At 46.4% G+C, this 123,128-nt stretch overlaps 7 protein-coding genes, 1 long non-coding RNA gene and 1 pseudogene across 12 annotated transcripts; 5 read left to right on the plus strand and 4 right to left on the minus strand.

Moving 5' to 3' along the window:
- Positions 1-8,151: 8,151 nt before the first annotated feature.
- Positions 8,152-55,900, minus strand: LOC134296973 (zinc finger protein 493-like). 2 transcript variants are annotated; one of them, XM_062973193.1, is made up of 3 exons: positions 55,572-55,900; positions 52,212-53,564; positions 8,152-9,002 (listed from the first exon to the last, which is right to left on the minus strand). In XM_062973193.1, the coding sequence occupies exons 1-3, from the start codon at positions 55,699-55,701 to the stop codon at positions 8,158-8,160; spliced, it is 2,328 nt and encodes a 775-aa protein (XP_062829263.1). In that variant the 5' UTR covers positions 55,702-55,900; the 3' UTR covers positions 8,152-8,157. The 2 variants fall into 2 exon arrangements, 1 of the variants encoding a protein (XP_062829263.1); XR_010003736.1 differs by lacking the exons at positions 8,152-9,002; positions 52,212-53,564 and adding an exon at positions 54,140-55,482 and having other exon boundaries at positions 55,572-55,685.
- Positions 11,972-20,539, minus strand: LOC134296974 (uncharacterized). The gene is made up of 2 exons (XR_010003737.1): positions 19,691-20,539; positions 11,972-17,843 (listed from the first exon to the last, which is right to left on the minus strand). It is a non-coding gene; the product is annotated as an uncharacterized LOC134296974 (long non-coding RNA).
- LOC134296923 (zinc finger protein 709-like) lies at positions 20,902-44,886 on the plus strand. 2 transcript variants are annotated; one of them, XM_062973090.1, is made up of 3 exons: positions 20,902-21,123; positions 22,310-22,446; positions 44,765-44,886. In XM_062973090.1, the coding sequence occupies exons 1-3, from the start codon at positions 20,917-20,919 to the stop codon at positions 44,766-44,768; spliced, it is 348 nt and encodes a 115-aa protein (XP_062829160.1). In that variant the 5' UTR covers positions 20,902-20,916; the 3' UTR covers positions 44,769-44,886. The 2 variants fall into 2 exon arrangements, with proteins under 2 accessions (XP_062829160.1, XP_062829159.1); XM_062973089.1 differs by lacking the exons at positions 20,902-21,123; positions 44,765-44,886 and adding an exon at positions 33,837-35,841 and having other exon boundaries at positions 22,362-22,446.
- LOC134296943 (zinc finger protein ZFP2-like) lies at positions 45,042-48,789 on the plus strand. The gene has a single exon (XM_062973133.1). It carries the CDS (start codon positions 45,047-45,049, stop codon positions 46,019-46,021), a length of 975 nt encoding a protein of 324 aa, XP_062829203.1. The 5' UTR covers positions 45,042-45,046; the 3' UTR covers positions 46,022-48,789.
- A 137-nt stretch (positions 55,901-56,037) lies between the features above and the next one.
- On the minus strand, positions 56,038-60,026 carry LOC134296971 (zinc finger and SCAN domain-containing protein 18-like). Of its 3 annotated transcripts, none has more exons than XM_062973189.1 (2): positions 59,220-60,010; positions 56,038-57,087 (listed from the first exon to the last, which is right to left on the minus strand). In XM_062973189.1, the coding sequence occupies exon 2, from the start codon at positions 56,957-56,959 to the stop codon at positions 56,483-56,485; it is 477 nt and encodes a 158-aa protein (XP_062829259.1). In that variant the 5' UTR covers positions 56,960-57,087; positions 59,220-60,010; the 3' UTR covers positions 56,038-56,482. The 3 variants fall into 3 exon arrangements, 1 of the variants encoding a protein (XP_062829259.1); XR_010003735.1 differs by lacking the exon at positions 56,038-57,087 and adding an exon at positions 57,096-58,906 and having other exon boundaries at positions 59,220-60,026; XR_010003734.1 differs by lacking the exon at positions 56,038-57,087 and adding an exon at positions 57,096-59,056 and having other exon boundaries at positions 59,220-60,026.
- Positions 60,027-62,296: 2,270 nt separating this feature from the next.
- On the plus strand, positions 62,297-97,985 carry LOC134296926 (zinc finger protein 709-like; annotated as a pseudogene).
- On the plus strand, positions 68,574-72,489 carry LOC134296916 (zinc finger protein 658B-like). The gene has a single exon (XM_062973064.1). It carries the CDS (start codon positions 68,574-68,576, stop codon positions 70,386-70,388), a length of 1,815 nt encoding a protein of 604 aa, XP_062829134.1. The 3' UTR covers positions 70,389-72,489.
- Positions 76,978-84,374, minus strand: LOC134296924 (zinc finger protein 501-like). The gene is made up of 2 exons (XM_062973093.1): positions 80,829-84,374; positions 76,978-79,989 (listed from the first exon to the last, which is right to left on the minus strand). Exons 1-2 carry the CDS (start codon positions 80,872-80,874, stop codon positions 78,632-78,634), a joined length of 1,404 nt encoding a protein of 467 aa, XP_062829163.1. The 5' UTR covers positions 80,875-84,374; the 3' UTR covers positions 76,978-78,631.
- Positions 97,986-107,821: 9,836 nt separating the features above from the next.
- Positions 107,822-112,021, plus strand: LOC134296953 (gastrula zinc finger protein XlCGF49.1-like). Its single transcript, XM_062973154.1, has one exon. The coding sequence runs from the start codon at positions 109,250-109,252 to the stop codon at positions 109,898-109,900; it is 651 nt and encodes a 216-aa protein (XP_062829224.1). The 5' UTR covers positions 107,822-109,249; the 3' UTR covers positions 109,901-112,021.
- The last annotated feature ends 11,107 nt before the right edge of the window (positions 112,022-123,128 follow it).

The following is a 123,128-nucleotide window of genomic DNA, read 5'->3' on the forward strand; positions in this document are numbered from 1 at the left end:
TTGGGAGAGAGGCATCGATTGATTTGGCCTCATCATGAATAGTAAGCCGACTAGACAAGAGTGGAGACTTGTTGTGGGACTGGGGGGTAGAACAAGCATGACTTCGCAATGGGGAATCTTGAACATCCATACTCGGCCCGATGTCCAAGGGGCGAATTAGTGGGTCTACTAGCACCCTCCTAAGAGTGATGCCCCACTGTTGCAGTTTAGGCCCACACAAATACAATTTATCCCTTAATATTTTATCTTCCAAGCCGATGATAAGACACAGGGAGCGGTTCCAGGATTGGTACTCCCTACAAAGCCAGTCGATAGTCTTAATCTTCACTTCCGACCGGCTTATGGATAAAATTTGAGAGAGAGATATCTGGACCGCTCGCTTAGAAGTCCACCTGCCTCTATTCAATAATGAGTCTGAAACTTCCACTGCAACCTTATTTGTTCGTAAAAGATGTTGAGAATTGCAGGAAGTATCCAAAGGTTGTTCAACCAATTTAGAGGACAGCTCATTATTCGGCTTCTGCAGGGCATTGTTGGTATCCTTCCTATCCATCCTCCCCATGCTCATTCCCCCAGATAAGGCCCCACCCCCCTTTCTAGTTACTCCAAGGCCTGATCCGACGACTACCTTCTCCTCCTTAGGCTTAATTCCCCCACGGCCTTCCAGAGAACTTAATTCCTTATTCATGTTAATGGGCCTGGTTGATATAGTTGTTATAATGTCCGTAGGAGAAGGATTTTTTACAATCAGGGAAATTCCTTTGAAGAGATGGTCAAGTTTCAAGTTCAGTATTTCCAGCTGTTGCAAGACGGTATTGAATGATTTTCCCAGCAGATCACATAGGTTTGCGAGTTCATTCTTCCCTGAAGTTTCCTTCCAACTCATTTCCTGTTACCTTCTCAGAGAACCTTCCTATAGTATACCACTCTACCACTCAATAGCCAATGCTGGGGAAAGCGAGGAGGGCAGTAGGCCAGCGCTGGGAAAAAGGGAGGGGGGCAGTAGGCAAGGAGTCCAGAGGCAGCAACAGGCAGACTGGCTGGAGATGTTTCTGGCCTCTTCTGCAGCACAACAGCAGGCCTCTCAGCCCTGCCAGGACCTTGTGGACTCAGGCTTTATAGATGGTCCTTCCTAGGAAGTGCTGAGTCACACCCAGATGGAAAGGGCCTGGGGCTGCAGTCTACTCACAAGGAGTCCCAGAGGCAGCAACAGGCAGACTGGCTGGAGATGTTTCTGGCCTCTTCTGCAGCACAACAGCAGGCCTCTCAGCCCTGCCAGGACCTTGTGGACTCAGGCTTTATAGATGGTCCTTCCTAGGAAGTGCTGAGTCACACCCAGATGGAAAGGGCCTGGGGCTGCAGTCTACTCACAAGGAGTCCCAGAGGCAGCAACAGGCAGACTGGCTGGAGATGTTTCTGGCCTCTTCTGCAGCACAACAGCAGGCCTCTCAGCCCTGCCAGGACCTTGTGGACTCAGGCTTTATAGATGGTCCTTCCTAGGAAGTGCTGAGTCACACCCAGATGGAAAGGGCCTGGGGCTGCAGTCTACTCACAAGGAGTCCCAGAGGCAGCAACAGGCAGACTGGCTGGAGATGTTTCTGGCCTCTTCTGCAGCACAACAGCAGGCCTCTCAGCCCTGCCAGGACCTTGTGGACTCAGGCTTTATAGATGGTCCTTCCTAGGAAGTGCTGAGTCACACCCAGATGGAAAGGGCCTGGGGCTGCAGTCTACTCACAAGGAGTCCCAGAGGCAGCAACAGGCAGACTGGCTGGAGATGTTTCTGGCCTCTTCTGCAGCACAACAGCAGGCCTCTCAGCCCTGCCAGGACCTTGTGGACTCAGGCTTTATAGATGGTCCTTCCTAGGAAGTGCTGAGTCACACCCAGATGGAAAGGGCCTGGGGCTGCAGTCTACTCACAAGGAGTCCCAGAGGCAGCAACAGGCAGACTGGCTGGAGATGTTTCTGGCCTCTTCTGCAGCACAACAGCAGGCCTCTCAGGTAGGTGACTCCCTCCTTAGAGGAACGGAAGCCATCATTTCCAGACCGGATGGGATGGCTCGAGAAACATGCTGCCTCCCGGGGGCAAAAATACACCATATCACTCAGAGGCTCAGCAGGCTCCTAAAGCCCCATCACCCTCCCCACCTTATGTTGATTCATGTAGGTACCAATGACACCGCTAGGCATACTTTTCAAAAGATCACAAATGATTTTCGAGCTCTGGGAACAAAGCTAAAACTGTATAATGTACATGTGATCTTTTCATCCCTCCTCCCCGTTGTAGGACACGGCTCTACAAGGGCCGGAAAAATAGTACAGGTCAATAACTGGCTCAGAAAATGGTGCCAAGAGGAGCATTTTGGCTTCCTTGACCATGGTCTACTCTTCCAGGAGGATGGCCTATTGGCAAGTGATGGGGTGCATCTCACACAAGCAGGAAAACATCTTTTTGCACACAGACTCACAAACTATATCAGGCGAACTTTAAACTAGATCTACTGGGGGAGGGGAACAACAGCCTGGCGAACACTATATTACCCACGACCACAGGGAACCGCCAAAAGGCTAAACGGAGGGCTGCACAAACACAGCAAGGACCAAGTACGAAGAGCACAATAATCCCAAATAAAAAGCTCAAGGGGAGGTCACAGGGGCTTACATGTCTTTACACCAACGCTCAGAGCATGGGAAATAAGCAAGAGGAACTCCAACTCTTAGCACAGCACCACACATACGATGTCATAGGCATCACTGAAACCTGGTGGGATGACTCCCATCACTGGAATGTAGCCATTGAGGGCTATAACCTCTTTCACAGAAATAGAACAAATGGGAGAGGAGGGGGAGTAGCTTTATATGTCAAAAACAGTTACGTTGCAGAAGAAATGCAAGACTGTAATCCGGGAAACCAGCTAGAAAGCATCTGGATAAGAATCAAGGGAACCGGGACTCAAAAAGATCTTGTCGTGGGTGTCTACTACAGACCTCCAAGTCAGGATGAAGGACTTGATGAAGCCTTCTGTCAACAGCTGACCAAACAGGCACAAAGAAGAGATATAGTAGTCATGGGCGATTTCAATTATCCCGATATCTGCTGGAAAACAAACTCAGCCAAGAGTACAAAGTCCAACAAATTCCTCACTTGCCTTGCAGACAATTTTATGGTCCAGAAGGTAGAAGAGGCAACAAGAGGATCAGCAACTCTTGATCTAATCTTAACAAATGTGGAAGACCTGATCAATACAGTTGAAGTGGTTGGATCCTTAGGGGCAAGTGACCATGTGCTCCTGGAGTTTGCAATACAAAGGAATGCTGAAACTAAGACAAGTCAAACACGCATTCTTGACTTTAAGAGAGCTGACTTCCAAAAAATGAAGGAATTACTGAGCGGCATTCCATGGACACCAATATTAAAAAACAAGGGAGTTAAGGATGGATGGGAGTTTTTCAAAAGTGAAATACTCGAGGCGCAAATGCAAACAGTGCCAACAAAGAAGAAAAATAAGACAAGTGCAAAGAAGCCAGAATGGATGTCCAAAGAACTTCTAACTGAGCTAAAGCTCAAAAGTGACATGCACAAGAAGTGGAAAAGAGGAGAAATCACCTAAGAAGAATTCAAACGTATAGCCAACACCTGTAGGGAAAAGGTTCGCAAGGCTAAAGCACAAAATGAGCTCAGGCTTGCAAGGGACATAAAAAACAACAAAAAAGGCTTTTTTGCTTACGTTGGTAGAAAAAGGAAGAAAAAGGAGGCGATAGGGCCTCTGCAAGGAGAAAATGGGGTGATGGCGACAGGGGACAGGGAAAAGGCAGAACTGCTCAATGCCTTCTTTGCCTCGGTCTTCTCACAAAAAGAAAGCCATCTTCTACCTCAGCAACATGGAATGGACGAAGGATTGGGGGAAATCCAACCCCAAATAGGGAAACAAGTTGTCCAGGAACACCTGGCCTCTCTAAACGAATTCAAGTCCCCAGGGCCAGATCAGCTACATCCAAGAGTATTGAAGGAATTAGCGGAAGTTATTTCAGAACCACTAGCAATTATCTTCGAGAGTTCTTGGAGAACGGGAGAAGTCCCAGCAGATTGGAGGAGGGCGAATGTGGTCCCTATCTTCAAGAAGGGAAAAAAGAACGACCCAAACAATTACCGCCCGGTCAGCCTCACATCGATACCAGGCAAGATTCTGGAAAAGATCATCAAGGAAGTGGTCTGCGAACACTTAGAAACAAATGCGGTCATTGCTAATAGTCAACACGGATTTACCAAAAACAAGTCATGCCAGACTAATCTGATCTCTTTTTTCGATAGAGTTACGAGTTGGGTCGATACAGGGAATGCTGTGGATGTAGCCTACCTGGATTTCAGTAAGGCCTTCGACAAAGTCCCCCACGACCTTCTGGCAAACAAACTAGTAAAATGTGGGCTAGACAAAACTACGGTTAGGTGGATCTGCAATTGGCTAAGCGAACGAACCCAAAGGGTGCTCACTAATGCGTCATCTTCATCATGGAAAGAAGTGACAAGTGGAGTGCCGCAGGGCTCCGTCCTGGGCCCGGTTCTGTTCAACATCTTTATTAACGACTTAGACGAAGGGTTAGAAGGCACGATCATCAAGTTTGCAGATGACACAAAACTGGGAGGGATAGCTAACACTCCAGAAGACAGGAGCAGAATTCAAAACGATCTTGACAGACTAGAGAGATGGGCCGAAACTAACAAAATGAAGTTCAACAGGGACAAATGCAAGATACTTCATTTCGGCAGAAAAAATGGAAATCAAAGATACAGAATGGGGGACGCCTGGCTTGACAGCAGTGTGTGCGAAAAAGACCTTGGAGTCCTCGTGGACAACAAGTTAAACATGAGCCAACAATCTGATGCAGCAGCTTAAAAAGCCAACGGGATTCTGGCCTGCATCAATAGGGGAATATCGTCTAGATCCAGGGAAGTCCTGCTCCCCCTTATTCTATTCTGCCTTGGTCAGACCACACCTGGAATACTGTGTCCAGTTCTGGGCACCACAGTTGAAGGGAGATGTTGACAAGCTGGAAAGCGTCCAGAGGAGGGCGACTAAAATGATTAAGGGTCTGGAGAACAAGCCCTATGAGGAGCGGCTTAAAGAGCTGGGCATGTTTAGCCTGCAGAAGAGAAGGCTGAGAGGAGACATGATAGCTATGTACAAATACGTGAAGGGAAGTCATAGGGAGGAGGGAGCAAGCTTGTTTTCTGCTGCCCTGCAGACTAGGACGCGGAACAATGGCTTCAAACTACAGGAAAGGAGATTCCACCTGAACATCAGGAAGAACTTCCTCACTGTGAGGGCTGTTCGACAGTGGAACTCTCTCCCCCGGGCTGTGGTGGAGGCTCCTTCCTTGGAGGCTTTTAAGCAGAGGCTGGATGGCCATCTGTCGGGGGTGCTTTGAATGTGATTTCCTGCTTCTTGGCAGGGGGTTGGACTGGATGGCCCATGAGGTCTCTTCCAACTCTACTATTCTATGATTCTATGATTCTATGAAGGAAGGGGAAGAGAAAAGAAGGCAAAGGAAGGGAAGGGAAGGAAGGAAGGGGAAGAGAAAAGAAGGCAAAGAGAAATATGGGAAGAGAAGAGAAAAAGGAAGGAAGGGCAAGAGAAAAGAAGGCAAAGGAAGAGAAGGGAAGGAAGGAAGGGGAAGAGAAAATAAGGCAAAGGAAAAGATGGGAAGAGAAGAGAAAAAGGAAGGAAGGGCAAGAGAAAAGAAGACAAAGGAAGGGAAGGGAAGGAAGGAAGGGGAAGAGAAAAGAAGACAAAGGAAGGGAAGGAAGGAAGGGGAAGAGAAAATAAGGCAAAGGAAAAGATGGGAAGAGAAGAGAAAAAGGAAGGAAGGACAAGAGAAAAGAAGACAAAGGAAGGGAAGGAAGGAAGGGGAAGAGAAAATAAGGCAAAGGAAAAGATGGGAAGAGAAGAGAAAAAGGAAGGAAGGACAAGACAAAAGAAGACAAAGGAAGAGAAGGGAAGGAAGGAAGGGGAAGAGAAAATGAGGCAAATGAAAATATGGGAAGAGAAGAGAAAAAGGAAGGAAGGACAAGACAAAAGAAGACAAAGGAAGAGAAGGGAAGGAAGGAAGGGGAAGAGAAAATGAGGCAAATGAAAATATGGGAAGAGAAGAGAAAAAGGAAGGAAGGACAAGACAAAAGAAGACAAAGGAAGAGAAGGGAAAGAAGGAAGGGGAAGAGAAAAGACAAAAGGAAGGGAAGGGAAGGAAGGAAGGGCAAGAGAAAATAAGGCAAAGGAAAATATGGGAAGAGAAGAGAAAAAGGAAGGGAGGACAAGAGAAAAGAAGGCAGAGGAAGGGAAGGGAAGGAAGGAAGGGGAAGAGAAAATAAGGCAAAGGAAAATATGGGAAGAGAAGAGAAAAAGGAAGGAAGGGCAAGAGAAAAGAAGGGAAGGGAAGGGAAGGGAAGGAAGGAAGGAAGGGCAAGGGAAAGAGGGCAAAGGGATGGAAGGGAAGAGAAAAGGGGAAGTAAAGAATGGCAAGAGAAAATAATAATGATGATGACGATGATGATGAATCTTTATTTATATCCTGCTTTTCTCCCTCACTGGACCCAAAGCGGCTTACAACATATTAAACTCACATAAACAACAATCAGAGTACATCAATAATATAACCATAATAGGATAAACAGATTAATAAAAACAATTACAGTATGCATTCAAGTTCTTGAGGCATCAAATGAGACATATATTGTACTCTACTCCAGTCCATAACATATGATGGGCAAAGGAAAGGAAGGGAAGAGAAAGAAAAAGCAAGGAAAGAAGGCAAGAGAAAAGAAGGCAAAGGAAGGGAAGGGAAGAGAAAGAAAAAGGAAGGAAGACAAGAGAAAAGGCAAAGGGAAGGAAGGGAAGAGAAAAGGAAGGAAGGGCAAGAGAAAAGTAGACAAAGGAAGGGAAGGAAGGGAAGAGAAAAGGAAGGGCAAGAGAAAAGAAGGAAAAGGAAATGAAGTGAAGGGAAGAAAAAAGGAAAGAAGGGCAAGAGAAAAGGCAAAGGGAAGGAAGGGAAGAGAAAAGGAAGGAAGGGCAAGAGAAAAGTAGACAAAGGAAGGGAAGGAAGGGAAGAGAAAAGGAAGGGCAAGAGAAAAGAAGGAAAAGGAAATGAAGTGAAGGGAAGAAAAAAGGAAAGAAGGGCAAGGGAAAAGGCAAAGGGGAGAAAAGGGAGGGAAGAGAAAAAGGATGGAAGAGGAAGAGAAAAGGCAGCAAAGGGCAGGATGGGAAGGGAAGAGAAAAAGGAAGGAATGAAGGGCAAGAGAAAAGAAGGCAAAGGAAGGGACAAGAAGACAAGGATAGAAGGAAAGAAGGAAGAAAAGGGAAGGAAGGGCAAGAGAAAAGAAAGCAAAGGAAGGGAAGCTTAGAAGGCAGACCGTATTTTAGTTCTTGCGAACCACTGGTAGTCCGTGGACCACTGGTTGAGAGCCACTGTCTTAAAGGGAAGGGGCTAACTCTGGATCCCTCCCATAACGGCCATTTACAATATTCAAGCTGACCAGTCCTGACTAAAGAGGAAAACAGAGGATGTTTCTGTAGGGAAACAACGTTCAAAACTGGACATTTAAACCAAGGTGGAAATGGAGCTGGAAACTAAGACCAGAAGAACAAGTGATGGAATCACTTATGGTTTATTTCTTTTCAGACGAGGTGACAAGACTTAACTTAATATTTAACTCTCTGAATGTCAGGATGCAAAAAGATCAGCATTCTCCAAGCTGTTCTTTTCACACCTGACTACAACAAATCGGATAAATTTGGCTGGGAAGGCTGGTTTATGACAGGGTCTGGTCTTCAAACGTGGGAAAGGACAAAAGGAAAGGGAGGTGTGAATGGAGAAGAAGAGACGTGAAGGGTCCCCGGGTGTTTTGGCCTACAACTCCCAGAAATCCCAGCCAGTTTACCAGCTGTTAGGCTTTATGGAAGTTGAAGGCCAAAACATCTAGGGACCCACAGGTTGAGAACCACTGCTCTGAAGGATTGTCACACAGAGCTTTCTTTCTGCTGCTCCAGAGAACAGACCTCCAACTTACAGGTTCAAATGACAAGAACGGGGACTTCACCAAATCTGATGCAGAACTTCTCAAAGGGTCCTGTTTGAAATCAGACATTTACCCACAATGGCTGTTTTTTAGCCAGTATGTATTCTCTGGTGCCGGTCAAGGGATGAACTCTGAGTAAAACATTTTCCACATTCATGGCATTTATATGGCTTCTCTCCTGTGTGGCTTCTTTTGTGTTTCACCAAGTCTGAACTGGCAGTAAAACATTTCCCACACTCCTGGCATTGGTATGGCTTCTCTCCTGTGTGGAGTCTTTTGTGTTTCACCAAGTCTGAACTGGCAGTAAAACATTTCCCACACTCCTGGCATTTGTATGGCTTCTCTCCTGTGTGGAGTCTTTTGTGGCTCGCCAAGTTTGAGCTGAAAGCAAAACATTTCCCACACTCTTGGCACTGGTATGGCTTCTCTCCTGTGTGGAGTCTTTTGTGCCTCACCAAGGCTGAACTGAAAGCAAAACATTTCCCACACTCCTGGCATTTGTATGGCTTCTCCCTGGTGTGGACTCTTTTGTGCCTCACCAAGGCTGAACTGAAAGCAAAACATTTCCCACACTCCTGGCATTTGTATGGCTTCTCTCCTGTGTGGAGTCTTTTGTGGCTCGCCAAGTTTGAGCTGAAAGCAAAACATTTCCCACACTCTTGGCACTGGTATGGCTTCTCTCCTGTGTGGAGTCTTTTGTGCCTCACCAAGGCTGAACTGAAAGCAAAACATTTCCCACACTCCTGGCATTTGTATGGCTTCTCCCTGGTGTGGACTCTTTTGTGCCTCACCAAGGCTGAACTGAAAGCAAAACATTTCCCACACTCCTGGCATTTGTATGGCTTCTCCCTGGTGTGGACTCTTTTGTGGCTCAACAAGGCTGAACTTTCAGCAAAACATTTCCCACACTCCTGACATTGGTGTGGCTTCTCTCCTGTGTGGAGTCTTTTGAGCCTCACCAAGGCTGAACTGGAAGCAAAACACTTCCCACACTCTTGGCATCTGTATTGTTCCTGACCTGTGTGAAATTTCTTGTGTTTCACCACACATTTTGCAGATACTTTCCCTTTAAGATGGCTTTTCCCAACATCGAGTGTCTTGTGAAGCACAAGTGCCATATTTTGGGTAAAACACTGCCCACATACATTGCATTTGTCGGGCCTTTCTCTGGCAGAACTTCCATCTTCTCTGTGGGCTTGCTGGTCTCGACGAAAGGCCCAGTTGTGTCCCAAATGCTTCCTGTACTTGGTGCATACATGGCTCTTCTCCCCGTTATCTACTGTGAAGAAGAACATAAACAATCGTTCCTCAGTGTGAGTGATAAGGAAGTGGGATAAGAAGTGGATTGAAATGATCCTCAAAACAACACAGACATGGAGGAAAAGAAGATATACACGTTGTCCTTTCCCCTCCCCTTGTTCAGTGAAGATGGACCCTGGTTGTCTGCCTGGAGCCTCTAAGAGAGAGATGAGTAGCATACGCTCCTGAGGCTCCCTGTTGCTCAGCCCAGCCCGGTTTTTTATTCCGCCTCCTTCTCTCTGGGGAATGGATGCCTTTTCCCTTCACATCCAAATGCTTGCCTTTTTCTCTAGCTTTAGACTTTACCAACTACCACCCATTTCACCATCCTTCCCTCCTTTTTCTTTCTCTCCCCCAATCCCAGTTCTCTCTTCCCATGCTCCCTTAAGGTTGGATTTTTCCGCTCCAACGTAGAAGATCCCATACCTAATTTCAGAGTAGAGCAGAGTATCGATGATCCAACATAAACTGGCTGGCAGAACATTGGATAAGTGAAAATGTTGGATAACAAGGAGGGATTAAGGAAAAGCCTATCAAAGGTCAAATTGCATTATGATTTTACAAATTAAGCACCAAAGATCATGTTCTACAACAAATTGACAGGAAAAGCAGTTCAATACATGGTAACATTATGGAGAAATCACTGTATTTACAAATTTAGCACCAAAACATAGCAATGTATTGAAAGCAGTGACTACAAAAATATTTACTACTAAAAAATTGACTATAAATATAGAATTGCATAAAACAACACTGTTGGAAGTTAAATCCATAAAAGGTTCAGTCTTGTCAAGATTTTTTAAAATCTGTGACCCTTGCCTGCTTTTCCAGCGATTGCCATTTCTCCGCTGCCAAGTCTCGCCATCTTTGCGAGATCAACTTATTCCATTTCTTCTATCCTTGCCGAGAATAGCTTCCTGCAATAGTTCCTTTTGAGCTCTTCCAAAACGCCCTGATCCATCGGTTGGCATATGACGGTTACATTCGGTGGCAGAAACATCGCCTTCATGTCCCCCTCTTGAAGCTCCTCTGCATCAGGGTGCGTCGGGGCATTGTCTAGCAACAAAACCGCTTTCCTGGGCAGGTAAATTTCCTTCAAAAATTCCTCCGTGGAAGGAACAAATTCCTTAGGGCTGGGCTGTAGCACAACTGGTAAATCAACAGCAGTAATAAGATCCACCAACCGAAAGGTGGCCAGTTTGAAGCCCGGTCGGGGGTGAGCGCTCGACCTCCAACCCAGCTCACTGTTTACCTAAGCAGTTCGAAAACAGTTTACAAGCTGTAAATAGAGAAATGAGGTAACGCAAATTGTGGGGGAGGTATTTTAAAACACCATAAAGAACAAGACCAGAAATGCGGTGACCAAGAGGAAGGTGGAAGGAGGAAGTTCTGATGGCTCTTTGTCACAGAGAATGAAGCAACAGCACCCGTGTCCGAATCTGAGCAGAACATCAGCCTCCAAGGCACCAAAAACCTGGACTTCAAGACTACGCACCTCCTTCTGTTTGTCTTATTCTGTTCTGTCCTGTCTCCAAACAGCATTGAATGGTTGCCGTGTATGTGTATTGTGATCCGCCCTGAGTCCCCTTGGGGAGATAGGATGGAATATAGTTATAATAATAATAATAGTCTTTTGAACATTTCACTGGTCATCAACAAACCTTTTTGATTGTAGTATTTAACAGGAAGAGCATTTTTTGAAACTGTTTTAAAGGCTCTTGGATTTTTGGGCTTCCCAATCATTGCGAGGTCCATTTTGTGGTTTGCTGTAGCACTGCTGCATGCTAACATTGTCAGCCTTTCTTTGCTGTGCTTTTAGCCAGGGGCTGCTGCTTCAGTTCTGGCTGCAAGACTCCTGCTCGGTAAAATTTTGCAATTGAGGCTGGTCTCGTCACAATCAAACATCTGATCACCCGTTAGGCTTTCAGTTTCAACAAAGTCTTGAATTTTTTTCCCCTTGAATTTCTTTCTTGAATGCCTCTATTTCTTGAAAATTTGATGACAGCTTCTCACCACAAACACTTAACTGATGGATTCCATAACGTTTCTTCCACCTGTCGAGCCAATGCTTGCTGTAAAATCTGATTCCCCTTCATTAAATTCTTTTTGAAAACGCAATACCTTTTGCTGTAAAATAGGCCCTGAAATACACACACCTTTGTCTCTCAGCTGCGTAAACCAAACATACAAAGCTTCAATAACTTTTTCATAGTCACATTTTTCATTGTTTTCCTCTCTTTCAGCACACCATCGGTAACTTTGGAGAACACCATTTTTCTATCTGCAATCGATTCCATTTCCATTCTCCTACTGCTACCCGTTCGACACCATAGTTGTTGGCTACCTTCTGCCTTGTCTCTCCTTTGTCCAGGTTTCTGCTCCATGGATCCAACGACCTTCTTTCTCTTTGTCGCCATACTCACGCAGAAGAAAGCACATGCACAGATCAGTGGCCCTCCTGGCAGGTGTCTGGTGCACAGAGAGACCCACTGTATGTTGCTGCCGAGAGAAACAGCCGTGGATCCCGGTGGGAGACAGACTGCGCCGGATGATACATGTCACGCTTACTTCAAACGACCAGCATGAACACAGACCAAAGGTAGCTGTTATCAAAACCAATCTTTATTGAAGAACACACGACTTTGGAAAAGTCGAGAATGACATAATGTTTACACACAATCATTTTTATCACCTTTGCTACAACGTCACACCACACGTAAATATCATCACCAAACCCCACCCCACATATCACATTACTACCACTACAACACCAACTATTCATTAAAGCTGTTTTGATTCTCACTCCAAAAGTTCCCATGCTCCGGTGCCAGGTGTCTGCATGAGCTATCGAGGAGTGCTTGTTGTTATGGCTCCAATTCCAGAGCTTGCAGACTCAGCTCTGGGAATTGGCCCCATGACAATACAGATACACTTCTCCCATCAACTGCCAAATGGGACTCTTACACTTTATGGAAGTTGGCTGTAAATATGAGTTCCAAAGGGATAGATTTGCCTGACAAAGCTGTGAACGTGCAAAACCGTGACAGTAAAGAAAAGGTGGAGAACAATGATGAAGGCAGAAAAGGGAACAAAAAAGGGATGTCTGTAGGACTTGGCCAGATAGAGTGGCATCCACGTAACATCCCACGTGAGAGAGAAGAGACGGCCTCCACACCATCCCAGTTTGGGAGGAAGGACAAGACTGGACCAGAGGAAAGAGCTGCTGATCCATCTGTTGTGATTCAACCCCACGCTGCTCAAGTCTGCAGTCCCCAATGAGAAACAGGGAGCTAGTTTCAGAACAGGCTGGGGGAATCCCTCCCCCTTGTCTCCTGATTGACAGTTGGGATGTATCTATTTGTTCTTTCTCTGTTTCTTTCTCTCTTTCTCTCATTCTGATTAGTTTTGTAGAATAGTGCAAGATTTCTGACTTTTATATCTCCGTGTGTGCTGTGTGCATTGAGACCTCTCTCTGCTTGTGTCTCAGGAGAGATGTAGGGCTTGGAATTTTTCCCTCCCTTTTAAATCCGAGAAGAGATGGAAACAGAGAGTAGCTCAGACCCAGTCATTGACTATTAAGAAATGTAGTTAGTGTTTTTTGTAAACACTGGGCTGTATGGCCATGTTTTCTGGGCTGTATGGCTATGTTTCAGAAGTATTCTCTCCTGATGTTTGCCTGCATCTATGGCAGGCATCCTCAGAGGTTGTCAGGTATATGGGAAAAACAGATCTATAAACCTCACTAGCCTAGTTTCCAATATACCTCCCACCTCTCAGGATACCTGCCATAAATACGGGCGAAACGTTAGGAGAGAGGGGGAACCAGGAAGACAGTTCCATCTTGTCTACTGTGCCATCAGTTGGAGGCCCAACTGATGCTCTGGGGCCCTCCCCCTAGTAACATGCTATGCTAATAATATAATATTTATTACATATATATAGTGTATATAATGTACAATATAAAATACAGTAATATATAATATATTTGAGAGAGGGAGAATATGCTTTGACTCCAGTTATGGTAATCTTCCCACTTGAGTCTGAATTGGCACTAATGTTATATTATTATTGTTGTTGTTGTTGTTGCTCTTATGTCACATATTTCTGACATAAGCCCTGCCTTGCAGACCCTCAGTGACTGTGATGATTTAGGATAATACTGCCTTTTGAAACAGAAATCCCCATCAGTGAGGGAGCCTTACCAAGAGAGTCCACAATCCCATTCATCTCCTCCATGACCTGCTTGTGCAAGGCTTTCTGGTCCGGATTCAGGAGAACCCACTCCTCCAGGGAGAAATCCACAGCCACGTCCTCAAAGGCGATTGGGCCCTGGCGGAAGAAGAAAAGATTCCCTTCTCACATGGGAGGGATCAAGAAAAAGAATAACAAGAAATTCTTTAAAGTAGATTTACATTCCTGTTGGTTGTTTGAAAGGGAAAGGGCCAAGGCCTACATGCCACAGTTGTAAGCTTTCTAGAGATGACGGGTTGGTCAGTCAGAACCATTTCTCAATTGATACGTAGAATCAGAAATGGAATCTGAGCATGTTCCAGCCTTTATTGTGGTGCCCAGAACTGGACACAGTGTTGTTCCAGGTGAGGTCTCCCCAAAGCAGAAAGAAGGACACAATATTCCTTAGGATGGAGCCCAAAATCCCATAGTCCTTTCAGCTGCTGCATCACATTGTTGGCTCATGTTCCACTTGTAGTCCTCTAACACTCCAAGATCCCATCATATGAATGCCTGTCAAGCCAGGTGTCGCCCACCCTGTACCTGTGCATGGCATTTCTCTCCTGCCTAAGTGTACTACTCTACATATATTCTTGTTGACATTAAGTGGGTTAGTTTTGGCCCAGCTCTCCACCATGTTAAGGCCAGAATTTTGAATTCTGATCCTATCTTCTAGACTGTCAGCTATCCCTGCTAATTTGGTGTCATCTGAAAACCTGATACGCATGTTGAGCAGTACTGGGCCCAGGACAGAACCCTGCGACACTCCACCCTTTGTCGCTCAAACCATTACAAATCCTCCGAACAGGAGTATTATCCAGCCCACTTTTTACTAGTTGTTTGTGAAACCATGGGAGGCCTTTCCAGAGGTCTCACTGAAAGCAAGATGTGCTACATCCACTGCATTTCCTTCCTCTACCAAGCTTGTAGCTCTACTGAAAAGTACATTAGTCTGGCATGACTTGTTTTGGAGAAACTCATCTTGTCCTTCAGTGATTACAGCACTTTTCCCAAGTGATTCCAGATGGCCTTCTTCATGATCTGCTCCAACATTTTTCCTGTTATTTAGGTCAAGATAACGGGTGACTTCAATGCAAGGGTAGGATCTAGTTGAATAAATGTGTTGAGAGAAGAGGGCCTGGAGGAAGATCCCTTCAACTCTCTCCTGACACCAGAAGCTCGACACTCTAAGGACCAAGCGTGAAATGAAGCCGGAAAGTGCCTGACCAAAATGGCCACGCAGCTCAACCTGTCTCGGCTAAATGGACTTACTCAGTTTCCTGACTCTGGAGAATATACATTGGTCTCACCAAGGGGCTCTAGTGTCATAGACTATCTTCTGACTTCATCCTCCATAGCTAGTGACATTGATTCATTTGCTATAGACAATTCCTTGCTTAGTGATCATCTATCTCCCACTTCTCCTGGTTTTGGAGAGAAGCAGCACTTCCCCACCTGGACAAGCCTACCCACAATACACCAGGCTGAAGCGGAACGTTAAGACAAAAGGGGTGTGCCTGGATATCTTGAACTCTTAGGAAGTGTTGTCCATAGAAACTATGATCATTGAAATCCCAGATTTCGAGGAGGCATCACCGGGTTTGAATCCCTTATAAAACCTATCTTTTAAAAACTATACGATTGGCAAAGAATGCCAAGGCAACCCAGGGTCAGATCCAAAAATTGGTTCGATAAAGAGTGCATAATAGCAAACAAACAGATCCGCTCCCTCTATAACTATTATCGATCCACATCAAACGATCTCCTCCTTATAAACATTCGGGAGTCTAAACAGCTGCTCCAACTGCTTATGGGACAAGTCAAGATAACTGGATGGTCATTGTTAGGGGACCTCTTTTTGGTCCATTCTTGGAGACAGAGACAACTTTTGCCTCCTCCAGCCTGCTGGGACTTCTCCTGTTCCCAAAAATGAACAAAGAGGATTGACAGTGGTTCTGGGATTACTGCTGTTAGTTCAATACCCTTGGCTGTAGTTCACCTGGCCCTGGAGACTGGGATTCCTGGACCACTTCTTTACCCATTTTGGGTTGCATTTCCCCAGTTGCTCCATCTTGCTCAGGTAGAATACCCATTTCCTTTTGGGAGATCATGTTCTAACTCTTGCCTATCCCCGGTTAGCATTCCACCACCTTCTCCAGGCACAGACCCTACTCTTGGCACATTTTTTCATCTGACCTCATTTTCTGAGTTAGACTTTTTCCCTACTTATGCTGATTACTTGTTTACATTCCTTGGTGATCCCCCCCCCCTTTCCATTTCCATGCCCTTTTCAATCATAGCTCCGTTGAAATTTCTTTGAACATCGATTCTGGTTTCTTTAGTTCTCTCTTCATTTTTTCCCTCCTTGTTGGCACGGTTTGCAATTGTACCTTCTGTATTTCACTTCTAAGGAAACGCATTCCATCTTGTCTGTTTCAACAGATATTTGGCCATTAATCCTGGAACCAAAGGCACCCCAGCAGGCCCAGTCCTCCTCTCCCAGGAATCCTTCTGCTTACCTGACTCAGTCCCACTCCATCGCAAAGGGGGAGAAACGGCTGAGGATTTGGCAACAGCATCATTCCAGACCCTGGAGAGAAAGCAAGGGGTGGAAAGCTGGTCACAGAAACAGGCCTCAGAGGTGACAATTGCAGTCCTATAAAGAAACCGATGAGTTAGGGTTTAGGACTTTATCTCGCAAGCAGTGCTGTGAGGATGTTCGAATGAAACTAGTATTGGGCTTGGTGGTTCAACTGACTAAAGTGATTCTTTGTCGTCTGTTTGTCTTCCAGCTCAGTTTCAGGGCTCGGCTCAGCTTAGGGTCCCACCTGGGAAGACACTGAAGGCTGCGTTTTCAGTCCTATTGCAAGAAAGAAAACTGCAAATCAAACTGAAGTTACACCTCTAGCAACTGAATGTGTACATATAACAATAACAATAATAATGATAATAATAATAATAATTTTATTTCTTACTCGCCTCTCCTTGCAGTTCGAGGGAGGTTACAACATAATTTTAAAAACACAAACATTGTCAAAATTCAACAAAGATATATATATAACTATAAAAGATCTACATTAAAACTGCCTTTCTATAAAATACATATTAAGTCCATAAAACATCACACAAAGGACATGAGTTTAAGATATATACCCATCTCAAGGCCAAATGATACTTCACCTTCTGAAGCTCAAACCGTGGGTGTACAATCATCCCCCCAAAGCGGGATTTCCACTGGCACAAACCCCCAAAACTCCCAGAAGAGTTCCTTCTCACCCTGCAAGGCGGCAGCCCCGTCTCCTTCCCGCTTCAGCTCCTTCTGCCTGAGACTCTGGGTGGTGTCTGGTGGAGATTCCTCTGGTGCAGGGACTTCCATGGAGTTATTATTATGGGCCTGGAAGAGCACAGAGCATTCCAGAAGGAGTTTGGGAAAAGTTCAGAAATATCACAGACCTCTAGACCTTTTTGGAAAGAATAACTCTGAGATGGCAACCTAGTTTGGAACCAATGCCCCCCTCCCCCTCCCATCATTGTCTATGTTCTATCTTGAGCAGAGCATCAACCAAGCTGAGGGTAGAGATGGAGGGGCAGAGCAGGTGGGGAGAGAGGTCGAGGGAGCAGGGCCTTGCTTATCCCCCACATCGGTCCCATCTTGGAAGAAAGGCAGGGTGTACGTTTAACCTGTCCATCAGTCCCCAGGTTAGTGAAACCCAGAGGGAATGCTCACACCTGTCCTTCCTGCTCCTTGTCCTCGGCCCGACTCAGGAGGAAGCCTTCCGCCAGGGCCACCGCCTGGGAACAGGTCTCTGCCCCACACTCTCGGACCCAGCTCCCCATCTCTGGGGGCAGGATGCTCAGGAACTGCTCCAGGGTCACCAGGTCCAGCACCTCGGCCTTGTTGTGCTGCTCTGGCTTCAGCCACTGGCGGCACAGATCGTGGAGACGACTGCAAACCCCTCTGGGTCCTTCACCCTCTTGGTAGGAGGACTGCCTGAAGCGCTGGCGCTGTGTGTCCGATCTGTCAAGGTCCACACTCAGGGACTCATGTCTGGTTCTTTCCCAGGATTCCCCACTGCCCCCAGGTCCTGCTTCAGGCCCACGTGAGTTGGGTCTCTCCATGTTGGAACCACTCTGGTGAAGAACCCAACCGTATCCAAGATGCTTTTCCTCCTATTCTTTCTTTCAAGGGAAAGAAATCCCTCCACAGGCTCTACTCCGAAATTCTCAGCCAAAAATCACATTTCCTCTGTGAAAGAAAGGCAGAAAGGTTGTGGGACCAGGCTTTTGAGCAATAGTAGCAGCAGAAATGACAACTATATGATCCAAGGTATAATGACAGACCGCGTTTGGACTTGAAATGTATATTTATAAAGGTTTGAATGTAATTTAATTTAAATGGAATTTTGAAATGTGATTGTAGTTGTTTGATATATGTGTTTCATATTGTAAGCAGAACCAACTGCTACAGACAAAAAACAAGCCAGCTGGGAAGCTGCATCAATTTCCTCTGAAAGATTTTACAATTGATGAAGAAATTAAAAAACCTATGATTCAGTGGGTGAAAAGTCTAGGCTGAGCAATAAGTCCACGAGAATGGGAAGAGCTCTGGTAAAAATGACTAAAATTTACAAGGAGTCACACAATTAAATAAAATTTCAACAAAATGATACATAGATGGTACATAACTCCAGAAAAACTCTCAAATACACACACACACATGATATGTTGGGACTTGCCCAAATTCTAACGAATTCTGAATAAAAATCCACAGAGACATGGAAACTATTCTAGAGTACAAAATCCCATTAAAACCATAACTTTTTCTACTGGGAAACATCAAGAAAGACTCTTTCTTTATATGACAACAGAAGCAAGAACTGAATACGCAAAACTATGGAAACAACAAGACATGCCAACACCAGAAAACTGGATGACAAAAGGTTTTGAAATGGCCAAATAGGACAAACTAACTTTAGCTGTACAACAAACAAATACACAGAAACTTCCAAGAAGAATGGAAGCCATTCATTGAATTCACAAAGCAAAGGAAGATGGCCACAGCAGGATCTGTTGACTAAAATATTATTAATAGTATACAGTTACATTTTGTACTATTTCTGAACTCTTTATTCAAGAGACTTTGAATAATTGACCTATCAGCACTCTTTGATTAGAACACAAAAGGTTGCGAGCCTTGTTAATTAGGTATTTTAGAGCGACAACATATATATTAATACATATTTGTGTAGTGTTTAAATAAAAGAAGATAACAATGCAACATAGTGAATTCTTACCCACACAATCCTAATTTACTAACTAATGGAATTGATATTTTAGATCTATATGGCAGTCGTTATGATATGAAATACATGCAAAGAACTGGAAAAGAAGGCGCGAAGGAGAGTGGATAGCGTGGGAAGGCAAAGTCCTGAGGACAAGAGTGCATTCGTTTCTGTCACAGAGGACATTTGGATCTTCCAAAACTTTAGACACTGTCTATAATACTAGGGCTTGGGTTAAAGAGATCGATGTAAAAGCTATAACAAAGACAAGGCTTCTCTTCCCCCCTCCACCCCCTTCCTTTTCCTCATGATACAGAAGACATTGATATAGTTCTTTTAAAAAATATAGACACCCCTTGTTATACAGCAGACGCATAATATTCAATATTCAAAACAATTCTACAATACATTTTTGCATCCACTGTTATTTTCACCCATATATATATATATATATTATGCCATACCACCGTGTGTCCCCTGTCCCCCCCAAGCAATTTCTTTGATACCTCATCTGTCCCAAATTTCGTTTCCTCTTGTGGAGGTCATTCTCCATCCCTCCATCTCAGGCCAGGAAGGAAGGAGTGAGAGATGGAGGCGGGACACACAAATAAAGTTGTTGCTGAGGTGTTCCTGCGAGTATCTTTGTAGATCTTAGGAAACTATTTCTTGATTTAAGGCATTGACATGCTGGCTGATATCCAAACAGGGGATGGGCCAGAGATGTCACTGCCTTGGTCCTTTCATTACAGGCTGCTACTTCCCCACAGATGTCAGATGGTGCCATAATAATCATAATAATCATAATAAATACCATTTCATTTCTAGACTGCCCTCTCTCCCCAGAGGGACTCAACAGTATCATTTCTCCAGTGGTGTGGGGCGCAGACATCCTGTGACGGTGCGGCATGTCTCATGAAGAGCCACGTCCACTGTTTGAACGTGGTGAGATGTCTTCCCCACTGGGCCTGTGAATTCAGCAGCAGAGGAGCCAAGCGCCTGTCTTTCCAGGGCCTGGTTGGGATCCCCAGGTTGTGCCAGTCAGCTTTTGTACCATGTGATTTCTACCACCCACTTTTGGCTTGAGAGTCAAGCAGGGCTTCTTGTTGATTGCTGTCTTGTATATTGTTCCTGTTTTGTATGGGATCTTTCTGTGAGCCACGCCGAGTCCCCTCTGGGGGAGATGGTGGCAGGATACAAATCTTGTTGTTGTTGTTGTTGTTGTTGTTGTCCCTTTGTCTGCATGTCCCTCTGTTGTGAATGTCCATGCCAGCTGATCCCTGGGGGCCCCTCCCTTTCCGAGCGCCCTTCCTTCCTTCCTTCCTTCCTTCTCTTGGTCTGTTGACCTCCCTTCCCCAGTCCCTTGCTCTCTCTCTCTCTCTCTCTCTCTCTCTCTCCGCAGTCTTGAGGTGGAGGTGAAGGTGAGGCCTGCGGGGCCTGAGGGGAGGCCTTCTGGGAGTTGGAGTCCAAAACCCCGCCCCGGAGGGAGGCCCGGAGCTTGCCCAGGCCTGGCTGAGAGAGAGAGAGAGAGAGAGAGAGAGAGAGAGAGAGAGAGAGAGCGGTGGTGGCCTGTGTTCCCAGGGAGAGAACGAGAGAGGAAGGCCCGCCTGGGAGTGGGCCAGGCCCGGGCCCTCCTCGGCCTCCCCTCCCTCCCTCCCTCCCTCCCTCCCTCCCTCCCTTGGGCCTTGGCTCCTCTTGGGCCCTCGGGAGGAGGCCTGGCAACGAGACTCACCAGGACTGACGAGGCGGAGGACGAGGCCGCAGGCTCGGGCTCGGAGAGAAGGAAGGAAGGAAGGAAGGAAGGAAGAAGGCAGGCCCCGCCCCTCCCCGCCCCTCCCCCCTCGCTCCCGGCTCAGGCCTCGGCCTTCCCAACGGTCACTCACCCCGTCACATGACCCGCGGGCGGGAAGGCCAGGGCGAGGCTGCCCGGAGACTGGTGACGCGGAGAGACCAGGCCGATCCCCATTGGCCCATTTCTGGAAGGACCCTTCACGGCCCAAGGGCGAGGGGAGGGGAGGGGGCGTTCCTGCCCGGAGACCGATGACGCGCGAGAGGAAGGCGGGTTCCCATTGGCGGACCGGGGGGGGGGGGGAGAAGCGCCTAGTTCCCTCAGGCGAAGCCCCGCCTTCCACCCTTTCCTGTGAGCGCCCTTCGAGGAAGAGGGAGGAGGAGGAGGAGGAGGAGGAGGAGGAGGAGGAGGAGGAGGAGGAGGCCTTTCGGGAGAGAGAGAGAGAGAGAGAGGAGCAGGTCAGGGGCAGCTGGGTGAGGGTTCGGGGTCCCTGCTGACGGGCCTCCCTTCCCCGTCCGGCCTTGGCCTGTCTGTCTGTCCCGGGGAGGCTGCGGCCTGCTCGGCCCTCCAGGCCCTCTGCGCATGCGCCTTCCAAAACGGGGCAGCCAGGTTGCTGACACCCCCCCCCCCCCTCCACTGACTGACAGCCTGTCACTGGGCACAAGTCAAAGGGCTGGTGATGGCCTTTCAAGCCCTGGATGGTTCAGGTCCAGACTGTTTGGCTGATCCCATCTCATGGGCTACGCTTTTGGGATGTTGTGTTTTAGAGGCACTGATGTATTAATTCCTTGGGATTGGAATGCATTTGATTGTATATTGTTGGGATTGGTCCCCATAGAAACCACCCCAAGTTCCCTCGCAGAGATGGCGCGGGATACAAAAATAAAGTTGTTGTTGTTATTATTATTATTTGAAACATAACAAGATGAGTCCACAGCAGACACTCTGCTGGCTGTCTTGGATCACACCTCGGACACTTCCCCAATGTCTAGGACTGTGTGATGTATCGGCGAGTAATGCGTGCCTCTCCCAATAAGGTGGCCTTCTGCAGCTGGCAGAGGGTAATTTTGTCAGCGCCGATTGTGTTTAAGTGCAGGCCAAGGTTTTTAGCCACTGCACCCACTGGGACCACCTTGACTGGCTTGTGCCAGAGTCCTTGTAATTCGATCTTTAAATCCTCATATCATGTCAGCTTTTCTAGTTGTTTCTCCTCAATCCTGCTGTCACCTGGGATGACAACATTGACAGTCCATACTTTTTTTTAACACGATCGTGAGGTCAGGGGTCTTGTGCTCCAAAACCCTGTCTGTCTGAATTCGGAAGTCCCAGAGTAGCTTGACATGTTCATTCTCTGTAACGTTTTCGGGCTTGTGATTCCACCAGTTCTTTGTTGCAGGCAGACGGTATTTGTGGCACAAGTTCCAATTAATCATCTGAGCAACGGTGTTCTGCCTCTGCTTGTAGTCTGTCTGTGCAATCTTTCTGCAGCAGCTGAGGGTGTGATCTATTGTTTCATCTGTTTATTATTATTATTATTATTATTATTATTATTATTATTATTATTATGGAGCTCCTGATCTGCTGAACTGCTGTTGTTGCTGCTTTGCCCTTTTTGACGGCTTTGTCCTTTTTTGAAATGGCAAGAGACCCATAACCCGGACCCTTCCCTCGGCAGAGAGGGCCGTCCTGCGGAAAGAAGGGCGTCTGCAGGGAGGGATTGGCGGAGGCCGTGCAGAAGAAGCTCCAGGCCGAAGTGGAGAAGGAACAGCAGGTGCCAAAAGGTGAGGCGGACGTGGGAGTAGTTTGGGTATCTTTAGCTGAGAGGGAAAGAAAGGCCGAGGGGACAGGAGAGCCAATATGGGGAAGGATGTCCCACTGAGGAGAAAAGGGCAAGTTTTTCCTGCTACTCTGGAGACTAAAATGGAAAGCAGTTGATTCACATTGTGGGAAAGAAGCTTCCAACTAAACATTGGGAAGCATTTCTGGATGGCAAGAGCAGTTCAGCCATGGAAGCCTGGTCCCTTCTCAGGAGCCTCCCTTCCCAAGCCCTGGCCTTCCACTTCCGGGGACTCCATGTCCCAGAATCCCTGATCTTGGGCCAAGGCAGCTGAGGCTTCTGGGTGCTAAAGTCCAAGAAATCCCAGAGGAATAGAGTTTGGGAATCCCTGCTCAAGAGAGTGGAGGGAATAATGATAATAATAGTAATAGTAATAACTTTATTTCTAACCCTCCCTCTCTCCCCAAAGGGAATGGCTCTCTTGGACTACAACGCCCAGAAACCCTCCTGGCATGAGGGTTGGAGGAACCTGGGAGTTCTATCCCAAGACAAATATCTCCCAAGTCCTTGAGGAGGAGGCGGAGGAGGGGGAGGCGGCAGCCTTGGCCTAGGACTGAGACACGAGGAATCCCCGAAGCCAGAGGGTTGGGAGAGACCCCAAGGGCCACCCAGCCCCACCACCTTCTGCCAGGCAGGGAAACACAATCCAAATCCTCCCGACAGATCTCCATCCAGCCTCTGACTAAATCCTGACTAAATCCTCCAAAGAAGGAGCTCCCACCAGACTCTGAGGCAGAGAGTTCCCCTGCTGAACAGCTCTTCTTCTTGCCCTCAGGAAGTCCTTCCTCGTGTTTGGGAGGAATCCCTTTTCTTGCCATTTGACCTCCTGGCTCCGTTGTCCCTTAGTCTCCAGAGCAGCATAAAGGAAGCCTTTCCCCCTCCTCTTCCTCACCAATGGGACATCTTTTTGGATTTTGAAACATGCCTGCAGTCAAATCTGGATGACTGACAGAACTTGGAGGACTCTCCTCAAAAATAAAACTTGACAAGCCTAGCAAACATAGTCACATAGTGTAAATGTACACAGAATAAACACTTCAAACAGCTCAGACCTTATTAAATGGTCAGATGGTGTCCAATTGAGATCAATTCCAGTATCTAGACAGGATTTAATATATCTAGACAATGATACATATCGAGTCGTATTAGTCTTCCTCCTCTCAGTAGGCCAGAGTGCATAGATGTGTTTTTAGTTTGAAGGCAAGGAGGGAGGGGGCAGTTTTTCGTTCTTTTGGGAGGGATTTCCAGAGGAGGGGAGGAGCACGGAGAAGGCCCCCTTTCTCGTTCCCACCAGCCGTGCTTGAGATGGGGGTGGGACCGAGAGCAGGGCCTCCTCCGCAGATTGCAGTGCTCGAGCCGGTTTGTAAACAGGGACGCGATTCTGCAAATAGTCTGCATCTCCGTTTACAAACCGGTTCGAGCACTGCGATCCTAAACTCAACAAGCTCTATGAGGTATGACGAGCCAGATGAGAGCCCGAGTCTCTTCTGGTGTGGGAGAATCAGCCATCTACAAAGATGTTGCCAAGGGGAAGCCGAGCACTTGATGAACCAACATAGTATATTATTTGAGAACACAGAAATGTTGGATTACTCTGACAACTACCATGTCAGACTACACAGAAAAGCCATTGAAATCCACAAGCATGTGGACAATTTCAACAGAAAGGAGAAAACCATGAAATTGAACACAATCTGGCTACCAGTATCAAAAAAGACTCTAAAATCAGTAAATAAAAATCAACACTCAAAAAATGAGAATTGCAGGCATGAAACAATGGGTCAGCTAACACCTCCCAACAAAGGATTCCCCCAGGCAGAAAGCAGGCAGGCTTTAAAAATGAAATTCAGTGTCAATCAAGGTGGCCAGCTGCAACATTCACACTTGCCTCGGGCAGACAAGAGTTCTTTCTCCCACCCTTGTCATTACACTGTGCCGTCCGCCAGACAATAAAAAAAAAAAAACTATAAAGCTGAAACGTGCCGTCCTTTATCCGGGCGAACTGCAAATCCCTATAAGCTGTCCTAAAATATTGAACGACTGAGTCTGGAGAACTTCAAAAAAGGATGTTTATTCATACAAGGTTGTAAACCTGGCACAGATCTTAAAGTTGCAGAAAATGAAACAAATTTCCATAGGTTTTAGTTGCAGAATTATCCCTGGTTCCAGAAGGCAAAGGTGATTATAAAACCACTATACCCTAATCACGCTGTCTATGTTAGAAGGAGAAACTCTTTCCTTCCCTATCTTTACAGCAAAGATTAGTTCTAGAAGCGATGGAATAACCCTGCTCCTCTAACTAGATTTCCTATTCCAGATCAGTATAATTCAATACTTATCTAATTTGGATAGGCTTAGATTGGCCTGGTTTTGAGGATGATTTGTCCCAGTTAGCCTTGCACAGCTCCAGCACGTTGGAAGACTATAGCCAGAATGAAACTCTAAAATGGAGACTAGACCCTGGTAAAAAGGGCGGTCCTAAGATGTTGTACTCTTTGACCAATCATTGCAAAGAAAACTGCAGCCAGCTCTTGCAGACTTCAAGCCACCTTTCCTGGGCTTTTGCAGCCAGAGGCTGAAACAAAATGCAAAGGAGGGAAAACAAACAAACGACCAATAAGTAAGGCAAACCATCGTCCTGGGGGACGGAACACTCCCCGCTTAAATTCCCAGGATGTGGGAATTTACCACTCAAAAACATACAAACACCTTTGCACATATGACAATACAAACACTAGAACTTTAAACATCTCCAATAAGCAACACGAGGTCACTAATTGGTCTGTCCAAAATGGACACTTTGTCTCTGTTGCAAGTCTTTAATTGAACTTTCCTGACCTTACCATCCGGGCAAGGAAAGGTCTTTAATACAATGCCCATGGGCCATGCATGGCGGGGCAAGTCTTTGTCCTTTAACAACACAACGTTGTTAACCTCAATGTTGTCCTGTGGGCTTTGCCAGATTCTTCTAGCTTGAAGCTGGCTTAAGTACTCAGCTTTCCACCTTTTCCAAAAGTGGTTGGCCAAGGACTGCACCTGTTTCCACAGGGCACGGTGAGTTCCGTCCGGAACTGGCAACATGATGTCCTTCCATCCTGGCACCTTTTGTGTCAAAATAAGTGCAGGAGTCAGTGGTTGTAAGTTCTCAGGGTCACTGGTAAGGGGAACCAGCGGCCGGTTGTTGATGATTGCGGTAACTTCCGCCATAAGTGTCACCAAAACATCATGCGTCAATGACCTATGACTCAAAAGCATGGCATTAAGGATTTTGCGACTAATACCAATCATCCTCTCCCAAACACCACCCATGTGGGAGGCGTGAGGAACATTGAAAGTCCACATAATTTGTTCAGTATTCGTAAAGTTCTGAACCTTTGGGTCTCTCCCAAACCTAGACACACAATTGAGTTCTTTGGTCGCACCTACAAAATTGGTGCCACAGTCCGACCGAATTGACTTAATTGGCCCTCTGAGGGCTATGAACCTTTTTAATGCGTTTAAAAATGATGAAGTGTCCATCCCTTCTATGACTTCTATATGGACAGCTCGTATTACTAAACAAGTAAACAAAACTGCCCACCTCTTGTTATTTACAACACCACCCCTGGTTTTCCTAGTGACAACCTCCCAAGGACCAAACACATCGATTCCCACATGGGAAAAGGGTGGGTCTGTCAAAGTCCTATCCTGAGGTAGTTCTGCCATCAACTGACTTTGACAGTTTCGCCTAAGGTGCCTGCATTTAACACATTTGAAAATACAACTGTTGACCAACCTTTTGGCATTAACTACCCACAGACCTTCATTTCTAAGGGCTGCCTCAGTTAGAGTTCTACCCTGATGATGGATCCTTTCATGGTGATGCCGAACGAGCAGCAATGCAGTGTGACTATTAGGGGGTATGATGATGGGGTTTTTTATGCACGCCTTGAGTTTAGCTTTGGCTAACCTTCCTCCAACTCTCAAAATACCCTCCTTGTCTAGAAATGGGTTTAACTCATTTAGAAGACTTTGATTAGGGATGTTGAGCCCTTGCTCTAGCCTAGCTATTTCCTGCTTGAAAGCAGATCTCTGTACTGACTTGAATATGACGCTCTTAGCCTTTATCATATCCTGGACCTGTAAAGGCTCACTATCTTTGCAAGCTAAACGATGTATAAGCCTAGCAACTGCTCTAAGAAGACTGTGCCACTCCGAAAAACATTCAAAACGGTGTGGTTCCAGGCAAGATCTTTGGCCCATCTTGATTTCTGTGGTCATCTTGCAAACTTTCACCTCTGGAACGGACTCGGGCAATTCTGTATTATCGGTGGGAGAAAAGGCTGATGGAAAATTGACTTCGGTCAAGCATCTGGGGCCTGTCAGCCAACTTGAACTTAACACTCGTTGAGTTGAAGCTCCTCTGGAAGCGATGTCAGCTGGGTTGTTGCTGGTGGCGACGTGGTGCCACTGGCTAGGCGTAGAACTGGATAGAATGTTGTTGATTCTATTAGCCACATACACCTTGGGGTCTTTCTGCATCTTCTTCTTCAGTGACCAGAGTCTATTTTCTGCCACATGCCTGTTGTTTGGCAAAGTGGGTTTTTCTGCTTTAAAAGGCAGAGGGGCTATCCAATTTCCCTCGGGACTCCGGGAAACTTGAGAGTTCATGATCTCTAAAAACCTCTGTTCATCTTTGGAAAGCGCTGTAGTTTCATCCCTTTCGGAGACTTCAAAGATGGAAGAATACTCTGGTGTTATCCCCTGACAATAGACCGAGATATGACTCAAACAGCTATGCATTAGTGTGGGGCGACTGCCTTGAAGCACGTGCGCTTGACGAGTGCCCACCGACGATGGAGGGTGCATCCTATTTATGCACACTGGGCCTGTAACTGTCCAGCCTAGTGGTAGCAGCTGAGCAATGGGCGCCCCTGGAGGTCCCTTAACTTGGTCGTTCACATAGAACAAGTTCGGACAGTCCGCACCAAGCAGAAGGGCAATGTCCACATCTGGACGGAAAGCAGGTAAGGCGTTCTTCAGCTTTCGCAAGTGAGGATGGGCTTCCACGACTTCTCTGGTGACAATCTGCCTTTTGTTCCGGGGAATAGAGGAACACTCAATGAGGTCTGGTAACTCGAACAGTCTCTTCTGGTCACAAGAGGAGACAACAAAGCCGGATGCTATGCGACCCTGCAACTTCTTCTTCCCTACACAGGTGGACATGGTGTAGTCGACCGTCTGGGTTTTTATGTCAAACAGTTGGAAAAACTCTGGAGTCGCCAGGGAGGCATCGCTTTGTGAATCCAAAGCCACGTAAAGTCTCTTTTTAAGCCAAGGTCTTCTGGCTGGATATACATCTGCTAGGCAGATGGGATGGCAGACTCTGAACTGGTGCACGTCAGAGCATAGTTCAGTACAGGCGACCGATGGAGCATCCTCCTGCATCCGTGACGCGGTCTGCATGTTGGTGGCTTCAGTAGATGACCCTTCTTTGGAAGACGTGTCCCCTTTGGCGCGGGAGACAGCGTCAGAGTTGTGCATCGCGGTGCAATGCTTAAGGCTGTTACACCTTGCGCATTTGACGTCCTCTTTGCAGTTGGATGCAAAGTGAGGAGTTGCTCCACAGCACCTAAAACATATGCCCAGCTTCTGTACAATCTGTTGTCTTTCTTTATAAGGCTTCTTGCCAAATTCCCGGCAGTTGGCCAAACTGTGAGGCTTTTGGTGAATGGGGCAGAGCACCTCCTTCACCTCTGACTTGGATTCGTTGGCCCTGTGCTGAGTTTCAACAGCCTTAACACTAACCGGTCTTTTGGCCTCTCTGGATGGTTTTTTCTCCACTTTAGGTGCCTTCTCTGGCTGGGTCCCTTGGTATAAGGTGGGGAGGCCCGTCTGCGGATCATTCCTTTCTCTGGCCGCCCTGGTGATGAACTGGACCAAATGAGAAAATGGAGGGTATGCCTGGGAGTGGGCCTCCTTGTAGTTGAAGACCTCCTGTCCACAGCGTTCTTGCAAAGTGAAGGGCAGCTTGGTCAAGATCTGCCTCTGGGACAGGTGCTGATCGAGGCACTTCAAACCGGGCAGTTCTGGATTCTCCTTGGCCGACTCTAATTCCGTAAGGAGATCGCTGAGGTCCCACAAGAGTTTGAAGTCTTTGAGTTTCAAAGCTGGGAACCTTTGGAGCTTGTCCATAAGAGATGCTTCAATCTCTGTGCTGGCCCCATACCTCTGCTGCAACCTGGCCCAGGCCTTTTCCAGGGCTTTGTCGGGATCGGCTACGTGGGCTGCGTAGATCTTCTTAACTTGTGAGGATGAGGCTGGGCCCAACCATGCAGCCAGAAGAGTCAGTTCTTCCTCAGGCAATAACTTTAAGTCTCTGATTGCTCTCTGGAAGGTGGCCTTCCAGAGAAGAAATTCCTCAGGCTTGTCCGAAAACTTTTCGACACCCTTGTCCTTAAGATCTCTTCTGGGGCTTCTGATGATGGAGACAAGCTGGGACTCTGGCGTCGAAGGGAACAATTGAGGAGTTTGCTGTTGTGGAGTGGACTCCCACCGTGCACCTTGCGTCAACCTTTGGCCTCTTGGAGGGATGACATCGACCACTGACGAATCGGTGGCTCCCTGTGCAGCTGTCTGTAAGGGCCAACTAGCACTTGGCCTTGAGGCCCTGATTGACTGACCTAGGGATTTAGCAGGAGGCACAGGTAGCTCGGGCAAGGGTGAGCTCCCCGCTATGACGCTCTGCTCTGCAGGAAACTCAAAAGTGACTTTGGGGCCCTGCTCTGGGTAAGGAGAGAAGTCTTCCTGTTCCTCATCCGAAAACTGGCTGTTTAAGCTATTAAGATGCACAAGCACCTTGGAAGAAGGGTCCTGCTTCGGCAACTGACTTACATTTTCTTCTGTGAGTGGCTCAATTAGGGCCTTGGCCAAAGTCTCAGCCCTTACCTTTTTGGCAGTAGCATCCATCCTTATTCTAAGCATTTCTATTTCACCTTGCCTTTGGGCCTGTTCCATTTGCATTTCGCTTTGTCTACGGGCCTGTTCTATTTGCATTTCGCTTTGTCTACGGGCCTGTTCTATTTGCAGTCGTTGCTCTTCTTCTTTAAAGGGAAGGGTGAGATCAGCTGCCTTAGCATCAGCCTCCGCCCCCGCTACCTTGCTCTTTAGCTCTAGACGTGCAGCCTCCTTAATGTGCAAGGCAGCTAGGGAAGAGATGGCACTCCCAGCAGCAGAAGACTTGCTAGAGTGGCTATGTTTAGATGATGCACACTCCCTTAGCTTAGATACCTGGCTAGAGCGGTTGGACTTAAGACTAAGTGCCACAGCAGGTGATTTTAAAAGATTGGTCTCATGGCTGCATAAGGAAGACTGATTTCCTTTTGGCTCAGACCTTAGATTAACAGATGGAGAACTAAATTCCAAGGCATCTAGAATTGCCCTCACCTTATTTTCTTTCTCATTAGTGTCAGCTAAGACACTCACTATTTCTAACTCTGAATCCTTGGCGTTAATGCGCTCGAGGACCTGGACTATCTTAGACACCAAACCCCTCCAAATACCGAAGGTCTCTTCAAGGTCTGTCTGTAATATGGATGGCACCCTTGTAATACCCAAGCTCTCAATTCTGTCCATTAATGTTACAATTCGCTCCCATGCCGAACCTAACCTCACATGGAGGAGCTCCTTTTCATCTATTAGATGGGCTAGCATCTTGGCTGAAGGGTGCTTTATCCTTTGGGGCCTTTCATTCCTACTTTCAGCCTCAGAAGGAGGTATACCATCTGCATCATCTTGAAATTGCATAGACATTATGTATTCTTAATAGCAAGTAAATTTACAACAAAGGCAAATGCAATATACCTGCAAGTAAATTTACAATAAAAGCAAATTCAATATATAATACAATTCACAGCACTTAACCATAGCAATATATATCACTAAGTAACTATACTTTACAAAGATTGTGACCTTTGGCGCCAAACTTTGGTAGGCAAGCTGCAAAATGCCAACTGACAGCAACTTGCCACTTGATACCTCCCTTGCCCGAGTGACGTAAACTGCCAAAATGGCGACTTCGCCAAATTTTCAAGCACCTTGTGCTCCGCGGCTCGAGGCCTGCCGCCGAAGGAGCACCGAGGCTGGCTTTGGAAAGGAGGAGAGAAGAGACGCCTCCTCCCCGCTGTGAAGGGAGGTCACCACCGCAGGACGATGAGACAGGTCACCACCGCAGGTCAATGAGGCAGGTCACCACCGCAGGATGATGAGACAGGTCACCGCCGCAGGTCAATGAGGCAGGTCACCACCGCAGGATGATGAGGCAGGTCACCACCGCCGGACCATGAGGCAGGTCACCACCGCCGGGCGACTGTCCCGGCCGAGATCCTAGCCACTGTGAAGACTCAGCCAGAACTTTCTTTTGGAGTTGCCAGGCTTATCTGGGTCCCGGCCTGGTGCTTCTGGACTCACCACCTCTGTGTGAGCCCAAAGACTGCTGCTGGAGCTCCGCGGCTCGATACCTGCCACCGAAGGAGCTCGGGGTAGATTGCTGGGTTTTGCACAGCCGTGCAATTGCAGAAACAGCCGCAGCTGAAGAGCAGGATACTGCAGAGGCTGAAGGAATGGCAGCAAGCTTCACTGCAACAGACCAACAAAATCAAAGTCTCTATGGCCGTGCAGGCTAGCTCAAGCGGAAAACCGCTGATCGTCCTCAAAACTGTGCCGTCCGCCAGACAATAAAAAAAAAAAAAAACTATAAAGCTGAAACGTGCCGTCCTTTATCCGGGCGAACTGCAAATCCCTATAAGCTGTCCTAAAATATTGAACGACTGAGTCTGGAGAACTTCAAAAAAGGATGTTTATTCATATAAGGTTGTAAACCTGGCACAGATCTTAAAGTTGCAGAAAATGAAACAAATTTCCATAGGTTTTAGTTGCAGAATTATCCCTGGTTCCAGAAGGCAAAGGTGATTATAAAACCACTATACCCTAATCACGCTGTCTATGTTAGAAGGAGAAACTCTTTCCTTCCCTATCTTTACAGCAAAGATTAGTTCTAGAAGCGATGGAATAACCCTGCTCCTCTAACTAGATTTCCTATTCCAGATCAGTATAATTCAATACTTATCTAATTTGGATAGGCTTAGATTGGCCTGGTTTTGAGGATGATTTGTCCCAGTTAGCCTTGCACAGCTCCAGCACGTTGGAAGACTATAGCCAGAATGAAACTCTAAAATGGAGACTAGACCCTGGTAAAAAGGGCGGTCCTAAGATGTTGTACTCTTTGACCAATCATTGCAAAGAAAACTGCAGCCAGCTCTTGCAGACTTCAAGCCACCTTTCCTGGGCTTTTGCAGCCAGAGGCTGAAACAAAATGCAAAGGAGGGAAAACAAACAAACGACCAATAAGTAAGGCAAACCATCGTCCTGGGGGACGGAACAACACAGATATATAAACCCCACGTGCCTAGTTTCCAACAGACCTCCATTATGAAAACGGGTGCCTTTTGGGAGATTGGAATGGAGTGATTTCACCAAAGAAAGACAAACTCTCGGGGAGGGGGATGCAAAGAATATACTGTATATACGCAAGTATAAGCCTCTCCTCCTTTCCCGTGCAGCGCACGCCTTCCTCTCCTCGGCACTCGTCTTTCCCACTTTTCTTTATTCGTATACACACTGCATTTCCCCCAAAATGTATAGTTAAAATAAACTATGGTGATTATTGGAAGAATATATAAGCACATTTACATTGAAGAAGCTTAGAATAATAATTTAATCACAGTTGGAAAGTCTTAAATTGCAGTTGTATGTAAATATTCAAAAACATTTAACCTTCTGATGCCTCCATTAATCTAATTTTATTGCTATCTATTTTTATTTTGAAATGTACCAGTACCTGCTGCATTTCCCACCCCGTCTTATACTTAAGTCAATAGTTTTTCCCAGTTTTTTGTGTTAAATTAGGTGCCTCGGCTTTTACTCGAGTATATACAGTACACAATTTTCAGAAAGACAAAATACTTTCTCTAGAATGGAAAAGATATGGATATCTGCCAAACTCAAAACCTGTTCAAAAGACAGAACTCCTACCCAAAACTATCTCAGATCATAATCCAGTGACTCTAGTAATTAAAAAGAAAGTAAAAAATGGCCCTTCCCCATTTCGGCCCATTTCGGCACATGTTGCACTTTGCCTGGGTTCTATGAATTAGTCTCCAGTGTTAATATTGTATGTTTTATGTTGATTTAACGATTGTTTTTACTGTAATTGATGTTTTTATTGGATAACTGTTTTATTGCTGTGTTTTGATATTTGATTGTTTTATCGGGCAAGGCCCCATGTAAGCCGCCCCGAGTCCCTTCGGGGAGATGGGGCGGGGTATAAAAATAAAGTTATTATTATTATTATTAAAAACACTTAGATGGCAGCTGAATGAATCACTACTGCAAAAGGAGGACGTAATTGAGAATTTGAAAGAAAAACTGAAAGAATATTTGGAACTTAATTTAAATCAAGTTACAGATATTCAAACAGTATGGGATGCCAGTACAGCTTATATTAGAGGATACTTTATAAAATGCAACACTGAAATGAGAAAGAATAGACAGAAATATTTTCAGATAATTTCAGATGATATTAAAAAAAGAAGAGGAGTTAAAGAAAAATCCTTTGAATTCAAACATTCTAACTCAGATAAAACTCCTACAAAAGCAATTATTGTGTTACTAGTTAATGAATTGGAAACTAAAATAAAGAATGCAAAAAAAAATATTTTGAACCAGCTAACAAACCAAGGAAATAGTTAGCATATACGTTGAGGAAAGAAAGCCCAAAAATGTAATTGTCAATTCTTTATTTATGTATTTATTTATTTATGACATTTCTACCCCGCCTTTCTCTACCCTGAAGGGGACTTACTGTTAAGATACAACATGAGGATAAAATATTAATAGATGATATCAATATTCAACAGGCTTTAAAACATTATTACATTAATTTATATAAGGCTGACCACATATCTCTACAAGACATTGAGAATAATTTAATTCAGCGAAAGACGCCAAAAATAAAGGTTCACAGTTCACAGCCTGTTATGCCTTCAGCTTTGCTGCATTGTTGGATTTTAATCGGTAGGGTTGGATTTTATTTTGTGGAGAGTATCTTTGGGCACCGTCCCCTTTGGACCTGAGGAGGGATAGTTTGTTGTTAGGCAAGTGTTAAAGCATTTCTCACCAGGCAATGGGCTCACCCTCTTCCCCTGGGTTTGTTACAGCACGAGACTTGTTTTTCATGTTCCATGAGATCTTTCTCTGTTCAACTCCTGAAGAGATTTTCCCCTCATTTGTCTGCAGGTAACTTCTGAAAAAGCTCTGCAAAGAATATGTTGTGAGAGCTTTGCCCAAGGAGTGCTCTAAGTCTAAAGGGACTTCAAAATACACAGCAATGACAACAAGAAAAAATAAGTAGTAAAAATATATTTCAAGCTACAAACCTATGCAGTTAAGAGGAGGAAATAAGATTGTGCTGAAAAAAGAGAGGCTTGGGAAAGCGAGCAGAAGGCTACAGCAATACAAAGACTGTGCTGCTCAGGAGGTTATATCTGTGAACCCCTGGCATAATATTTGAATTATAAATATAAAAGAATGGCAAGTCCTCTACCTCCCTATCCTAGATCACACACAGGGGAGAAGTTACATCAGTGTCTGGAATGTGGGAAACAATTTGATTGGAAAAATTCTCTTACTGTACATGAACGGACCCACACAGGGGAGAAGCCATATGAATGTGTGGAATGTGGAAAGAGCTTCAGTCGGAGTGACAAATTACGTTCCCATCAAAGGACCCACACAGGGGAGAAACCCTATAAATGCATAGAATGTGGAGAAAGCTTCAGTCGGAGTGACAGTCTACGTTCCCATCAAAGGACCCACACAGGGGAGAAGCCATATAAATGCATGGAATGTGGAGAAAACTTCAGTCACAGTGGCAGTCTACGTTCCCATCAAAGGACCCACACAGGGGAGAAGCCCTCTAAATGCATGGAATGTGGAGAAAACTTCAGTCACAGTGGCAGTCTACGTTCCCATCAAAGGAAGCACACAGGGGAGAAGCCCTATAAATGCATAGAATGTGGAGAAAGCTTCAGTCAAAGTGGCAGTCTACGTTCCCATCAAAGGACCCACACAGGGGAGAAGCCCTCTAAATGCATGGAATGTGGAGAAAACTTCAGTCACAGTGGCAGTCTACGTTCCCATCAAAGGACCCACACAGGGGAGAAGCCCTCTAAATGCATGGAATGTGGAGAAAACTTCAGTCACAGTGGCAGTCTACGTTCCCATCAAAGGAAGCACACAGGGGAGAAGCCCTATAAATGCATAGAATGTGGAGAAAGCTTCAGTCAAAGTGGCAGTCTACGTTCCCATCAAAGGAAGCACACAGGGGAGAAGCCCTATAAATGCATGGAATGTGGAGAAAACTTCAGTCACAGTGGCAGTCTACGTTCCCATCAAAGGAAGCACACAGGGGAGAAGCCCTATAAATGCATGGAATGTGGAGAAAACTTCAGTCACAGTGGCAGTCTACGTTCCCATCAAAGGAAGCACAAAGGGGAGAAGCCCTATAAATGCATGGAATGTGGAGAAAACTTCAGTCACAGTGGCAGTCTACGTTCCCATCAAAGGACCCACACAGGGGAGAAGCCATATAAATGCATAGAATGTGGAAAGAGCTTCAGTCAGAGTGACAAGCTACGTTCCCATCAAAGGACCCACACAGGGGAGAAACCCTATAAATGCATAGAATGTGGAGAAAGCTTCAGTCGGAGTGACAGTCTACGTTCCCATCAAAGGACCCACACAAGGGAGAAGCCATATAAATGCATAGAATGTGGAAAGAGCTTCAGTCAGAGTGACAGTCTACGTTCCCATCAAAGGAAGCACACAGGGGAGAAGCCACATAAATGCGTAGAATGCGGAAAGAGCTTCAGTCACAGTGGCAATCTACGTTCCCATCAAAGGACCCACACAGGGGAGAAGCCATATAAATGCATAGAATGTGGAAAGAGTTTCAGTCAGAGTGGACATCTACGTTACCATCAAAGGACCCACACAGGGGAGAAGCCACATAAATGCATAGAATGTGGAAAGAGCTTCAGTCAGAGTGGACATCTACGTTCTCATCAAAGGACCCACACGGGAGAAGCCACATAAATGCATGAAATGTGGAGAAAGCTTCAGTCAGAGTGACAGTCTACGTTCCCATCAAAGGACCCACACAGGGGAGAAGCCATATAAATGCATAGAATGTGGAAAGAGCTTCAGTCAGAGTGACAAGCTACGTTCCCATCAAAGGACCCACACAGGGGAGAAACCCTATAAATGCATAGAATGTGGAGAAAGCTTCAGTCGGAGTGACAGTCTACGTTACCATCAAAGGACCCACACAGGTGAGAAGCCATATAAATGCATAGAATGTGGAAAGAGTTTCAGTCAGAGTGGACATCTACGTTCCCATCAAAGGACCCACACGGGAGAAGCCACATAAATGCATAGAATGTGGAAAGAGCTTCAGTCAGAGTGGACATCTACGTTCTCATCAAAGGACCCACACAGGTGAGAAGCCACATAAATGCATAGAATGTGGAAAGAGCTTCAGTCAGAGTGGACATCTACGTTCTCATCAAAGGACCCACACGGGAGAAGCCACATAAATGCATGAAATGTGGAGAAAGCTTCAGTCAGAGTGGCAGTCTACGTTCCCATCAAAAGACCCACACAGGGGAGAAGCCATATAAATGCATAGAATGTGGAGAAAGCCTCAGTCAGAGTGGCAGTCTATGTTCCCATCAAAGGACCCACACAGAGGAGAAGTCACCTTAATGCACGGAATAGGAACAGAGCTTTAGAAAAAGTTCAGCATACAGTAGACATCACAGAACTCATGTACCTCTAGAGGAGACGGGCCTTTGAGTTTCCGAATCTATAAAAACACATTGGAAGCAAAGAGGAAGGCCAGCACCTTGCTCTCTCTCCACCATGAATCGGAGTTTGTGTGGCCTTGGTTGACGGCTACTGGGAGCAGGTGTCACTCAGAATGGCAGCAAGCTTGGAAGGGGTTCACCTAACCTCCTCCGCAAAGAGACCCATCGCAGGCTTCTAGGATGATGTGTGAAGGTTTGCTGAAATGAGCAGCAGCAGAGATCTCTGGATTAAAGGGTTCTGAAAAAGAATAGCTCTTTGGTTGCAGATAACGTCGTATCTTCATACTCCTGCCTTATTTCTTGGCTCTTCTGCATTCAATGGCATCAATTGTTTCCCATGCATGTGTACTGTATGTACTGTGATCTGTCCTGAGTCCCTTGGTTGAAATTTTGGGTGCTAGCCCTGTACTTTTAACCCTTTTCTGGACTTTGTTGTATCCTGAATCATTGACTCTAAATTCTGGACTGACGTCTAGGTTTCGTATATGGACTTGGACTTTGTTTGTATCCCTGACTTTCTGGCTTGACTTTGGGACTCTAAATTCGGTTTGTACTCTTGATTTCTTGGTTGTTGTTTTATCAACTCAGCTGAATGAACTCCTGGCATGTGACTGTTGGGACTGTGACCTTGGTTCTTGTTAATTTTCACTCCTGACCTGTATCTGCAGTACTCAACTTGTCCGCAATAATTGGACTCTTGACCTGCACTTGTATTCATTGTTCCTTCAACTGTGTTGCTCCAATTATTTTAGCTCAGTGGCTCCCAACCTTTTTTTAAACTAGGGATCATTTGACAAGGGACCACTCTCCAAAATTAGTACCAGAAGGGTTATAAATCAGTTTTTGGTCAACTTTAGATTTGGTTTGGTTATTTGGAGTGATGATTCAGAAAATTGCATTGGATAGACCACGTCAGCTCTCATTCCTGATATGCCATCCAGTTAGTCGTCATCTGCTCGCCCACAGAAAACCATATTTAATAATCCTCAGGACTATAAGAGGGTTTCGCGAGACCAGTCACTCTCATTGTAATGGTGTAGTAACTGTGAGGCTGTGAACCCTATTTTAGTTCTTGCGGACCACTGGTGGTCCATGGACCCCAGGTTGGGAACCACTGTTTTAGCTGGACTGAAGACTTTAGTTTTCCTATAAAATAATATGGTCTTGGCTTGTCTTGTGTTTGTTTAATAAACCTCAGACTTTATACCGAGAGAGCCCTGGAACATGAGACCATCAGCCTTGCTTTGTGTGTACTTATCCCTGTGTAGAGTGAAACCCTTTCTGGATATGAGACTGTTCAATCCCCACCTTTGGCAAAGGGTCCATTAGGACACACAGTATCCCTCCCCAACTGCAGAGAATGGAAGACAAAAAATGACTACAACGACTGATGAAGATTCATGAATCCGTTGAGATGGACATATTAACTACATTGATGAAGTATAGAACCGCATTGAAAGGAAATAAGAGTAAATAGAGATACAAATCATATAGTGAGTGAGTTTTGTAAATTAGCATTTGATGTCAGTTAGTTTTGTTCTTATTGTGCAAGGTGTGTGTCCTTGTTCCCTTTATATTTGTTAAATAGTCCTTTTAAAAAAAAATGTACCAAAATTATTATTTGTATAAAATATTGTTTTTAAATACCAAAATTGTAATTTGTGTAAACCTAGTGGTGCCCAGGTGAGTTGAAAAAAGCATTTGTTGGCTGGGTTATTTGTCGACTGGGTTCAAGGCTCTCTGGCTAAGGGTGAACTACAACTCCCATATGCAAATGGCAGTCACCCCAAACCCTGCCAGTATTCAGTCGGCCATGTTGGGTTTGTGGGCCATGTTTGGTCGAGAACTGTAGTCGGGTGGGTTTGGTGCTCTCTGGATGGGCATGAACCACGACTCCCATATTGCAAAGTCAATCGCCCCAAACCCTGCCAGTATTCAGTCCTATTGCAAGAAAGAAAACTACAAATCAATCTGAAGTTACACCTCTAGCAACTCAATGCGTACATATAACAATAACAATAATAATAATAATTTTATTTCTTACTTGCCTCTCCTTGCAATTTGAGGGAGGTTACAACACAATTTTAAAAACACAAACATTGTCAAAATTCAACAAAGATATATATATATAAAACTAACTATAAAAGATCTACATTAAAATTGCCTTTCTATAAAATACATATTAAAGTCCATAAAACATCATACAAAGGACACAAGTTTAAAATATATACCCCTCTCAAGGCCTTAAATGCTGAACCTCGGATGCTGAACCAGTGCCTGGCCGCTGTGGCAGACTGGATGAGGAGGAACAAGCTGAGGATCAATCCTGACAAGACAGAGGCCCTCCTGGTCAGTCGCTCGTCTGATCGGGGTATTGGGTGGCAGCCTGTGCTGGACCGGGTTGCACTCCCCCTGAAATCACAGGTCCGCAGTTTGGGGGTCCTCCTGGACTCAGTGTTGACGCTTGAGGCTCAGGTGTCGGCGGTGGCCGGGAGGGCCTTTGCACAACTCAAACTTGTGCGCCAACTGCGACCATACCTCGTGAAGTCTGACTTGACCACGGTGGTGCATGCCTTAGTTACCTCTAGACTGGACTACTGTAATGCGCTCTACGTGGGGCTTCCCTTGAAGACGGCCCGGAAATTACAACTGGTCCAACGCTCGGGTGCCAGATTAATAACGGGGGCAAGTTACAGGGAGAGATCCACTCCCTTGTTTAAGGAGCTCCACTGGCTGCCGTTCATCTTCCGGTCCCAATTCAAGGTGCAGACCATCATCTATAAAGCCCTAAACGGTTTGGGACCCACCTACCTCCGTGACCGTATCTCCCTCCATAAACCTGCCCGATCTTTACGATCATCCGGGGAGGCCCTTTTATCACCACTGTCTATATCCCAGGCCCGCCTTGTGAGTACAAGGGAGAGGGCCTTTTCTGCTGTGGCCCCCCGACTATGGAACTCACTGCCTACTGAAAGTCAGATCAGACTTCTCGAGGTACGGTCGCAGCTGGCGCACAAGTTTTAGTTGTGCAAAGGCCCTCCCGGCCACGGCCGACACCTGGGCCTCAAGCGTCAGCCCCGAATCCAGGAGGACCCCCAAGCTGCAATGGACCTGCGCCTTCAGGGGGAGTGCGACCCCGTCCAGCACAGGTTGCCACCCAATACCCCGATCAGACTTACAACTGACCTGGAGGACCTCTGTCTTGTCGGGATTAAGTCTCAGTTTGTTCACCCTCATCCAGGCCAACACAGCGGCCAGGCACTGATCCAATATCCGAGGGGCTTCCTTGGAGTTTGGTGGAAAGGAGTAGTAGAGTTGAGTGTCATCCGCGTAGAGATGGCACCAGACTCCAATACTCCGGATGACCTCTCCCAGCGGTTTCATGTAGATGTTAAAAAGCATGGGGGACAGAATGGAACCTTGCGGGACCCCACAGGTCAAAGGCCAGGGGTCCGAGCAGGTGTCCCCCAGCTTCACCATCTGGGAACGGCCCTCCAGGAAGGACTGAAGCCACTGCAGAGCGGAACCCCCAAGGCCCATCCCGGAGAGACGTCCCAGAAGGAGACCATGGTCGATGGTCTCGAAAGCCGCTGAGATGTCCAAGAGAACCAGCAGGGTCACACTCCCCTGTCCAGCTCCCTGCGGAGGTCACCCACCAAGGCGACCAGAGCCGTCTCCAGGCCTGAAGCCAGACTGTGATTGGATAAGCGAGTGTTGGATAAGTGAGACTCTACTGTATATGGCAGTCATAATGAGGGAAGAGGAAACTGCCAGTCCCGTCAGACCTACACTTCAGGTTCCCAAGCGACACATTATGAAGCGGGGAAACCTCACCGAGCGGAGGCGGAGAGAGGAGGCTGCTTCCCCGACATGACCCGTCCACGCAGAGGTGCCTCCCGCTCCTTGGCCTGGCCCCCCCTTCTCCGCTTCAGCAGCCTGCCTGCAATGAGGAGCGGGCCAGGAGAGTCCGACCCAGAGGCGGGAAGGCGCCGGCGAGTCTCCCTGGAGACGGGTGACGCGGAGAGACGAGGCCGATTCCGATTGGCCGATCCCTTAGTGACCGTTAACGGCAGAAGGGCGGAGCGGGGGGCGGGGCGGGGGCGTTCCTGCCAGGAGACCGATGACGCCAGAGAGGAAGGCGGATTCTCATTGGCGGACGCTGGGCGTTGAGAGGAAGGAAAGAAGGGGCGTGTCTGTCCGCTTCTGTCTCTCCGCTTCTCTCGGGCCCCGCCCCTCTGTGGGAATCCTGCCCGCGGCCGCCATGTTTCTTGAGGGCGGAAGTCCTGCGAGAGGCGGGGAGACTCGGGGTGGGCGGGGCCGGGCGGCGCTCTTTCCTACCAGCGCCTTCGAGGGAAGGAAAGAAGGAAGGAGGCCTTTCGGAGAGAGAGAGAGAGAGAGAGGAGGGGGTGAGTGGGACTCTGCACCGAGATGACGCCGCTCTGAGAGGAAGGCGGATTCTCATTGGGCGTTGGGAGGAAAGGAAAGAAGGGGCGTGTCTGTCCGCCTGCCTCTCCGTCTCGGGCCCCGCCCCTCTGTGGGTCTCCTGCCCGCGGCCGACATGTTTCTTGAGGGCGGAAGTGCAGCGAGAGGCGGGAACACTGGGGGGGGAGGGGCCGGGCGGCGCTCTTTCCTGTCAGAAGGAAGGAAGGAAAGAAGGAAGGAGGCCTTTCGGGGGGGGGGGGGGAGAGAGAGAGAGAGAGAGAGAGAGAGAGGAGGTGAGTGGGGGGAGGGATGGGGGGCCTCTGCCCTCAGGCCTCCCTCCCTCCCTCCCTCCCTCCCTCCCTTCCTCCCTCCCTTCCTCCCTCCCTTCCTTCCTCCCTCCCTCCCTCCCTCCCTCCCTTCCTCCCTCCCTCCCTTCCTTCCTTCTTCCCTCCCTTCCTTCCTCCCTCCCTCCCTCCCTTCCTCCCTCCCTCCCTCTCTTCCTCCCTCCCTTCCTTCCTTCCTCCCTCCCTTCCTTCCTTCCTTTTTCTATTGGCTCTATTGGGCCTATTCATTCAAATGCGCTCTGGAACAACCATGTTTTCAATTCCTCTCGCTCCCGCCTTTGTCTCAAATGCGGCTGGTGGGGACGAGGGAGGGAGAGGGCCTTCTCGGCAGTGGCCCCCCGGCTCTGGAACTCTCTCCCTAAGGAGATCAGGTTAGCTCCTTCCCTGCCCATTTTCCGCCGGGAATTAAAAACATGGATGTTCCAGAGCGCATTTGAATAAATAGGCCCAATAGAGCTGTCATCAGAATACTTCTTTATGTTTTAAAAGCATATGGCACTTTATTGCTGTTACTTATTTCCATTAAACAGCACTTTATGAAACCTGTCCCCACTGGTTTGCTTTTAATTACTCTGATTTTATCTGCTTGGATTTTAATGTATTTATTATTTATTTTGTGAGTCTGGAATGTTTTTGGTCAAATGTCTTGTGTTGTTGGTTTCGGGCTTGTCCCTGTTGTAAGCCACCCCGGGTCCCTTTGGGGAGATGGGGCGGGATATAAAAATAAAGTTTATTATTATTATTTATATTATAACAGATTTCATATGCAATAGAGTAACAGTGTAAATCAATGTTTCTCAACCAGGGGGTCGGGACCCCTGGGTAGGTCACGAGGGGGATGTCAGAGGTGTTGTCAAAGACCATCAGAAACACATATTTCTGATGGTCTTAGGAACCCCTTTGGCAGTCCTTGTGAATGTGATCAACAAATTCTCTGGTTAATTGGGGACCATTTTATTTATTTATTTATTTATTTTATTAGACTTGTATACCGCTACTCCCAGTTTGGCTCGGAGCGGTTTACAGAAATAGATTAAAACAATACACTTAGCTTTAAATTAACAATAACAACAATAAAAACAACAATAAAAACAGACATAGCCCCGAGTTTTTCACCCATTGAATGCTTGTCGGAAGAGCAAGGCTACAATCGAGAAGGCTCTCTGCCTAGTAGAAGACAAATGATAAGTCCGTATGTTAGGGACTTCAAGCAAATTTTGGTCTTTGGACCGAAGTAATCTCTGGGGTTGGTAGGGGGATAAGCGGGCCCTCAGGTACGCCGGCCCCAAACCATGTAAGGCCTTAAAGATTAGTACCAGTATCTTGAAAGTAGTCCGGTACTCAATCGGTAGCCAGTGCAGCTGTTGTAGAATTGGGGTGATACGCCACCTCGCCGGCACCCCGGTGAGAAGACGAGCTGCCGCATTTTGCACCAGCTTCAGTTTCCGGATCACTGACAGAGGAAGGCCAATGTAGAGGGCGTTACAGTAGCCGAGCCTCAAGGTGACCGTCGCCTGGATCACCGTAGCCAGGTCGTTCCTAGAAAGGTAGGGAGCCAGTCGCCTAGCCTGACGTAGATGGAAAAACGCAGATCTGCTCACAGCAGAGACCTGGGCCTCCATTGTGAGCAGAGGGTCCAATAAGACACCAAGACTTTTTACAGAAGATGACGGACGCAGTGTCTCGCCATCCAGGGTAGGCAGCTGCATCTCCCCCCCACCCGGACGGCCCAGCCAAAGGATCTCTGTCTTCGCTGGATTCACCCTCAACCTGCTGGCACGCAACCATCCAGTAACGGCCTCAGGGCACTGATGGAAACTATCGGGTACGGAGTCCGACCGGCCCTCCATCCTCAGAATGAGCTGTGTGTCATCAGCGTACTGGTGGCACTCAAGCCCAAAGCTCCGCAGCAGTCGGGCAAGCGGTCGCAAATAGATGTTAAATAATAGAGGAGAGAGAATAGCTCCCTGTGGGACCCCACAAGTTAGTGGAGACCACGCGGAAACCATCCCTCCCCTCACCACCCGCTGTCCCTGATTCTGGAGGAAGGAGGACACCCATTTAAGGGGTATCCCCCTAACCCCCATCATGGCTAGGCGGTGGGTCAATAGATTGTGATTGACCGTATCAAATGCTGCTGTGAGATCCAATAACACGAGCAGCGCTGATCCGCCTTGATCCCTTTGGCAGCGAAGCTGATCTGTGATGGCAACTAGCACAGTCTCCGTCCCGTGCCCCCTACGGAAGCCGGACTGGAAGCGATCAAGTCCGGCTGTGTCATTGAGGAACTGCTGCAACTGTTCCGCTGCTGCCCTCTCAACCACCTTGCCCAGAAACGGAAGATTCGAGACTGGGCGGTAGCTGGGGGGAACCGAACGATCCAAGTCTGGTTTCTTCAGCAGCGGAGAGACCATCGCCTCTTTTAAACCCTCTGGAAAAACTCCTTGCTCAAGGGAGCTATTTATTATATTCAACAGAGGTTCACGTAATCCCTCCAGGCAAGATTTTACTAGCCAGGAGGGACACGGATCGAGGGAGCAGGTGGTCGGCCTAGTTGCAGTCATCTGGTGGCACAAGCTATACCTGGTACTACCCAGATGACGGTCAGAAGCATCATCTTTAGCACATAATTTTAGTTCGAGCCACAACATTGTCTCCTGTGCAAAAGCAAACTTTTGCCTTTATTTTTCCTTCATTTACAATGTAATGTCTTCCTGTCCTTGTTGCCTTTCTATGAATCCGCTGCAGTTTGCCAATGTCCTTTCTAAAATGGACTGAACTGAGCAGAACTGGGCAGGAATCATGATGTCTCCCACCCAAGGGTGCTGTTGGAGTGCAGAAGGATCTGGAGGGCAGCAGGATTCCCACTCACCCTGGGGGTCTATCCATCTGTCTCCTCTATACCGCCTTCTCTCATGTACTGCTGCTAGGCTGAGTGCCTTGGCTCTGGCTGAAGTTACATACCTTTGTGGTATAGGTTTTGTAAGAATGCAGTATGTCAAGGAACTTTGTGGCCTAATGTGCTCTCAGTGTCTCCAGGCGCCTTGCTTTAGAAACGTGGGGCAGGGATCACGCTGCAGGGAAAGAGAGGATCAGGGAAATATCTTTTTCCCGAGTTGGGAGAAATCTACACAAGAAAATGAAGTATTTTTCTCCCAAGACTGATCACTTGGGATAGTCTGTCCATACAGATGGCCACTCAGATTTTGAGTGGAGATGTGAAGAAGCGGGATCTAGGTAGGAAATGCTTTGCATCGTTAGCCCCTTTCCGTGTTGACCATATTATTAGAGGCCTTCCTTTACCAAGGTTGGATTAGACACAGGATCTTAGGCCGCTATCCCCTTTGCAGGGATTGTTCTTTGTTGGGCAAGTGTTAAAGTGCTTCTCAGGAGGCAACGGGCTCTTACCAGTTGGGCCAGTCTTTCTCCCCTCTTCCCCTGTGATTGCTACAGCACTAGGCTATTGTTCTTCATGTTCAATGAGATCTTTCTGTACTCTGCTCCTAATAAGATTTTCCTCTTATTCATCTCGCAGGTAACCTCTAAACGAACCTTATGAAGAAAACATTGCCGTTTACCTTACGTCTGAAAGGAAAATACGCAGGATTAACAAGAAGAAGAAATAAATTGGAGAAATTATATTTCAAGCTACATACCTTTAAATGTAAGGAAAGGGAGGATTGTGCTGTAAAAAGAGGGGTTGGTAAAGAGAAAATAAGGCTACAGCAATACAGAGACTGGGAAGAGGAAATGTCCTATTCAGGAGTCCATATCTCTGAACTTTAGGCATAATATTAGAATAATAAATGTTAAAAAAATGGAAACTTCATTGTCAAAATCACACACAGGGGAGAAGCGACATAATTGTAAGGACTGTGGGAAATGTTTCATTGAGAGAAGTTCTCTTGCTAAACATCAACGAACTCACTCAGGAGAGAAGCCATATAAATGTGTGGAATGTGGAAAGAGCTTCAGTCAGAGTGGAAATCTATGCACCCATCAAAGGACTCACACAGGGGAGAAGCCACATAAATGCATGGAATGTGGAAAGAGCTTCAGTCAGAGTGGAAATCTATGCACCCATCAAAGGACTCACACAGGGGAGAAGCCACATACATGCATGGAATGTGGAAAGAGCTTCAGTCAGAGTGGAAATCTATGCACCCATCAAAGGACTCACACAGGGGAGAAGCCACATACATGCATGGAATGTGGAAAGAGCTTCAGTCAGAGTGGAAATCTACGCACCCATCAAAGGACTCACACAGGAGAGAAGCCACATACATGCAGGGAATGTGGAAAGAGCTTCAGTCAGAGTGGACATCTGCGTATCCATCAAAGGATGCACACAGGAGAGAGGCCACATACATGCATGGAATGTGGAAAGAGCTTCAGTGAGAGTGGAAATCTACGCACCCATCAAAGGACTCACACAGGAGAGAAGCCACATAAATGCATGGAATGTGGAAAGAGCTTCAGTCGGAGTGGAGATCTCCGTAACCATCAAAGGATGCACACAGGAGAGAGACCGTATAAATGCATGGAATGTGGAAAGAGCTTCAGTCGGAATCGAGATCTCCGTAACCATCAAAGGATGCACACAGGAGAGAGGCCACATACATGCATGGAATGTGGAAAGAGCTTCAGTCAGAGTGGAAGTCTACGCACCCATCAAAGGACTCACACAGGGGAGAAGCCACATAAATGCATGGAATGTGGAAAGAACTTCAGTAACAGTTCGAATCTTCGTACCCATCAAAAGATTCACACAGGAGAGAAGCCACATAAATAGGACAAGTGCCAAGAAGCCAGAATGTTTGTCCAAAGAACTTCTAACGACTATGACTCAAAAGAGACATGAACAGGAAGTGGAAGGGGAAGAAATCACAAAATCATATAACCAGAGAGTTGGAAGAGACCTCATGGGACATCTAGTCCAACCCCCTGCCAAGAAGCAGGAAATTCCATTCAAAGCACCCCGGACAGATGGCCATCCAGCCTCTGCTTAAAAGCCTCCAAAGAAGGTTCCACAGCTGAACTGCTCTCACAGTGAGGAAGTTCTTCCTTATGTTCAGGTGGAATCCCCTTTCCTGTAGTTTGAAGCCATTATTCTGCATCCTAGTTTGCAGAGCAGCAGAAAACAAGCTTGCTCCCTCCTCCTTATGGGATTTTGGCCTGCATAAATAGGGGCAGAGTGTCTAGATCCAGGGAAGTCATGCTCCCCCTCTATTCTGCCTTGGTCAGACCACTTTACCTGGAATCACACTGTGTCTAGTTCTGGGCACTGCAATTGAAAGGACACGTTGAAAAGCTGGAAGGTGTCCAGAGTATGGCGACTAAAATGATCAAGGGTCTGGAGAACAAGCCCCATGGGGAGCGGCTTAAAGACCTGGGCATGTTTAGCCTGCAGAAGAGAAGGCTGAGAGAAGAATGAATAAATGCATGTACAAGTATATATGAAAATATCAATCTGGGTTTGTAAAAGGAAGACAAATGTCACGTTTGATAGGAAGAGTATTAAACAAAATATGTGTGTCTCAAGAGAGGAAGTTAAAAGTGGGGATACTAGCATTAGATATATTTAATGCCTTGATTGTGTAGCATGGCAGATAATAAGTGAGATTATGAATTAATTTGGAATGGGAAGTAGAATAAAAGGATGATTAGAACCATTTTATTTGCTATGGTGATAGAATTATGTGCAAACGCCATCCAAAAAGGTAAGAATGTAGAAGGTGTAGGAATAAAGGAAAAGCAGAAGGTGAGCTTATTTGCTGATGACACATTGTTATTGATTAAATATCTGGGTAGGTCAAATGGATAGGAGAAAGGATCATTGAAAGATATTTGGGAAAACAACGGGTTTATATTATACAAAGAAAGAAGACTTTATAGAACACAGCCATACGGGAATTAGAATCAAGAACAAATTAATATACCTGGGAGTAAGTATAACAAAGGACTTAAAAGAAATAGAAGAGGCAAATGTAGTAGCATTGAGGAAAATAGTTCGAAAAAATTAATACACATCTATCTTGGTTTGGAAAGACAGCAATACTAAAAATGAAAATGCTTCTGAGGATAAACTTTATACTTACATATACCTTATATTTATAATGCCATTTCAGATTACAGAAGAAGAGTTGAATACATTATTTCTTTGCAACATTTCTACCCCACCTTTCTCCACCCCAAAGGAGACTCATTTGGACAAATGATAAATACTGTAATGGCAGTCAAAGAAATTGACTAAACAAATTACAGAACAGATCTCAAAAAGAAGAAGGATTGGCGCTTCCTCATATCAAAAAATATTATAAAGCAAACAGACTGAGATTGGTTATACAAGGAATGATGAAAAGGAGGATGTAGAATAGTTAATAATGGATTCAGGAAAAGCAGAAGAAGAAATTCGGAATAGGTTTTAAAATAGTTTATGAGAAAAAAAATAAGGTAAACTGGGAACCCAATGTTGAGTAATGCATTAGAAATATGGAACAAATACAGGAGAAAGTTAATAACAGATGGCTCAATAATAACCCCAATTATAATGGAAAAGACATTTCCAAAAAATAAAATATATATATGATGGATAAAAAAATTAAGGGGAAAAACTTAGATAAAATAGGGGATTGGCTAAAGGTTGGAATGAAGAAAGAAAAGATCAGGAACATAAAAATTTGAAAGGAATATCCAGTAAAATTTCTAAAATATTAATTGAAAAAAACAAAGGAAAAGTAAAGAATAACACCTTCAAGAAGATTTGGAAAGAAGATATAGGAATGAAAATCAATGAAACAGAGGGGTTTCATTGGGGACAAAGACACTTGAAAAATATATCCATATGTGTTAAAGAAAATTATTATTTAGTTGATATGGAAATGGTACCTCACACCCATAAGAATAGGAAATATAAATAAAAACTACTCAAACAATTGCTGGAGAGGATGCCAAGAATCGGGAACATACATACATATGTGGTGGCAGTGTCAATATGTAAATAATTTCTGGGGAAAGGTATTAAGAGAGATAGACACAATGAACATTCAAATAGAAAGAAGTCTTAGCATGGCTTTATTCTCATTCTATAATAATAAACAGTTGGAAAAAGAGGACAAAGATGCGATAACAAACGCATTAACAATTGCAAGACTGCTTATAGCAAGGAATTGGAAAAGGGAAATAAATATAGAGATAGAAGAATGGTATAAGGAAGTATGGAAACTGGGAAGAAATGATAGGTTGACGTGGAGAGGGATTTAGAAACAAAGTGGTTGTGATGATGTCTGGAGAAAATGTATTGGAAGAGGATTCGAAAAGAAAGACAGAATTGCCTCCTCAAGAGGGAATGAAAAGAAATTTTGGACAGATGATAAATAAAAAAGTGACTTGGGGGAGGGAACACGGTGGTGAGGGTAAGAAATCTGTATAAGCGTGAAAATAACAGTAGATGCCAAATGTTAATGTATTGTAGATTGTACTGAATATTATGTGGCTGCTGTAAAAGGATGTACGATTTTTAAAAAAAATAATAATAAATGTATTTGTAATTTGTATAAATATGCATTTGTTTTTCTTTCTTGTCTTTGAACAGAAATTATTTTTAAAAACAGATTATGATGTAGCAGCTATAAAAGCCAATGTGATTCCAGGCTGTCCCGATAGGAGGATTCTGTCTATATCCAAGGAAGTCACGGCCTCCTTTCTTCTGCTTTGGTCAGACTCACCTGGAATGACCCTGTCTCCAGGTCTCGGTCCCACAATTCAAGACGGATATTGACAGGTCAGAATATCTCCAGAGACGGGATGTAGAGAAGGGCGGAGAGAGACAGCTGGGTATGTTTCACTTGGAGGAAAGAAGGAAGGGCTTCTCCCTCGGCAGGAAGGAAATGTTGGATCCCAAAAGGGTTGGCCGTGGTCAGGATGAGAGGTGGACGGAGAGGAAAGGCGTGTCCATGAGACCCCGTGTTGCCTCCTCCTGGAATGGACTCCTAGGACCCTAGAGCCGGAAGAGACCCCCAAGGGCCACCCCGTCCTGCCCCCTGCCATGCAGGAAGGCACAATCAAAGCACTCCTGATAGAGAGCCTCTGCAGAGAAGCCTCCAGAGCAGGACACTCCACCACACTCTGAGGCAGCCTAGGCCACTCTCCAACAGCCCTTACTCGTTCTTATTGTGTATCTTTGTATATTAACAGAAGACCTGTAAATAGTTATAAGTAGTGAATAAATCAAGAATAAAACCTCCAAGGACTTTGGATGAAAGTCAGAACTCAAGAGTGTTTATTCAGAGACGAACTACTTTACAAGGCCAGAGGCTGTGAAACTGTGACCAGGACTCTGCAGTGTTTTGGGGGTTGGAATCCACTCCTTGCCTATGAGACAGTCTGTCCCATTGTATAGCTGGAGGAGGCCGTGAGAGGACTGAATTCACCTGCCTGTCTAGCAGGGGTCTTGTGTGTGTGTTTTCCTCTGCTTCTCCTTTCCTTCCATCACTCATTAACACTGACTAGTTGTGCAGGCCTCACCTACACAACAGAAAGCATTTCCTGAAGGTCAGAGCTGTTCAGTAGTGGAGTCTGCTCCTATCGGGAGTCCATAAGAGTCTCCTTTGGAGGTTTTTAAGCTGAGATGGTATGACCATCTGTTGGGGGTGCTTTGGTGGTTTATTCCTGCGTGGTCTGAAGATGATTAGCCCCTCAGCACACAACCCAAACTGACTGGGAGGAGGAGGAAGAGATGTGTGTTCTTTCGCCATGAAACCACTGATCCCGTGGGTCGTGGAGTCCAGCCCCATTCTCTCCAAGCAGCGTCACCAGCCAGACCATCCTCCGCAGGTCGCTCTCCAGCCCCTTTTTGGGGTCACCCAGAGAGAGGAACCCCCCCATCTCTCTAGGCCCTTGCCTTCTTACCCAAATCAGAGATTCACAGAATAGTATATTTGGAAGAGACCACGAGGGCCATCTAGTCCAACCCCCTTCTGCCAGGCAGGAAAAGCAGAATCCCTTGCCAGAATCCCCGCAGGGTTCAATACTGTCTCCCACGCTGTGTAACATCTACATGAAGCCGTTGGGAGAGATCATCTGAAGTTTTGGAGTTCAATGTCATCTGTACGCAGAGGTCTTCCTTGTCAGTCGCAAGGCCAAACAGGGCACAGGGTCACAGCCTGTGTTGGATGGGTTACCTGTCCAAACGTCTCTCCCCTTATGAACCATCTCGGAGTCTAAGACCGTCTGCAGAGGCCCTGCTCTCAATCCCGCCCTCTTCGCTGGCATGATTGGCAGGGATGAGAGACAGGGCCTTCCTTCTCGGTAGTGGAAAGGATGGGAAGAGAAGAGAAAAAGGAAGGAAGGGCAAGAGAAAAGAAGACAAAGGAAGGGAAGGGAAGGAAGGAAGGGGAAGAGAAAATAAGGCAAAGGAAAATATGGGAAGAGAAGAGAAAAAGGAAGGAAGGACAAGAGAAAAGAAGGGAAGGGAAGGAAGGGGAAGAGAAAAGAAGACAAAGGAATATATGGGAAGAGAAGAGAAAAAGGGAAGGAAGGGCAAGAGAAAAGAAGACGAAGGGAAGGAAGGAAGGGGAAGAGAAAATAAGGCAAAGGAAAATATGGGAAGAGAAGAGAAAAAGGAAGGAAGGACAAGAGAAAAGAAGGGAAGGGAAGGAAGGGGAAGAGAAAAGAAGACAAAGGAATATATGGGAAGAGAAGAGAAAAAGGAAGGAAGGACAAGAGAAAAGAAGGGAAGGGAAGGTAAAGCAAGGAAAGAAGGAAGGAAGGGCAAGGGAAAAGAGGGCAAAGGGATGGAAGGGAAGAGAAAAAGGGAAGTAAAGAATGGCAAGAGAAAATAATAATGATGATGATGATGATGATGAATCTTTATTTATATCCTGCTTTTCTCCCTCACTGGACCCAAAGAGGCTTACAACATATTAAACTCACATAAACAACAATCAGAGTACATCAATAATATAATATAATAGGATAAACAGATTAATAAAAACAATTATAGTTTGCATTCAAGTTCATAAGGCATCAAATGAGACAAATATTGTACTCTACTCCAGTCCATAACATATGATAGGCAAAGGAAGGGAAGGCAAGCGAAGAGCAAGAAAAAGCAAGGAAAGAAGGCAAAGGAAGGGAAGAGGAGAGAAGAGAAAAAGGAAGGAAGGGCAAGAGAAAAGAAGGAAAAGGAAGGGAAGTGAAGGGAAGAAAAAAGGAAGGAAGGGCAAGAGAAAAGGCAAAGGGGAGAAAAGGGAGGGAAGAAAAAAAGGATGGAAGAGGAAGAGAAAAGGCAGCAAAGGGCAGGATGGGAAGGGAAGAGAAAAAGGAAGGAAGGAAGGGCAAGAAAAAAGAAAGCAAAGGAAGGGAAGCTTAGAAGGCAGACCGTATTTTAGTTCTTGCGAACCACTGGTAGTCCGTGGACCACTGGTTGAGAGCCACTGTCTTAAAGGGAAGGGGCTAACTCTGGATCCCTCCCATAACGGCTATTTACAATATTCAAGCTGACCAGTCCTGACTAAAGAGGAAAACAGAGGATGTTTCTGTAGGGGCACAACGTTCACAAACTGGACATTTAAACCAAGGTGGAAATGGAGCTGGAAACTAATCCCAGAGGAACAACTGATGGAATCACATATGGTTTATTTCTTTTCAGGCGAGGGGACAAGACAATCATATTTAACTCTCTGAAGCAGTGGTCCTCAACCTGTGGGTCCCCGGGTGTTTTGGCCTACAACTCCCAGAAATCAGAGCCAGTTTACCAGCTGTTAGGATTTATGGGAGTTGAAGGCCAAAACATCTGGGGACCCACAGGTTGAGAACCACTGCTCTGAGGGATTGTCACACAGAGCTTGCTTTCTGCTGCTCCAGAGAACAGACCTCCAACTTACAGGTTCAAATGACAAGAACGGGGACTCCACCAAATCTGACGCAGAACTTCTCAAAGTTTGAAATCAGACATTTACACACAATGGCTGTTTTTTAGCCGGTATGTGTTCTCTGGTGCTGGTTAAGGGCTGAACTCTGAGTAAAACATTTTCCACATTCATGGCATTTATATGGCTTCTCTCCTGTGTGGCTTCTTTTGTGCCTCGCCAAGTGTGAACTGACAGCAAAACATTTCCCACACTCCTGGCATAGGTATGGCTTCTCTCCTGTGTGGAGTCTTTTGTGGCTCACCAAGTGTGAACTGAAAGCAAAACATTTCCCACACTCCTGGCATTGGTATGGCTTCTCTCCTGTGTGGAGTCTTTTGTGGCTCAACAAGTTTGAACTGTAAGCAAAACATTTCCCACACTCCTGGCATTGGTATGGCTTCTCTCCTGTGTGGAGTCTTTTGTGCCTCACCAAGGTTGAACTGCAAGTAAAACATGTCCCACACTCCTGGCATTGGTATGGCTTCTCTCCTGTGTGGACTCTTTTGTGCCTCACCAAGGCTGAACTTTCAGCAAAACATTTCCCACACTCCTGGCATTTGTATGGCTTCTCTCCTGTATGGAGTCTTTTGTGCTTCAACAAGTCTGAATGGGAAACAGAACATTTCCCACACTCCTCACATTTGTATGGCTTCTCCCTGGTGTGGACTCTTTTGTGGCTCAACAAGGCTGAACTTTCAGCAAAACATTTCCCACACTCCTGACATTGGTGTGGCTTCTCTCCTGTGTGGAGTCTTTTGTGGCTCACCAAGGTTGAACTGCAAGTAAAACATTTCCCACACTCCTGGCATTGGTATGGCTTCTCTCCTGTGTGGAGTCTTTTGTGGCTCACCAAGGTTGAACTGCAAATAAAACATTTCCCACACTCCTGGCATTGGTATGGCTTCTCTCCTGTGTGGAGTCTTTTGTGCTTCAACAAGTCTGAATGGGAAGCAGAACATTTCCCACACTCCTCACATTTGTATGGCTTCTCCCTGGTGTGGACTCTTTTGTGGCTCAACAAGGCTGAACTTTCAGCAAAACATTTCCCACACTCCTGACATTGGTGTGGCTTCTCTCCTGTGTGGAGTCTTTTGAGCCTCACCAAGGCTGAACTGGAAGCAAAACACTTCCCACACTCTTGGCATCTGTATTGTTCCTGACCTGTGTGAAATTTCTTGTGTTTCACCACACATTTTGCAGATACTTTCCCTTTAAGATGGCTTTTCCCAACATCAAGTGTCTTGTGAAGGACAAGTGCCACATTTTGGGTAAAACATTGCCCACATACAATGCATTTGTTGGGCCTTTCTCTGGCAGAACCTCCATCTTCTCTGTGGGCTTGCTGGTCTCGACGAAGGCCCCCATTGTGTCCAAAATGCTTCCTGTATTTGGTGCATACATGGCTCTTCTCCCCGTTATCTACTGTGAAGAGGAAGAACATAAACAATCATTCCTCAGTGTGCGTCATAAAGACTCAAAGGAAGTGGGATAAGGAGTGGATTGAAATGATCCTTAAGACAACATAAACATGGAGGAAAAGAAGATATACATGTTGTCCTTTCCCCTCCCCTTGTTCAGTGAAGATGGACCCTGGTTGTCTGCCTGGAGCCTCTAAGAGAGAGATGAGTAACATACGCTCCAGAGGCTCCCTGTTGCTCAGCCCAGCCCGGCTTTTTATTCCGTCTCCTTCTCTCTGGGGAATGGATGCCTTTTCCCTTCACATCCAAATGCTTGCCTTTTTCTCTAGCTTTAGACTTTACCAACTACCACCCATTTCACCATCGTTCCCTCCCTTTTATTTCTCTCCCCCAATCCCAGTTCTCTTTTCCCATGCTCCCTTAAGGTTGGATTTTTCCGCTCCAACGTAGAAGATCCCATACCTAATTTCAGAGTACAACAGTAGAGTCTCACTTATCCAACATAAACTGGCCGGCAGAACGTTGGCTAAGCAAAAATGTTGGATAATAAGGCGGAATTAAGGGAAAGCCTATTAAATATCAAATTACATTATGATTTTACAAATTAAGCACCATAACATCATGTTTTACAACAAGTTGACAGATAAAGCAGTTCAATACACGGTAACATGATGGAGAAATCACTGTATTTACGAATTTAGCACCAAACATCGCAATGTATTGAAAGCATTGACTACAAAAAATATTTATTACTAAAAACTTGACTATAAATATAGAATTGCATAAAACACTGTTGGAAGTTAAATCCATAAAAAGTTCAGTCTTGTGAAGATTTTTTAAAATCTGTGACCTTTGCCTGCTTTTCCAACGATTGCCATTTCTCCGCTGCCAAGTCTCGCCATCTTTGCGGCATCCTTATGTCCATCCCCGGAGCTTCTTCTTGTTGCTTGATGTGTGTCATTGCGGTTTCTAGTGCCCAAACCCTATCCTTGTGTTAGATCCTGAGAGGCCTAACAACTTATTCCATTTCTTCTATCCTTGCCGAGAATAGCTTCCTGCAATAGTTCCTTTTGAGCTCTTCCAAAACGCCCTGATCCATCGGTTGGCATATGACGGTTACATTCGGTGGCAGAAACATCGCCTTCATGTCCCCCTCTTGAAGCTCCTCTGCATCAGGGTGTGTTGAGGCATTGTCTAGCAACAAAACCGCTTTCCTGGGCAGGTAAATTTCCTTCAAAAATTCCTCCGTGGAAGGAACAAATTCCTTAGGGCTGGGCTGTAGCACAGCTGGTAAATCACCAGCAGTACTAAGATCTACCAACTGAAAGGTGGCCAGTTCGAAGCCCAGTCGGGGGTGAGCGCTCGACCTCCAGCCCAGCTCACTGTTTACCTAAACAGTTCGAAAACAGTTCACAAGCTGTAAATAGAGAAATGAGGTAACGCAAATTGTGGGGGAGGTATTTTAAAACACCATAAAGAACAAGACCAGAAATGCGGTGGCCAAGAGGAAGGTGGAAGGAGGAAGTTCTGATGGCTCTTCGTCATAGAGAATGAAGCAACAGCACCCCTGTGACTGAATCTGAGCAGAACATCAGCCTCCAAGGCACCAAAAAACTGGACTTCAAGACGACATACCTCCTTCTGTTTGTCTTATTCTGTTCTGTCCAAACGGTATTGAATTTCTGATTTAGATTGTTAGACCTCTTCCCAACTTAAGCTGGTTAGTTGTTCAAATTCTTTTGTGACCCCCCCCCCTTTCCATTTCTTGTACATGTCACCTTTTCAATCTTAGCTCCTTTGAAAGTTCTTTGAACATCCATTCTAGTTTCTTTACTTTTCTCTTCATTTTTTCCCTCCTTGTTGGTGCTGTTTGCAATTGTACCTTCAGTATTTCTCTTCTAAGGAAACACATTCAATCTTGTCTGTTTCAACAGATATTTGGGCATTAAGCCTGGAACCAAAGGCACCCCGGCAGGCCCAGTCCTCCTCTCCCAGGAACCCTTCTGCTTACCTGACTCAGTCCCACTCCATCGCAAAGGGGGAGAAACAGCTGAGGATTCGGCAACAGCATCATTCCAGACCCTGGAGAGAGAGCAAGGGGTGGAAAGCTGGTCACAGAAACAGGCCTCAGAGGTGACCATTGCAGTCCTATAAAGAGACCGATGAGGAAACGGCCCTAAGAACACAGGCGCATTCAACAGCCCAAGAAGATGTACAATGTGAGGGTTTAGGACTTTATCTCGCAAGCACTGCTGTGAGGATGTTTGAGTAGCACTGGGCTTGGTGTTTCAATTGACTAAAGTGATTCTTTGCTGTCTGTTTGTCTTCCAGCTCAGTTTCAGGGCTCAGCTCAGCTCAGGGTCCCACCTGGGAAGACACTGAAGGGCTGCATTTTCAGTCCTATTGCAAGAAAGAAAACTGCAAATCAAACTGAAATCACACTGTTAGCAACCCAATGCCTACATATAACAACAACAACAAGTCCAACAATAATTTTATTTATTTATCATCCCCCTGAAGCAGAAACCCACAAAACTCCCAGAAGAGTTCCTTCTCACCCTGCAAGGCGGCAGCCCCGTCTCCTTCCCGCTTCAGCTCCTTCTGCCTGAGACTCTGGGTGGTGTCTGGTGGAGATTCCTCTGGTGCAGGGACTTCCATGGAGTTATTATTATGGGCCTGGAAGAGCACAGAGCATTCCAGAAGGAGTTTGGGAAATGTTCAGAAACATCACAGACCTATAGACCTTTTTTGGAAAGAATAACTCTGAGATGGCAACCTAGTTTGGAACCAATGCCCCCTCCCCTCCCATCATTGTCTATGTTCTATCTTGAGCAGAGCATCAACCAAGCTGACGGTAGAGATGGAGGGGCAGAGCAGGTGGGGAGAGAGGCCGAGGGAGCAGGGCCTTGCTTATCTACCACATCAGTCCCATCTTGGAAGAAAGGCAGGGTGTCGTTTAACCTGTCCATCAGTCCCCAGGTTAGTGAAACCCAGAGGGAATGCTCTCACCTGTCCTTCCTGCTCCTTGTCCTTGGCCCGACTCAGGAGGAAGCCTTCCGCCAGGGCCACCGCCTGGGAACAGGTCTCTGCCCCACACTCTCGGACCCAGCTCCCCATCTCTGGGGGCAGGATGCTCAGGAACTGCTCCAGGGTCACCAGGTCCAGCACCTCGGCCTTGGTGTGCTGCTCTGGCTTCAGCCACTGGCGGCACAGGTCGTGGAGACGACTGCAAACCCCTCTGGGTCCTTCACCCTCTTGGTAGGAGGACTGCCTGAAGCGCTGGCGCTGTGTGTCCGAGCTGTCAAGGTCCACACTCAGGGACTCATGTCTGGTTCTTTCCCAGGATTCCCCACTGCTCCCAGGTCCTGCTTCAGGCCCACGTGAGTTGGGTCTCTCCATGTTGGAACCGCTCTGGTGAAGAACCCAACCGTACCCAAGATGCTTTTCCTCCCTCTTCTTTCTTTCAAGGGAAAGAAATCCCTCCACAGGCTCTACACCGAGATTCTCGGCCCAAAATCCCGTTTCCTCTGTGAAAGAAAGGCAGAAAGGTTGTGGGACCAGGCTTTTGAGCAATAGTAGCAGCAGAAATGGCAACTATATGATCCAAGGTATAATGACAGACCCGGTTTGTACTTGAAATGCACCTTGAATGTTTATTTAAATGTATATTTATGAAGGTCTGAATGTAACTTAATTTAAATGGAATTTTGAAATGTGACTGTAATTATTTGATATATGTGTTTTATACTGTAAGCCACCCTGAGTCCCCTTGATGGGTGAGAAGGGCGGGGTAGAAATGTTGTAATATTGTAATTTTGTTTCTTTGTAATAAATAAACATAAAGAAGACTCAACAATGACATGGTTTCATTATAACTGACTCCAACAGAGACTCCGTCTAGACAACAAAATGGGTAGACAAGAATCGGAGAATCAGCGGAACCAACTGCTACAGACAAAAAAACAAGCCAACTGGGAAGCTGCATCAATTTCTTCTGAAAGATTTTACAATTGATGGAGAAATAAAAGAACCTATGAGTCAGTGGGTGAAAAGTCTAGGCTGGGCAATAAGTCCATGAGAATGGGAAGAGCTCTGGTAAAAATGACTAAAATTTACAAGGAGTCACACAATTAAATAAAATTTCTACAAAATAATACATAGATGGTACATAACTCCAGAAAAACTCTCAAATACACACACAGTGAGAGAGATATATGATATGTTGGGACTTGTCCAAAAGCTAACGAATTCTGAATAAAAATCCACAGAGACATGGAAACTATTCTAGAGTACAAAATCCCATTAAGACCAGAACTTTTTCTACTGGGAAACATCAAGAAAGACTCTTTCTTTATATGACAACAGAAGCAAGAACTGAATACGCAAAACTATGGAAACAACAAGACATGCCAACACCAGAAAACTGGATGACAAAAGGTTTTGAAATGGCCAAATAGGACAAACTAACTTTAGCTGTACAACAAACAAATACACAGAGACTTCCAAGAAGAATGGACGCCCTTCATTGAATTCACAAAGAAGCAAAGGGGCCGGGCTGTGGCGCAGCTGGCTAGTAACCAGCTGCTATAAATCACTACTGACCGAGAGGCCATGAGTCCGAAGCCCGGGTCGGGTTAAGCCTCCGACCATAAAAAAAAAAAAAATAGCCCCGGCTTGCTGTTGACCTAGCAGCCCCGAAAGACAGTTGCATCTGTCAAGTAGGGAAAATTTAGGGACGCTTTATGCGGGAGGCTAATTTAACTAATCTACAACACCATAAAACTGCTCACGAGGAAAAGAAGAGGAAGAACAGCCACCAATGGACGGTGAAGCAACAGCTCCCCCTGTGGCCGGAAATCGTGAAGCTGGAAAGATGTTAAAAAATGCCTCTGTGTCTGTCTAAAACTGAATGTTGTTTGTCTGTTGGCATTGAATGTTTGCCATATATGTGTTCATTGTAATCCGCCCTGAGTCCCCTTCGGGGTGAGAAAGAAGGGCGGAATATAAATACTGTAAATAAAGGAAGATGACCACGGCAGGATCAGTTGAGTAAAATATTATTAATAGTATACAGTTACATTTTGTACTATCTCTAAACTCTTTATTCAAGAGACTTTGAATAACTGACCTATCAACACTCTTTGATTAGAATATAGAAGGTGGCAAGCCTCGTTAATTAGATATTTTAGAGCGACACATATATAGAAACACATATTTGTGTAGTGTTGAAAGAAGAAAAGATGAAAATGTAACATAGTGAATTATCATCCAGACAATCCTAATTGACTAACCAATGGAGCGGATATTTGGGATCCATCTGGCAGTCGTGATGATGAGATGAAATGCCTGCAAAGAACGGGAAGAGGAGGCGGGAAGGAGGCCGGATCTCCTGGGAAGGCCAGAAGGTCCTGAGGAGAAGAGGGCGTTCGCTTCTGTCTCCGAGGCCCTGTGGATCTCCCCAACCCCGAGGCCATGTCTCTCATCCCGGGGCCTGGGCTGAAGAGAGGGACGTGAAGGCAAAACCAAGGCCAGGCCTCTCTCCCGCCCTCCCTCTTTCTTGGGATCACAGAAGACACGGAGACACTTCTTTCCTATTCTCAAAGAGACCTCCTTCGTTCTACAGCAGACCCATCACATTCACTCTTCCAAACAATCCTACCTTTCCTTTTGGCATCCAATGTTCTTTCCACCCTTCAAGCTGAGGTAAAGATTGGCCCTCAGGTCCCGGGAATGGCCGTTCATGGCGGAACGGCGAAGGAAAGGGCCGGGGAAGATTCTGCCCGGAGACGGATGACGTCAGGGAGGGAGGCGGATTCCCATTGGCGGACCCTGGGCGTTGGGAAGAAAAGAAAGGAGGAGCGTCTCTCTCTGTCTAGAGCTCCGTTCGACTGCCGAGAAGCCCCGCCCCTCTCTGGGCATCGTGCCCGCGGCTGCCATGTTGAGCCCGGGCGGAAGTCCACCGAGGAGGGAGGCGTCTTCCTAGAGAGACTCAGGACGAGAGGCGCCTTTTCCTGTCAGAGCGAGCGCGGGAGGGAGAGGAAGGAGGAAGCGGAGGAGGAGGAGGAGGAGGAGGAGGAGGAGGAGGGGTGAGTGTGCGTGTGCGTGTTGGGGGGGGGGCTGAGTGGGTCCCCGAGTCTCCCCCCGCGCCCCCCTCCGGCCTTGGCCTGCCTGGCCCTTCGCCTCAAGGCCTCCCTTCCGGCCTCCCTTCCTCCCCGCCCATCTCCATCTCCATCTCCACGCAGAGGCGCCTCCCGCTCCTTGGCCTGGCCCCCCCTTCCCCGCTTCACCCGGCGCTTCCTCGGGCAGCCTGCCTGCCATGAGGAGCCGGCCAGGAGAGTCCGGCCCAGGGCGAGTCTGCCCGGAGACGGGTGACGCGGAGAGACGAGGACGATTCCCATTGGCCGATTCCTGGAGTGACCGTTAACGGCAGAAGGGCGGGGCGGGGGGCGGGGCGGGGGCGTTCCTGCCCGGAGACCGATGACGCCAGAGAGGAAGGCGGATTCTCATTGGCGGACGCTGGGCGTTGAGAGGAAAGGAAAGAAGGGGCGTGTCTGTCCGCTTCTGCCTCTCCGCTTGTCTCGGGCCCCGCCCCTCTGTGGGAATCCTGCCCGCGGCCGCCATGTTTCTTGAGGGCGGAAGTGCAGCGAGAGGCGGGAAGACTCGGGGTGGGCGGGGGCGGGCGGCGCTCTTTCCTGTCAGAAGGAAGGAAGGAAAGAGGAGGAGGAGGCCTTTCAGAGAGAGAGAGAGAGAGAGAGAGAGAGAGGAGGTGAGTGGGGCGCCCCCTCTGCCCTCAGGCCTCCCTCCCTTCCTCCCTTCCTTCCTTCTTCTCGGCCTTTGGGAGGGAGCGGCCTGTCTGTCTGTCTGTCTGTCCAGGGACTCTGCGGCCTGTCTGCAGTTCAAGCCCAACCTTCACCCTCAGTCTTAACTTAAATGTGGCTTTGTTTTTATAGGCATTCAAGGCGTCAGATGGTGCCCTTGTTGTCAGCCGCCCTCAATGATGTAAATACGTCTCTCCCTCAAACGGATATACAGCAGAGTCTCACTTATCCAACAGAAACGGGCCGGCAGAATGTTGGATAAGCGAATATGTTGGATAATAAGGAGGCACTAAGGAAAAGTCTATTAAACATCAAATGAGGTTATGATTTTACAAATGAAGCACCAAAACATCATGTTAGACAACAAATTTGACAGAAAAAGTAGTTCAATACGCAGTAATGCTACGTAGTAATTACTGTATTTACGAATTTAGCACCAAAATATCACGATGTATTGAAAACATTGACGACAAAAATGCGTTGGATAATCCAGAATGTTGGATAATGATGTAAATTTAGAGCAACGGGAAGAGCCAGGGAGGCAGTTCCATCTTGTCTCCTGTGCCATAGCAACATGCTGTGCTAATTTTATATACATATATATATAATATACAATAATTTATAAATAGACAATATATTGTACGTACTTGTAATATTGATAATAATATTATAATGCAATACAATATTATACTAATTAATAATATAATATAATATTAATTATATATTATATATTAAATGTAATATTACTAATAATATTACCATGAAATTATATAGTACAATATAGTAATTTAATGGCTTATATTGTGCTATGCTAATAATATATTGTATGTACATTTGAATTGTAAGCCGCTCTGAGTCCCCTTCGGGGTGAGAAGAGCGGCATATAAATGTAGTAAATAAATAAATAAATAAGTCTCTCCCTCAAACGGATATAGTCATTTTTTCCAACCTCTTTCGGGTGGATGAGTTAGAAACCCAGAGCTCAGGGGTAGATTTTGGAGCCTCCGGTGGCCTAGGGGATAAAAGCCTCGTGGCTTGAAGGTTGGGCTGCTGACCTGAAGGCTGCCAGGTTCAGATCCCACCCGGGGAGAGCGCGGGTGAGCTCCCTCTCTCAGCTCCAGCTCCATGTGGGGACATGAGAGAAGCTTCCCTCCCACAAGGATGGTAGAACATCAAAACATCCGGGCAATGTCCCCTGGGCAACGTCCTTGCAGACGGCCAATTCTCTCACTCCGGAAGCAACTCGGGTTGCTCCTGACACGAAAAAAAAGCGATAGATTCTCCTGAATTGACCGACTGGCCCCCTGTTTCAGTAGGGAAGGAGCAGACCTGATCGTTGGTCTAAAAAATGGAAAAGTACTTGGATCGGAGTTAATTATCCCGGAGATTCTGACATCGGATCCTGAGTGGTGGACCCTCTTCTTGGTGGCAGTCTTCACCATCATTAACAACACGGGCATCCTACCAAACCACTGGCAATTTGCCATTATAGTTCCAATCTACAGAAAAGGTGACCCTCCCGATCCTTCCAATTACTGGCCAATTAGCCTTCTATCGGTAATTGGAAAGCTTTGTGCAAAATTCCTATTGATAAAGTTGTAGACCAGGCTGGACCAGAACAAAACCATCAGCCCTGAGCAAACTGGATTCCGTAAGGATAAATCCGCCTTGGATCACTGCTTCGTACTTTCTCAAATACTCCACGTGTTACTGCATTACTCCCAGTTTTTAATCTCTCTTATCTTGACATCCATTGCTTAAACTACTAAAAAGAATCCCCCCAAAAGTTGATCAGTCTTCTATATTATTGTCCATTATTTTTAAACCTCATCATCCTGCCTTTCTTCTTCGGTCATCTTCTTGTATTTGATCTTGGTTCAATTGCTTGTCTTTTCTTTTCAGTATTTATACCCCGCCCTTCTCGCCCCGAAGGGGACTCAGAGCGGCTTACAGAACACGCATACGGCAAACATTCAGTGCCTGATTCTACAATTAACAAGGACAGACAACGCAGACACAGGTAAAAACAACTTTTCCCATCTTATTTTCGGCATCTTGGAGGCTGTGCTCAACACTGGACATGGGGGAGGGGGTTCTGTCACTTCATCTTCCATGTTGAGGAGCTTCTTCCCGATCAATGTCCTTAAGGACATCTTTATTACCTCCCCACTGAAAGCAGTACCTATTTATCTACTCACACTTCTCCTTTCGTCCTGCTTGGTGGGCAGGTGAGCTGTGGCTATTTAAAATTGAAATAGACTGAACACATACCAATTCCAATTAACAAGTTAAAAGATGACACGATGTAACAAGTGACACAAGGTAAATGACAATATAACAAAATTTGAAAAATGTTCTGCTCCTGGTTTGAAAGTATTGTTTCCTGTTTTATTGTGCATTCCTTACTTGTAAAGGAGTTGCTCTACTCCGAAAACTTGGTTTTGTGGCTGCCACAAAGGAGTGAGAATTGAATTGGTTGAGACCTGGTGATGAGGAATTTATTGAAAAACCAGAGCAAAATGTGCTACAGCAGGATGTCCCTCCCGCAGAAACCAAGTTTTTGGGTTTGAGAAACTTTTCCCATGTTTTTGTGATGGAATCCATTAGGAAATGGCATTTCTTAAGTTCTTCTTGATTGTTCCTGGCAACTTGCTCCTTTTTAAAGAAAACTGTGGTTTCGTTGTATTTATTACCAAATGAATTTTAGAAGATTATTAGTCAAATCTGTTTGTTAGTAAGTTAGTGTTATACGTACACGAATTAATAGATACCATTATCCTTCACCCCCCTTTCCCGCTACACAGCCTTTCTATGAACTAATGTCTCTTACATGAGGGGTTTGTCCATACTATTTAAAACAGATATAAAACAATCATCTGTTAAAGCACCACATTTGAAAATCTCATTCTTCTTGATCTCTTGTTCAGCCCATTTTTTCTTTTTTTATCTTCCGATCAGCGTTTTTAGTTCCAACTACTCATCGTTTTTTGGACTTCTCCTTTCTTTAATATCTGCTTTCACTACGTCCTGCTTTCACCATTCAAGAATATAATCTCGCTCATTCTTGTTTAAAGGCATTGTGGTCTCTTTCTTGGCCTTTGTTTCCTGTGTGGCATTCAGCATTTGCTTCAGAGGTCTGAACAACCTGTGTCTCCTTGTATACTCCAGCTCTTTTTGAAGAGATTTGGTTTGGCCTCTTCTTCTGGCCCCAGATCTCTTCTGTGGTATCTTCCAACTAAATTGGAGGCTTCTCTTGTTCCAGCTATAATAATAATAATAAACAACTTTATTTTTATATCCCGCCCCATCTCCCCGAAGGGACTCGGGGTGGCTCACAACAGGAACAAGCCCGAAACAACAACACAACATATTTGACAGAAACTTAAAACATTCCAACGATACACAAAATAAAATATGGACAATACATTAAAATCCAAGCAGATAAAATCAGAGTAATTAAAAGCAAACCAGTGGGGACAGGTTTCATAAAGTGCTGTATCATGGAAATAAGTAACCGCGATAAAGTGCCATACGCTTTTAAAACATAAAGAAGTATTCTAATAACCGCTCTATTGGGCCTATTTATTCAAATGCGCTCCGGAACAACCATGTTTTCAATTCCCGGCGGAAAATGGGCAGGGAAGGAGCTAACCTGATCTCCTTAGGGAGAGAGTTCCAGAGCCGGGATGGGGGCCACTGCCGAGAAGGCCCTCTCTCTCCCTCGTCCCCACCAGCCGCATTTGAGACAAAGGCGGGGGCGAGAGGAGCGCCTCCCCGGATGATCTTAGGGGGTCCCCGGACTGTGGTAGAGGTTCCTTCTTTGGAGGCTTTTAAGCAGAGGCTGGATGGCCATCTGTCGGGGTGCTTTGAATGAGATTTCCTGCTTCTTAGCGGGAGGTTGGACTGGATGGCCCATGAGGTCTCTTCCAACTCTATTATTCTATGATTCTATGATTCGCGTTGGTTCGTAGGAGAGGAAGCGATCACGTAGATAGGCAGGTCCTGAACCGTTTAAGGCTTTATAGGTAACTAGCTGTGCCCGGCCATGCGTTGCTGTGGCAAAGTGGTGGTGGTGTTGGTTAAGATTTGTTGTGTAATTTTTATTTGACGTTATTTGTATTTTTTAATTAATTTTATTGTAAGTTATCTTTTTATTTTTTATATTTTATTATTTTCTTGTATAATTTTTAGTTATTTTTTGTTATTATGGTATTTTATTATATTAATTTTTTAGTGTTTTTAATTATTTTTTTAATGTTTTTTATTATTTTTTATTGGGTTGCTAGGAGACCAAGTTGGAGGAGCTTAGCCTTCTAACGGGCAGCAATTGGATAAAAGCAATTATTCCTCTCTCTCTAATTAGGACTTTATTTTTCTTTTCTTTTTGTTGTATCAACCTAGAGGCGTGGATGATGGGTTGTGTCGTCAAATTTCGAGGTTGGGGGGCCTGTAGTTTTGTTGTTTTGTGGGTCGCCGTGATGCCATTACTCTTTTATATATATAGATAACCTGCACCTTTAATTTGGCCCAGAAACTTTTGGAAACTTTTTCAGTTTCAATTGTCCTTCTTTGGGGGCCACTAGAGAATTCTTCATGATAGTATTCACTTGATCTAGCTTGTTGTTGGCACTATCGATTAATCCATTCAAAATTTCCACTGGTTTCATAACTTCTGTATGTTTAGCCAATATCTTATTATGTTGTTTTCCTTTCTCCATTTTAGGAGTTTTCAACTGAACATTGGATTTGTTATGTAACCACTTTCATCCAATAGATGTCATATTGTGATAAGTTTTCAAATAAATGTCTTTTCTAAACAAGCTCCTCTATTTGGCAATGCTTCAGGAAGATGTTTTGACTTCTGTTCAATTCAAGGTCTCACTGAAAAATCTTCCTTATTTCCTTTCTCTTTTCTCTCTAATCCAGAACATTACAAATCACGATTGCATTGGGACTGTACCTATTTCGTCACAAGAAGAACTTCACTTTATCTTCGATTTCAAAATTTGAGCTTCCCCATTCATTCTTGTTTCTCCTCTTTCTTCCTTTTCTGTTTTCAGAGTTACCTCTTTGTCTTTGTCTATAACAGATTTCATATGCAATAGGGTAACAGTGTAAATCAATGTTTCTCAACCAGGGAGTCGGGACCCCTGGGTAGCTCACGAGGGGGATGTCAGAGGTGTTGTCAAAGACCATCAGAAAACACATATTTCTGATGGTCTTAGGAACCCCTTTGGCAGTCCTTGTGAATGTGATCAACAAATTCTCTGGTTAATTGGGGGACTATTTATTTATTTATTTATTTATTTATTTTATCAGACTTGTATACCGCTACTCCCAGTTTGGCTCAGAGCGGTTTAAATTAAATTAAATAAATTAAAACAATACACTTAGCTTTAAAATAACAATAAAAACAGACATAGCCCCATGTTTTTCACCCATCGAAAGCTTGTCGGAAGAGCAAGGTTTTGCAGGCTTTCCAAAAGGCAAGTAGGCCTCGGATAGTTCGAGTTTCAACTGGCAAGGCATTCTATAAATGAGGGGCTACAATCGAGAAGGCTCTCTGCCTAGTAGAAGACAAATGATAAGTCCGTATGTTAGGGACTTCAAGCAAATTTTGGTCTTTGGACCGAAGTAATCTCTGGGGTTGGTAGGGGGATAAGCGGGCCCTCAGGTACGCCGGCCCCAAACCATGTAAGGCCTTAAAGGTTAGTACCAGTATCTTGAAAGTAATCCGGTACTCAATTGGTAGCCAGTGCAGCTGTTGTAGGATTGGGGTGATACGCCACCTCGCCGGCACCCCGGTGAGAAGACGGAGCCGCCGCGTTTTGCACCAGCTTTAGTTTCCGGATCACTGACAGAGGAAGGCCAATGTAGAGGGCGTTACAGTAGCCGAGCCTCAAGATGACCGTCGCCTGGACAACCGTAGCCAGGTCGTTCCTAGAAAGGTAGGGAGCCAGTCGCCTAGCCTGACGTAGATGGAAAAACGCAGATCTGCTCACAGCAGAGACCTGGGCCTCCATTGTGAGCAGAGGGTCCAATAAGACACCAAGACTTTTTACAGAAGATGACGGACGCAGTGTCTCGCCATCCAGGGTAGGCAGCTGCATCTCCCCCCCACCCGGACGGCCCAGCCAAAGGATCTCCGTCTTCGCTGGATTCACCCTCAACCTACTGGCACGCAATCATCCAGTAACGGCCTCAAGGCACTGATGGAAACTATCGGGTACGGAGTCCGGCTGGCCCTCCATCCTCAGAATGAGCTGAGTGTCATCAGCGTACTGGTGGCACTCCAGCCCAAACCTCCGCACCAGTCAGGCAAGCGGTCGCATATAGATGTTAAATAATAGAGGAGAGAGAATAGCTCCCTGTGGGACCCCACAAGATAGTGGAGACCACGCGGAAACCATCCCTCCCCTCACCACCCGCTGTCCCTGATTCTGGAGGAAGGAGGACACCCATTTAAGGGGTATCCCCCTAACCCCCGTCATGGCTAGGCAGTGGGTCAATAGATTGTGATCGACCGTATCAAATGCTGCTGTGAGATCCAATAACACGAGCAGCGCTGATCCGCCTTGATCCCTTTGGCAGCGAAGCTGATCTGTGATGGCAACTAGCACAGTCTCCGTCCCGTGCCCCCTACGGAAGCCGGACTGGAAGGGATCAAGTCCGGCTGTGTCATTGAGGAACTGCTGCAACTGTTCCGCTGCTGCCCTCTCAACCACCTTGCCCAGAAACGGAAGATTCGAGACTGGGCGGTAGCTAGCGGGAACCGAACGATCCCAGTCTGGTTTCTTCAGCAGCGGAGATACCATCGCCTCTTTTAAACCCTCTGGAAAAACTCCTTGCTCAAGGGAGCTATTTATTATATTCAACAGAGGTTCACGTAATCCCTCCAGGCAAGATCTTACTAGCCAGGAGGGACACGGATCGAGGGAGCAGGTGGTCGGCCTAGTTGCAGTCATCTGGTGGCACAAGCTATACCTGGTACTACCCAGATGACGGTCAGAAGCATCATCTTTAGCACATAATTTTAGTTCGAGCCACAATATTGTCTCCTGTGCAAAAGCAAACTTTTACCTTTATTTTTCCTTCATTTACAATGTAATGTCTTCCTGTCCTTGTTGCCTTTCTATGAATCCGCTGCAGTTTGCCAATGTCCTTTCTAAAATGGACTGAACTGAGCAGAACTGGGCAGGAATCATGTCTCCCACCCAAGGGTGCTGTTGGAGTGCAGAAGGATCTGGAGGGCAGCAGGATTCCCACTCACCCTGGGGGTCTATCCATCTGTCTCCTCTATACCGCCTTCTCTCATGTACTGCTGCTAGGCTGAGTGCCTTGGCTCTGGCTGAAGTTACATACCTTTGTGGTATAGGTTTTGTAAGAATGCAGTATGTCAAGGAACTTTGTGGCCTAATGTGCTCTCAGTGTCTCCAGGCGCCTTGCTTTAGAAACGTGGGGCAGGGATCACGCTGCAGGGAAAGAGAGGATCAGGAAAATATCTCTCCCCCAAGTTGGAGGAAGTATTTTTCTCCCAAGACTGATCACTTGGGATAGTCTGTCCATACAGATGGCCACTCAGGTTTTGAGTGGAGATGTGAAGAAGCGGGATCTAGGTAGGAAATGCTTTGCATCGTTAGCCCCTTTCCGTGTTGACCATATTATTAGAGGCCTTCCTTTACCAAGGTTGGATTAGACACAGGATCTTAGGCCGCTATCCCCTTTGCAGGGATTGTTCTTTGTTGGGCAAGTGTTAAAGTGCTTCTCAGCAGGCAACGGGCTCTTACCAGTTGGGCCAGTCTTTCTCCCCTCTTCCCCTGTGATTGCTACAGCACTAGGCTATTGTTCTTCATGTTCAATGAGATCTTTCTGTACTCTGCTCCTAATAAGATTTTACTCTTATTCATCTCGCAGGTAACCTCTAAACGAACCTTATGAAGAAAACATTGCCGTTTGCCTTACGTCTGAAAGGAAAGTACGCAGGATTAACAAGAACAAGAAATGAATTGGAGAAATTATATTTCAAGCTACATACCTTTAAATGTAAGGAAAGGGAGGATTGTGCTGTAAAAAGAGGGGTTGGTAAAGAGAAAATAAGGCTACAGCGATACAGAGACTGGGAAGAGGAAATGTCCTATTCAGGAGTCCATATCTGTGAACTTCAGGCATAATATTAGAATAATAAATGTTAAAAAATGGAAAATTCATTGTCAAAATCACACACAGGGGAGAAGCGACATAATTGCAAGGACTGTGGGAAATGTTTCATTGAGAGAAGTTCTCTTGCTAAACATCAACGAACTCACACAGGAGAGAAGCCATATAAATGTGTGGAATGTGGAAAGAGCTTCAGTCAGAGTGGAAATCTACACACCCATCAGAGGACCCACACAAGGGAGAAGCCACATACATGCATGGAATGTGGAAAGAGATTCAGTGAGAGTGGAAATCTATGCACCCATCAAAGGACTCACACAAGGGAGAAGCCACATACATGCATGGAATGTGGAAAGAGCTTCAGTCAGAGTGGAGATCTACGCACCCATCAAAGGACTCACACAGGAGAGAAGCCACATATATGCATGGAATGTGGAAAGAGCTTCAGTCAGAGTGGACATCTGCGTATCCATCAAAGGACTCACACAGGGGAGAAGCCATATAAATGCATGGAATGTGGAAAGAGCTTCAGTCGGAGTGACAGTCTACGTTCCCATCAAAGGATCCACACAGGGGAGAAGCCACATACATGCATGGAATGTGGAAAGAGCTTCAGTGAGAGTGGACATCTGCGTATCCATCAAAGGACTCACACAGGGGAGAAGCCATATAAATGCATGGAATGTGGAAAGAGCTTCAGTCGGAGTGACAGTCTACGTTCCCATCAAAGGATCCACACAGAGGAGAAGCCACATACATGCATGGAATGTGGAAAGAGCTTCAGTCAGAGTGGAGATCTACGCACCCATCAAAGGACACACACAGGGGAGAAGCCACATACATGCATGGAATGTGGAAAGAGCTTCAGTGAGAGTGGACATCTGCGTATCCATCAAAGGACTCACACAGGGGAGAAGCCATATAAATGCTTGGAATGTGGAAAGAGCTTCAGTCGGAGTGACTATCTACGTTCCCATCAAAGGATCCACACAGGGGAGAAGCCACATACATGCATGGAATGTGGAAAGAGCTTCAGTCAAAGTGGAGATCTACGTACCCATCAATGGACTCACACAGGGGAGAAGCCACATACATGCATGGAATGTGGAAAGAGCTTCAGTGAGAGTGGACATCTGCGTATCCATCAAAGGACTCACACAGGGGAGAAGCCATATAAATGCATGGAATGTGGAAAGAGCTTCAGTCAGAGTGGACATCTGCGTATCCATCAAAAGATGCACACAGGAGAGAAGCCACATACATGCATGGAATGTGCAAAGAGCTTCAGTCGGAGTGACAGTCTACGCACCCATCAAAGGATCCACACAGGGGAGAAGCCACATACATGCATGGAATGTGGAAAGAGATTCAGTCAGAGTGGACATCTGCGTATCCATCAAAGGACTCACACAGGAGAGAAGCCACATACATGCAGGGAATGTGGAAAGAGCTTCAGTGATAGTGGACATCTGCGTATCCATCAAAGGACTCACACAGGGGAGAAGCCACATACATGCAGGGAATGTGGAAAGAGCTTCAGTGATAGTGGACATCTGCGTATCCATCAAAGGATGCACACAGGAGAGAAGCCACATACATGCATGGAATGTGGAAAGAGCTTCAGTCAGAGTGGAAATCTACGCACCCATCAAAGGACTCACACAGGGGAGAAGCCACATACATGCATGGAATGTGGAAAGAGCTTCAGTAACAGTTCGAATCTTCGTACCCATCAAAGGATGCACACAGGAGAGAGACCACATAAATGCGTGGAATGTGGAAAGAGTTTCAGTGAGAGTGGACATCTGCGTATCCATCAAAGGATGCACACAGGAGAGAAGCCACATAAATAGGACAAGTGCAAAGAAGCCAGAATGTTTGTCCAAAGAACTTCTAAGGACTATGACTTAAAATAGACATGAACAGGAAGTGGAAGGGGAAGAAATCACAAAATCATATAACCATAGAGTTGGAAGAGACCTCATGGGTCATCTAGTCCAACCCCCTGCCAAGAAGCAGGAAATTCCATTCAAAGCACCCCGGACAGATGGCCATCCAGCCTCTGCTTAAAAGCCTCCAAAGAAGGTTCCACAGCTGAACTGCTCTCACAGTGAGGAACTTCTTCCTTATGTTCAGGTGGAATCCCCTTTCCTGTAGTTTGAAACTATTATTCTGCATCCTAGTTTGCAGAGCAGCAGAAAACAAGCTTGCTCCCTCCTCCTTATGGGATTTTGGCCTGCATAAATAGGGGCAGAGTGTCTAGATCCAGGGAAGTCATGCTCCCCCTCTATTCTGCCTTGGTCAGACCACTTTACCTGGAATCACACTGTGTCTAATTCTGGGCACTGCAATTGAAAGGAGACGTTGAAAAGCTGGAAGAAATAGAAGAGGCAAATGTAGTAGCATTGAGGAAAATAGTTTGAAAAAATTAATACACATCTATCTTGGTTTGGAAAGACAGCAATACTAAAAATGAAAATGCTTCTGAGGATAAACTTTATACTTACATATACCTTATATTTATAATGCCATTTCAGATTATAGAAGAAGAGTTGAATACATGATTTCTTTGCAACATTTCTACCCCACCTTTCTCCACCCCAAAGGAGACTCATTTGGACAAATGATAAATACTGTAATGGCAGTCAAAGAAATTGACGAAACAAGTTACAGAACAGATCTCAAAAAGAAGAAGGATTAGCGCTTCCTCATATCAAAAAATATTATAAGGCAAACAGACTGAGATTGGTTATACAAGGAATGATGAAAAGGAGGATGTAGAATAGTTAATAATGGATTCAGGAAAAGTGGAAGAAGAAATTCGGAATAGGTTTTAAAATAGTTTATGAGGAAAAAAATAAGGTAAACTGGGAACCCAATGTTGAGTAATGCATTAGAAATATGGAACAAATACAGGAGAAAGTTAATAGCAGATGGCTCAATAATAACCCCAATTATAATGGAAAAGACATTTACAAAAAATAATATATATATGTGATGGATAAAAAATTAAGGGGAAAAACTTAGATAAAATAGGGGATTGGCTAAAGGTTGGAATGAAGAAAGAAAAGATCAGGAACATAAAAATTTGAAAGGAATATCCAGTAAAATTTCTAAAATATTAATTGAAAAAAAGAAAGGAAAAGTAAAGAATAACACCTTCAAGAAGATTTGGAAAGAAAATATAGGAATGAAAATCAATGAAACAGAGGGGTTACAATTATGGGCACAAAGACACTTGAAAAATATATCCATATGTGTTAAAGAAAATTATTATTTAGTTGATATGGAAATGGTACCTCACACCCATAAGAATAGGAAATATAAATAAAAACTACTCAAACAATTGCTGGAGAGGATGCCAAGAATCGGGAACATACATACATATGTGGTGGCAGTGTCAATATATAAATAATTTCTGGGGAAAAGTATTAAGAGAGATAGACACAATGAACATTCAAATAGAAAGAAGTCTTAGCATGGCTTTATTCTCATTATATAATAATAAACAGTTGGAAAAAGAGGACAAAGATGCGATAAAAAACGCATTAACAATTGCAAGACAGCTTATAGCAAGGAATTGGAAAAGGGAAATAAATATAGAGATAGAAGAATGGTATAAGGAAGTATGGAAACTGGGAAGAAATGATAGGTTGACGTGGAGAGGGATTTAGAAACAAAGTGATTGTGATGATGTCTGGAGAAAATGTATTGGAAGAGGATTCAAAAAGAAAGACAGAATTACCTCCACAAGAGGGAATGAAAAGGAATTTTGGACAGATGATAAATAAAAAAAGTGACTTGGGGGAGGGTAAGAAATCTGTATAAGCGTGAAAATAACAGTAGATGCCAAATGTTAATGTATTGTAGATTGTACTGAATATAATGTGGCTGCTGTAAAAGGATGTACGATTTTTTAAAAATAATAATAAATGTATTTGTAATTTGTATAAATATGCATTTGTTTTTGTTTCTTGTATTTGAATATAAATTATTTTTAAAAACAGATTATGATGTAGCAGCTATAAAAGCCAATGTGATTCCAGGCTGTCCCGATAGGAGGATTCTGTCTATATCCAAGGAAGTCACGGCCTCCTTTCTTCCGCTTTGGTCAGACTCACCTGGAATGACCCTGTCTCCAGGTCTCGGTCCCACAATTCAAGACGGATATTGACAGGTCAGAATATCTCCAGAGACGGGATGTAGAGAAGGGCGGAGAGAGACAGCTGGGTATGTTTCACTTGGAGGAAAGAAGGAAGGGCTTCTCCTTGGCAGGAAGGAAATGTTGGATCCCAAAAGGGTTGGCCGTGGTCAGGATGAGAGGTGGACGGAGAGGAAAGGCGTGTCCATGAGACCCCGTGTTGCCTCCTCCTGGAATGGACTCCTAGGACCCTAGAGCCGGAAGAGACCCCCAAGGGCCACCCCGTCCTGCCCCTGCCATGCAGGAAGGCACAATCAAAGCACTCCCGATAGATAGCCTCTGCAGAGAAGCCTCCAGAGAAGGACACTCCACCACACTCTGAGGCAGCCTAGGCCACTCTCCAACAGCCCTTACTCATTCTTAATGTGTATCTTTGTATATTAAGAGAAGACCTGTAAATAGTTATAAGTAGTGAATAAATCAAGAATAAAACCTCCAAGGACTTTGGATGAAAGTCAGAACTCAAGAGTGTTTATTCAAAGAGACGAACTAGTTTACAAGGCCAGAGGCTGTGAAACTGTGACCAGGACTCTGCCGTGTTTTGGGGGTTGGAATCCACTCCTTGCCTATGAGACAGTCTGTCCCATTGTATAGCTGGAGGAGGCCGTGAGAGGACTGAATTCACCTGCCTGTCTAGCAGGGGTCTTGTGTGTGTGTTTTACTCTGCTTCTCCTTTCCTTCCATCACTCATTAACACTGACTAGTTGTGCAGGCCTCACCTACACAACAGAAAGCATTTCCTGAAGGTCAGAGCTGTTCAGTAGTGGAGTCTGCTCCTATCGGGAGTCCATAAGAGTCTCCTTTGGAGGTTTTTAAGCTGAGATGGTATGACCATCTGTTGGGGGTGCTTTGGTGGTTTATTCCTGCATGGTCTGAAGATGATTAGCCCCTCAGCACACAACCCAAACTGACTGGGAGGAGGAGGAGGAGATGTGTGTTCTTTCGCCATGAAACCACTGATCCCGTGGGTCGTGGAGTCCAGCCCCATTCTCTCCAAGCAGCGTCACCAGCCAGACCATCCTCCGCAGGTCGCTCTCCAGCCCCTTTTTGGGGTCATCCAGAGAGAGGACTCCCTCCCCCCCACTTCTCTAGGGCCTTGCCTTCTTACCCAAATCAGAGATTCACAGAATAGTATATTTGGAAGAGACCACGAGGGCCATCTAGTCCAACCCCCTTCTGCCAGGCAGGAAAAGCAGAATCCCTTGCCAGAATCCCCGCAGGGTTCAATACTGTCTCCCACGCTGTGTAACATCAACATGAAGCCGTTGGGAGAGATCATCTGAAGTTTTGGAGTTCAATGTCATCTGTACGCAGAGGTCTTCCTTGTCAGTCGCAAGGCCAAACAGGGCACAGGGTCACAGCCTGTGTTGGATGGGTTACCTGTCCAAACGTATCTCCCCTTATGAACCATCTCGGAGTCTAAGACCGTCTGGAGAGGCCCTGCTCTCAATCCCGCCCTCTTTGCTGGCATGATTGGCAGGGATGAGAGACAGGGCCTTCCTTCTCGGTAGTGGAAAGGATGGGAAGAGAAGAGAAAAAGGAAGGAAGGGCAAGAGAAAAGAAGACAAGGGAAGGGAAGGAAGGAAGGGGAAGAGAAAATAAGGCAAAGGGAAATATGGGAAGAGAAGAGAAAAAGGAAGGAAGGACAAGAGAAAAGAAGGCAAAGGAAGGGAAGGGAAGGAAGGGGAAGAGAAAATAAGGCAAAGGAAAATATGGGAAGAGAAGAGAAAAAGGAAGGAAGGACAAGACAAAAGAAGACAAAGGAAGAGAAGGGAAGGAAGGAAGGGGAAGAGAAAATGAGGCAAATGAAAATATGGGAAGAGAAGAGAAAAAGGAAGGAAGGACAAGACAAAAGAAGACAAAGGAAGAGAAGGGAAAGAAGGAAGAGGAAGAGAAAATAAGGCAAAGGAAAATATGGGAAGAGAAGAGAAAAAGGAAGGGAGGACAAGAGAAAAGAAGACAAAGGAAGGGAAGGGAAGGAAGGAAGGGGAAGAGAAAATAAGGCAAAGGAAAATATGGGAAGAGAAGAGAAAAAGCAAGGAAGGGCAAGAGAAAAGAAGGCAAAGGAATATATGGGAAGAGAAGAGAAAAAGGAAGGAAGGGCAAGAGAAAAGAAGACAAAGGAAGAGAAGGAAGGAAGGGGAAGAGAAAATAAGGCAAAGGGAAATATGGGAAGAGAAGAGAAAAAGGAAGGAAGGGCAAGAGAAAAGAAGACAAAGGAAGGGAAGGGAAGGAAGGAAGGGGAAGAGAAAAGAAGGCAAAGAGAAATATGGGAAGAGAAGAGAAAAAGGAAGGGAGGACAAGAGAAAAGAAGGCAAAGGAAGGGAAGGGAAGGAAGGAAGGGGAAGAGAAAAGAAGGCAAAGGAAGGGAAGGGAAGGAAGGAAGGGGAAGAGAAAAGAAGGCAAAGAGAAATATGGGAAGAGAAGAGAAAAAGGAAGGAAGGGCAAGAGAAAAGAAGGCAAAGGAAGAGAAGGGAAGGAAGGAAGGGGAAGAGAAAATAAGGCAAAGGAAAAGATGGGAAGAGAAGAGAAAAAGGAAGGAAGGGCAAGAGAAAAGAAGACAAAGGAAGGGAAGGGAAGGAAGGAAGGGGAAGAGAAAATAAGGCAAAGGAAAAGATGGGAAGAGAAGAGAAAAAGGAAGGAAGGGCAAGAGAAAAGAAGACAAAGGAAGGGAAGGGAAGGAAGGAGGGAAGAGAAAAGAAGACAAAGGAAGGGAAGGAAGGAAGGGGAAGAGAAAATAAGGCAAAGGAAAAGATGGGAAGAGAAGAGAAAAAGGAAGGAAGGACAAGAGAAAAGAAGACAAAGGAAGGGAAGGGAAGGAAGGAAGGGGAAGAGAAAATAAGGCAAAGGAAAATATGGGAAGAGAAGAGAAAAAGGAAGGAAGGACAAGAGAAAAGAAGACAAAGGAAGGGAAGGGAAGGAAGGGGAAGAGAAAAGAAGACAAAGGAAGGGAAAGAAGGAAGGGGAAGAGAGAATAAGGCAAAGGAAAAGATGGGAAGAGAAGAGAAAAAGGAAGGAAGGACAAGAGAAAAGAAGACAAAGGAAGGGAAGGAAGGAAGGGGAAGAGAAAATAAGGCAAAGGAAAAGATGGGAAGAGAAGAGAAAAAGGAAGGAAGGACAAGAGAAAAGAAGACAAGGGAAGGGAAGGAAGGAAGGGGAAGAGAAAATAAGGCAAAGGAAAAGATGGGAAGAGAAGAGAAAAAGGAAGGAAGGACAAGAGAAAAGAAGACAAAGGAAGGGAAGGGAAGGAAGGAAGGGGAAGAGAAAAGAAGACAAAGGAAGGGAAGGAAGGAAGGGGAAGAGAAAATAAGGCAAAGGAAAAGATGGGAAGAGAAGAGAAAAAGGAAGGAAGGACAAGAGAAAAGAAGACAAAGGAAGGGAAGGAAGGAAGGGGAAGAGAAAATAAGGCAAAGGAAAAGATGGGAAGAGAAGAGAAAAAGGAAGGAAGGACAAGAGAAAAGAAGACAAGGGAAGGGAAGGAAGGAAGGGGAAGAGAAAATAAGGCAAAGGGAAATATGGGAAGAGAAGAGAAAAAGGAAGGAAGGACAAGAGAAAAGAAGAGAAAGGAAGGAAGGGGAAGAGAAAATAAGGCAAAGGAAAATATGGGAAGAGAAGAGAAAAAGGAAGGAAGGACAAGACAAAAGAAGACAAAGGAAGAGAAGGGAAAGAAGGAAGGGGAAGAGAAAAGACAAAAGGAAGGGAAGGGAAGGAAGGAAGGGCAAGAGAAAATAAGGCAAAGGAAAATATGGGAAGAGAAGAGAAAAAGGAAGGAAGGACAAGAGAAAAGAAGAGAAAGGAAGGGAAGGAAGGAAGGAAGGGGAAGAGAAAATGAGGCAAATGAAAATATGGGAAGAGAAGAGAAAAAGGAAGGAAGGACAAGACAAAAGAAGACAAAGGAAGAGAAGGGAAGGAAGGAAGGGGAAGAGAAAATGAGGCAAATGAAAATATGGGAAGAGAAGAGAAAAAGGAAGGAAGGACAAGACAAAAGAAGACAAAGGAAGAGAAGGGAAAGAAGGAAGGGGAAGAGAAAAGACAAAAGGAAGGGAAGGGAAGGAAGGAAGGGCAAGAGAAAATAAGGCAAAGGAAAATATGGGAAGAGAAGAGAAAAAGGAAGGAAGGGCAAGAGAAAAGAAGGGAAGAGAAGGGAAGGAAGGAAGGAAGGGCAAGGGAAAGAGGGCAAAGGGATGGAAGGGAAGAGAAAAGGGGAAGTAAAGAATGGCAAGAGAAAATAATAATGATGATGACGATGATGATGAATCTTTATTTATATCCTGCTTTTCTCCCTCACTGGACCCAAAGCGGCTTACAACATATTAAACTCACATAAACAACAATCAGAGTACATCAATAATATAACCATAATAGGATAAACAGATTAAGGAAAAACAATTACAGTATGCATTCAAGTTCTTGAGGCATCAAATGAGACATATATTGTACTCTACTCAAGTCCATAACATATGATGGGCAAAGGAAGGGAAGGGAAGAGAAAGAAAAAGCAAGGAAAGAAGGCAAGAGAAAAGAAGGCAAAGGAAGGGAAGGGAAGAGAAAGAAAAAGGAAGGAAGACAAGAGAAAAGGCAAAGGGAAGGAAGGGAAGAGAAAAGGAAGGAAGGGCAAGAGAAAAGTAGACAAAGGAAGGGAAGGAAGGGAAGAGAAAAGGAAGGGCAAGAGAAAAGAAGGAAAAGGAAATGAAGTGAAGGGAAGAAAAAAGGAAAGAAGGGCAAGAGAAAAGGCAAAGGGGAGAAAAGGGAGGGAAGAGAAAAAGGATGGAAGAGGAAGAGAAAAGGCAGCAAAGGGCAGGATGGGAAGGGAAGAGAAAAAGGAAGGAATGAAGGGCAAGAGAAAAGAACGCAAAGGAAGGGACAAGAAGACAAGGATAGAAGGAAAGAAGGAAGAAAAGGGAAGGAAGGGCAAGAGAAAAGAAAGCAAAGGAAGGGAAGCTTAGAAGGCAGACCGTATTTTAGTTCTTGCGAACCACTGGTAGTCCGTGGACCACTGGTTGAGAGCCACTGTCTGAAAGGGAAGGGGCTAACTCTGGATCCCTCCCATAACGGCCATTTACAATATTCAAGCTGACCAGTCCTGACTAAAGAGGAAAACAGAGGATGTGTCTGTAGGGGCACAACGTTCACAAACTGGACATTTAAACCAAGGTGGAAATGGAGCTGGAAACTAAGACCAGAGGAACAAGTGATGGAATCACTTATGGTTTATTTCTTTTCAGACGAGGTGACAAGACTTAACTTAATATTTAACTCTCTGAATGTCAGGATGCAAAAAGATCAGCATTCTCCAAGCTGTTCTTTTCACACCTGACTACAACAAATCGGATAAATTTGGCTGGGAAGGCTGGTTTATGACAGGGTCTGGTCTTCAAACGTGGGAAAGGACAAAAGGAAAGGGAGGTGTGAATGGAGAAGAAGAGACGTGAAGGGAGGAGGGAAGCAACCACCCAATATACTGAGGGGAAAGAGCGGAAGACGGGCAGTAGAAGCTTTGCGGCCATTTTGGCAAGGCGGATTCAATAAAGTTTTCCATAGCTACAAGCTGTGTGAGCCTATCTTTGTCTCCTACACCTTCCAGGAACTGACACTGAAGCAGTGGTCCTCAACCTGTGGGTCCCCGGGTGTTTTGGCCTACAACTCCCAGAAATCCCAGCCAGTTTACCAGCTGTTAGGCTTTATGGAAGTTGAAGGCCAAAACATCTGTGGACCCACAGGTTGAGAACCACTGCTCTGAAGGATTGTCACACAGAGCTTTCTTTCTGCTGCTCCAGAGAACAGACCTCCAACTTACAGGTTCAAATGACAAGAACGGGGACTTCACCAAATCTGACGCAGAACTTCTCAAAGGGTCCTGTTTGAAATCAGACATTTACCCACAATGGCTGTTTTTTAGCCAGTATGTATTCTCTGGTGCCGGTCAAGGGATGAATTCTGAGTAAAACATTTTCCACATTCATGGCATTTATATGGCTTCTCTCCTGTGTGGACTCTTTTGTGTTTCACCAAGTCTGAACTGGCAGTAAAACATTTCCCACACTCCTGGCATTGGTATGGCTTCTCTCCTGTGTGGAGTCTTTTGTGTTTCACCAAGTCTGAACTGTCAGCAAAACATTTTCCACACTCCTGGCATTGGTATGGCTTCTCTCCTGTGTGGAGTCTTTTGTGTTTCACCAAGTCTGAACTGTCAGCAAAACATTTCCCACACTCCTGGCATTGGTATGGCTTCTCTCCTGTGTGGAGTCTTTTGTGTTTCACCAAGTCTGAACTGTCAGCAAAACATTTTCCACACTCCTGGCATTGGTATGGCTTCTCTCCTGTGTGGAGTCTTTTGTGTTTCACCAAGTCTGAACTGTCAGCAAAACATTTTCCACACTCCTGGCATTTGTATGGCTTCTCTCCTGTGTGGAGTCTTTTGTGTTTCACCAAGTTTGAACTGTCAGCAAAACATTTTCCACACTCCTGGCATTTGTATGGCTTCTCTCCTGTGTGGAGTCTTTTGTGGTTCATCAAGTTTGAACTGTCAGCAAAACATTTCCCACACTCCTGGCATTGGTATGGCTTCTCTCCTGTGTGGAGTCTTTTGTGTTTCACCAAGTCTGAACTGGCAGTAAAACATTTCCCACACTCCTGGCATTTGTATGGCTTCTCTCCTGTGTGGAGTCTTTTGTGGCTCGCCAAGTTTGAGCTGAAAGCAAAACATTTCCCACACTCTTGGCACTGGTATGGCTTCTCTCCTGTGTGGAGTCTTTTGTGCCTCACCAAGGCTGAACTGAAAGCAAAACATTTCCCACACTCCTGGCATTTGTATGGCTTCTCCCTGGTGTGGACTCTTTTGTGCCTCACCAAGGCTGAACTGAAAGCAAAACATTTCCCACACTCCTGGCATTTGTATGGCTTCTCCCTGGTGTGGACTCTTTTGTGGCTCAACAAGGCTGAACTTTCAGCAAAACATTTCCCACACTCTTGGCATCTGTATTGTTCCTGACCTGTGTGAAATTTCTTGTGTTTCACCACACATTTTGCAGATACTTTCCCTTTAAGATGGCTTTTCCCAACATCGAGTGTCTTGTGAAGCACAAGTGCCATATTTTGGGTAAAACACTGCCCACATACATTGCATTTGTCGGGCCTTTCTCTGGCAGAACTTCCATCTTCTCTGTGGGCTTGCTGGTCTCGACGAAAGGCCCAGTTGTGTCCCAAATGCTTCCTGTACTTGGTGCATACATGGCTCTTCTCCCCGTTATCTACTGTGAAGAAGAACATAAACAATCATTCCTCAGTGTGAGTGATAAGGAAGTGGGATAAGAAGTGGACTGAAATGATCCTTAAAACAATATAGACCTAGAAGAAACAAAGATATGCCTGTTGTCCTTTCCCCTCCCCTTGTTCAGTGAAGATGGACCCTGGTTGTCTGCCTGGAGCCTCTAAGAGAGAGATGAGTAACATACGCTCCAGAGGCTCCCTGTTGCTCAGCCCAGCCCGGTTTTTTATTCCGTCTCCTTCTCTCTGGGGAATGGATGCCTTTTCCCTTCACATCCAAATGCTTGCCTTTTTCTCTAGCTTTAGACTTTACCAACTACCACCCATTTCACCATCCTTCCCTCCTTTTTCTTTCTCTCCCCCAATCCCAGTTCTCTCTTCCCATGCTCCCTTAAGGTTGGATTTTTCCGCTCCAACGTAGAAGATCCCATACCTAATTTCAGAGTAGAGCAGAGTCTCGATGATCCAACATAAACTGGCTGGCAGAACATTGGATAAGTGAAAATGTTGGATAACAAGGAGGGATTAAGGAAAAGCCTATCAAAGGTCAAATTGCATTATGATTTTACAAATTAAGCACCAAAGATCATGTTCTACAACAAATTGACAGGAAAAGCAGTTCAATACATGGTAACATTATGGAGAAATCACTGTATTTACAAATTTAGCACCAAAACATAGCAATGTATTGAAAGCAGTGACTACAAAAATATTTACTACTAAAAAATTGACTATAAATATAGAATTGCATAAAACAACACTGTTGGAAGTTAAATCCATAAAAAGTTCAGTCTTGTCAAGATTTTTTAAAATCTGTGACCCTTGCCTGCTTTTCCAGCGATTGCCATTTCTCCGCTGCCAAGTCTCGCCATCTTTGCGAGATCAACTTATTCCATTTCTTCTATCCTTGCCGAGAATAGCTTCCTGCAATAGTTCCTTTTGAGCTCTTCCAAAACGCCCTGATCCATCGGTTGGCATATGACGGTTACATTCGGTGGCAGAAACATCGCCTTCATGTCCCCCTCTTGAAGCTCCTCTGCATCAGGGTGCGTCGGGGCATTGTCTAGCAACAAAACCGCTTTCCTGGGCAGGTAAATTTCCTTCAAAAATTCCTCCGTGGAAGGAACAAATTCCTTAGGGCTGGGCTGTAGCACAACTGGTAAATCAACAGCAGTAATAAGATCCACCAACCGAAAGGTGGCCAGTTTGAAGCCCGGTCGGGGGTGAGCGCTCGACCTCCAACCCAGCTCACTGTTTACCTAAGCAGTTCGAAAACAGTTTACAAGCTGTAAATAGAGAAATGAGGTAACGCAAATTGTGGGGGAGGTATTTTAAAACACCATAAAGAACAAGACCAGAAATGCGGTGACCAAGAGGAAGGTGGAAGGAGGAAGTTCTGATGGCTCTTTGTCACAGAGAATGAAGCAACAGCACCCCTGTGACTGAATCTGAGCAGAACATCAGCCTCCAAGGCACCAAAAACCTGGACTTCAAGACTACGTACCTCCTTCTGTTTGTCTTATTCTGTTCTGTCCTGTCTCCAAACAGCATTGAATGGTTGCCGTGTATGTGTATTGTGATCCGCCCTGAGTCCCCTTGGGGAGATAGGATGGAATATAGTTATTATAATAATAATAGTCTTTTGAACATTTCACTGGTCATCAACAAACCTTTTTGATTGTAGTATTTAACAGGAAGAGCATTTTTTGAAACTGTTTTAAAGGCTCTTGGATTTTTGGGCTTCCCAATCATTGCGAGGTCCATTTTGTGGTTTGCTGTAGCACTGCTGCATGCTAACATTGTCAGCCTTTCTTTGCTGTGCTTTTAGCCAGGGGCTGCTGCTTCAGTTCTGGCTGCAAGACTCCTGCTCGGTAAAATTTTGCAATTGAGGCTGGTCTCGTCACAATCAAACATCTGATCACCCGTTAGGCTTTCAGTTTCAACAAAGTCTTGAATTTTTTTTCCCCTTGAATTTCTTTCTTGAATGCCTCTATTTCTTGAAAATTTGATGACAGCTTCTCACCACAAACACTTAACTGATGGATTCCATAACGTTTCTTCCACCAGTCGAGCCAATGCTTGCTGTAAAATCTGATTCCCCTTCATTAAATTCTTTTTGAAAACGCAATACCTTTTGCTGTAAAATAGGCCCTGAAATACACACACCTTTGTCTCTCAGCTGCGTAAACCAAACATACAAAGCTTCAATAACTTTTTCATAGTCACATTTTTCATTGTTTTCCTCTCTTTCAGCACACCATCGGTAACTTTGGAGAACACCATTTTTCTATCTGCAATCGATTCCATTTCCATTCTCCTACTGCTACCCGTTCGACACCATAGTTGTTGGCTACCTTCTGCCTTGTCTCTCCTTTGTCCAGGTTTCTGCTCCATGGATCCAACGACCTTCTTTCTCTTTGTCGCCATACTCACGCAGAAGAAAGCACATGCACAGATCAGTGGCCCTCCTGGCAGGTGTCTGGTGCACAGAGAGACCCACTGTATGTTGCTGCCGAGAGAAACAGCCGTGGATCCCGGTGGGAGACAGACTGCGCCGGATGATACATGTCACGCTTACTTCAAACGACCAGCATGAACACAGACCAAAGGTAGCTGTTATCAAAACCAATCTTTATTGAAGAACACACGACTTTGGAAAAGTCGAGAATGACATAATGTTTACACACAATCATTTTTATCACCTTTGCTACAACGTCACACCACACGTAAATATCATCACCAAACCCCACCCCACATATCACATTACTACCACTACAACACCAACTATTCATTAAAGCTGTTTTGATTCTCACTCCAAAAGTTCCCATGCTCCGGTGCCAGGTGTCTGCATGAGCTATCGAGGAGTGCTTGTTGTTATGGCTCCAATTCCAGAGCTTGCAGACTCAGCTCTGGGAATTGGCCCCATGACAATACAGATACACTTCTCCCATCAACTGCCAAATGGGACTCTTACACTTTATGGAAGTTGGCTGTAAATATGAGTTCCAAAGGGATAGATTTGCCTGACAAAGCTGTGAACGTGCAAAACCGTGACAGTAAAGAAAAGGTGGAGAACAATGATGAAGGCAGAAAAGGGAACAAAAAAGGGATGTCTGTAGGACTTGGCCAGATAGAGTGGCATCCACGTAACATCCCACGTGAGAGAGAAGAGACGGCCTCCACACCATCCCAGTTTGGGAGGAAGGACAAGACTGGACCAGAGGAAAGAGCTGCTGATCCATCTGTTGTGATTCAACCCCACGCTGCTCAAGTCTGCAGTCCCCAATGAGAAACAGGGAGCTAGTTTCAGAACAGGCTGGGGGAATCCCTCCCCCTTGTCTCCTGATTGACAGTTGGGATGTATCTATTTGTTCTTTCTCTGTTTCTTTCTCTCTTTCTCTCATTCTGATTAGTTTTGTAGAATAGTGCAAGATTTCTGACTTTTATATCTCCGTGTGTGCTGTGTGCATTGAGACCTCTCTCTGCTTGTGTCTCAGGAGAGATGTAGGGCTTGGAATTTTTCCCTCCCTTTTAAATCCGAGAAGAGATGGAAACAGAGAGTAGCTCAGACCCAGTCATTGACTATTAAGAAATGTAGTTAGTGTTTTTTGTAAACACTGGGCTGTATGGCCATGTTTTCTGGGCTGTATGGCTATGTTTCAGAAGTATTCTCTCCTGATGTTTGCCTGCATCTATGGCAGGCATCCTCAGAGGTTGTCAGGTATATGGGAAAAACAGATCTATAAACCTCACTAGCCTAGTTTCCAATATACCTCCCACCTCTCAGGATACCTGCCATAAATACGGGCGAAACGTTAGGAGAGAGGGGGAACCAGGAAGACAGTTCCATCTTGTCTACTGTGCCATCAGTTGGAGGCCCAACTGATGCTCTGGGGCCTTCCCCCTAGTAACATGCTATGCTAATAATATAATATTTATTACATATATATAGTGTATATAATGTACAATATAAAATACAGTAATATGTAATATATTTGAGAGAGGGGGAATATGCTTTGACTCCAGTTATGGTAATCTTCCCACTTGAGTCTGAATTGGCACTAATGTTATATTATTATTGTTGTTGTTGTTACTCTTATGTCATATATTTCTAACATAAGCCCTGCCTTACAGACCCTCAGTGACTGTGATGATTTAGGATAATACTGCCTTTTGAAACAGAAATCCCCATCAGTGAGGGAGCCTTACCAAGAGAGTCCACAATCCCATTCATCTCCTCCATGACCTGCTTGTGCAAGGCTTTCTGGTCCGGATTCAGGAGAACCCACTCCTCCAGGGAGAAATCCACAGCCACGTCCTCAAAGGCGATTGGGCCCTGGCGGAAGAAGAAAAGATTCCCGTCTCACATGGGAGCGATCAAGAAAAAGAATAACAAGAAATTCTTTAAAGTAGATTTACATTCCTGTTGGTTGTTTGAAAGGGAAAGGGCCAAGGCCTCCATGCCACAGTTGTAAGCTTTCTAGAGATGACGGGTTGGTCAGTCAGAACCATTTCTCAATTGATACGTAGAATCAGAAATGGAATCTGAGCATGTTCCAGCCTTTATTGTGGTGCCCAGAACTGGACACAGTGTTGTTCCAGGTGAGGTCTCCCCAAAGCAGAAAGAAGGACACAATATTCCTTAGGATGGAGCCCAAAATCCCATTGTCTTTTCATCTGCTGCCTCACATTGTTGGCTCATGTTCCACTTGTAGTCCTCTAACACTCCAAGATCCCATCATATGAATGCCTGTCAAGCCAGGTGTCGCCCACCCTGTACCTGTGCATGGCATTTCTCTCCTGCCTAAGTGTACTACTCTACATATATTCTTGTTGACATTAAGTGGGTTAGTTTTGGCCCAGCTCTCCACCATGTTAAGGCCAGAATTTTGAATTCTGATCCTATCTTCTAGACTGTCAGCTATACCTGCTAATTTGGTGTCATCTGAAAACCTGATACGCGTGTTGAGCAGTACTGGGCCCAGGACAGAACCCTGCGACACTCCACCCTTTGTCGCTCAAACCATTACAAATCCTCCGAACAGGAGTATTATCCAGCCCACTTTTTACTAGTTGTTTGTGAAACCATGGGAGGCCTTTCCAGAGGTCTCACTGAAAGCAAGATGTGCTACATCCACTGCATTTGCTTCCTCTACCAAGCTTGTAGCTCTACTGAAAAGTACATTAGTCTGGCATGACTTGTTTTGGAGAAACTCATCTTGTCCTTCAGTGATTACAGCACTTTTCCCAAGTGATTCCAGATGGCCTTCTTCATGATCTGCTCCAACATTTTTCCTGTTATTTAGGTCAAGATAACGGGTGACTTCAATGCAAGGGTAGGATCTAGTTGAATAAATGTGTTGAGAGAAGAGGGCCTGGATGAAGATCCCTTCAACTCTCTCCTGACACCAAAAGCCCGACACTCTAAGGACCAAGCGTGAAACCAAGCCGGAAAGTGCCTGACCAAAATGGCCACGCAGCTCAACCTGTCTCGGCTAAATGGACTTACTCAGTTTCCTGACTCTGGAGAATATACATTGGTCTCACCAAGGGGCTCTAGTGTCATAGACTATCTTCTGACTTCTCCCTCCATAGCTAGTGACATTGATTCATTTGCTATAGACAATTCCTTGCTTAGTGATCATCTATCTCCCACTTCTCCTGGTTTTGGAGAGAAGCAGCACTTCCCCACCTGGACAAGCCTACCCACAATACACCAGGCTGAAGCGGAACGTTAAGACAAAAGGGGTGTGCCTGGATATCTTGAACTCTTAGGAAGTGTTGTCCATAGAAACTATGATCATTGAAATCCCAGATTTCGAGGAGGCATCACCGGGTTTGAATCCCTTATAAAACCTATCTTTTAAAAACTATACGATTGGCAAAGAATGCCGAGGCAACCCAGGGTCAGATCCAAAAATTGGTTCGATAAAGAGTGCATAATAGCAAACAAACAGATCCGCTCCCTCTATAACTATTATCGATCCACATCAAACGATCTCCTCCTTATAAACATTCGGGAGTCTAAACAGCTGCTCCAACTGCTTATGGGACAAGTCAAGATAACTGGATGGTCATTGTTAGGGGACCTCTTTTTGGTCCATTCTTGAAGATAGAGACAACCTTTGCCTCCTCCACCCGGCTGGGATTTCTCCTGTTCCCAAAAATGAAGGAAGAGGATTGACAGTGGTTCTGGGATTACTGCTGTTAGTTCAATACCCTTGGCTGTAGTTCACCTGGCCCTGGAGACTGGGATTCATTGAGCGTGGCCAAGTATTCCTGGACCACTTCTTTACCCATTTTGGGTTGCATTTCCCCAGTTGCTCCATCTTGCTCAGGTAGAATACCCATTTCCTTTTGGGAGATCATGTTCTAACTCTTGCCTATCCCCGGTTAGCATTCCACCACCTTCTCCAGGCACAGACCCTACTCTTGGCACATTTTTTCATCTGACCTCATTTTCTGAGTTAGACCTTTTCCCTACTTATGCTGATTAGTTGTTTACATTCCTTGGTGATCCCCCCCCCCTTTCCATTTCCTGTACATGTCCCTTTTCAATCATAGCTCCGTTGAAATTTCTTTGCACATCGATTCTGGTTTCTTTAGTTCTCTCTTCATTTTTTCCCTCCTTGTTGGCACGGTTTGTAATTGTACCTTCCGTATTTCACTTCTAAGGAAACGCATTCCATCTTGTCTGTTTCAACAGATATTTGGCCATTAATCCTGGAACCAAAGGCACCCCGGCAGGCCCAGTCCTCCTCTCCCAGGAATCCTTCTGCTTACCTGACTCAGTCCCACTCCATCGCAAAGGGGGAGAAACGGCTGAGGATTCGGCAACAGCATCATTCCAGACCCTGGAGAGAGAGCAAGGGGTGGAAAGCTGGTCACAGAAACAGGCCTCAGAGGTGACCATTGCAGTCCTATAAAGAAACCGATGAGTTAGGGTTTAGGACTTTATCTCGCAAGCAGTGCTGTGAGGATGTTCGAATGAAACTAGTATTGGGCTTGGTGGTTCAACTGACTAAAGTGATTCTTTGCTGTCTGTTTGTCTTCCAGCTCAGTTTCAGGGCTCGGCTCAGCTTAGGGTCCCACCTGGGAAGACACTGAAGGCTGCGTTTTCTTGCCTATTGCAAGAAAGAAAACTGCAAATCAAACTGAAGTTACACCTCTAGCAACTGAATGCGTACATATAACAATAACAATAATAATGATGATAATAATAATAATAATTTTATTTCTTACTCGCCTCTCCTTGCAGTTCGAGGGTGGTTACAACATAATTTTAAAACAGAAACATTGTCAAAATTCAACAAAGAAAGATATATATATAGTTGTTATATATATATAACAACTATAAAAGATCTACATTAAAACTGCCTTTCTATAAAATACATATTAAGTCCATAAAACATCACACAAAGGACATGAGTTTAAGATATATACCCATCTCAAGGCCAAATGATCCGGCATGTTCACCTTCTGAAGCTCAAACCGTGGGTGTACAATCATCCCCCCAAAGCGGGATTTCCACTGGCACAAAACCCCAAAACTCCCAGAAGAGTTCCTTCTCACCCTGCAAGGCGGCAGCCCCGTCTCCTTCCCGATTCAGCTCCTTCTGCCTGAGACTCTGGGTGGTGTCTGGTGGAGATTCCTCTGGTGCAGGGACTTCCATGACATTATTATGGGCCTGAAAGAGCACAGAGCGTTCCAGAAGGAGTTTGGGAAAAGTTCAAAAATATCACAGACCTATAGACCTTTTTGGAAAGGTCTGAGATGGCAACCTAGTTTGGAACCAATGCCCCCCTCCCCCTCCCATCATTGTCTATGTTCTATCTTGAGTCGAGCATCAACCAAGCTGACGGTAGAGATGGAGGGGCAGAGCAGGTGGGGAGAGAGGCCGAGGGAGCAGGGCCTTGCTTATCCCCCACATCGGTCCCATCTTGGAAGAAAGGCAGGGTGTACGTTCAACCTGTCCATCAGTCCCCAGGTTAGTGAAACCCAGAGGGAATGCTCTCACCTGTCCTTCCTGCTCCTTGTCCTCGGCCCGACTCAGGAGGAAGCCTTCCGCCAGGGCCACCGCCTGGGAACAGGTCTCTGCCCCACACTCTCGGACCCAGCTCCCCATCTCTGGGGGCAGGATGCTCAGGAACTGCTCCAGGGTCACCAGGTCCAGCACCTCGGCCTTGGTGTGCTGCTCTGGCTTCAGCCACTGGCGGCACAGGTCGTGGAGACGACTGCAAACCCCTCTGGGTCCTTCACCCTCTTGGTAGGAGGACTGCCTGAAGCGCTGGCGCTGTGTGTCCGAGCTGTCAAGGTCCACACTCAGGGACTCATGTCTGGTTCTTTCCCAGGATTCCCCACTGCCCCCAGGTCCTGCTTCAGGCCCACGTGAGTTGGGTCTCTCCATGTTGGAACCACTCTGGTGAAGAACCCAACAGTATCCAAGATGCTTTTCCTTCCTCTCCTTTCTTTCAAGGGAAGGAAATCCCTCCACAGGCTCTACTCCCAAATTCTCAGCCAAAAATCACATTTCCTCTGTGAAAGAAAGGCAGAAAGGTTGTGGGACCAGGCTTTTGAGCAATAGTAGCAGCAGAAATGACAACTATATGATCCAAGGTATAATGACAGACTGCGTTTGGACTTGAAATGTATATTTATAAAGGTTTGAATGTAATTTAATTTAAATGGAATTTTGAAATGTGATTGTAGTTGTTTGATATATGTGTTTCATATTGTAAGCAGAACCAACTGCTACAGACAAAAAACAAGCCAGCTGGGAAGCTGCATCAATTTCTTCTGAAAGATTTTACAATTGATGAAGAAATTAAAAAACCTATGATTCAGTGGGTGAAAAGTCTAGGCTGAGCAATACGTCCACGAGAATGGGAAGAGCTCTGGTAAAAATGACTAAAATTTACAAGGAGTCACACAATTAAATAAAATTTCAACAAAATGATACATAGATGGTACATAACTCCAGAAAAACTCTCAAATACACACACACACATGATATGTTGGGACTTGCCCAAATTCTAACGAATTCTGAATAAAAATCCACACAGACATGGAAACTATTCTAGAGTACAAAATCCCATTAAAACCATAACTTTTTCTACTGGGAAACATCAAGAAAGACTCTTTCTTTATATGACAACAGAAGCAAGACCTGAATACGCAAAACTATGAAAACAACAAGACATGCCAACACCAGAAAACTGGATTACAAAAGGTTTTGAAATGGCCAAATAGGACAAACTAACTTTAGCTGTACAACAAACAAATACACAGAAACTTCCAAGAAGAATGGAAGCCATTCATTGAATTCACAAAGCAAAGGAAGATGGCCACAGCAGGATCTGTTGACTAAAATATTATTAATAGTATACAGTTACATTTTGTACTATTTCTGAACTCTTTATTCAAGAGACTTTGAATAATTGACCTATCAGCACTCTTTGATTAGAACACAAAAGGTTGCTAGCCTTGTTAATTAGGTATTTTAGAGCGACAACATATATATTAATACATATTTGTGTAGTGTTTAAATAAAAGAAGATAACAACGTAACATAGTGAATTCTTACCCACACAATCCTAATTTACTAACTAATGGAATTGATATTTTAGATCTATATGGCAGTCGTTATGATATGAAATACATGCAAAGAACTGGAAAAGAAGGCGGGAAGGAGAGTGGATAGTGTGGGAAGGCAAAGTCCTGAGGACAAGAGTGCATTCGTTTCTGTCACAGAGGACATTTGGATCTTCCAAAACTTTAGACACTGTCTATAATACTAGGAAGACAAGGCTTCTCTTCCCCCCTCCACCCCCTTCCTTTTCCTCATGATACAGAAGACATTGATATAGTTCTTTTAAAAAATATAGACACCCCTTGTTATACAGCAGACGCATAATATTCAATATTCAAAACAATTCTACAATACATTTTTGCATCCACTGTTATTTTCACCCATATATATATATATATTATCCCATACCACCGTGTGTGTGTCCCCCGTCCCCCCCAAGCAATTTCTTTGATACCTCATCTGTCCCAAATTTCGTTTCCTCTTGTGGAGGTCATTCTCCATCCCTCCATCTCAGGCCAGGAAGGAAGGAGTGAGAGATGGAGGCGGGACACACAAATAAAGTTGTTGCTGAGGTGTTCCTGCGAGTATCTTTGTAGATCTTAGGAAACTATTTCTTGATTTAAGGCATTGACATGCTGGCTGATATCCAAAGAGGGGATGGGCCAGAGATGTCACTGCCTTGGTCCTTTCATTACAGGCTGCTACTTCCCCACAGATGTCAGATGGTGCCATAATAATCATCATAATCATCATAATAAATACCATTTCATTTCTAGACTGCCCTCTCTCCCCAGAGGGACTCAACAGTATCATTTCTCCCGTGGTGTGGGGCGCAGACATCCTGTGAGGGTGCGGCATGTCTCATGAAGAGCCACGTCCACTGTTTGAACGTGGTGAGATGTCTTCCCCACTGGGCCTGTGAATTCAGCAGCAGAGGAGCCAAGCGCCTGTCTTTCCAGGGCCTGGTTGGGATCCCCAGGTTGTGCCAGTCAGCTTTTGTACCATGTGATTTCTACCACCCACTTTTGGCTTGAGAGTCAAGCAGGGCTTCTTGTTGATTGCTGTCTTGTATATTGTTCCTGTTTTGTATGGGATCTTTCTGTGAGCCACGCCGAGTCCCCTCTGGGGGAGATGGTGGCAGGATACAAATGTTGTTGTTGTTGTTGTTGTTGTCCCTTTGTCTGCATGTCCCTCTGTTGTGAATGTCCATGCCAGCTGATCCCTGGGGGCCCCTCCCTTTCCGAGCGCCCTTCCTTCCTTCCTTCCTTCTCTTGGTCTGTTGACCTCCCTTCCCCAGTCCCTTGCTCTCTCTCTCTCTCTCTCTCTCTCTCTCTCTCTCTCTCTCTCTCTCTCCGCAGTCTTGAGGTGGAGGTGAAGGGGAGGCCTGCGGGGCCTGAGGGGAGGCCTTCTGGGAGTTGGAGTCCAAAACCCCGCCCCGGAGGGAGGCCCGGAGCTTGCCCAGGCCTGGCTGAGAGAGAGAGAGAGAGAGAGAGAGAGAGAGAGAGAGAGAGAGAGAGAGCGGTGGTGGCCTGTGTTCCCAGGGAGAGAACGAGAGAGGAAGGCCCGCCTGGGAGTGGGCCAGGCCCGGGCCCTCCTCGGCCTCCCCTCCCTCCCTCCCTCCCTCCCTCCCTCCCTCCCTTGGGCCTTGGCTCCTCTTGGGCCCTCGGGAGGAGGCCTGGCCACGAGACTCACCAGGACTGACGAGGCGGAGGACGAGGCCGCAGGCTCGGGCTCGGAGAGAAGGAAGGAAGGAAGGAAGGAAGGAAGGAAGGAAGGAAGGAAGGAAGGAAGGAAGGAAGGAAGGAAGGAAGGAAGGAAGGAGGCAGGCCCCGCCCCTCCCCGCCCCTCCCCCCTCGCTCCCGGCTCAGGCCTCGGCCTTCCCAACGGTCACTCAGCCCGTCACATGACCCGCGGGCGGGAAGGCCAGGGCGAGGCTGCCCGGAGACTGGTGACGCGGAGAGACCAGGCCGATCCCCATTGGCCCATTTCTGGAAGGACCCTTCACGGCCCAAGGGCGAGGGGAGGGTCGGGGGCGTTCCTGCCCGGAGACCGATGACGCGCGAGAGGAAGGCGGGTTCCCATTGGCGGACCGTGAAGCGAAGGGGGGAAGGCGGGGGGGGGGGGAGAAGCGCCTAGTTCCCTCAGGCGAAGCCCCGCCTTCCACCCTTTCCTGTGAGCGCCCTTCGAGGAAGAGGGAGGAGGAGGAGGAGGAGGAGGAGGAGGAGGAGGAGGAGGCCTTTCGGGAGAGAGAGAGAGAGAGAGAGGAGCAGGTCAGGGGCAGCTGGGGGAGGGTTCGGGGTCCCTGCTGACGGGCCTCCCTTCCCCGTCCGGCCTTGGTCTGTCTGTCTGTCCCGGGGAGGCTGCGGCCTGCTCGGCCCTCCAGGCCCTCTGCGCATGCGCCTTCCAAAACGGGGCAGCCAGGTTGCTGACACCACCCCCCCTCCACTGACTGACAGCCTGTCACTGGGCACAAGTCAAAGGGCTGGTGATGGCCTTTCAAGCCCTGGATGGTTCAGGTCCAGACTGTTTGGCTGATCCCATCTCATGGGCTACGCTTTTGGGATGTTGTGTTTTAGAGGCACTGATGTATTAATTCCTTGGGATTGGAATGCATTTGATTGTATATTGTTGGGATTGGTCCCCAGAGAAACCACCCCAAGTTCCCTCGCAGAGATGGCGCGGGATACAAAAATAAAGTTGTTGTTGTTATTATTATTATTTGAAACATAACAAGATGAGTCCACAGCAGACACTCTGCTGGCTGTCTTGGATCACACCTCGGACACTTCCCCAATGTCTAGGACTGTGTGATGTATCGGCGAGTAATGCGTGCCTCTCCCAATAAGGTGGCCTTCTGCAGCTGGCAGAGGGTAATTTTGTCAGCGCCGATTGTGTTTAAGTGCAGGCCAAGGTTTTTAGCCACTGCACCCACTGGGACCACCTTGACTGGCTTGTGCCAGAGTCCTTGTAATTCGATCTTTAAATTATCATGTCAGCTTTTCTAGTTGTTTCTCCTCAATCCTGCTGTCACCTGGGATGACAATATTGACAGTCCATACTTTTTTTTAACACGATCGTGAGGTCAGGGGTCTTGTGCTCCAAAACCCTGTCTGTCTGAATTCGGAAGTCCCAGAGTAGCTTGACATGTTCATTCTCTGTAACGTTTTCGGGCTTGTGATTCCACCAGTTCTTTGTTGCAGGCAGATGGTATTTGTGGCACAAGTTCCAATTAATCATCTGAGCAACGGTGTTCTGCCTCTGCTTGTAGTCTGTCTGTGCAATCTTTCTGCAGCAGCTGAGGGTGTGATCTATTGTTTCATCTGTTTATTATTATTATTATTATTATTATTATTATTATTATTATGGAGCTCCTGATCTGCTGAACTGCTGTTGTTGCTGCTTTTCCCTTTTTGACGGCTTTGTCCTTTTTTGGAAATGGCAACAGACGCATAACCCGGACCCTTCCCTCGGCAGAGAGGGCCGTCCTGCGGAAAGAAGGGCGTCTGCAGGGAGGGATTGGCGGAGGCCATGCAGAAGAAGCTCCAGGCCGAAGTGGAGAAGGACCAGCAGGTGCCAAAAGGTGAGGCAGACGTGGGAGTAGTTTGGGTATCTTTAGCTGAGAGGGAAAGAAAGGCCGAGGGGACAGGAGAGCCAATATGGGGAAGGATGTCCCACTGAGGAGAAAAGGGCAAGTTTTTCCTGCTACTCTGGAGACTAAAATGGAAAGCAGTTGATTCACATTGTGGGAAAGAAGCTTCCAACTAAACATTGGGAAGCATTTCTGGATGGCAAGAGCAGTTCAGCCGTGGAAGCCTGGTCCCTTCTCAGGAGCCTCCCTTCCCAAGCCCTGGCCTTCCACTTCCGGGGACTCCATGTCCCAGAATCCCTGATCTTGGGCCAAGGCAGCTGAGGCTTCTGGGTGCTAAAGTCCAAGAAATCCCAGAGGAATAGAGTTTGGGAATCCCTGCTCAAGAGAGTGGAGGGAATAATGATAATAATAGTAATAGGAATAACTTTATTTCTAACCCTCCCTCTCTCCCCAAAGGGAATGGCTCTCTTGGACTACAACGCCCAGAAACCCTCCTGGCATCAGGGTTGGAGGAACCTGGGAGTTCTATCCCAAGACAAATATCTCCCAAGTCCTTGAGGAGGAGGCGGGGGAGGGGGAGGCGGCAGCCTTGGCCTAGGACTGAGACACGAGGAATCCCCGAAGCCAGAGGGTTGGGAGAGACCCCAAGGGCCACCCAGCCCCACCACCTTCTGCCAGGCAGGGAAACACAATCCAAATCCTCCCCCAAAGACTCTAAAATCAATGTGTTGTCAAAGGCTTTCATGGCCGGGATCACAGGGTTGTTGTATGTCTTTCGGGCTGTGTGGCCATGTTCCAGAAGCATTCTCTCCTGACGTTTCGCCCACATCTATGGCAGGCATCCTCAGAGGTTAAAATCAGTAAATAAAAATCAACACTCAAAAAATGAGAATTGCAGGCATGAAACAATGGGTCAGCTAACACCTCCCAACAAAGGATTCCCCCAGGCAGAAAGCAGGCAGGCTTTGAAAATGAAATTCAGTGTCAATCAAGGTGGCCAGCTGCAACATTCACACTTGCCTCAGGCAGACAAGAGTTCTTTCTCCCACCCTTGTCATTACACAGATATATAAACCCCACGTGCCTAGTTTCCAACAGACCTCCATTATGAAAACGGGTGCCTTTTGGGAGATTGGAATGGAGTGATTTCACCAAAGAAAGACAAACTCTCGGGGAGGGGGATGCAAAGAATATACTGTATATACGCAAGTATAAGCCTCTCCTCCTTTCCCGTGCAGCGCACAACTTCCTCTCCTCGGCACTCGTCTTTCCCACTTTTCTTTATTCGTATACACACTGCATTTCCCCCAAAATGTATAGTTAAAATAAACTATGGTGATTATTGGAAGAATATATAAGCACATTTACATTGAAGAAGCTTAGAATAATAATTTAATCACAGTTGGAAAGTCTTAAATTGCAGTTGTATGTAAATATTCAAAAACATTTAACCTTCTGATGCCTCCATTAATCTAATTTTATTGCTATCTATTTTTATTTTGAAATGTACCAGTACCTGCTGCATTTCCCACCCCGTCTTATACTTGAGTCAATAGTTTTTCCCAGTTTTTTGTGTTAAATTAGGTGCCTCGGCTTTTACTCGAGTATATACAGTACACAATTTTCAGAAAGACAAAATACTTTCTCTAGAATGGAAAAGATATGGATATCTGCCAAACTCAAAACCTGTTCAAAAGACAGAACTCCTACCCAAAACTATCTCAGATCATAATCCAGTGACTCTAGTAATTAAAAAGAAAGTAAAAAATGGCCCTTCCCCATTTCGGCCCATTTCGGCACATGTTGCACTTTGCCTGGGTTCTATGAATTAGTCTCCAGTGTTAATATTGTATGTTTTATGTTGATTTAACGATTGTTTTTACTGTAATTGATGTTTTTATTGGATAACTGTTTTATTGCTGTGTTTTGATATTTGATTGTTTTATCGGGCAAGGCCCCATGTAAGCCGCCCCGAGTCCCTTCGGGGAGATGGGGCGGGGTATAAAAATAAAGTTATTATTATTATTATTAAAAACACTTAGATGGCAGCTGAATGAATCACTACTGCAAAAGGAGGACGTAATTGAGAATTTGAAAGAAAAACTGAAAGAATATTTGGAACTTAATTTAAATCAAGTTACAGATATTCAAACAGTATGGGATGCCAGTACAGCTTATATTAGAGGATACTTTATAAAATGCAACACTGAAATGAGAAAGAATAGACAGAAATATTTTCAGATAATTTCAGATGATATTAAAAAAAGAACAGGAGTTAAAGAAAAATCCTTTGAATTCAAACATTCTAACTCAGATAAAACTCCTACAAAAGCAATTATTGTGTTACTAGTTAATGAATTGGAAACTAAAATAAAGAATGCAAAAAAAAATATTTTGAATCAGCTAACAAACCAAGGAAATAGTTAGCATATACGTTGAGGAAAGAAAGCCCAAAAATGTAATTGTCAATTCTTTATTTATGTATTTATTTATTTATGACATTTCTACCCCGCCTTTCTCTACCCTGAAGGGGACTTACTGTTAAGATACAACATGACGATAAAATATTAATAGATGATATCAATATTCAACAGGCTTTAAAACATTATTACATTAATTTATATAAGGCTGACCACATATCTCTACAAGACATTGAGAATAATTTAATTCAGCGAAAGACGCCAAAAATAAAGGTTCACAGTTCACAGCCTGTTATGCCTTCAGCTTTGCTGCATTGTTGGATTTTAATCGGTAGGGTTGGATTTTATTTTGTGCAGAGTATCTTTGCGCACCGTCCCCTTTGGACCTGAGGAGGGATAGTTTGTTGTTAGGCAAGTGTTAAAGCATTTCTCACCAGGCAATGGGCTCACCCTCTTCCCCTGGGTTTGTTACAGCACGAGACTTGTTTTTCATGTTCCATGAGATCTTTCTCTGTTCAACTCCTGAAGAGATTTTCCCCTCATTTGTCTGCAGGTAACTTCTGAAAAAGCTCTGCAAAGAATACGTTGTGAGAGCTTTGCCCAAGGAGTGCTCTAAGTCTAAAGGGACTTCAAAATACACAGCAATGACAACAAGAAAAAATAAGTAGTAAAAATATATTTCAAGCTACAAACCTATGCAGTTAAGAGGAGGAAATAAGATTGTGCTGAAAAAAGAGAGGCTTGGGAAAGCGAGCAGAAGGCTACAGCAATACAAAGACTGTGCTGCTCAGGAGGTTATATCTGTGAACCCCTGGCATAATATTTGAATTATAAATATAAAAGAATGGCAAGTCCTCTACCTCCCTATCCTAGATCACACACAGGGGAGAAGTTACATCAGTGTCTGGAATGTGGGAAACAATTTGATTGGAAAAATTCTCTTACTGTACATGAACGGACCCACACAGGGGAGAAGCCCTATAAATGCATGGAATGTGGAGAAAGCTTCAGTCGGAGTGACAGTCTACGTTCCCATCAAAGGACCCACACAGGGGAGAAGCCATATGAATGTATGGAATGTGGAAAGAGCTTCAGTCAGAGTGGACATCTACGTTCCCATCAAAGGACCCACACAGGGGAGAAACCCTATAAATGCATAGAATGTGGAGAAAGCTTCAGTCGGAGTGACAGTCTACGTTCCCATCAAAGGACCCACACAGGGGAGAAGCCACATAAATGCATAGAATGTGGAAAGAGTTTCAGTCAGAGTGGACATCTACGTTCTCATCAAAGGACCCACACAGGGGAGAAGCCACATAAATGCATGAAATGTGGAGAAAGCTTCAGTCAGAGTGGCAGTCTACGTTCCCATCAAAAGACCCACACAGGGGAGAAGCCACATAAATGCATGAAATGTGGAGAAAGCTTCAGTCAGAGTGGCAGTCTACGTTCCCATCAAAGGACCCACACAGGGGAGAAGCCGCATAAATGCGTAGAATGCGGAAAGAGCTTCAGTCACAGTGGCAATCTACGTTCCCATCAAAGGACCCACACAGGGGAGAAGCCATATAAATGCATAGAATGTGGAAAGAGCTTCAGTCAGAGTGGACATCTACGTTACCATCAAAGGACCCACACAGGGGAGAAGCCACATAAATGCATAGAATGTGGAAAGAGCTTCAGTCAGAGTGGACATCTACGTTCTCATCAAAGGACCCACACGGGAGAAGCCACATAAATGCATGAAATGTGGAGAAAGCTTCAGTCAGAGTGACAGTCTACGTTCCCATCAAAGGACCCACACAGGGGAGAAGCCATATAAATGCATAGAATGTGGAGAAAGCCTCAGTCAGAGTGGCAGTCTATGTTCCCATCAAAGGACCCACACAGGGGAGAAGCCATATAAATGCATAGAATGTGGAAAGAGCTTCAGTCAGAGTGACAAGCTACGTTCCCATCAAAGGACCCACACAGGGGAGAAACCCTATAAATGCATAGAATGTGGAGAAAGCTTCAGTCGGAGTGACAGTCTACGTTCCCATCAAAGGACCCACACAGGTGAGAAGCCATATAAATGCATAGAATGTGGAAAGAGTTTCAGTCAGAGTGGACATCTACGTTCCCATCAAAGGACCCACACAGGGGAGAAGCCACATAAATGCATAGAATGTGGAAAGAGCTTCAGTCAGAGTGGACATCTACGTTCTCATCAAAGGACCCACACGGGAGAAGCCACATAAATGCATGAAATGTGGAGAAAGCTTCAGTCAGAGTGACAGTCTACGTTCCCATCAAAGGACCCACACAGGGGAGAAGCCATATAAATGCATAGAATGTGGAGAAAGCCTCAGTCAGAGTGGCAGTCTATGTTCCTATCAAAGGACCCACACAGGGGAGAAGCCATATAAATGCATAGAATGTGGAAAGAGCTTCAGTCAGAGTGACAGTCTACGTTCCCATCAAAGGACCCACACAGAGGAGAAGTCACCTTAATGCACGGAATAGGAACAGAGCTTTAGAAAAAGTTCAGCATACAGTAGACATCACAGAACTCATGTACCTCTAGAGGAGACGGGCCTTTGAGTTTCCGAATCTATAAAAACACATTGGAAGGAAAGAGGAAGGCCAGCACCTTGCTCTCTCTCCACCATGAATCGGAGTTTGTGTGGCCTTGGTTGACGGCTACTGGGAGCAGGTGTCGCTCAGAATGGCAGCAAGCTTGGAAGGGGTTCACCTAACCTCCTCCGCAAAGAGACACATCGCAGGCTTCTAGGATGATGTGTGAAGGTTTGCTGAAATGAGCAGCAGCAGAGATCTCTGGATTAAAGGGTTCTGAAAAAGAATAGCTCTTTGGTTGCAGATAACGTCGTATCTTCATACTCCTGCCTTATTTCTTGGCTCTTCTGCATTCAATGGCATCAATTGTTTCCCATGCATGTGTACTGTATGTACTGTGATCTGTCCTGAGTCCCTTGGTTGAAATTTTGGGTGCTAGCCCTGTACTTTTAACCCTTTTCTGGACTTTGTTGTATCCTGAATCATTGACTCTAAATTCTGGACTGACGTCTAGGTTTCGTATATGGACTTGGACTTTGTTTGTATCCCTGACTTTCTGGCTTGACTTTGGGACTCTAAATTCGGTTTGTACTCTTGATTTCTTGGTTGTTGTTTTATCAACTCAGCTGAATGAACTCCTGGCATGTGACTGTTGGGACTGTGACCTTGGTTCTTGTTAATTTTCACTCCTGACCTGTATCTGCAGTACTCAACTTGTCCGCAATAATTGGACTCTTGACCTGCACTTGTATTCATTGTTCCTTCAACTGTGTTGCTCCAATTATTTTAGCTCAGTGGCTCCCAACCTTTTTTTAACTAGGGATCATTTGACAAGGGACCACTCTCCAAAATTAGTACCAGAAGGGTTATAAATCAGTTTTTGGTCAACTTTAGATTTGGTTTGGTTATTTGGAGTGATGATTCAGAAAATTGCATTGGATAGACCACGTCAGCTCTCATTCCTGATATGCCATCCAGTTAGTCGTCATCTGCTCGCCCACAGAAAACCATATTTAATAATCCTCAGGACTATAAGAGGGTTTCGCGAGACCAGTCACTCTCATTGTAATGGTGTAGTAACTGTGAGGCTGTGAACCCTATTTTAGTTCTTGCGGACCACTGGTGGTCCATGGACCCCAGGTTGGGAACCACTGTTTTAGCTGGACTGAAGACTTTAGTTTTCCTATAAAATAATATGGTCTTGGCTTGTCTTGTGTTTGTTTAATAAACCTCAGACTTTATACCGAGAGAGCCCTGGAACATGAGACCATCAGCCTTGCTTTGTGTGTACTTATCCCTGTGTAGAGTGAAACCCTTTCTGGATATGAGACTGTTCAATCCCCACCTTTGGCAAAGGGTCCATTAGGACACACAGTATCCCTCCCCAACTGCAGAGAATGGAAGACAAAAAATGACTACAACGACTGATGAAGATTCATGAATCCGTTGAGATGGACATATTAACTACATTGATGAAGTATAGTACCGCATTGAAAGGAAATAAGAGTAAATAGAGATACAAATCATATAGTGAGTGAGTTTTGTAAATTAGCGTTTGATGTCAGTTAGTTTTGTTCTTATTGTGCAAGGTGTGTGTCCTTGTTCCCTTTATATTTGTTAAATAGTCCTTTTAAAAAAAATGTACCAAAATTATTATTTGTATAAAATATTGTTTTTAAATACCAAAATTGTAATTTGTGTAAACCTAGTGGTGCCCAGGTGAGTTGAAAAAAGCATTTGTTGGCTGGGTTATTTGTCGACTGGGTTCAAGGCTCTCTGGCTAAGGGTGAACTACAACTCCCATATGCAAATGGCAGTCACCCCAAACCCTGCCAGTATTCAGTCGGCCATGTTGGGTTTGTGGGCCATGTTTGGTCGAGAACTGTAGTCGGGTGGGTTTGGTGCTCTCTGGATGGGCATGAACCACGACTCCCATATTGCAAAGTCAATCGCCCCAAACCCTGCCAGTATTCAGTCCTATTGCAAGAAAGAAAACTACAAATCAATCTGAAGTTACACCTCTAGCAACTCAATGCGTACATATAACAATAACAATAATAATGATAATAATAATAATTTTATTTCTTACTTGCCTCTCCTTGCAATTTGAGGGAGGTTACAACACAATTTTAAAAACACAAACATTGTCAAAATTCAACAAAGATATATATATATAAAACTAACTATAAAAGATCTACATTAAAATTGCCTTTCTATAAAATACATATTAAAGTCCATAAAACATCATACAAAGGACACAAGTTTAAAATATATACCCCTCTCAAGGCCTTAAATGCTGAACCTCGGATGCTGAACCAGTGCCTGGCCGCTGTGGCAGACTGGATGAGGAGGAACAAGCTGAGGATCAATCCTGACAAGACAGAGGCCCTCCTGGTCAGTCGCTCGTCGGATCGGGGTATTGGGTGGCAGCCTGTGCTGGACGGGGTTGCACTCCCCCTGAAATCACAGGTCCGTAGTTTGGGGGTCCTCCTGGACTCAGTGTTGACGCTTGAGGCTCAGGTGTCGGCGGTGGCCGGGAGGGCCTTTGCACAACTCAAACCTGTGCGCCAACTGCGACCATACCTCGTGAAGTCTGACTTGACCACAGTGGTGCATGCCTTAGTTACCTCTAGACTGGACTACTGTAATGCGCTCTACGTGGGGCTTCCCTTGAAGACGGCTCGGAAATTACAACTGGTCCAACGCTCGGCTGCCAGATTAATAACGGGGGCAAGTTACAGGGAGAGATCCACTCCCTTGTTTAAGGAGCTCCACTGGCTGCCGTTCATCTTCCGGTCCCAATTCAAGGTGCAGACCATCATCTATAAAGCCCTAAACGGTTTGGGACCCACCTACCTCCGTGACCGTATCTCCCTCCATAAACCTGCCCGATCTTTACGATCATCCGGGGAGGCCCTTTTATCACCACTGTCTATATCCCAGGCCCGCCTTGTGAGTACAAGGGAGAGGGCCTTTTCTGCTGTGGCCCCCCGACTATGGAACTCACTGCCTACTGAAAGTCAGATCAGACTTCTCGAGGTACGGTCGCAGCTGGCGCACAAGTTTTAGTTGTGCAAAGGCCCTCCCGGCCACGGCCGACACCTGGGCCTCAAGCGTCAGCCCCGAATCCAGGAGGACCCCCAAGCTGCAATGGACCTGCGCCTTCAGGGGGAGTGCGACCCCGTCCAGCACAGGTTGCCACCCAATACCCCGATCAGACTTACAACTGACCTGGAGGACCTCTGTCTTGTCGGGATTAAGTCTCAGTTTGTTCACCCTCATCCAGGCCAACACAGCGGCCAGGCACTGATCCAATATCCGAGGGGCTTCCTTGGAGTTTGGTGGAAAGGAGTAGTAGAGTTGGGTGTCATCCGCGTAGAGATGGCACCAGACTCCAAAACTCTGGATGACCTCTCCCAGCGGTTTCATGTAGATGTTAAAAAGCATGGGGGACAGAATGGAACCTTGCGGGACCCCACAGGTCAAAGGCCAGGGGTCAGAGCAGGTGTCCCCCAGCTTCACCATCTGGGAACGCCCCTCCAGGAAGGACTGGAGCCACTGCAGAGCGGAACCCCCAAGGCCCATCCCGGAGAGACGTCCCAGAAGGAGACCATGGTCGATGGTCTCGAAAGCCGCTGAGATGTCCAAGAGAACCAGCAGGGTCACACTCCCCTGTCCAGCTCCCTGCGGAGGTCACCCACCAAGGCGACCAGAGCCGTCTCCAGGCCTGAAGCCAGACTGTGATTGGATAAGCGAGTGTTGGATAAGTGAGACTCTACTGTATATGGCAGTCGTTATAATGAGGGAAGAGGAAACTGCCAGTCCCGTCAGACCTACACTTCAGGTTCCCAAGCGACACATTATGAAGCGGGGAAACCTCACCGAGCGGAGGCGGAGAGAGGAGGCTGCTTCCCCGACATGACCCGTCCACGCAGAGGTGCCTCCCGCTCCTTGGCCTGGCCCCCCCTTCTCCGCTTCAGCAGCCTGCCTGCGATGAGGAGCGGGCCAGGAGAGTCCGACCCAGAGGCGGGAAGGCGCCGGCGAGTCTCCCTGGAGACGGGTGACGCGGAGAGACGAGGCCGATTCCGATTGGCCGATCCCTTAGTGACCGTTAACGGCAGAAGGGCGGAGCGGGGGGCGGGGCGGGGGCGTTCCTGCCCGGAGACCGATGACGCCAGAGAGGAAGGCGGATTCTCATTGGCGGACGCTGGGCGTTGAGAGGAAGGAAAGAAGGGGCGTGTCTGTCCGCTTCTGTCTCTCCGCTTCTCTCGGGCCCCGCCCCTCTGTGGGAATCCTGCCCGCGGCCGCCATGTTTCTTGAGGGCGGAAGTCCTGCGAGAGGCGGGGAGACTCGGGGTGGGCGGGGCCGGGCGGCGCTCTTTTCTACCAGCGCCTTCGAGGGAAGGAAAGAAGGAAGGAGGCCTTTCGGAGAGAGAGAGAGAGAGAGAGGAGGGGGTGAGTGGGACTCTGCGCCGAGATGACGCCGCTCTGAGAGGAAGGCGGATTCTCATTGGGCGTTGGGAGGAAAGGAAAGAAGGGGCGTGTCTCTCCGCCTGCCTCTCCGTCTCGGGCCCCGCCCCTCTGTGGGTCTCCTGCCCGCGGCCGACATGTTTCTTGAGGGCGGAAGTGCAGCGAGAGGCGGGAACACTGGGGGGGGAGGGGCCGGGCGGCGCTCTTTCCTGTCGGAAGGAAGGAAAGAAGGAAGGAGGCCTTTCGGGGGGGGGGGGGAGAGAGAGAGAGAGAGAGAGAGAGGAGGTGAGTCCCTCTTCTTCCTTCCTCCCTTCCTCCCTCCCTTCCTTCCTCCCTCCCTCCCTCCCTCCCTCCCTTCCTCCCTCCCTCCCTTCCTCCCTCCCTTCCTTCCTTCCTCCCTCCTTTCCTCCCTCCCTTCCTTCCTTCCTTCCTTCCTTCCTTCCTTCCTTCCTTCCTTCCTCCCTCCCTTCCCTCCCTTCCTCCCTCCCTTCCTTCTTCCCTCCCTCCCTCCCTTCCTCCCTCCCTCCCTTCCTCCATCCCTTCCTTCCTTCCTTCCTCCCTCCCTTCCTCCCTCCCTTCCTCCCTCCCTCCCTCCCTCCCCTCCCTTCCTCCCACCCTTCCTTCCTCCCTCCCTCCCTCCCTTCCTCCCTCCCTTCCTCCCTCCCTTCCTTCCTTCCTTCCTTCCTCCCTCCCTCCCTTCCTCCCTCCCTTCCTCCCTCCCTCCCTCCCTCCCTTCCTCCCTCCCTTCCTTCCTTCCTTCCTCCCTCCCTTCCTCCCTCCCTTCCTCCCTCCCTCCCTCCCTTCCTCCCTCCCTCCCTTCCTCCCTCCCTTCCTTCCTTCCTTCCTTCCTTCCTTCCTCCCTCCCTTCCTCCCTCCCTTCCTCCCTCCCTCCCTCCCTCCCTTCCTCCCTCCCTTCCTCCCTCCCTTCCTTCCTTCCTTCCTCCCTCCCTCCCTCCCTCCCTTCCTTCCTTCCTTCCTTCCTTCCTCCCTCCCTCCCTCCCTTCCTCCCTCCCTTCCTCCCTCCCTTCCTTCCTTCCTTCCTCCCTCCCTTCCTCCCTCCCTCCCTCCCTTCCTCCCTCCCTCCCTTCCTCCCACCCTTCCTTCCTTCCTTCCTCCCTCCCTCCCTCCCTTCCTCCCTCCTTCCTCCCTTCCTTCCTCCCTCCCTTCCTTCCTCCCTCCCTCCCTCCCTCCCTCCCTCCCTTCCTCCCACCCTTCCTTCCTTCCTTCCTCCCTCCCTCCCTCCCTTCCTCCCTCCCTTCCTCCCTCCCTCCCTCCCTTCCTCCCTCCCTTCCTCCCTCCCTTCCTTCCTTCCTTCCTTCCTTCCTTCCTCCCTCCCTTCCTTCCTTCCTCCCTTCCTCCCTCCCTTCCTTCCTCCCTTCCTTCTTCCCTCCCTCCCTCCCTCCCTTCCTTCCTTCCTTCCTCCCTCCCTTCCTCCCTCCCTTCCTTCTTCCCCCCCCCCCCCCCCCCCCCTCCCTCCCTCCCTTCCTCCCTCCCTTCCTCCCTCCCTCCTCCCTCCCTTCCTCCCTCCCTCCCTCCCTCCCTTCTCCCTCCCTTCCTTCCTTCCTCCCTCCCTCCCTCCCTTCCTCCCTCCCTTCCTCCCTCCCTCCCTCCCTCCCTTCCTCCCTCCCTTCCTCCCTCCCTTCCTTCCTTCCTTCCTTCCTTCCTCCCTTCCTTCCTTCCTTCCTCCCTTCCTCCCTCCCTTCCTTCCTCCCTTCCTTCTTCCCTCCCTCCCTCCCTCCCTTCCTTCCTCGCTCCCTTCCTCCCTCCCTTCCTTCTTCCCTCCCTCCCTTCCTCCCTCCCTTCCTCCCTCCCTCCCTCCCTCCCTCCCTTCCCTCCCTCCCTTCCTCCCTTCCTTCCTCCCTCCCTTCCTCCCTTCCTCCCTCCCTTCCTTCCTCCCTTCCTTCCTTCCTTCCTTCCTCCCTCCCTCCCTTCCTCCCTCCCTTCCCTCCTCCCTTCCTTCCTTCCTTCCTCCCTCCCTTCCTCCCTCCCTTCCTTCCTCCCTTCCTTCTTCCCTCCCTTCCTTCCTCCCTCCCTCCCTCCCTTCCTCCCTCCCTTCCTTCCTTCCTTCCTTCCTTCCTCCCTCCCTTCCCCCCTCCCTCCTTTCCTCCCTCCCTTCCCTCCTCCCTTCCTTCCTTCCTTCCTTCCTTCCTTCCTCCCTCCCTTCCTCCCTCCCTTCCTCCCTCCCTCCCTCCCTTCCTCCCTCCCTTCCTTCCTCCCTCCCTCCCTTCCTCCCTCCCTTCCTTCCTTCCTTCCTTCCTTCCTTCCTCCCTCCCTTCCTCCCTCCCTTCCTCCCTCCCTCCCTCCCTTCCTCCCTCCCTTCCTCCCTCCCTTCCTTCCTTCCTTCCTCCCTCCCTCCCTCCCTCCCTCCCTTCCTCCCTCCCTCCCTCCCTTCCTCCCTCCCTTCCTCCCTCCCTTCCTTCCTTCCTTCCTTCCTTCCTTCCTTCCTTCCTCCCTCCCTTCCTCCCTCCCTTCCTCCCTCCCTTCCTTCTTCCCTCCCTCCCTCCCTTCCTCCCTCCCTCCCTTCCTCCATCCCTTCCTTCCTTCCTCCCTCCCTTCCTCCCTCCCTTCCTCCCTCCCTCCCTCCCTTCCTCCCTCCCTTCCCTCCTCCCTTCCTTCCTTCCTTCCTCCCTCCCTTCCTCCCTCCCTTCCTTCCTCCCTTCCTTCTTCCCTCCCTTCCTTCCTCCCTCCCTCCCTCCCTTCCTCCCTCCCTTCCTTCCTTCCTTCCTTCCTTCCTTCCTTCCTTCCTTCCTTCCTTCCTTCCTCCCTCCCTTCCCCCCTCCCTCCTTTCCTCCCTCCCTTCCCTCCTCCCTTCCTTCCTTCCTTCCTCCCTCCCTTCCTCCCTCCCTTCCTTCCTCCCTTTCTTCTTCCCTCCCTCCCTTCCTTCCTCCCTCCCTCCCTCCCTTCCTCCCTCCCTTCCTTCCTTCCTTCCTTCCTCCCTCCCTTCCTCCCTCCCTCCCTTCCTCCCTCCCTTCCTCCCTCCCTCCCTCCCTCCCTCCCTCCCTTCCTTCCTCCCTTCCTCCCTCCCTTCCTTCCTCCCTCCCTCCCTTCCTCCCTCCCTTCCTTCCTTCCTCCCTCCCTTCCTTCCTTCCTTTTTCTATTGGCTCTATTGGGCCTATTCATTCAAATGCGCTCTGGAACAACCATGTTTTCAATTCCTCTCGCTCCCGCCTTTGTCTCGAATGCGGCTGGTGGCCCCCCGGCTCTGGAACTCTCTCCCTAAGGAGATCAGGTTAGCTCCTTCCCTGCCCATTTTTCGCCGGGAATTAAAAACATGGATGTTCCAGAGCGCATTTGAATAAATAGGCCCAATAGAGCTGTCATCAGAATACTTCTTTATGTTTTAAAAGCATATGACACTTTATTGCTGTTACTTATTTCCATTAAACAGCACTTTATGAAACCTGTCCCCACTGGTTTGCTTTTAATTACTCTGATTTTATCTGCTTGGATTTTAATGTATTTATTATTTATTTTGTGAGTCTTTGGAATGTTTTTGGTCAAATGTCTTGTGTTGTTGTTTTCGGGCTTGTCCCTGTTGTAAGCCACCCCGGGTCCCTTTGGGGAGATGGGGCGGGATATAAAAATAAAGTTTATTATTATTATTTATATTATAACAGATTTCATATGCAATAGAGTAACAGTGTAAATCAATGTTTCTCAACCAGGGGGTCGGGACCCCTGGGTAGGTCACGAGGGGGATGTCAGAGGTGTTGTCAAAGACCATCAGAAACACATATTTCTGATGGTCTTAGGAACCCCTTTGGCAGTCCTTGTGAATGTGATCAACAAATTCTCTGGTTAATTGGGGACCATTTTATTTATTTATTTATTTATTTTATTAGACTTGTATACCGCTACTCCCAGTTTGGCTCGGAGCGGTTTACAGAAATAGATTAAAACAATACACTTAGCTTTAAATTAACAATAACAACAATAAAAACAACAATAAAAACAGACATAGCCCCGAGTTTTTCACCCATTGAATGCTTGTCGGAAGAGCAAGGCTACAATCGAGAAGGCTCTCTGCCTAGTAGAAGACAAATGATAAGTCCGTATGTTAGGGACTTCAAGCAAATTTTGGTCTTTGGACCGAAGTAATATCTGGGGTTGGTAGGGGGATAAGCGGGCCCTCAGGTACGCCGGCCCCAAACCATGTAAGGCCTTAAAGGTTAGTACCAGTATCTTGAAAGTAATCCGGTACTCAATCGATAGCCAGTGCAGCTGTTGTAGAATTGGGGTGATACGCCACCTCGCCGGCACCCCGGTGAGAAGACGAGCTGCCGCATTTTGCACCAGCTTCAGTTTCTGGATCACTGACAGAGGAAGGCCAATGTAGAGGGCGTGACAGTAGCCGAGCCTCAAGGTGACCGTCGCCTGGATCACCGTAGCCAGGTCGTTCCTAGATAGGTAGGGAGCCAGTCGCCTAGCCTGACGTAGATGGAAAAACGCAGATCTGCTCACAGCAGAGACCTGGGCCTCCATTGTGAGCAGAGGGTCCAATAAAACCCCAAGACTTTTTACAGAAGATGACGGACGCAGTGTCTCGCCATCCAGGGTAGGCAGCTGCATCTCCCCCCCACCCGGACGGCCCAGCCAAAGGATCTCCGTCTTCGCTGGATTCACCCTCAACCTGCTGGCATGCAACCATCCAGAAACGGCCTCAAGGCACTGATGGAAACTATCGGGTACGGAGTCCGACCGGCCCTCCATCCTCAGAATGAGCTGAGTGTCATCAGCGTACTGGTGGCACTCGAGCCCAAAGCTCCGCACCAGTCGGGCAAGCGGTCGCATATAGATGTTAAATAATAGAGGAGAGAGAATAGCTCCCTGTGGGACCCCACAAGTTAGCGGAGACCTCTCGGAAACCATCCCTCCCCTCACCACCCGCTGTCCCTGATTCTGGAGGAAGGAGGACACCCATTTAAGGGGTATCCCCCTAACCCCCATCATGGCTAGGCGGTGGGTCAATAGATTGTGATCGACCGTATCAAATGCTGCTGTGAGATCCAATAACACGAGCAGCGCTGATCCGCCTTGATCCCTTTGGCAGCGAAGCTGATCTGTGATGGCAACTAGCACAGTCTCCATCCCGTGCCCCCTACGGAAGCCGGACTAGAAGGGATCAAGTCCGGCTGTGTCATTGAGGAACTGCTGCAACTGTTCCGCTGCTGCCCTCTCAACCACCTTGGGAACCGAACGATCCAAGTCTGGTTTCTTCAGCAGCGGAGAGACCATCGCCTCTTTTAAACCCTCTGGAAAAACTCCTTGCTCAAGGGAGCTATTTATTATATTCAACAGAGGTTCACGTAATCCCTCCAGGCAAGATCTTACTAGCCAGGAGGGACACGGATTGAGGGAGCAGGTGGTCGGCCTAGTTGCAGTCATCTGGTGGCACAAGCTATACCTGGTACTACCCAGATGACGGTCAGAAGCATCATCTTTAGCACATAATTTTAGTTCGAGCCACAATATTGTCTCCTGTGCAAAAGCAAACTTTTACCTTTATTTTTCCTTCATTTACAATGTAATGTCTTCCTGTCCTTGTTGCCTTTCTATGAATCTGCTGCAGTTTGCCAATGTCCTTTCTAAAATGGACTGAACTGAGCAGAACTGGGCAGGAATCATGTCTCCCACCCAAGGGTGCTGTTGGAGTGCAGAAGGATCTGGAGGGCAGCAGGATTCCCACTCACCCTGGGGGTCTATCCATCTGTCTCCTCTATACCGCCTTCTCTCATGTACTGCTGCTAGGCTGAGTGCCTTGGCTCTGGCTGAAGTTACATACCTTTGTGGTATAGGTTTTGTAAGAATGCAGTATGTCAAGGAACTTTGTGGCCTAATGTGCTCTCAGTGTCTCCAGGCGCCTTGCTTTAGAAACGTGGGGCAGGGATCACGCTGCAGGGAAAGAGAGGATCAGGGAAATATCTTTTTCCCGAGTTGGGAGAAATCTACACAAGAAAATGAAGTATTTTTCTCCCAAGACTGATCACTTGGGATAGTCTGTCCATACAGATGGCCACTCAGATTTTGAGTGGAGATGTGAAGAAGCGGGATCTAGGTAGGAAATGCTTTGCATCGTTAGCCCCTTTCCATGTTGACCATATTATTAGAGGCCTTCCTTTACCAAGGTTGGATTAGACACAGGATCTTAGGCCGCTATCCCCTTTGCAGGGATTGTTCTTTGTTGGGCAAGTGTTAAAGTGCTTCTCAGGAGGCAACGGGCTCATACCAGTTGGGCCAGTCTTTCTCCCCTCTTCCCCTGTGATTGCTACAGCACTAGGCTATTGTTCTTCATGTTCAATGAGATCTTTCTGTACTCTGCTCCTAATAAGATTTTCCTCTTATTCATCTCGCAGGTAACCTCTAAACGAACCTTATGAAGAAAACATTGCCGTTTGCCTTACGTCTGAAAGGAAAGTACGCAGGATTAACAAGAACAAGAAATAAATTGGAGAAATTATATTTCAAGCTACATACCTTTAAATGTAAGGAAAGGGAGGATTGTGCTGTAAAAAGAGGGGTTGGTAAAGAGAAAATAAGGCTACAGCAATACAGAGACTGGGAAGAGGAAATGTCCTATTCAAGAGTCCATATCTGTGAACTTCAGGCATAATATTAGAATAATAAATGTTAAAAAAAATGGAAACTTCATTGTCAAAATCACACACAGGGGAGAAGCGACATAATTGTAAGGACTGTGGGAAATGTTTCATTGAGAGAAGTTCTCTTGCTAAACATCAACGAACTCACACAGGAGAGAAGCCATATAAATGTGTGGAATGTGGAAAGAGCTTCAGTCAGAGTGGAAATCTACGCACCCATCAAAGGACTCACACAGGGGAGAAACCACATACATGCATGGAATGTGGAAAGAGCTTCAGTGAGAGTGGAAATCTACGCACCCATCAAAGGATCCACACAGGGGAGAAACCACATAAATGCATGGAATGTGGAAAGAGCTTCAGTCAGAGTGGAAATCTACGCACCCATCAAAGGATGCACACAGGAGAGAAGCCACATACATGCATGGAATGTGGAAAGAGCTTCAGTCAGAGTGGAAATCTACGCACCCATCAAAGGACTCACACAGGGGAGAAGCCACATACATGCATGGAATGTGGAAACAGCTTCAGTCAGAGTGGACATCTGCGTATCCATCAAAAGAGTCACACAGGGGAGAAGCCACATAAATGCATGGAATGTGGAAAGAACTTCAGTAACAGTTCGAATCTTCGTACCCATCAAAAGATTCACACAGGAGAGAAGCCACATAAATAGGACAAGTGCAAAGAAGCCAGAATGTTTGTCCAAAGAACTTCTAACGACTATGCCTTAAAATAGACATGAACAGGAAGTGGAAGGGGAAGAAATCACAAAATCATATAACCATAGAGTTGGAGGAGACCTCATGGGTCATCTAGTCCAACCCCCTGCCAAGAAGCAGGAAATTCCATTCAAAGCACCTCGTTCGGCAGTGGAACTCTCTCCCCCGGACTGTGGTGGAGGCTCCTTCTTTGGAGGCTTTGAGGCAGAGGCTGGATGACCATCTGTCGGGGGTGCTTTGAATGCGATTTCCTGCTTCTTGGCAGGGGGTTGGACTGGATGGCCCATGAGGTCTCTTCCAACTCTGGGATTCAATGATTCTATTATTTAAAGTGAGTAAATCGAGATAAAAATCAGCATAGAGCAAGAGTTTTGTAAATTTGTTTTTCTATTAGTTTTCTTATTTTTATGTAGGTTATGTGTCCTTGAATCTTTAATGTTTCTTATGTAGTCCTTTCTTTAAAAATGCCAAAATTGTAATTTATATTAAGAATTATCAGAACAACCTATTAAGAGGACAGAAATAAAGCCAGGAAAGCTCCAGGTCTGGACGGATTGGGAACAGAATATTACAAAAGTATTAGAGAAATACTGACTGCAACAATATTAGAATTGTATATTGGAATAATGATTGTGGAGAAAATACCAGAATCGTGGAGGAAGTCATTAATAATATTAATATGAAAAGATTTAACAGACCCAGGGTCTTACAGGCCTACATCATTAGTTAATCAGGATGAAAGGTTTTTATCAGTTATAATAGCCAATAGAATGAATAAATTCATGTACAAGTATATATGAAAAGATCAATCTGGGTTTGTAAAAGGAAGACAAATGTTACGTTTGATAGGGAGAGTATGAAACAAAATATGTGTGTCTCAAGAGAGGAAGTTAAAAGTGGGGATACTAGCATTCGATATATTTAATGCTTTGATTGTGTAGCATGGCAGATAATAAGTGAGACTATGAATTAATTTGGAATGGGAAGTAGAATAAAAGGATGATTAGAACAATTTTATTTGCTATGGTGATAGAATTATTTGCAAACGCCATCCAAAAAGGTAAGAATGTAGAAGGTGTAAGAATAAAGGAAAAGCAGAAGGTGAGCTTATTTGCTGATGACACATTGTTATTGATTAAATATCTGGGTAGGTCAAATGGATAGGAGAGAGGATCATTGAAAGATATTTGGGAAAACAACGGGTTTATATTATACAAAGAAAGAAGAAAAAGACTTTATAGAACAGAGCCATACGGTAATTAGAATCAAGAACAAACTAAAATACCTGGGAATAAGTATAACAAAGGACTTAAAAGAAATAGAAGAGGTAAATGTAGTAGCATTGAGGAAAATAGTTCGGAAAAATTAATACACATCTATCTTGGTTTGGAAAGACAGCAATACTAAAAATGAAAATGCTTCTGAGGATAAACTTTATACTTACATATACCTTATATTTATAATGCCATTTCAGATTACAGAAGAAGAGTTGAATACATGATTTCTTTGCAACATTTCTACCCCACCTTTCTCCACCCCAAAGGAGACTCATTTGGACAAATGATAAATACTGTAATGGCAGTCAAAGAAATTGACGAAACAAGTTACAGAACAGATCTCAAAAAGAAGAAGGATTAGCGCTTCCTCATATCAAAAATATTATAAAGCAAACAGACTGAGATTGGTTATACAAGGAATGATGAAAAGGAGGATGTAGAATAATTAATAATGGATTCAGGAAAAGCGGAGGAAAAAATTCGGAATATGTTTTAAAATAGTTTATGAGAAAAAAAAAATAAGGTAAACTGGGAACCCAATGTTGAGTAATGCATTAGAAATATGGAACAAATACAGGAGAAAGTTAATAACAGATGGCTCAATAATAACCCCAATTATAATGGAAAAGACATTTCCAAAAAATAAAAAATATATATGATGGATAAAAAAATTAAGGGGAAAAACTTAGATAAAATAGGGCATTGGCCAAAGGTTGGAATGAAGAAAGAAAAGATTAGGAACATAAAAATTTGAAAGGAATATCCAGTAAAATTTCTAAAATATTAATTGAAAAAAAACAAAGGAAAAGTAAAGAATAACACCTTCAAGAAGATTTGGAAAGAAGATATAGGAATGAAAATCAATGAAACAGAGGGGTTACAATTATGGGGACAAAGACACTTGAAAAATATATCCATATGTGTTAAAGAAAATTATTATTTAGTTGATATGGAAATGGTACCTCACACCCATAAGAATAGGAAATATAAATAAAAACTACTCAAACAATTGCTGGAGAGGATGCCAAGAATCGGGAACATACATACATATGTGGTGGCAGTGTCAATATATAAATAATTTCTGGGGAAAAGTATTAAGAGAGATAGAAGACACAATGAACATTCAAATAGAAAGAAGTCTTAGCATGGCTTTATTCTCATTATATAATAATAAACAGTTGGAAAAAGAGGACAAAGATGCGATAACAAACGCATTAACAATTGCAAGACAGCTTATAGCAAGGAATTGGAAAAGGGAAATAAATATAGAGATAGAAGAATGGTATAAGGAAGTATGGAAACTGGGAAGAAATGATAGGTTGACGTGGAGAGGGATTTAGAAACAAAGTGGTTGTGATGATGTCTGGAGAAAATGTATTGGAAGAGGATTCGAAAAGAAAGGGAAAATTACCTGCACAAGAGAGAATGAAAAGGAATTTTGGACAGATGATAAATAAAAAAGTGACTTGGGGGAGGGAACACGGTGGTGAGGGTGAGAAATCTGTATAAGTGTGAAAATAACAGTAGATGCCAAATGTTAATGTATTGTAGATTGTATGCTTGAGCGATCCACGAAAAATTTGATTCTAAACTCGTTTCAAAAGTAGAGGGGGTTGGCGATTCGTTTCTGAAGTCATTTCCGAATTTCGCCCCATTTTTTTTTCGAAATTAACGAAAATTCGTTATTTTCAAAATTAATTCGTTAATGGCGGACGCGCATGCGCAGTGCCCCAAAAACAGCCGGGGGGGGGCTTTTATGGGGCTCTCCTGCTCTCATTTTTTCAGCTATACTGATCAAATTTGATACAGTGGGAGAACACAATCCACCCTGCTTGTTTGCTAAATTGCAGAGCGTTTGCCCTTTCCTAAGATTTATTGCGCAATTTTATAGTTCATATAAAAAAACTTTATTTACCAATTGCAAAAAATCTGGGCTTAAACTGCGGAAATAGACATGGGGGCATGGATCCCACACCCCTGACCCTTTCCCTAAAGCAGTAGGGCGGGGGCTTAGCTGCAGAGATACACATGAGGGTTTGGATCCATTAAAAGCACTGGCAAGGGGAGTGGAAAAATTTGGAGCAAAAAGAAAGAAAAAATCAACGTGGTGATCCGAACCGCAATGTCCAAGATGGAGAAAAAAGCAGAAAGAAAAAATCCCCGTGGGGATCCGAACCCCAATGTCTATCTCAGCAGCAAAGACCCCACCCTGCGCCGTCCACAGTTGGCCGGCATGCATCCCGTACAGAGAGAGAGAGAAAAAAAACCAGAGGACCCCGTTCCAAAGGAAGGATCAGGGAAAAATTGCCCAAATATGAACGGAAGGACAGCCGCGAGAGAAGAGAGATGCGGTGCATCGTGGGAAACTCGACCACGTAGGCCGAGAGGCATCAGAAACAAAAGAAAAGAAAAGAAAGAAAAAAGCCACAGGCAGCAAAGACCACACGTTGAGCCGGGCCGGCCACAGTTGGCTGGCATGCATCCCCTAGAGAGAGAGAGAGAGAGAAAAAACAGAGGACCCCGCCCCAAAGGAAGGATCTTGGAAAAATTGCCCGAATATGAATGGAAGGAAGGACAGCCGAGAGAGATGAGAGATGCGGTGCATCGTGGGAAACTCGACCACGTAGGCCGAGAGGCAGCAAAAAGAAAAGAAAAGAAAAGAAAGAAAAATGCCACAGGCAGCAAAGCCCACACATTAAGCCGGGCCGGCCACAGTTGGCCAGCATGCATCCCCTAGAGAGAGAGAGAGAGAAAAACAGAGGACCCCGCCCCAAAGGAAGCATCTTGGAAGAATTGCCTAAATATGAACGGAAGGACAGCCGAGAGAGATGAGAGATGCGGTGCATCGTGGGAAACTCGACCACGTAGGCCGAGAGGCAGCAAAAAGAAAAGAAAAGAAAAGAAAGGAAAATGCCACAGGCAGCAAAGCCCACACATTAAGCCGGGCCGGCCACAGTTGGCCGGCATGCATCCCCTAGAGAGAGAGAGAAAAAAACAGAGGTCCCCGCACCAAAGAAATCATCTTGGAAAAATTGCCCAAAAGTGTGCGGAGGGACAGCCGCGAGAGAAGAGAGATGCGGTGCATCGTGGGAAACTCGACCACGTAGGACGAGAGGCAGCAAAAAGAAAAGAAAAGAAAGAAAAAAGCCACAGGCAGCCAAGTCCACACATTAAGCCGGGCCGGCCACAGTTGGCCGGCATGCCTCCCCTAGAGAGAGAGAGAGAGAGAAACAAAGGACCCCGCCCCAAAGGAAGGATCTGGGAATAATTGCCCAAATATGAACAGAAGGACAGCCGAGAGAGAAGAGAGATGCGGTGCATCGAGGGAAACTTGACCACGTAGGCTGAGAGGCAGCATAAACAAAAGAAAATAAAAGAAAGAAAAAAGCCGGCGGCAGCAAGGCCCACACATTAAGCCGGGCCGGCCACTGTTGGCCGGCATGCATCCCCCAGAGAGAGAGAGAGAGAAAAAAACAGAGGACCCCGCCCCAAAGGAAGGATCTGGGAATAATTGCCCAAATATGGACGGAAGGACAGCCGCGAGAGAAGAGAGATGCGGTGCATCGAGGGAAACTCGACCACGTAGGCCGAGAGGCATCAGAAACAAAAGAAAAGAAAAGAAAGAAAAAAGCCGGCGGCAGCAAGGCCCACACATTAAGCCGGGCCGGCCACAGTTGGCCGGCATGCCTCCCCTAGAGAGAGAGAGAGAGAAAAAAACAGAGGACCCCGCCCCAAAGGAAGGATCTGGGAATAATTGCCCAAATATGAACGGAAGGACAGCCGAGAGAGAAGAGAGATGCGGTGCATCGAGGGAAACTCGACCACGTAGGCCGAGAGGCAGCAGAAACCAAAGAAAAGAAAAGAAAGGAAAAAGCCGCCGGCAGCAAAGCCCACACATTGAGCCGGGCCGGTGTCAGGACCCAGGCTGTAGAGCACCAATAACCATGCGCAGAGACCAGAATCTATCTAATATCTTTATTAAGGAAATATACAAAGTCAATAAAAACAAGTGAAGAATATAGTTCAGAAGTAGACCTTTCAGGAAAGGTCAAATATAGTCCAGGAAAACAATGTCCAATATGTGATATTAAAGTCCAAAGTTATAATCCAATAACCGAAACACACACTTGCCAAGCAAAGTGTGGGGAGATGACAAGGTCTTTTAGTCCATTGAGGCTTGACAACAAGGCTGGAAAACAACTAGATTCTTGGCTAAACAAGACTTGATACGAGGCAACAAGGAACAAGAACAAGGTCCGTGGCAAGGTCTGTGAAACAAGGCGGCTTGAAACTTGGTCCGGGAACAAGGAGCTGGGATTACGAAGTCCACACACGATCTCACTCCTCAAGCTGACGAGTTGACTCCGCAAGGTTTCCTTCGCGACAAAACACCTAAATAGGGTCTCGTTTCCCGCCAGAAGAACACTTTCCCTGGAGAACTAGAAGTGAAACTCATCTCTGTCCAGATGCATGACTCCTTAGAATTTCCCAAGGGAAGCAGACCTAATCAGCTAATTGTTTGGCTGCGATTCTGGCGCTCCGGCAATTCGCCTCCCTAGCGCCTCTATCTCTATTATAATTGTCCTTTCGAGAAAACGGGGGAGAATTCTGCCCAAGGCTTGTTTGGCTAACTTCTTGAGGGCAAACATCCTGCAGGTGCAAGGGCTCCGTTTCTGGCTGAAACGGTGTAAATCCCATGTTTTCCTCTTCGTCTGCCACAATAGTACTAGGAACGGGACTACAAGGCCCATGAGAAATCACAGCCGGCCACAGTTGGCCGGCATGCATCCCCTAGAGAGAGAGAGAGAAAAAAACAGAGGTCCCCGCACCAAAGGAATCATCTTGGAAAAATTGCCCAAAAGTGTGCGGAGGGACAGCCGCGAGAGAAGAGAGATGCGGTGCATCGTGGGAAACTCGACCACGTAGGACGAGAGGCAGCGAAAAGAAAAGAAAAGAAAGAAAAAAGCCGGCGGCAGCAAGGCCCACACATTAAGCCGGGCCGGCCACTGTTGGCCGGCATGCATCCCCCAGAGAGAGAGAGAGAGAAAAAAACAGAGGACCCCGCCCCAAAGGAAGGATCTGGGAATAATTGCCCAAATATGGACGGAAGGACAGCCGCGAGAGAAGAGAGATGCGGTGCATCGAGGGAAACTCGACCACGTAGGCCGAGAGGCATCAGAAACAAAAGAAAAGAAAAGAAAGAAAAAAGCCGGCGGCAGCAAGGCCCACACATTAAGCCGGGCCGGCCACAGTTGGCCGGCATGCCTCCCCTAGAGAGAGAGAGAGAGAAAAAAACAGAGGACCCCGCCCCAAAGGAAGGATCTGGGAATAATTGCCCAAATATGAACGGAAGGACAGCCGAGAGAGAAGAGAGATGCGGTGCATCGAGGGAAACTCGACCACGTAGGCCGAGAGGCAGCAGAAACAAAAGAAAAGAAAAGAAAGAAAAAAGCCGGCGGCAGCAAGGCCCACACGTTGAGCCGGGCCGGCCACTGTTGGCCGGCATGCATCCCCCAGAGAGAGAGAGAGAAAAAAAAACAGAGGACCCCGCCCCAAAGGAAGGATCTGGGAATAATTGCCCAAATATGGACGGAAGGACAGCCGCGAGAGAAGAGAGATGCGGTGCATCGAGGGAAACTCGACCACGTAGGCCGAGAGGCATCAGAAACAAAAGAAAAGAAAAGAAAGAAAAAAGCCGGCGGCAGCAAGGCCCACACATTAAGCCGGGCCGGCCACAGTTGGCCGGCATGCCTCCCCTAGAGAGAGAGAGAGAGAAAATAACAGAGGACCCCGCCCCAAAGGAAGGATCTGGGAATAATTGCCCAAATATGGACGGAAGGACAGCCGAGAGAGAAGAGAGATGCGGTGCATCGAGGGAAACTCGACCACGTAGGCCGAGAGGCAGCAGAAACAAAAGAAAAGAAAAGAAAGAAAAAAGCCGCCGGCAGCAAAGCCCACACGTTGAGCCGGGCCGGCCACAGTTGGCCGGCATGCATCCCTGAGAGATCGGCCCAGCCCTCCACAAAGTTTTCTGCTTTTGCGACCTTAGCCTCTACCCACGCCCACACCCCACAACCCATGTGGAAGGGCATGTTTTCTTTACGTCTGCTTTTGAAATGTGGGCCCAAGCCCCTCAGACCAGGGGGGCCGGCCACCGTTGGCCGGCCCCACGCCCACACCCCACAACCCATGGGGAAGGGCATGTTTTCTTTACGTCTGCTTTTGAAATGTGGGCCCAAGCCCCAGACCAGGGGGGCCGGCCACCGTTGGCCGGCCCCACGCCCACACCCCACAACCCATGGGGAAGGGCGTGTTTTCTTTACGTCTGCTTTTGAAATGTGGGCCCAAGCCCCTCAGACCAGGGGGGCCGGCCACCGTTGGCCGGCCCCCCGGCCACACCACACAACCCATGCCACAAAGGCACACTCCCTGACAGCAAACCGTCAAGCCTCTGGATAATTCAAGCCATTTTTGTAGTCAATGATTCCAATATATCGTGATATTTTGGAGCTAAATTCATAAATTCAGCCATTACAACATAACATTACTGCATATTGAACTACTTTTTCTGTCAAATTGGTTGTATAACATGAAGTTTTGGTGCTTAATTTGTAAAATCATAACCTAATTTGATGTTTAATACGCTTTTCCTCGACCAGTCCTTACAATCCAAGATATTCGCTTATTCAAGCTTTTGTTGGCCCGTTCAGCTTGGATCAGTGAGACTCTTCTGTATTCCAGAAAATGTTGCATCAATAAGACATAAAATAAAACTGAAGTCACAGTCAGCATACAGCATTACCAGCTTAAAAAACAGTGGTGTAAAAACACGGCTCTGGTCTGAGGGCTGAATACTTCACAGAGATGAGGTAGTTTGACAGTTAAAAATCAATAAAGTGCAAAATACTCTTGGTCTGGCAACCAATTCTTCAATAGGCAACGATCCACCACACAGTCCTCGAAGGCTTTTTGGAAGAGGAAGGTTTTAAGGCTCTGATGTTAGGTTCATGTTTCCATGGAGTTGAACTAGAGGGAAGACTTGTGTGTGTCTGGTGTTATTAAAGTTCTCTAGCAGATGAGCTGGAAAGAGGGAAATGACTTCTGTTGGTATACAGTTTCAGTAAAGTTGAGGAAGTAAAATTATGAAAGATATTGAGTTTAATGGAGTAGTAATGAATCCAAAGAAGAAACATAGCACAAATGTTGAGTCAAAAGGAACCATGAAGACATAACTAATTGTTTTTAATAGCAATACAGAGTTTCTGAGTGGATTGTTTCTCTACTTATGAGTCTGCGGAAGATTAGCATCACATACTGTCGACCACACCCGCTCAAGGCGATGGGACAGTGAAAGAAGACAATTTTGAGAAGTGGCGAAGGCCAAGGTGTCCCACATTCTGCGTTGATTCCACCCTCTTCTATCGTTCTACCAATAAACCAGCAAAAAACCGCTCCCACGACACAGAACCACACATCAATAGCAGCCGCCAAGGAACACGCCCTGATGGGCAAACGGCACCATCCGCGTGCGCGGCCAGAGGGCGAGGGGACCATAAGGCGGCCGTCCCGCGGCCACAACGTCGAGTACACTGCCTTTCAAGGTGATGGGACACTAGACAACCATTTCGAGAAATGCTGGCAAAGGCCGAGGTGTCCCACTGTCTTTGGTGATTCCACCCTCTTCTATCATTATACCAACAAGCCAGCAAAAAGCAGTTCCCACGCCACGGAACCTGCGCCCACACATCAAAAGCAGCCGCAAAGGCACACGCCCTGACGGGCAAACGGCACCGTCTGCGTGCGCGGACAGAGGGCGCGGGGACCATTGTTCGGCCGTCCCGCGGCCACTGCGTCGACCACACCCGCTCAAGCCGATGGGACAGTGAAAGATGAAAATTTAGAGAAGTGGTGGCCAAGGACGAGGTGTACTAATTCATGCGGCAAGACACATCCTCAAAGGTTCAGATGGACCGTTATCTCTGTAAAATGAGACTGTGCCGTATTCCTTCACCAAATATGTCTTACCGAAGGATCCACATCAATTATAACAATGTTCTTTCTGTACAGGAACTGCGAGGATCTGGAGAAGACCTAATAGTCATGGCTCATTCCCGAAATATATTTGGACAAAAAAAGGATAGAGATTTGAATGTAATCCGTTCTGAACCCAAAGCGGAAGCATTTCCTACCTTGGCTTTTATGGACTAAGTTCCCCCAGAATATCCTTCTACCTATCCAGGATCATTATTACAGGAGAAAAAACCTATTTGAACCTCAGGGAACGGCCCCTAGAGATTGATTTACCCAAAAACGACAGTGGGCAACGGTGTGTGATGATAAAGACGAGAAAGGAAGGGAAGAGAGGAAGGAAAGCATGGGAGGATAGAGGAGAGAGTTGTTGGACAGAGGCCAAAGGGGCAACCCCCCCCCCCCCGGCCACCAACAAAATTAGCCAAAGTTACTCTGAAGCAGAGCTGCTTAAAGGAGGAGAACTGTTGCTCTAGGAGCCGTCGGTGTCAAAATCCAAATCTGGGAAATTCAACCCGGGAAGGTTGGCCTTCAGGAAGACCAGTTTCTCAACTGTTTGAGGGTCCAGCAAGCTGCGGTGGGGCGTGACTACATCTCCCGCTAGGCTGAAGACCCTTTCGCTCTGCACGCTGGTGGGAGGACAGCTGAGGAACTGGCGCGCTACGTGCGACAGATCCGGCCACATGTGATCACGTGAAGCCCAATAGGCCAATGGATCACAAGAAATTATCTCAGGAGGCTCCTCAAAGTACCTGTTGACCGAGCATTCAGCCGAGTCTACCTTTTGAGCAGAAGCCAGCAAAGAGGAATCTTCCGAGCAGGCTAGTATGGCCACCGTCTCTGCAAAGAAAGCGTTTCCTGGTCGCGGCTGGAGATCCGTAACCCTACGGCAACCCCCTGCCGGCTCCCCGGGACTATCAGTCTCGCCACTGGGGGTGGCAGGCATTTCCGGTAGAGGGGCCGCTGTGCCCGTTTCCTCCACCCTGGCAGCAAAGACCTCCCTCACAAGGTTAACTAGTTGGGCCTTCCATACAGTAACGTCTTTTGGGCAGACGTTGTACTTTAGCCGTGGATCACACAAGGCCGCCAGCATATGGACCTTGCTGGAAAGAAGTGGCTCTAGGCGTTTCCGTACAGCAAAGGACAACCTCCTCACCACCTCCTGGGCCGGCGGTGTCAGCGGTCCAGCCAGGGAGTCCAGTGTTCGACCGGCCCCAAGCCTTTCTAGGTGCCTCCTTAGCCTCAAGACCATGGGCACTGCCTGGCTAAGAAGGGCTTTTGAGTCCGAAAGGGTCTCTGTGGCATGTTTGAATGGCTTTAGGACGTCTACCAGCTGGGAGATGGTGTCCCACTCTTGCTTAGTTGGAACAAGCTTGCTAACAGGCGCAACTAAGGTAAGGGAGATGCCGTGTACCCCCTTCTGCTGCTTGACCATGCGTGCCAGCATCTTATAGGTTGAATTCCACCGGGTAGAGACGTCCTGGAGCAGCTTGTGCTGCGGGAGCCCTTCAAGGCTCTGTCTCTCTCTCTCAGCTGCCGGGCTTTCTCCTACTGTGGAAGTAGCCCGCGATCTTTCTACAGCGCTCGATCAGCAGGGAGATGTTTGCGGTGCTGGCCGGCTGCTCTTCCGGGCTCTTTAAACCTTCCTTGACGGTATTGTGAAGCAAGTGGGCCATGCAGGTGACATTCAAAAACCCTGCACTTTCAACCGCTTTGATCATATTTTTACCAGCGTCAGTCACCATGAAGCCCCTCCTCATTTCTTCCGGCCTGCACCACATCCACTCCCCCATCATGTTTTCCAGAGAGCTGCAGATGGTCTCTGCCTTGTGATCACGATCAACTACCTCCAAAGCGAGGAGTGCCCAACGATGGGATGTATCCATACTGCCTTCCTTCTCCCACAAATGTGCCATGAGAGAGAGGTAGGAATGGCCTCCTCCCAAGCTTGACCAAATATCAGAGGTGAAATGAATGTGTCCTCCCATGGCGCTCTGCAACATCTGGATAATGCGTTCCTTGCAGCCCTCGTACAAGCCGGGAATAACTTTTCGGGAAAAGGTGTGACGGGAGGGGATTTTGTATCGGGGGCACAGGCGTTTCATAAGGCGTATGAAGCCTTCTTGTTCAACCAGGCGGAAGGGATGGTGATCTAGGGCAATCATCTCTCCCACACTTTGGGTTATCTGCTGGGGTGTGGGTAATGTTTCCCCCGTTCTCTTCCTGGCTAATGGCAGGCCCCAATCCTCCAAGGTGGACTGTGTCTGCCTTCCACCATCTTCACCAGGAGAACTTTGTGTGCTAATGCTGCCACTGCAAGGGCTTGCAGCTCCCCCTCCTACCGATATGGAGGGATGGTGTCGCTTCATGTGAGAGCTCAACCCCGAGGACGCAAGATGTCTCAGGTCTCTGCCTCTGCTGATATTTGCCCCACAGTGTCTACAAACTGCCAAAGTAGCACGCTGAGTGTGGACATGGAAATGGTCCCAAATATATGACCTTGGCCTCCCCACAGCCACTGTGCCGATGCCCACGGAGATAGGAGTCGTGGGCACCCTTTCAGCAGCATGAGATAGTCTATGATTTGATGGTACTACCTCCTCTACCTCCTCCTCACTGTCAGTAGCGGGTGGAGGGGTGGGGTTATCAAGATCCTCACTATCCACCACCTGTACTTCCAGGACGGCAACACCTGCATGTTCCATTGATCGTCCACTTGTCTCAGCTCCAACCGACAAATGGCTCCGGGTGGAGGGCTGTGAACTTTCAGCAGTCGAACAGCCAGCTTCTTCATCAAGTCCACCCACTCCCATCGTTCCGCGTTCCAGACGGATGGGACCCACCCTAACTTTTTTGGCCCCCCACAGTGTCCGGGCTGTTGCTTGACCACTAGCAGGACTTGCTCCACCAGACCCGCGTTCAGCTGAACGCTTCATGATAACGGGAGTGTTTTCAGGTAACAGAAGGGAGGAAGGTATTGTGTTACTGGGGGGAAAGATGTGTTGTTTCTTGATTGGCAATGTGTTCAGGGTCTATTAACTGCCGCAAACCCTTCTATTACTGTTGTTCTTATTGTTATACGTTACAAAGGGGATACCTGTATTTTCCAGACCTTGATAGGGTTAATATAGGAGAAAGAGATTTTATGCAAGCCCTACTTTGGCAAACCCTTTTGCCAAACTTGGCTTTTGATTCACAGCGGCCCTGGCACAGAAAAGAAAGCCCTGCTTGAGCAGCCTAGAAGGTAAGGAGGCAAAATCAGGCTCCCTTATTTCCCAAAAAGGAGGTGTTGTTCTACAAAGGACTATGGGATGTGCAACCCTTTTGCCAAACTTGGCTTTTGATTCTCAGCGGCCCTGGCACAGACAAAAAGCCCTGCTTGAGCAGCCGAGAAGGAAAGGAAAGAGGGGGAAGCAAAATCAGGCTCCCTTATTTCCCAAAAAGCAGGTGTAGTTCTACAAAGGACGATGGGACGTGCAACCCTTTTGCCAAACTTGGCTTTGGATTCACAGCGGCCCTGGCACAGACAAAAAGCCCTGCTTGAGCAGCCTAGAAGGAAAGGAGGCAAAATCAGGCTCCCTTATTTCCCAAAAAGGAGGTGTAGTTCTACAAAGGACGATGGGACGTGCAACCCTTTTGCCAAACTTGGCTTTGGATTCACAGCGGCCCTGGCACAGACAAAAAGCCCTGCTTGAGCAGCCTAGAAGGAAAGGAGGCAAAATCAGGCTCCCTTATTTCCCAAAAAGGAGGTGTAGTTCTACAAAGGACGATGGGACGTGCAACCCTTTTGCCAAACTTGGCTTTGGATTCACAGCGGCCCTGGCACAGACAAAAAGCCCTGCTTGAGCAGCCTAGAAGGAAAGGAGGCAAAATCAGG

The sequence above is a fragment of the Anolis carolinensis genome, chromosome 2, assembly GCF_035594765.1.
Source record: "Anolis carolinensis isolate JA03-04 chromosome 2, rAnoCar3.1.pri, whole genome shotgun sequence".
NCBI classification, from domain to species: Eukaryota; Metazoa; Chordata; class Lepidosauria; order Squamata; family Dactyloidae; genus Anolis; species Anolis carolinensis.

What these genes read in the sequence shown, in the direction of transcription:
- LOC134296971 (XM_062973189.1), bottom strand. Translation starts at nt 56,959, where the DNA reads ATGGAGAGACCCAACTCACGTGGGCCTGAAGCAGGACCTGGGAGCAGT.
- LOC134296943 (XM_062973133.1), top strand. Translation starts at nt 45,047, where the DNA reads ATGGAAACTTCATTGTCAAAATCACACACAGGGGAGAAGCGACATAAT.
- LOC134296924 (XM_062973093.1), bottom strand. Translation starts at nt 80,874, where the DNA reads ATGGCGAGACTTGGCAGCGGAGAAATGGCAATCGCTGGAAAAGCAG. An exon ending in GGCAATCGCTGGAAAAGCAG is followed by an intron (nt 79,990 to 80,828) that starts GCAAGGGTCACA and finishes TCTTCTTCACAG; the next exon opens with TAGATAACGGGGAGAAGAGC.
- LOC134296973 (XM_062973193.1), bottom strand. Translation starts at nt 55,701, where the DNA reads ATGGTCACCTCTGAGGCCTGTTTCTGTGACCAGCTTTCCACCCCTTGC. An exon ending in ATGGAGTGGGACTGAGTCAG is followed by an intron (nt 53,565 to 55,571) that starts GTAAGCAGAAGG and finishes TCCTCTTCACAG; the next exon opens with TAGATAACGGGGAGAAGAGC. An exon ending in GCACCAGAGAACACATACCG is followed by an intron (nt 9,003 to 52,211) that starts GCTAAAAAACAG and finishes GACTCCACACAG; the next exon opens with GAGAGAAGCCACACCAATGT.
- LOC134296916 (XM_062973064.1), top strand. Translation starts at nt 68,574, where the DNA reads ATGGAAAATTCATTGTCAAAATCACACACAGGGGAGAAGCGACATAAT.
- LOC134296923 (XM_062973089.1), top strand. Translation starts at nt 34,128, where the DNA reads ATGGCAAGTCCTCTACCTCCCTATCCTAGATCACACACAGGGGAGAAG.
- LOC134296953 (XM_062973154.1), top strand. Translation starts at nt 109,250, where the DNA reads ATGTTAAAAAAAATGGAAACTTCATTGTCAAAATCACACACAGGGGAG.